General features: G+C 35.2%; 6 protein-coding genes and 1 long non-coding RNA gene across 7 annotated transcripts; 2 read left to right on the top strand and 5 right to left on the bottom strand.

The window, feature by feature from the left end:
• Positions 1-9,079: 9,079 nt before the first annotated feature.
• On the bottom strand, positions 9,080-10,000 carry LOC149960294 (uncharacterized). Its single transcript, XM_090167435.1, has one exon. It carries the CDS (start codon positions 9,998-10,000, stop codon positions 9,080-9,082), a length of 921 nt encoding a protein of 306 aa, XP_090023561.1.
• A 25,241-nt stretch (positions 10,001-35,241) lies between these two features.
• LOC149960293 (uncharacterized) lies at positions 35,242-37,707 on the top strand. The gene is made up of 3 exons (XR_016478426.1): positions 35,242-35,448; positions 36,016-36,117; positions 37,436-37,707. It is a non-coding gene; the product is annotated as an uncharacterized LOC149960293 (long non-coding RNA).
• A 1,894-nt stretch (positions 37,708-39,601) lies between these two features.
• LOC149960292 (sodium-coupled monocarboxylate transporter 1-like) lies at positions 39,602-51,005 on the bottom strand. The gene is made up of 12 exons (XM_090166650.1): positions 50,501-51,005; positions 49,698-49,763; positions 47,137-47,256; positions 46,550-46,704; positions 44,940-45,080; positions 44,687-44,825; positions 43,652-43,859; positions 43,438-43,592; positions 42,574-42,938; positions 42,330-42,427; positions 41,352-41,445; positions 39,602-39,720 (listed from the first exon to the last, which is right to left on the bottom strand). Exons 1-12 carry the CDS (start codon positions 50,879-50,881, stop codon positions 39,666-39,668), a joined length of 1,977 nt encoding a protein of 658 aa, XP_090022776.1. The 5' UTR covers positions 50,882-51,005; the 3' UTR covers positions 39,602-39,665.
• A 2,851-nt stretch (positions 51,006-53,856) lies between these two features.
• LOC149960291 (sodium-coupled monocarboxylate transporter 1-like) lies at positions 53,857-83,936 on the bottom strand. The gene is made up of 12 exons (XM_090166651.1): positions 83,443-83,936; positions 81,256-81,321; positions 78,719-78,838; positions 70,443-70,597; positions 66,665-66,805; positions 66,412-66,550; positions 64,182-64,389; positions 63,965-64,119; positions 59,539-59,903; positions 55,762-55,859; positions 54,147-54,240; positions 53,857-53,943 (listed from the first exon to the last, which is right to left on the bottom strand). The coding sequence occupies exons 1-12, from the start codon at positions 83,821-83,823 to the stop codon at positions 53,889-53,891; spliced, it is 1,977 nt and encodes a 658-aa protein (XP_090022777.1). The 5' UTR covers positions 83,824-83,936; the 3' UTR covers positions 53,857-53,888.
• Positions 83,937-88,444: 4,508 nt separating this feature from the next.
• Positions 88,445-95,857, bottom strand: LOC149960290 (sodium-coupled monocarboxylate transporter 1-like). The gene is made up of 8 exons (XM_090167434.1): positions 95,780-95,857; positions 95,539-95,677; positions 94,790-94,997; positions 94,563-94,717; positions 93,268-93,638; positions 90,506-90,603; positions 89,374-89,467; positions 88,445-88,499 (listed from the first exon to the last, which is right to left on the bottom strand). Coding segments are annotated over exons 1-8 (1,122 nt in total). The 5' UTR covers positions 95,782-95,857.
• An 8,452-nt stretch (positions 95,858-104,309) lies between these two features.
• On the bottom strand, positions 104,310-104,723 carry LOC149960289 (sodium-coupled monocarboxylate transporter 1-like). The gene has a single exon (XM_090167433.1). The coding sequence runs from the start codon at positions 104,721-104,723 to the stop codon at positions 104,310-104,312; it is 414 nt and encodes a 137-aa protein (XP_090023559.1).
• A 16,659-nt stretch (positions 104,724-121,382) lies between these two features.
• LOC149960288 (uncharacterized) lies at positions 121,383-130,638 on the top strand. Its single transcript, XM_090167432.1, has 5 exons — positions 121,383-121,394; positions 123,152-123,485; positions 127,525-127,611; positions 128,436-129,158; positions 130,367-130,638. Exons 1-5 carry the CDS (start codon positions 121,383-121,385, stop codon positions 130,573-130,575), a joined length of 1,365 nt encoding a protein of 454 aa, XP_090023558.1. The 3' UTR covers positions 130,576-130,638.
• The last annotated feature ends 13,541 nt before the right edge of the window (positions 130,639-144,179 follow it).

Below are 144,179 nucleotides of genomic sequence, written 5' to 3'. Positions count from 1 at the left end.
CGTAGTGGAAAATAGGTGCGAGCCCCAGCGTCGTTGTTTGGTGCATTAGCACCGAAGCTGTTAAAAAGAGGTAGACTCGGACTTCCAGGATCAGAACAGAAACAACTCGTCCGAAGCAACAGTTCACCCCGAACTTTCGACCAAGGTCAAGAACGCTATAGTCGCGATATAAAATATAGAAGTCTCGTAATTCGTGTGGTGCTAAAGTCGTGTCGTGCCGGAGCAGTCAAAAGTCGCGGGCTATGTAGCTAGCCATTAGCCGCGTCGACAACGTAGACCTTCGAGCATCAACCGTCAACGCAAGCTACGGTCATCGGAACCGATGAGGAAGCCAACGGAGACCCAGCCGCCGAATCACCAATGAGCCTGTGAAGCTAAGTACAATTTACGGGATACCCGTACTAAGCCGCGTAAGCCATTCGTTGGCGCCAGCTGAACTTCGTGTTCAATTAGGAGTTCGTCTCCGAGGTCATTTAGTTACGCGCGATAGAGTGGGGTACCCCTGTAACTATTTCCACTACAAACTGAATAGAAACTTTGATTAATAATTATTCGTTAATTATTCGCCGCCAATCTATTATTAGTGTTTAATAACTTAGTGTTCCTTTTTAATGTTCACTTCTATTTGCCCATCATTTAAGTGTCTGTTGTATTTCTAATTTCAAGTGTATTAACTAACCCAAAAAGTCTTTATGAGTAGGGAGTTTGGCCAATTAGCGTTGAGGCTTATATTTTAGTGTCGTGTAATTTTAATTTCCTTTTTAAATATTAAATGTTTTCCATTAACTAGAACCCTTTGCGTTTTAATATTGTCCTAATTAATAAGTTTAGCATATTAATTAATTTAATTTAATGTTAACGTTATTGACTACGCTGGTCGCGGTAGGTAATTAGTGCCTCGACTAGGAAAACGTTACATAATTGGGGGTCCGTGACCGCGTGTTAGAACCACTAGAGTGACCTATTTTATTAATTAGTGTTTTTTTTTTAAATATTCGTGCTTAGCTGATTTTTAATTTGTCTCACATTGGGTATTTCAAAATTTATTAGGCTTTATTTCTTAGATTTAGTAGTATTGTCTCTTTTGTGGCTCGTTTCGTAGAGATCAAAAATTCGTAATTTTTTTTAATTAATGCCTTTGCATGATAATTGTTTCCCGGACATAGGGAAATCATATTGTTGCCAAACTTGTTGGTCGCAGGCTCAGGCTTCCGCTCGTAGGACTCGCTATCAAAACCGTTCGCAATCTTTAGATTTAAATATGCCTAACACTAGTGGGGCTAACAATGGTGTTAACGGGGGTACCAATAATACTAGTGGGGAAAATAATAGCGTTAATCAGACTAACGGTAGCGTAAGTGGGGGTCTTCCCGCCGATAGGGCAAATATCACCAACGCCGATTTGGCGAATTTGATGCAGCAGCTTACCCTTTTACAAACCCAGGTGCAAACTCTCCAGGCGCAGCAACCTCCTCCCGCCGCGCCCCCCGCTGGTTCTCTGCCTAATGGCCCCGTAGCCCAGTTGCCTCCCCCGCCACCGCTGCCAGCCCAACCCGTTGTGCCCGCCGCCTCGAACGCTATGCCCCCGGGGTGGATTCCGCGAGTTACTTTACCTTCTTATTCGGGTAAATATTCCGAGGGTTCCCCCAAAGATTTCTTATTAAAAGCCAAACAAATCCTTTTGAGTAGGGGGATGCCCGAAGATACCTTTTTGAAATTATGGGTACCCGCTATGTTAGTTGGCCCCGCTTTAGAGTGGTGGCTCACCCAAACTTGTATCAAAACGTGGACCCAATTCGAATATTTTTTGACCGAGGAGTTTTCTCTTCATGATAACGATAATGCCGCTATGGCCACGATTATGAATAGGCGTCAAAAGAACAATGAGTCCGCTAGCGAGTTTATCGAAGATCTGCAAACAATGTTCGCGGCTTTAGCTAGGCCCCTAGAAACTCACACCCAGATCAGCGTTGTTTATAACAACCTTAAGCCGTCTCTAAAGGTTTATTTAGCGACTAAGACGTTTACTTCCCTTCGTGAGCTTCTGTCCGCAGCTACTCGTACCGAACTCGCGCTGCCCCAGAGTAATCAAAGTACGTTTTATTCGTCAGGGGCTTCGTATCGGAATTCCTCGTCGAATTCAGTAAGAGGTCCTAATAGTGGGGATGCGCTTACGTTAGAATGTCACCATTGTGGCAAGAAAGGCCATAAACGCCCCGAGTGCCCTCAATTAGAATGTTTTAATTGCAAAAAAAAGGGTCATTTTTCGCGAGATTGCCCTGATCTTAAGAACCACAAGGGGTCGGGAAACGACGCGCGGGGGGTCCAGCGAAAGGGGACGGGCGCTCCCGAACGACGCGCTTAGATGTGTTTCCCCTAGTTGTTGCCGAATGTCAGGTGGTCGATGACTCCGTTAAAAATTTAAATATTAAAACTATCAAAATTTCGTTAGGTAACTTTGAATGTGTAGCCATGTTAGATCCTGGCTCTAGCTTCACTTTAATTAACTCAACTCTTAAAAATCAATTATTAAATGATGGTTTTCCAATTCTTAACAATAGTACAAATTTAAAACTAGCTGACGGAAGTCCTTTAAATAGTGAAGGTACGATAACTGTGCCATTTTCTTTTCCCGGAAAAACCATCGACCACTCGGCGCTCTTTGTTGAAAACCTAGCTTACCCGTGCATTTTGGGTGTAGACCTTATTTGTAAATATAATATGTGCGTTGACTTTGGTAGTAATTGTTGGTTTTGGGGCGCCGTTCCCACTATGCGATATTCTTTTGAAACAGGCCAACCTGGCGATAAACCAGTTTGTTTAGTTTACGGTATCGATAGAGAGGGCTTAGACACCGCACTCGCGAACGCTAAACTAGATAACGACGATATGCGAGGCAAACTCAAAAATTTGATAGATAAGTTTGAACACGTATTTTCCCTAGTACCGGGTCGCACAAACACGGCCACTCACTACATAGATACCGGTGATCACAAACCTTTGGCTGCCGCCCCGTACCGCTACTCGCCGGCCAAAAGAGCCGCGATGGACGAAATAATTGACGAAATGCTCGAGTTAGGCTTAATTGAACCAAGCAATAGTCCTTGGAGTTCCCCCACTATCTTAGTTGGTAAAAAGGACGGTAGCCAAAGGGCTTGTATGGATTATCGGGGATTAAATAGTGTCACCCGCAAAGATAGGTTTCCTTTAGTTCGAATTGATGACATTTTAGATGCCATGCATGAACCACGATATATAACTATTATGGACCTTCGCGCCGGATACTGGCAAGTTCCGTTAGACCCAGAATCAAGGGATAAGGCTGCCTTTATCACCCACCGTGGTCTCTTCCACCCCACCGTGTTAATGTTCGGTCTCTGCAACGGTCCTTCGACCTTCCAACGCATGATAAATACTTTGTTTGGTCATTTAAGGCTGGCCGGAGTTTTGGCATATTTAGATGACCTTATAATTATCTCCCACACTTTTGAAGAACATCTCGCGACTCTCGAGAAAGTCTTAGAAATTTTATCCGACGCCGGCTTAACCGTCAAGGCGAGCAAAACGCACTTTTGTCAGGACAAAGCTTTAATTTTGGGGCATATAGTTTCCCGCGAGGGTGTTTCGGTAGACCCCTCTAAAGTAGAGGCCGTTAGACAATACCCCCCTCCCCGGACTGTCAAACAGCTCCGTCGTTTTCTTGGGATGGCGGGATTTTACCGTAGATTTGTGCCGTCTTTTTCTGACATAGCGGCTCCCCTCCACCAATTACTGCATAAAGATCGCAGGTTCAAATGGGGTTGCCCTCAACAAGAAGCATTCGATAAATTGAAATTCGCTCTGATATCAGCGCCCGTAATAGCTACTCCCAACTATAAATTGCCGTTTATAGTGCATTGCGATGCCTCCCAGCGTGGTTTAGGTTCAGTCTTAATGCAAAGAAGTAGTGAACACGACCCTAAATCCCCTTTGCGCGTCATTCAGTACGCCAGTCGCTCCTTGAACAGCGCCGAAATGAATTATTCCGCGACTGAGCGCGAATGCCTAGCGGTAGTATGGGGGCTCGAAAAGTTTAGGCCTTACATAGAGGGCGCCACTTATGACGTGTGGACCGACCATAGCGCCTTGCAATGGTTGCTAACGACCAAAGATCCGACGGGCAAGTTTGCCCGCTGGATCACTAGACTACAGGCTCTCGATTGCCCGATTAAATATATCAAAGGAAAAAGTAACGTTGTCGCCGATGCGTTGTCCCGAATTCCCGAAGCGCAACAGAATTTGCTGGCAGATTCTGAGGGATTCGTTGCAGCTGTATCGAGTGGCGCGGTTACCGCTTCTGACGATGATTTGGTTGAACTCGACCGAGAGTTAATTCTAGACCACCAAAATAGGGATAGTAGAATTAGTGCCCTAAAAACATTTTTAGAAAATGGTTCTTTGCCGACAAACGACGCGACAACTAGCAGGTGGATAAAGAGGGTCGCTCCCTTATGCGCGATCAGTGATGGCTTAGTACATAGGATTATAGAATCAAAGTACGCCGATAGCACTGAGTTTCGTGTATTAGTCCCCCGCTCATTAGTCAGTAGAGTCATTGAGGCAAATCACGATGTACCAACTAGTGGTCATCAAGGGTCTAACAAAACGCTACATCGAATTAGAAAATCATATATTTGGGATGGGATGACTAAGGATATTTTACGTTATGTTTCCTCCTGTGTCACTTGTCAAAAACACAAATATTCCCAAACCAAGCCCGTCGGTTTAATGAAGCCTAGTTCCCCCTCAAAACCATGGGAAGTCATAGGAGTTGACCTTAAGGGCCCCTATCCAAGGAGTAAGAAGGGTCACACTTACATATTAGTAGTTACTGATTATATGACAAAGTGGGTAGAGGTTTTCCCCCTACGCAAGCCCACATCCCAGGCTATTATTGCTAAATTAGTAGAAGACGTTTTTACGCGATTTGGATTACCCTTGAGAGTAGTCTCCGATAATGGCGCAAATTTTGTTTCGAAAACCATGAAAGGCGTTTACGCCGCGTTAGGAGTAAAACAAAGGCTCACTTCCGTTTATAGTCCCCAATCAAATCAAACCGAGAGAGTCAATAGGAACTTCTCCGTTATGATCTCCTCGTATGTGTCAGACTTCCACGATCAGTGGGACATTTACTTACCACAATACGCTATGGCTTTACGCAGTGGAATTCATGATTCTACGGGTTACTCCCCCGCGTTCCTCAATTTTGGTAGAGAGCTACGAGAGCCAGCTGACCCAATCCCAAGCAGTGACGTTAAAATAGATTTTGAAAGCGTAATAAGCAAGGCCGAAGCTTTAACTTTTTCTAAAAGGGTTAGTGACACGATTGATAGAGCCCAAGAAAATATAAAACGCGCCCAAGAGAAACAAGCAGTCGCGTATAACAAAGGTCGCGTGCATGGAGAGTTTTCCGTGGGTCAATTAGTTTTGAAGAAAGCCCATTACTTATCGTCTGCTATCAATAAATTTTCGTCTAAATTAGCCCCTCGGTGGGATGGCCCTTATCGCGTTGCCGAAAAATTGTCTGACAAAACCTACCGTCTTAGTGACATTGATTCAGGGGTTTTGTTAAATGGTACGCATAATATAGGGCAGTTGAAGCCGTTCAACACCCGACAGGGTACGACGCCTTCTACGAGTCAAAAAGCTAAGCCACAGGGCCCAAGTACTCAAAATTTTAGCACCCACCCTATGAATTTGCGATCTCGATCGAAATAACTAGCCACACTTCGAGCATCCTTGTCGCCCTCTCGGGACTTTCGGGCCTGGTTAGGGGGCTATGTGATGATATTTTATGTAATATCAAAATTATTAATTATTGTAAATATTGTATATAGGCTTATTTGTAATTTTAAAACTTATTGGAAAATTAGATCTGTAGAGGTTACTGGTTTCTAGCCGTGGCCAGCGGGTTTTGCCCATAATCCCTTTTCAAACGCAAAGGACTCTTTTCTATTGTGTGCATTTTTCGTACGCGCGTATTTTTGGCGGCGAACGTAAAAACCCTGGCAGGAAATTGGTCGCTTGGTATAGTGTGACGTAGTGGAAAATAGGTGCGAGCCCCAGCGTCGTTGTTTGGTGCATTAGCACCGAAGCTGTTAAAAAGAGGTAGACTCGGACTTCCAGGATCAGAACAGAAACAACTCGTCCGAAGCAACAGTTCACCCCGAACTTTCGACCAAGGTCAAGAACGCTATAGTCGCGATATAAAATATAGAAGTCTCGTAATTCGTGTGGTGCTAAAGTCGTGTCGTGCCGGAGCAGTCAAAAGTCGCGGGCTATGTAGCTAGCCATTAGCCGCGTCGACAACGTAGACCTTCGAGCATCAACCGTCAACGCAAGCTACGGTCATCGGAACCGATGAGGAAGCCAACGGAGACCCAGCCGCCGAATCACCAATGAGCCTGTGAAGCTAAGTACAATTTACGGGATACCCGTACTAAGCCGCGTAAGCCATTCGTTGGCGCCAGCTGAACTTCGTGTTCAATTAGGAGTTCGTCTCCGAGGTCATTTAGTTACGCGCGATAGAGTGGGGTACCCCTGTAACTATTTCCACTACAAACTGAATAGAAACTTTGATTAATAATTATTCGTTAATTATTCGCCGCCAATCTATTATTAGTGTTTAATAACTTAGTGTTCCTTTTTAATGTTTACTTCTATTTGCCCATCATTTAAGTGTCTGTTGTATTTCTAATTTCAAGTGTATTAACTAACCCAAAAAGTCTTTATGAGTAGGGAGTTTGGCCAATTAGCGTTGAGGCTTATATTTTAGTGTCGTGTAATTTTAATTTCCTTTTTAAATATTAAATGTTTTCCATTAACTAGAACCCTTTGCGTTTTAATATTGTCCTAATTAATAAGTTTAGCATATTAATTAATTTAATTTAATGTTAACGTTATTGACTACGCTGGTCGCGGTAGGTAATTAGTGCCTCGACTAGGAAAACGTTACAGTTTATTCAATAAAGTAGGGTAAAAATTAAATCATCTGTTTGAAAATTCCCACGGTTTCATCCTTTCAAGTTGGAGGGGGGTGCGGAATGATGTACTTTCAAGGTTTGGGGAGACATTGCCTTCCCTTCCGCTCCTCATTTCAGGTGAGTAGGAATGTTTTAGAAGTTGGAGGGGGGCAAAGAGAAACGAAGCGGGGGTCTAGGAGCTTAGCCCCCGATGTAGAGTGAGTAATCGATCGCGAATTTCATTAAGGCATTAACAGTAACAACAGTTATCATACGAAGTATATTTTAGGCTTTAGAGTCGTTTATGAATTGAAGATACACAAATCTACAATAATAAAATGAGAATGGTTTTGAATTTTTAAAGGAGTGTAGCTTCACCGAATGCATGTGTTACTGTTTGACCTCTATGTAAATTGGCGGGAAAAGACACAGTTGAGCTTCTATAAGCTTTATATGCTTTTAAATTGAGAATTTGAGCTTTTGAAGATTTCAACTGACCAAAAAAAAGGAAGGGGCAATTACATTAGTTGCCCCTCCCAGGAAAATTCTAGGGAGGGGCATTGCCCCCCTGGTTCCTACGCAACTGCCTCATTTCATTGAAAAATATAAAGACAGGATTTCTATGACTCGTTTTGATTTCAGTTGAATATATCGTTCTAAATGGAGTTCGTATTATTTCGTTTAATAAGCATTGTTATTTGTGAAATGTAAGCAAATGCATAAGTGGAAATTTTAGACTTTCTAGACAAAAACTACCCAGGCCAGCGATTATATTATGCAAACGAATAAGCCTTACCTTAAAAACTTTAAATTCAGAAACACAACTTAGTTATTAATTTACAAGGTTTAACAAACTGCTATAAAACACGTGTCTCGATACTTTCAAACTTCAGTATGTTTTTTTTCATTATGTACGTTGTTTGGATATTTCTGCGACGGTTATTGTGGTTGTATTTATAAAATTTTGGGCGTGCATGTTGAAACATAAAGAAATATTTGAAGCAATTAAATTACTACAAATTACTATGTAATACAGCGTAGTATTGTAGTATGGTTAATTATTGTATAAAACGGTGAATTACCTTGTAATACTGCGTAATATCGCGTATTATCAAGTAATATTGCGCGTAGTAAGTGTAGTACGTTGTCTATTAAGATGTAATATTATATAGTGCAGTGCATGATTACGGATTTGATTAAACACTAAAACCGTATTTCTTGCAGTTTTGCAAATACAGTTATTGCCGTTATACACACCAATACTCAAATATACTAATATATGGTTAGAAAGGTCTCTTTACGCTCTATAACGGCATATATGATGTATTTATTTTCGAGTTGGGCGTCCTGCGTTATTGTCTCAAAACAAACACCCCCCTAATCGACCTTTTCTTAAAAAAAGACTTGATAACGCAGAAAATATAACAGATATGTCATGTTTGATTTCGTTTTCGGTTATAACGCTTTGTTTTACATAAACTACGTCAATTTCGTTCAGACTGTAGGTAAAAATAAGTTTTTACAGTGAATTATATAAAAGGGTACGGATTTGATTAAACGCTAAAACCGTATTTCTTGCAGTTTTTCAAGAACAGTTATTGCCGTTATACACACAAATACTCAAATATACTAATATATGGTTCGAAAGGTCTCCTAACGCTCTAGAACGTCAAATATTTTATAATTATTTTCGAGTTGGGCGTCTTGCGTTATTGTCTCAATAAAAACACCCCCTGAATCTACTTTTTCTTAAAAAAAGGCATGATAACGCAGAAAATATAAAAGATACGTCATGTTTGATTTCGTATTCCGTTTTATCGCTTTGGTTTCCATAAACTACGTCAATTTCGTTGAGATTGTATGTAAAAATAGGATTTTACAGTGAATTATATAAAAGGGTACGGATTTGAGTTTTCAAAGAGACGGTTTTTCAGGGATGGCGGCCATTTTGATATAAATCAAAAACCCGCTTATTATTTTAGAAAAATATTTGGAAATCTTTCATCTTTCGGCTACAGAAATATGTGTTCGAAATTTGATGAAAATCCGTTGACTCATGGTGGTCGCGTTACCTGATTCTAAATGGAATGACTCAGTTTGTCATGCATATTGTTTGGAAATACAAATTTTAACAGCCTAAATGATTTAACTCGCCTTATTACCCTTACAACGTGAATTCTCACGCTCGCAATATTCCTGGTTGCTATTTCTTTCTCTAAATTAAGCTGATCTGCACCCTCTAAAAATGGTGGTATATTTAAAGATACTCCTTTTTCTTCGAGCATCTCTTTGATGATGAATCCGCGATCGGCCATTACTGAATCTCCTCTTTCTAGTTTATCAAGAAGCCCAGAATGGTATGTTATCTCCTTATCCGAGATACGACCAGGAGCAAGGTAAGACACAAAACTGATAAACCCATTTGGTGTTATACCAATGAGCCCTTTGGCTGTGTTGTGTGATTTATACGTTGAGTACGTGTCACACTGCACGCGAAAATCTGATGAGTTCTCTATGAAGAATTCTGAGGCGTCCAATATAATTCTGGTAGTGGGATACTCTTTAAATGATTCCGGCATATACTTCAGAATAGTTTCCTTTGTAGGCCAAATAGGCACCTGGCTCACAGTGTTCTCTAGGAAATCAACCCAAAATGTTAACTTTCTACTTATAGTTGAGCAGCTGACTCCATAAGGGTATGCAAGATCGGTCTCGAGTAAGCCAACACGCAGCCTACATAGTACTAGAAAGAGTTGGTCGATTACCGGAATAGAAAATTGTTTGCCACTCCTTGAATTTTTTATGTCAATTAGTACCTCCTTGTTACCTCTTCTTAATTTCCCACGAGCTTCAGTGTAGCCCACCATCACGAAATTATAAAACCCCATAAACGTTTCTTTACTTTCAAAACCCGTATAAAACTGTAATATTTTCTCGTTTTCCAAAACATGCTGTACACTGAAAGACTTGTTCTTTGCTTTATACACTTCATACTGCATTTCGAGATTAATGTATTGTTTACATTTGTTTGTTAATTCGTTCAAAATGTCTTCATTAGATTTATCTAGTTTTGCAAGCTTCTCTTTAAGTTGAAGATTTTCAAAAGTCAACTGTTTAATTTGGTTATCCTTCTGATTGATAATTAAAGAATAATGATCCTTAATGGCATATGGGTGTTCACAGACTCACAGTGGTCACTACAATTAATCTTTCATCAAGTTAATTTTAATCGGCGATGTCTCCTCATTTTTGGTAATTGTGTAGCTTGCTCCCAACGACAAAGTTTCTTCCGGAGGTAGTACCAGATAGACTTCACCAAGATGTTCTGAAAGTAACGACAGAATGTAATAAATTAAAAAGCACATGCGTTGTAATAAATTCAAAATTTCAAACCTTTGAAAGGCTTTAGAACTACACATTCAAATGTTTTCCAAGGAAAAAAGTGAGGTAAAACATCATCATAGTGTTTAAATCCAGAAGAATTAAAATGGTACTCGCGGATTTTGCTTGTTGGCAAAGGCAACCAATTACAAAACTTTCCTTTGTATTTATTCAAAGTTTGGAAATCCTTAGGAGCAGACTGCACCTTATTCATCCATTCTTGTTTGAATGTTTTATCTCTTGGAAATAAATGAAAGCTTGTTTTGCTGTTATAAAGTGCCAGCAGCTTGAAACCCTGCGACGTCACCAATGTTAAACGTCTATTGAGAAATAACGCGAGTTTTCATGACAACCATTACGGAAGCTACAGCTGTGACGTCACTAACTTTTAAAAACGCATCAACTGCTAGCACTCTATTGCTAGTTTTTCCACAGCCAACAACACAGAATCTTGTTCCTCCTTTTTTTTGGAGTTTCTAAAAATCTGTTGATAAATGTATATTTATTAATAACTACACATTCTATAACATTATTTATAATATTTGTAATTAATTACCTTTTATTTTTGTCCATTATTTTTCGAAATTTTAAAATTGAAGGTGCTACAACTGTTAAGCCCTTACCAATGTGCTACGGTACAGAAGACAAGACTCGCGAAACTAAGCAGACGATTTTTTTTAATGTTGATACCCATAATACCTAGCGAATCCCCAGTAGATGGCGCATCTCAAACGAAAAAGGTCTATACGGGGAATTTTAAAGTTTTGTAAATTCTTCGAATTTAGTAACGTCTTTTACTTGTTTTGGTTGTATTTATCTTCGTCGTGTTGTCGCCTACACCGCGGCTTTCGGTTTTCACTCTTGCTTTCAGTTAGTGTTACTTTTACACGTCTTAGTTTTGAGTCCGTGATGCTTTTCAGCCAAATAAAATTGAAATTACCATGTCTACAATTGAAGACCAGTCACTTAAGTCATTAGTGATAGCGATTTGTACATTTTCCTGTATATCAAATGCTTCAACATTGTTTTCATTTTTGTTACTATTTCAGTTGATACGATTTCACAAATTACGATGCGATGCACAAAAAAATTTATATCTATCTTTTTACATAGATGGCAGCAGCTATACTATACTATCAATTTTTCCCTCTGAAATTTCTATAAAATATCATTTTATTTTTGATATTTTTGAGCATAGATGGCGACAAAATCATTCACAATCTTTCATTTTACTTAGTTTTGGCCCTTCCTTTCAAATTTCTTTCTAAGATATAAGAGTTTCAATTATTACTATTTCAGTTGATACGATTTCACAAATTACGATGCGATGCACAAAAAAATTTATATCTATCTTTTTACATAGATGGCAGCAGCTATACTATACTATCAATTTTTCCCTCTGAAATTTCTATAAAATATCATTTTATTTTTGATATTTTTGAGCATAGATGGCGACAAAATCATTCACAATCTTTCATTTTACTTAGTTTTGGCCCTTCCTTTCAAATTTCTTTCTAAGATATAAGAGTTTCAATTATTTTCAATTTTTTTTTGGGCTTGCCTGAAAAATATGAATAGAAATCTTTAAAGATTAAGATAAGTATCATTTCAAATACTTCTTCAGTTTTCATTATTTTGAAAAGTATATTTAAAAATATTTCAAGTACGTTTCACGAGAAAGTAGAATCAAATTTTTTCATATCAAAAGTTCGAAGTATTAAAATGAATATTTCAATTTTTATCTTTTGATTATTAATTTAGTAGTATACCCTCCAACATTTGATTTAATTTTATGGATTAGAATCGATTTTAATTTTTGTATTTTCAAAAACTAAATTATGGAAAATAAATAAAGCTATTGCATCGCCACAGCCCACGCTGCCAGTTTGCAACACACGTGACACTCTAACTGCGTGGTAGTTGGGACGGTGGGAAAAATAACTTTTGGGAGTTTTGGTTTAGTTTTGAAATCGCCTTTCAAGCTGCGCAGCGCAGCTTCTTATCACTAGAAACAGTCTTTGCTTTCCCCCTGTCTTGCTATTTGTGCCTAGAGCGAATGATCCCCCCCTCCCCCCTTTAAAAAACAGCCAGAAATACTGCGTGACCCTTGACCGCTCCTCTCCCTTCTATCACTTAACAGCGTTTCGGGTTTGGCTATATTTCGGTATCACCATAAGTGGTGCTTGGTTACTAGAAAACCGAAGGGGTAGAAAACAAGACGTACGACGGTCAGAATACACACAATCCTTCTAATGTGTTAAGTTTGTTTGAGCTATTCACAGCAACCTGCAACGCCGGTATCACAACCAATATATATCCACGGCCACACATAATTGTATTTACACTTATTTGTTACTTTTAGTCATACTTTGAAAGCATCGAAGGCTCCTTCGATCCGTGTCTTTCTTATTTTTTACTTAGATCACACTTATTTGTTACTTGTGGTCATACGTTGCAAGCATCGCGTACTGCTCCGATAAGTGTCACACTTATTTGTTACTTCAGGTCATACGTTGTAAGCATCGCGTATTTTTTTCGAAAAGTGTCACACTTCTTTGTTACTTCAGGTCATACGTTGTAAGCATCGCGTATTTTTTTCGAAAAGTGTCACACTTCTTTGTTACTTCAAGTCATACGTTATAAGCATAGCGTATTTCTCCGATAAGTGTCACACTTATTTGTTACTTCAGGTCATACGTTGTAAGCATCGCGTATTTCTCCGATAAGTGTCACACTTCTTTGTTACTTCAGGTCATACGTTATAAGCATAGCGTATTTCTCCGATAAGTGTCACACTTATTTGTTACTTCAGGTCATACGTTGTAAGCATCGCGTATTTCTCCGATAAGTGTCACACTTCTTTGTTACTTCAGGTCATACGTTGTAAGCATCGCGTATTACTCCGATAAGTGTCACACTTATTTATTACTTTGGGCCATATTAGAACGGCCTTGAAAAATGCCAGAGATAAATTCGCGTATAGTCTCTATAACCACGCGTATTTCCAATGTTGGAAGTTGAGGGGTCCGTATACGCTGCCCAAAAAACCTTACTTAGAATTAAAATTAAGCAACGTAATTGCAATTCTATGTACTATGGAAACCACAGCTATTCAAAAATATAACTTTCATGAAAATCGGACTTAAATTAAGGAACGTTATGTCGACTTTCAGGCGGAAATATAAAACCACGAACATTGGGGTCCCGTAAATAACCCCGAAAACTATACTTAAATTTAATATTTACTGATATAACCGAAGTTGTAGTTCAGATGAATCCTAACCTATCCAATAATATTTTTTTAACGTTACCGGACTTAATTTTTAACAAAATATCAACCACACAAAGCCAAACTACCGAAAACGGTAAATCGGGCAATGCCCAACTTCTTGGGCTCCGATTACAAAACTTTATCATTGACTCTTCTAGCCCTAACCATTGAAGAGATATGCGCGACACGGCGAAATCGGCTGCATCGGCGGCATTGGCGGCAACGGCTACACTGTACGTGAGACTAATACACACAAATCCTTAGGATTGTGTGTAAAAACGAATGTCTCTCGAATTTCCTCTCGATTCCCGAGGCTCGGCTCGATTGGCGGAGAGGGGGTTAGTTTTGAATATTCTTTTCCCCAAAACCTCCTATACAAGAGAAACGGCCTAACCGTCCACCCAGTTAATTCCCGTTTGGCACATTAAAGGCCGCCACTAGCAGAAATAAAATTCAAATATTTATCTCTTCGATTCTCTCGAGGATTTTTCGCGCTCACAACGGCCCCCTGAACCCCCTCACGTGCTGACGTCACGAAAAAGGGGAGAACACGTCCCTGAGAACAGCGCGTCTTGGGTACTTACAGGAGACTACCCGAGGTGTTAAGCCCAATTTTCATGCTCGCTGGTAGCGGATAAAAATCGTAAAAATTCGCTTCCGCCACTCGCAAGCGTGAAAATAAAGCTAAAATATCTGTTTGAAACAGATCGACGCGGAAAATGAAAAAGTGTATAGCTGAAGCGGATTTTGACGATTTTTACCCACTACCAACGAGCATGAAAATGGGGCTTTACACACCGATTTTGTTCAAACTCGGGGCATTGGTAGACCTTCATGTAACTTGAAAAATCCTAAAGGGATTTTATTCAATGGGCAACGAATTTGCCATGGCAACGAAAAATGTTTTTGACAACCTAAAATGGAAATTTTACCGTTGAAAATAACATGGGATTTTGACCGATTCCATGGGTCCCCCCTGTGAAACATTTTACAAAATTGAAAAAAAAATAAAATACCAAAATTATAAAAAAAATTGATAAAAATTGACGAAAAAAATCAAAATTGGTAACATTTTTATCATTTTTTTAAATTTTTTCACAGGGAAATCGGTCAAAATCCCATGTTATTTTATGTTGTCAAAAATATTTTTCCTTGCCATGGCAAACCCGTTGCCCATTGAATAAAATCCCTTTAGGATTTTTCAAGTTACATGACGGTCTACCAATAACCCGAGTTTAAACAAAATCGGTGTGTAACACCTCGGGTAGTCTCCTTGTTAGAGTAATACCACTTATGGTATCACGTGAGAGACGTTCGCCGCTCAAATAATTGTATATCGGCATATCTAGATGGCGCTAAAATATTTCCTCTCACATAAAAACAAAATTGAAGAGAAACCAGAAAAAATCTATCGTGTAATTTCTAATACAACAAATGGAAGCGCTAGCTCTATTTCGCTCTTTTTTTCGCTAGGCAAGGTAAGAGAAGAATCTTTTCAAATATAGTTCGCTGCCGATTTTTTCTTCAAAATTCTATCGCGATCATTTTGAAATGTAGAAGATCATATCAAAATCGTATATTTTTATTTTTATTTTTCGGATAAAGTATCATCTCGTATCCTAAAAGTATCCAAAGATACGAGCGCGCCCATCACTGGATCATCATGCCACTAGGTACGATTCTAGATGGCCCACCGCGAGGGGTCGGTCATTTGGAAAAATCCCGTACAAAATTTGGAAAAAAATCCAAAAATCCAAAATCCAAGAATTTTGCTCCCATAGACTTTCTATGACAAATCCACAATAAAAAATCATGGATTTTAAAAAAATCCAAAATCCCGTACACAAAACAGGCAAATGTCCGACCCCTTGGGCCCACCGCGAATTATCAAAATGGGGCTGGGGACCGCAAAAAATGTGGTGTCGGCGGATGCACGACGCAACTATTTTTCAGAAAAACGTTACTAATCCCCTAAAATTACTCCTTTTTTAAAATTAAGTTAATTAAAAAAATTATCGTTTGCGGCCAAAAAAAAATAACTTGGTAATCTACGCGTCAAATGCTACATTCTCCGCCAAAAAAAAAAACATGAGGCTGCTGTAGTTTAATTTTGTCCACTTTTTTCGTGGCCAATATGCTTTATGAAATTGTGAGAAAAACAACCCGAAAGTCTGGGGGAACCTAGTCCAAAGTGCGAAATACCACGAAATCAGAATATCTAGGCAAAGTGAAAATTAAAGGTCGAAGACAGACATAAGTATATGTATTTGTACCCCGCTGCTCCGCCTTAAGCACTACAGCGGCCACCTTAAACAACCAGCCCTGGACAAAAGTGCGCTTTGCGAAACAACGTTCGGCCAGTGAGACAGCCATTTTGACCGCCTCACATATAGCAAACAAACGCCCTCATCACGGCCCAACAAAAGGCGACACCATGGGCTGCCCGAGACCCACCCTCGCACAGCTGAGGACTAGAGTGGCTTCCTCTTCCACTGCAAACTACCCTCCTTAGTAGGTCACAGAATGACGAGTGTGGAACACCCATGAGGTTCCATAACCCAGCGCCCCGATCACATGACCTTGAGAGCCGGGTATGGAGCCCCCCACAGGCTCCAGTGACCCCATCACACCACTAGATAGGGACAGTGGGAAGGTCGAAGACAGACACGCAAAACGAACCAAGGATTCTATATTTTTAGAAAATATAGAATCCTTGAACGAACTGAACCACCCTTTCAGTTAACCATCCCCGCCACGAGAAAATTTAAAATTCGCGTGCCCTCTCCCTCTGACGCGCTCTCGCTTAGTAACGGAAGACAGACGTAGAGCACGGCCATATAACCGCCAAGAATCTTGTTCGTGTTCGCTCGTTCATTCGGACAGACAGAGAGACACACAAAACGTCGCCGATAATAATATGATAATAGCGAAAGCTCGCCCCTTCGAGAATCCACCCATCCCGGCCCTTACCTGAAGTAACAAATAAGTGTGACACTTATTGGAGACCGTTCTAATATGACCCAAATTAACACAGAAGTGTGACACTTATCGGAGTAATACGCGATGCTTACAACGTATGACCTGAAGTAACAAATAAGTGTGACACTTATCGGAGCAGTACGCTATGCTTGCAACGTGTGACCAGACGTAACCAATAAGAGGGACACTGAACGTGTGACTATAAGTAACAAATAATTGTGATACTCAACGTCTGACCAGAATTAACAAATAAGTGTGACCACAGAAGTAACAAATAAGTATAAGGCAAATAAGTATGGCCGTGGATATATATTGGTTATGTCATAGGCGTTGCAGGTTGCTGGAAATAGCTCAAACAAACTTAACACATCAGGAGGATTGTGTGTATTACGACCGTCGTACGTCTTGTTTTCTCTGGCGCCGAATCGCCGCCGCCACCGATAAATTATGATCCCGCCGCCGAATTTTTTGAAAATTTCTTCATAACTTTGTTTTTCCTTCAAAAACTTTTTTGATTTTTTTTTTCAAAAATTTCCAAAGGGGGGAAAAACTTTTGCTTGTTCACGCCGCCGCCGCCGAAAAAAATCAACGCTGCCAAGGATTTTGAAAAATAGGCATGCCGCGCCGCCACCGAGTGATTTTCGCCAAACGCCGTCGACGACCCAAATCAAATGGGCATTCTGCTCTATGTACAACATCGCAATTTTGAAAAATAACTAAAAACGAAAAGTATACAAAATGGCGTCCAATTTTAGGCCAGTTTCCATTGTAAATGTTACCTAGGAACAAGAAACACATGGAGAACGCAGCTAGCCTTTAAACACGCTAATGCAGTGTTGTGTACAAATTTCATTGGACGAACCTTTACGCTGAACGTTTTACGGAAAGGAGGTTCAGACCATTTCCTAATTTTACCTTCTGACGGCAACAGGCGCTAAAGCGTCTAACCAATGAAAACTGTACGCAAGAAAATGCACGACTTTTGACGGGTTGCGATCTCCTTGTGTTGGGTGCTGTGTTTGTTGCTCCTAGACAATTTTGGAATTTTCCCCTTCTGACTGATGGGCGGTTTTGTCGACCGTTATTTTGAATTATCGAATAGGAACAATTCCGTAACGTTTTGTTTTTCGCTAAATTGGAAAATCTAAATTTACTCTACTACACTGAACAAGGCTGCCAAGTAAAACTCCGAAATGCTTTTTAAACTTATTTAAAGCCCAAAATTACTAAACGGAAGAAAAATAATTTAAGACTTTTTAAATTAACTTCAAAATCCTGAAATCGGGTGAAAATCCGTTCCAAATTCTCAAAATCAACCTAAAATACCTCAAAATCAGTTTCTGATTGCTGAATTCACTTTGAGACCCAAAAACAAAGTTAGTTCTTGCAAAATACCCAACAAATTGCGCACATCTCAACTAAGAAAATATCTTTATTTACCATCTCTCTCGAAGGAGGTTAATTGTTGATATACACTCTTAAAAAAAGGTGTTTTAATGGTATATTAAGGGTGTAATATCTGTAAAAAAACACTCTCGAATGTTAATTTAAACGCCCTAAAGGGATTTTTATTGTCCCAAATTAAAAACCTGAAAAGGTGTATAAAGGGTGTTATATTACCCCGTAAATTGAGTGATTTAACACCTGGTAAGGGTGTAGCTCCCTTAAGGCAGTAGTTTAGTACCCTAAAAGGAGTATTTTAACACTTTAAAGGGAGTATTGTAGCACCCTTAAGGCAGTAGTTTAGAACCTTAAAGGGGGTAGTGATAAAACTTTAGAGGGAGTATTATAGAAGCCTTAAGGGGGTATTGTAGAACCCTGAAGGGGGTAGTGTAACACCCTGAAGGGAGTCGTTTGGTACACTAAAAGGAGTCGTCTTGTACCCTAGAGGGAGTAGATAATAACCCTGAAGGGAATAGTTTTATACCACAAACTGTTAACAAAGGAACCAAAACGGAGGACATAAGCACCCCAAACAGTGTAAATAAACACCCTAGCAGGAAAACTTCTTTTTAAGGTGTAGAATAGCATCCTTTATAAACCTGTTAAGGTGTTAAATATGGGACAAGAAAACACCCTTAAAGGTTTGAAAAGAAACCCTTTTTTTAAGAGTGTAAGGTCGCCAAAAGATCGTACATTGTTTGGATTGATGGATAGGATTATCGTCGAAATAGAGGCGTACTAGTAGTAAATGATAGACAAGCGCATAAATATCCTCGAATACAAAGCCTGAGATTGAGCTCTCCAGAACACTACTTAATCCTATGGCTTTACACCCACTTCAACCTATAGTCTCCAAGATTCGCCAAACTGTGTCAGCTTCACCTTCACCGTTCACAGCAACATACAGATCAACTATCCCGTTAATCTACCCGAAGTATAACAAATCGGTTCAGAACGAAATAGGATATTACCCAAGAAGTACCACAACTTCCTAAAATTAAAATTATCACTCAATCTCGTAACAAATTTTGAATTTCAGATTAGTTGATGTTCCAGTATTTTTTGACAAATCCGCACTCTTAAAAACGTCTTAACAAATTATGGAAAGACCCATTAACCAAAAGAAGCACCTTGATTTCTGACTCGTGTTGCCCAACATATAGAGAAAATCAACATTTACACGGAGTAACTCGGTTTGTGACTCGTGTTGCCCAACATATAGAGAAAATCAACACTCAAACGGAGTAACTCGGTTTGTGACTCGTGTTGCCCAACATATAGAGAAAATCAACATTCACACGGTGTAACTCGGTTTGGGACTCGTGTTGCCCAACATATAGAGAAAATCAACATTCACACAGTGTAACTCGGTTTGTGACTCGTGTTGCCCAACATGTAGAGAAAATCAACATTCACACGGAGTAACTCGGTTTGTGACTCGTGTTGCCCAACATATAGAGAAAATCAACATTCACACGGTGTAACTCGGTTTGTGACTCGTGTTGCCCAACATGTAGAGAAAATCAACATTCACACGGAGTAACTCGGTTTGTGACTCGTGTTGCCCAACATATAGAGAAAATCAACATTCACACGGAGTAACTCGGTTTGTGACTCGTGTTGCCCAACATGTAGAGAAAATCAACATTCAAACGGAGTAACTCGGTTTGTGACTCGTGTTGCCCAACATATAGAGAAAATCAACATTCACACGGTGTAACTCGGTTTGTGACTCGTATTGCCCAACATGTAGAGAAAATCAACATTCACACGGAGTAACTCGGTTTGTGACTCGTGTTGCCCAACATATAGAGAAAATCAACATTCACACGGTGTAACTCGGTTTGTGACTCGTGTTGCCCAACATGTAGAGAAAATCAACATTCACACGGAGTAACTCGGTTTGTGACTCGTGTTGCCCAACATATAGAAAAAATCAACATTCACACGGTGTAACTCGGTTTGTGACTCGTGTTGCCCAACATATAGAGAAAATCAACATTCACACGGTGTAACTCGGTTTGTGACTCGTATTGCCCAAAATGTAGAGAAAATCAACATTCACACGGAGTAACTCGGTTTGTGACTCGTGTTGCCCAACATATAGAAAAAATCAACATTCACACGGTGTAACTCGGTTTGTGACTCGTGTTGCCCAACATATAGAGAAAATCAACATTCACACGGTGTAACTCGGTTTGTGACTCGTATTGCCCAACATGTAGAGAAAATCAACATTCACACGGAGTAACTCGGTTTGTGACTCGTGTTGCCCAACATATAGAAAAAATCAACATTCACACGGTGTAACTCGGTTTGTGACTCGTGTTGCCCAACATATAGAGAAAATCAACATTCACACGGTGTAACTCGGTTTGTGACTCGTGTTGCCCAACATGTAGAGAAAATCAACATTCACACGGAGTAACTCGGTTTGTGACTCGTGTTGCCCAACATATAGAGAAAATCAACATTCACACGGTGTAACTCGGTTTGTGACTCGTGTTGCCCAACATGTAGAGAAAATCAACATTCACACGGAGTAACTCGGTTTGTGACTCATGTTGCCCAACATATAGAGAAAATCAACATTCACACGGAGTAACTCGTTTTGTGACTCGTGTTTCCCAAAATATAGAGAAACTTCCATTTACACGGAGTAACTTGTTTTGTGACTGGTGTTGCTAAACGCATGCTGGAAACCTCTTTTCACACGGAGTAACTTATACTAAGGTTGGGACTCGTGTTGGCGAAAATTAATTTTGCAAAATTTTGTGTCTTTGTTTGTATCGACCTTATTTTTTATTCTTAAGTAAGTTAAGTTGCAGCCTAAAATAAAACGCGGCATAAATTTTCTGAAAGCTTTAACCTTAAACCTTTACTGTTTAAACTGAACTATATATATTATTGGGAAGTGGATATTGCTATTGAGCAGATGGCAGCACTCTCTTCGTAAAGTTATAATTTATCTGCCTACATTTGGCGCTTTCCCAAGGTTGTTGAGACCGCGAGACCAAACAGTAACCGTATACTCGTTATTACGTTCAGCTGCTGATTCAATTCATAATTAATTTACGTTATGAAACAAAGGTGACCTATACGCCTCGCGCTTATAAGAGCCTCGCAGGGAAAACCAACATGAGAAGTTTTCGATGAAATTTGTACATTGCTAATCAGAAAGTTTCCAATAGATGTAGATTATAAATAACGTTTTAGGATATTTCACAAGTGCTTAAATCGATTAAAAACATCAAAATATATTTATCTTTTAAATTACTAATAATTAATGAACTAGTAATTCAGTAAAGGTTTATTAAATAAGTAATTGTTTAAAAAAATTGTCTTAATAATTTGAAAAAAATTGTGTTTATCAATTTGAAAATTTCAAAATTACATATATTCGTATAATAATGACACATTTTGTTTATTATGGAATTTAGACATTTACTTCATTAAGTAAACTACTTAGTAAATTAGTAAGTTGCTTATTGGGGAAATTAGTAAATTGCTTCTTGAAGAATTTAATAAACTGTTTCATTAGTAAATTAGTAAATTGTTAAATTATTTTATTAGTAAACTGCTTCAATAGTATATTAGTAATTTGGTTCATTAGTTAATTAATAAATTTCTTCATCACGAAATTTGTGAATGGTTTCAAAAATTAAATAGCAAATTGCTTCAAAAATAAATTAGTAAATTGCTTCAAAAATAAGTTCGAAAATTGTTTAAAAAATGAAATAGTAAATTGCTTCAAAAATAATATAGTGAACAACTTCAAAAATAAATTAGAAAATTGCTTCAAAATTAAATTAGTAAATTGCTTCATTATCAGATTAGTAATTGGTTTCATTATCAGATTAGTAAATTGCTTCATTAACAGATTTGTAAATTGCTTCGTTATCAGATTAGTAAATTGCTTCATTATCAGATAAGTAAATTTTAAATTATCAAATAAGTAAATTTCTTCATTACTATAGATTAAGTAAATTTCTTCATTACTATAGATTAAGTAAATTTCTTCATTATCAAATAAGAAAATTTCTTCATTACTAGATTAAGTAAATTTCTTCATTACTAGATTAAGTAAATTTCTTCATTACTAGATTAAGTAAATTTCTTCATTACTAGATTAAGTAAATTTCTTCATTACTAGATTAAGTAAATTTCTTCATTACTAGATTAAGTAAATTTCTTCATTACTAGATTAAGTAAATTTCTTCATTACTAGATTAAGTAAATTTCTTCATTACTAGATTAAGTAAATTTCTTCATTACTAGATTAAGTAAATTTCTTCATTACTAGATTAAGTAAATTTCTTCATTACTAGATTAAGTAAATTTCTTCATTACTAGATTAAGTAAATTTCTTCATTACTAGATTAAGTAAATTTCTTCATTACTAGATTAAGTAAATTTCTTCATTACTAGATTAAGTAAATTTCTTCATTACTAGATTAAGTAAATTTCTTCATTACTAGATTAAGTAAATTTCTTCATTACTAGATTAAGTAAATTTCTTCATTACTAGATTAAGTAAATTTCTTCATTACTAGATTAAGTAAATTTCTTCATTACTAGATTAAGTAAATTTCTTCATTACTAGATTAAGTAAATTTCTTCATTACTAGATTAAGTAAATTTCTTCATTACTAGATTAAGTAAATTTCTTCATTACTAGATTAAGTAAATTTCTTCATTACTAGATTAAGTAAATTTCTTCATTACTAGATTAAGTAAATTTCTTCATTACTAGATTAAGTAAATTTCTTCATTATCAAATAAAAAAATTTCTTCATTACTAGATTAAGTAAATTTCTTCATTACTAGATTAAGTAAATTTCTTCATTACTAGATTAATTAGTTGTTTCATTGGTAAATTAGAAAAATGGTTAATTAGTCCTCAAAATTTAAATTGTAATTCTCTTAGTAATAAATTTCAGTGGCGTTTTAAAAAGTTTAAAAATTATCCGCTAAATGTTTCAGTGAATTTTACAGAATCCGAGCCCACTTGGTAGGATATGCATTGGTGTCGTCTTGCAATTTTCAAGGTAGTCCATGGCGTACCTGATCTACCACCGATGTTCATTGAGAGAGCTACGCTTATATTTAATTAACGCGACACAGGTAGCTTTCTCTGGAATCCACTTTCCTAATGCTCTTTCTTTAAAGAAGCAGTTTGAAGTGTCAAACGAACGTGACATAATAACGCTAGTAAGGATAATCCCAAAATAAACTGACCCGAAAGAAGCTTCCCGTTGATTTATACATTATTACTCCGAAACTCCGACGGTCGTGCGACATTGACATTTAATTTCCGTCGAGTTGATATTAACTAGACATGAAAGGTTTCCAAAGAATACTCGTTGGGTCGTTGCCGTATGAAGATCAATAACTTCTTATTTCGCTCTTAAATTCCTATAGACAAAAAGTTTAATTTTTATATTTCTAAAATACAGGTTAGCGGTTTTTAGAATCTGTTATAGGGGCCGTTCACAAATTACCTAACGCAAAAACTATTTATTTGCTCAATACCCTCTCAACCATCGTTACAAAGAGTAACATTTGGATTCAACCGTCGTTAGGAAGAGTAACATTTCGACTTTACCGTCGTTACGAAGAGTAACCTTTGGACTCAACCGTCGTTACGAAGAGTAACATTTGGACTCAACCGTCGTTACGAAGAGTAACATTTGGACTCAACCGTCGTTACGAAGAGTAACATTTGGACTCAACCGTCGTTACGAAGAGTAACATTTGGACTCAACCGTCGTTACGAAGAGTAACATTTGGACTCAACCGTCGTTACGAAGAGTAACATTTGGACTCAACCGTCGTTACGAAGAGTAACATTTGAACTCAACCATTACCCTCTAAATAACGTAATAAAAACTCAACGCCCCTGAAATACTCGAGGGGCTGATCACTCCGCGTAATTGGTGTACAGAGCCGTACCTATGACTGTACTAATGGGACTACGCGTAATCTTTGAAGTCCCTGCCTTTGGCAGTGCTAATCTAAGCGTAATCCGATGTACAGACTTTCTAAGAGTGGTTAGCCCCTCGGAAATACTATAGCACCATGAATCTAATAATTATTAAATTTCTCCAGAACTAAGTAAATTTAGGTACATTTTCCACTTCTAAAAACTAATTATACTATTATTAATGAGAGATACTACAATTAAATTGATGATTTTCCTTAAAATAATTTATAATTTAGGTTCCTGCACAGATTTATAATTTGGGACGTAACATTTCAGTGGGCCTTCATATCCGGGGCTGGTGGAGTGGTTAGCGTTTTCGCGTCGCAACAAGAGGAGCCGGGTTCAGTCCCGGCTTGTGGCGCTGGGTGACAACTCGGAACTACTCCTTCTGCGTCGAGTTGGCAAATTCTCCCTAAGCTCATTAGTTTCCCCTTTCCATAAAAGCTTGTAGAGGTTAACGGTAATAACGAGTGAAGGGTGGTGTTGGCTCGCGTGGCATGAAGAGCTTGCTACCACACTCCTAAGCTTTGTAACCCGGCCACCTGTTTAAAGGCAATATAAATCGCTAGATGACTTGCTCCTAAGGTGGTGCCTTGAGTATTAACCGAGCTGATTATTATTATTATCTGTGACCAATGGCTGTTTAACCAATAGGTTGACTAGGGTTCAGCATGGGGGTCCAGAGCAGTGTTTCTTCCAGGCATCTCTCCCCGGTAAAATTCTATCGCCCCCCGGAGCTTCCTCTTTTTCCGACGTCACTGCCTGGCGTGCATTGAGTGCTACGCTCGCCACTGGATACTGGCACCCCCGGATGCCTGGGAAACCCCCCCGAAGAAAATTTTCTGAAAGAAACACTGGTCCAGAGCTTGCCAAAAGGTAGCAGAGTTTCCGAGACGATGTATTAGGGGCGTAGGAACCGGGAGGGGCAGGGGGGGGCAATGCCCCTCCCTAAAATTTTGCTGGGAGTGGCAACTAATGTTATTGCCCCCTCCAACCTTTGGTCAGTTGAAATCTTCAAAAGGCTCAAATTATCATTTTAAAAGCATATACAGTTTATAGAACCTCAACTGTGTTTAAATCTCAGTCCTTTTCTGCCAATTTACATAGTAGTAACAAGTACACATGCATTCGGAGAAGCTACACTCTATTAAAAATTCAAAACTATTCTCCAGATCCCTTTTCGTTTATCTTTGCCCCCTCCAACTTCTAGAACGTTCCTACGCCCCTGCGAGGTATGAGCGAGGTAAGGAGTACCCTTATAAACCTCAAGCCTAAGGGCCCAGGTGGTAGTTAATTTGACACTGCCTGAGGCCTGTAACATCTAGCAACCTTAGTGCGTTAAGTAATTTGTAAACCGCCTTTTATGAAAAACACCCGTATTTAACGAGAATATACGACTTCGAAATTATGAATCTTTAGTCTTATAAGCTTCTGACGGTCGACAGTATGTCATTATTTTAAATATTAAAAATTTAACGTCTTTATTTCGAGATGACTTTTCCAGAAAAGATTGAAACGTTTAAGATTATACACCAAATACATACACTTCAATAGGCTTTTCCATAAAATAAGCTACGCTGGCTGAACTTGTTTTTATGTAGCTCATTCGTCATGAAATGCGTAGTAGTTCAGTTCAGTTCAGTTTATGCTTAAAAACAGGGTGCCTTGTCAAATTTACTCTTATGTCCAGGGCGTTTCGTAGTATAACGTCATCGGTACGTCAGCATCATAAAAAATGAAGGTCAATGTTACTTTATAGAGTATTTTACCGGCGTTGATGATTTGATATTAAAGATCAATAACCGGAATTATAATGGAGAGCGATACGTATCGAGGGTCTTATCATTCCCTATAATCGATGTACACCCCTGTAGCATCTAGGAGCAACAAACACAACACCCCACACAAGGAGAACGCAACCCGTCAAAAGTCGTGGATTTTCTTGTGTACGCTTTTCATTGGCTAGACGCTTTAGCGCCTGCTGCCGTCGGAAGGGGAAAATTCGGAAATTATCTTCCCCCCCCGCCTGTAAAACGTTCAGCATAAAGGCTCGTGACGCTCGCCCAATGAAATTCGTACACAACCCTTCGTTAGCGTGTTTAAAGGCTAGCTGCGTTCTCCTTGTGTTTATTGCTCCTAGGTAACCGACAATTATTTAGCATTACCAAAGGCAGTCACCAATTCCGTATGCGTTTAAGAAAAGGAAAAGGCGGCAATCACCAAGGTTGCTAAGGCTTTGTTGCAGTTAAAGGTTTTTGACAGCACGCGAAATTTTATATTAGAAAATTTATTAAATAGGCCAAACTAAATGGACGTCTCATTTCTTTTCTGCATACTTTGAAAGTTTTCAAAACGAACTGTCAAAAATAATGGTGATTATTTTGCGGAAGTGTTAAATCTTTATTGTTTTGTTTCTTTCATTGTGTTTTCCACCCTCATTAGCAAGTGTAACCGAATCGTATGTAAGTTCTCGACTTTGAATGGCACATACCTGACGTTATCGTTAAAGTTGAAAATGTAAATGAGCTGTGAAGAATCTAAAACTCTTCATAAGTGCTTGTTACCTACTGGATTCCTTGACCTTTTCCCTCGTTAGTTTATTGTCCAAATAAAAGGTATATAAATGATTAAGGTATATTTGTTTACGTGCCTTACTGAATATTATAACTATTATTTAAATACATGTTTGCTGATAGCAAAATAAAACAAGATGATGGAGTTTGTACGATTTGCAGGTGGAAAAGCACCTTATGTTGTAAAATAACCACAATAAAAACTTAGTTTTTATCTAATTATGTAGAAAACCCTTACCTATAGTGTAAACCATGTCATTGCTAACTAAACGATTATTTTAATGAAGAGGTATAGGGTTACTCAATTCATGATTGCCATTTAAACTAAATTGGTTCCACATTATTATACATGTATAATAAAGTTAAATAGTTAATAAAAATTTATACTCTTTAGGGAAAACCTGCTAAACCCTCATTTATTTAGCTGATTGCCTTTATTTTTACAAATTGAATTTCTCTGATATTTCCCTGACTTCTCTCTCGACAATCTAATTCCCTGATATTTTCAGATTTTCTATCGTAACCCCAACCGCCTTTCTAAAAAAGCTATGATCTATCTTATTAAGTCTGGCGTACGTGGCGCGGCCCATCAAATAAAATACTATCATTAGTTAGTTAATCGAAAATTTTGTTATTTTTATATGTTTTTCTGAAAATATTTTTCTATTAATAGGCCGATATATCGGTGCATCCCTACTTAAAGTAAGTGTCAGCTCTAGGTGAAGTAGCTCTTTCTTCAACAGATGTCGCTAGCACGAAATCAAAACAAGATGCTGAAGCTACATTTTGACCCAAAAGGCGGGACATAAAAGTATGCTTCGCGTTGATTGGCTCGTTCGTAAATTTGTCAATAACTTCAATTATAGTAATTGTTTACAATATATTTGATATGGGATATATAATTTAGGTTAAAGTTCACTAAGTAGAGTAAAAGGGGTCTAAATATAATACTCTACAATGGCTCTCTGACGACGTTATTGTTTCGCTATTTTGAATTTTAGCTTCCATTCCCATTAATAGATGGCTCCACGCTCTCCACGAAAGTCATTTTCTTCGATGATTCGGATAGATTCATGGCCATCTCTAATAACAGGGGCCTTTTAATAATACAGGTGGCAATGATAGAGCCGACAGTTGTTTTAAAATAAATAGATACATACTTCTGGATATCACGATTTCTCGACACTAGGTGGATCCATATAGAATGGCCCTTGGACTACGTAGGTTTGTTTGTACCCGACAGAGGATTCGAAGACCTTTCATCGAAGTACATGTAATGTTTCGACGCGATGCTTTTAACGCTTTTAAATTCCTAAGACCCTAAGGGAACTTTTTTAGTTATCTTTCCCCCCCTTAACGGTTCACTGTATGAAGCTTACAACAACGTCTTGAAAATAATCCCAGGAAAAGGAAAAATATTTTTTGTTTGTGCACTTAAAGGCTATAACTGTTACGCCCGACGTGGGCTCTAATTTCCGATCTCTTTTAATGAAAGCTATTCCAAATATTATACTTATTATTTATATTAAAAATAAAAAAGTTGTTAGAACACTTTTATTTTTACAAAACAAATTAGTCGTCTCCATAAACGTTGCTCTCCTTTCGCTTCTCCCATGACGTAGTCACTGATCTGAAATATTTTCTTTTGGGCGGTAACAGGGTGGCCAATTCAACCGGTAACCAAACAACTTAGCCAACTTCAATCCGACTTGTAAAATAGATTTTGCGTTTCACTTTCACCATGCTTTCACAGAAGAGACAAGCCTTTGCACACGTGTTCGTCCTGGTCGAAGTAAATGATAAATTTTATATGATATAATGGTAAAATTTTATCTTTAACTTTTATATAACTTTTACCACCTAAAATGTGGTCTTATTTTCGGCACCGCTTCAAAACCAAGAGACAAGGACTAAATAAAACCTACCTTCCATTCTACGCTCTCAGTGCAATTAATCATTGGGGACTCGCTGATCTGCTTTTATTGAGACGCCTATTCCGAATAATTTTAGTTAAACTTAAAATATGAGTTGGAAGCAAATTATAAAGATTTCGCGTACATTTTTTAAGTCAAGAGCTGTAAAATAAATATTGGTCAGTTCATAATAAGGTTTTCTCAGAATTGTCCTCACATTACGTTTCTGTAGTCTGGGGATTCTATCTAGATTAGTTTCTGAGGTATAACACCAAGCCGAAATACAGAATGTAATATGGGGGTAAATCAGAGCGTAATAATACTGAAGACAGATTTTGACTACATAAGTTTCGATTTTTATTTATCGTATATATACCGTAAGACATTTTTCGGTGATTTTATCAATGGCAATTTTTTTACCCAAATATCTAAATTTCTTCACTCTATTGATGTGGACGTTGCTTATATTTATAGTGTCATTTAGAGTATCTTTTTTATTATTCTTACTTGAGAAAATCTTATATACCGTTTTGTTATAGTGGAGTTCTAATTCGTTGCGATCAAGCCACTGTTTTATTTTGCACAAAACTAGTGTTTTTTCTATTAGCAAATATATTCCTGTTAAAATCGTTGCCTAAAACAAGAAAATCATCCGTGTACAAAGTGTGTAAGTCAGATTCATCAATATTGAATATGTCGTTGATAAAGAGATGAAATAATATGGGTGATAACATGGACCCTGGTGAACGGCACAATTAACAAACATAGAGCTTGATTAAGTGTTTTTACTTTCGTTTTATTACTCTGTAAGAACTAAGAAAGTCATGACGCGCGACCACGAATACCAAGAATATGTCATTTGTTCGGTACCATTTCATGACTTACAAGGTCAAATGCTTTTCGAAGGTCAAGAAAGACACCAATAACATATTTTTCTTTATCTATAGATTTTCGATGATAGTTTTTATACTCTGTTAACAACTTGTTCTACAACTTTATTTGACACAAAACCAAATGATTTTTGAGAGATCAAATTACATTTATTACAGAATTTGGCGGGAATTTTTTTAAACCAAGTCACGCGCGAGCTCGCCGCAAGAGGCGCTGCACGTCATTTTCGTTTAAAACCGACAAAGCCTATTGCGAGATTGATTTAAACAAAAACTGCAGATAGGCCTACTCGTATTTTATGGATGCTTTTAAACTGACGATTTTGTTTTTCTAAATTAAGTACGCTGTGCAATGAGTTCGCAAATTAAAAATATAGATTGGTCACTATGTATACTTTGTCAGAAAGATACGAAATAAAGATTGCAGTGCCTTTTTGAGACAAAGCAGTTAAATGTGGGAGCCGGTTACAAGTCTTGAAATTTAAGAAAAAATTAAAGTAAAAAATACATCTATGTGGTTTAATATCAGATTTTAAGAAAAACTATGACACATATCACCATAAAAAAATCATAACTTTATCACCTTTACCAACCAAGTTACATCATTTTCTTTCGTAAAGTTTCGGATATGCCGTGCAACTTAGAATATAGATTTTAAAAACATTAGTTAATGAAGATGCGTGCGAACTCGCCAACAAGCGGGTTTTTTGCTTATACTCTTTTTTTTCCAGTAGGTTTTTTTGAAAAATAAAAATTAGCTGTATACCAATTCCGAACAATTTATCACCTATATCTTACTTTAACGATATTTCGTGTTCGATTTAAATTATTGCGTAGAAGAAAGTCAAATGTTGCGGTTTGTCTAGTGTCTATTGAATAAAAACCAACCGGGTCCGAGGGGCAGATCACTAGCATGATTATTTTGTCACCCTCAAATCATTAAATCGGATTTAATCATGATTGAAATAATGAAATCGGGTTAAATCATGATTGAAAGGATTAAATCTCGATAAAACGATTAGAATGATTATATTAAGATTAATGTGATTAAATCGTGATTAAAATGATTAAAATGATTGAAACGCGATGAAAATAATTGTATATTTACTCGATGTAGTATTTACGAGGTATATTATTAAGTTCATTGATATTATTTTTTCGGTACAAAATTTGTCTCTGATAAAAATTGTATATTACTCGATATTTACCAGACAAATTATTTTTAACTCCTTGGAAAAACACTACTTGTCTTAGTATCTTACCAGATATTTTATGAAGTTCATTGATATTAAAAATTAGACTACTAATTAATTAAAATACGAAATTGAGATTGAAACGATTAAATCGTGATTATATTAAATCGTGATTATATTAAATCGTGATTATATTAAATCGTGATTTTATTAAATCGTGATTTTATTAAATCGTGATTATATTAAATCGTGATTATATTAAATCGTGATTATATTAAATCGTGATTATATTAAATCGTGATTATATTAAATCGTGATTATATTAAATCGTGATTATATTAAATCGTGATTATATTAAATCGTGATTATATTAAATCGTGATTATATTAAATCGTGATTATATTAAATCGTGATTAAATCGTGATTATATTAAATCGTGATTAAATCGTGATTATATTAAATCGTGATTAAATCACGATTATATTAAATTGCGATTAAATCTTGATTTTATTAAATCGTGATTTTATTAAATTGTGATTAAATCTTGATTTTATTAAATCGTGATTTTATTAAATTGTGATTAAATCGTGATTAAATCGTGATTTTATTAAATCGTAATTATATTAAATCGTAATTATATTAAATCGTGATTAAATCGTGATTATATTAAATCGTGATTAAATCACGATTATATTAAATTGTGATTAAATCTTGATTCTATTAAATCGTGATTATATTAAATTGTGATTAAATCGTGATTAAATCGTTATTATATTAAATTGTGATTAAATCGTGATTCTATTAAATCGTTATTATATTAAATCGTTATTATATTAAATCGTGATTATATTAAATCGCGATTATATTAACTTGTGATTATATTAAATTGTGATTAAATCGTGATTATATTAACTCGTGATTATATTAAATTGTGATTAAATCGTGATTCTATTAAATCGTGATTATATTAAATTGTGATTAAATCGTGATTCTATTAAATCGTGATTATATCGTGATTCTATTAAATCGTGATTATATTAAATCGTGATTCTATTAAATCGTGATTATATTAAATCGTGATTCTATTAAATCGTGATTCTATTAAATCGTGATTCTATTAAATCGTGATTCTATTAAATCGTGATTCTATTAAATCGTGATTCTATTAAATCGTGATTCTATTAAATCGTGATTAAATCGTGATTATATTGAATTGTTATTAAATCGTGATTATTTTAAATCATGATTAAATCGTGATTATATTAAATCATGATTAAATCATGATTATATTAAATCGTGATTAAATCGTGATTAAACTGATTAAATTCTGATTAAAATGCTTTAATCACGATAAAAAAAATTATCATTTAATCATTATTAGGCCACTCTAAAGCTTAGTGAACTGCCCGTCGTCCGGGTTCTCCTGCTTGGCAGGCGAGTGTTCTACCACAGAATCACCGACACATATTACGCTACAATGCAACGCTAATTTCTAGGTGACGATTAAGCAAAGTAGGAGAAATCTCGTGAGAAACAACCTTAACGTTAAGTAACCGGGTTCAAGAATGTCTAGGGGTATGATATAGGTCCAAAAGTTTTTATATATTGTAAACCAAAATAATAATAACAATACAAATGACAATAAATTACTTAAACACTTAATAATAATAAAAATAAGCATGCAATAACTCGAACGTCGCGGGGGGGGGATACGCGGGCTCTCTCTCTTTATAACAATAGTTTGAAGCCTGAGGCTTTCGCTCACCGATTGATGAAACGGTCTGGTGCCGTTCAACGTCGCTCGTTTGGGTCTCCTTAACCCTTTGGCTCTGTCCGCTCTTTAACTCGGTCCACTCTCTGGCTCGATCCGAATTCGGGCTCTGTCCGAACTCGGGCTCTGTCCGAACTCGGGCTCTGTCCGAACTCGGGCTCTGTCCGAACTCGGGCTCTGTCCGAACTCGGGCTCTGTCCGAACTCGGGCTCTGTCCGAACTCGGGCTCTGTCCGAATTCGGGCTCTGTTCTTTTTCTCTCTTTTTAAGAAAATATCAAAAGAAAATGAAACAGGGATAGTTTATCAAATTCCATGTAGTTGTAACAATTTCTTTGTAGGTCAAAGATTTAAAACTAGAGAAAATGAACATGAGGATAAAATTTGTAAGCAAAACCTAGATAACGCATTAGCATATCATTAAAAAAAACTCTAATCATAAAATTCAAAGAAAAAATTCAAAATTATTGTGCACTCGCGGGAAAAGAGTGAAGGTGGTCAAGGTCAGATCTTTCAAGGCTAGTAAAAGAAGGCGGGAAATTTGCTTTTAAATTTAATTTAATTACTTTACTGCAGAGCGTGATGCCATCTTTTAACGGCAAAGGAGGCTAATATATACTTATTGGGACAAATTCAAATTTCCCGGCTTAAATTTGAAGTTTCCCGCCAAGAATAAGAGTTAAATTGGTGACCTAGACTTATTTCACTTTTTGGCGAAGAGTGCACTCGGCGAGTGACGAAAAACGAGAGTGGCAAAGAGTGAAGATTTTTATCAAGTTCCACTCTCACTCACTTAAGAGTGAGAGTGAATCTCTAAAAATCACTAGTGATTTTGCCCATGTCTGTAAAAACCGAGGGATTATGAATCAAGATAGAGGGCCACTTGATATAAAAAAAAATTAGGAGGAGTTTAAAATGGATAAAAATTTAAATAGATAAAAATGGATTTGTAAAATGTTTGTTGTTGACATGTAGCCTGATGAAGAACAAAGATAAAAAAATTATATTTTAAAAATAAGTTTTAACTATACGATTTTAAAACTTCAATCATGTAGTATCGTGTCTCTGCATGAAATAATAAAATTTAATTCTTCAAATATTTATGTATAATCTATTAGAAATAAATTGAGTAATTAATGTGTATGGGCTAGCTCTATTTTAAAAACTGAAAATAATTATCAGTAACAGCCACTGTAACATTGTTTAAAAAATACAGTTTACTATGCAACGCCGGTTCTTATTTATAATTATTTACAAAGTGAACAATATTAATAGTTGCTTTTATTAACATAAGTGGATACCATGTAGAAATATAAAATGTTACTCTTAACATATTTTTGCCACGTGCGCTAGAACATCTGACGTCGCTAGGAATCACAAAATTTGGTAAATCCCGATTTCGCTCTTCACTAGGAGCTTTTGCGGGAACACGTTTTCAGCCGTGTTCATGAAGTCCACTTTCAACCTTGACACGGGCTTAGCCCTACCAAGAAAAAACCTCTGTTTAGAATTTTTATACTAGCTTCGATCTCTGCAAAATCTATTGGGCTCTGACGTCCGGCTCTGCTTGTGCTGTAAGACCGAAAATGGATATCAGGTTTAAAACAGCTCTAGCTCTTATTTCTATCGCAATTTAGTCGAAAGGTCGAAATAAATCATGTGACCGAAAAACCCTTCCTAGAATATTCCGAGAAGTTTTTAGTAAATTCCTAGACGTTTCGTTTCGTCATCGGTATATTATATGTATACCTCGTTCAATAAACTACATGTACCCCACATTTGCAACTAAAAAAAACCAAGCATATCAAACCCGTGCTCTTGCGTTTTTATTCTTGGAAAAATCAGATTTTCTGAGAAAATACGGGTCCATTACCCGTGTTATAGAAAACACGTGCTAACTCTAACACGAGCGTTTGCAATGTAGCACGGATTTCGAGATTCGGTTTACACCAAACACACTACCTACTACCTCCATGACAACGTAGTCATAGACTTGTTGAAGTGAAGCTCGAGGGGCAGGTCACTTCCATTTTGGGTGCGTCTTAATCATATTAAAATGATTAAATCAGGGTAATCGTGATTAAATCAGGGTAATCAAGATTAAAAAATCTAATCATGATTTAAACGAGATTTAATCATTCTAATCATGATCTTATCTTTTTACTCAGGATTTAATCATTTAAACGAGATTTAATCATTCTAGTCATGACCTAACCTTTTTAATTAGATTTAATAATTTTAATTAGTTTTAATCATTTTAATCACGATTTAATCAATATAATCAGTCGAATATAGAATTTATCATTAAAATCAAAACTGAAGTACGATTTAATCATACTAATCACGATATATTTTTTTAATAAGGATTTAGTCATATTAAACAGATTTAATCATTTTAATCAGATTTAATCATGATTAAATCAGATTTAAACATTCTAATCATGATTAAACGTGATTTAATCAACTTAATCGTGATTAAATTAAATTTAATCAAAATAATCACGATTAAATCGGATTTAATCTTTTGAGGGGTGCGTCGTTAATCAAGGAAGTGACCTGCCCTCGGTGAAGCTGCAACACCTTTTGGCTAAGAACCTCCCACTTTAATAAACTAACAATTGGAGAAAATTGATATTTTAACTTTAAAGGGCTAGTTTCCCACGCACACAAATTGGCAAAATAAATAAAATAAAAATCGTTTTCTCATTCTACTGGAAACTGTATCGACAAGAAAATTTTGCAATTTCCAAAACAGTTACATTACATTCGGGTTATTTCCATAGACAAAATATTCATTTTTGGTCTGTGGTTATTTCCTTCTAGCTAAAATCGATTCGGCTGAAATTGGTTTTCCGTTGAAAGTTATGAAACGACGGGAATTTTGATATTGCGCAATCCATAATACAAAAGCTTCAAAGTGCACGTCATGGCAGATGGTTTGTGTGATGAAGCAATGCAGATGTAATCAGGGTCTGCTGAACTGTTCGTCTCTTTCTCGCTGACGTACAAGCGACTCTGTTTTGTTCAAGAGAATTCCACACAAACTGAAAAGGTAGGCATTTAACGCGTCTTTGAATTTTTAAAACGATTATAATAAAATTATGATAAAATAATTTTTTTATAAAATTTGTTTATAAACCTTTAACTTTAATTAAAAAAAATATTTTCCAATAGCCTGAAAGTAAATTTAAAATATATATTTTCATAAAAAACCACATAACCATTTTTTTTGCTTAAATTTGATTTAATCTTAATATCAAATGATGCTTTGAAGAAATTGCTGCTTAGATGAATTATATTTATTACCTAAGCTAAAACCTTAATTTGAGTTAAAAATTTTTTCAAAATTCTGCGCGTAGATGAAACTAACCCCTTTTTAATTTTGAAAAAGTAACATTTTTATTTTCTGTGAAAGGTAGAATTGGTTTAACAACTATGTTTAAGCTTTTATAAAACCAGAAAACCCTGGTATATTTAAAATATACTGAAAATAAGATTAAAGCAACATTTATAATTAAATAAATTTAGAACTTTTTCTATCTCTACTTGCTTGACATTTGCTCTTAGGAGGTAGCGAGACTTTGTAAGGCGACTTATCAAAAATATTTTACACATACAGGTTTCGTTTGCAAAATGGAAAGGAAAACGCATTTGGCGATTCTTTATTTATTGATAATTCTTTTCATCCATAGAAGTGCAGCTTTAATTCCCTTTGGAGAAAGTGAGTTATTTTATAGAGTTTAAATGAAGGATTGAATCGATTTATGGCACCAATTCGTATCCCGGTAATTGCGGGTCTTCCTATGGCAAATCTCGAGGTCATCAGGGACGGGTAGTTCATGTAGTTGATGGAGTATTAAAGCGATGAAAATTTCTTGAATCTAAAAGCAAGATGTACGATATGCCTATAGTCACGTACTCTTGGCCCCTTTTTAGCAGGTAACTGAGGACCAACCTGTAGCTTCGGTTGTATAAAATTTGTCTCGCTTAGCATCAAGGCTACTGCATACGTGATACTCGCAGAACAGTTTAGTAAATTTCCTAGAGAGAAAACTGGAATATTTAAATAGTTACCAAAGCGATTAAATGCAATTATATAAAAATTTAAATTTATTTGTTATTAACTAAGTTCTACAAATATCAAAAACATGTTTTAACAAAGAATATTTGATAATAATTTTTAAATTAAGCGCCAAATATGTAAATATTTAATGAATTTCTCGATATATCGCTGGTTTTGGTCTTTCGTCGGTTAGAGTCGTGAATATTTCTACTCTAGTTTAGATTAGGCCATGTTTTACCAATAGCTTTATTTCGATTTTTCTCTACGATCACTCAGGAAACGTTTGCGTTCTTTGCCCTTAATAACGTTTCAATTGTCGTATTCTACCTAAGTTGCTGAGAGATTCTTAAATTTCTTTCAACATCATGTTCTAATTCCCTACCGCGAACATCTTGGTCCAATTATACTTCCGCGCGCCTCATTGTATAATTCCACCCCGCGAGCATCATGGTTTAATTCCCCCGCGAATATCATGGTCTATTTCCCCCCGCGAGCATCATGGTCTAATAACCCCTTGACAAGAGAAGAGGGGAAGGAAGGGCTACTTCCATTAACTAATGAAGGGGATGAACATTCTGGCAAAGACCGACTAAATGTAGTAATTCGCCCTTAATATAAATAAAAACTTTCATGTTATTATCATAAGTAACATAATAATATTAGTATGACACTACTATTGCTTTAATGCTAATTTCATTTTTTCGACACGGACGTGCTCGCCAAGTTCTGACTCTGACTTGCACTCAAACTAGTTAGCGTGTTACCGTTCTTAGTACTAATCCATTGTATTTTAGGTATATTTAAGCACTAGGGGGCTCTGTGCTGAGAATTGGACCCAAATTACCCAAAAGCTCTGAAAATTATATCTGTGATATATTTTCCTAGCTGACATACAAAGTGTTATTATCTTGCTAATTTTATAATGTTACTTTTGTTTTTATTTATATCAATTACACATAAACAATAATTTAAACAGCTTGCGACCCGAAAAATGGAGGAACTTGTGCTTCAGATGAATGCGACAGTCCAAGTGATGCCTATTGCAGCAACACTGACAATACATGTACATGTCGATGTGATCTTTCCGAGACATGTGGAAAAATTAAATGTCCTGTAATAATAGACCGTCCTCCGCAAGCCGCACGCTGCTTATCTGGAAGGTGCATATGTCACCCTTAGTCGATTCGATTTAATTGCTTTAATTACTTGTTACTCACTATATATCCAATAAAATACTTTAAACTTCGATGATTAACTAGTTTGACAACAAACTTCTTATTTTGCACCATACTACCTGTTCTCAGCATGCTTGATATTTTGAATAAATTTAGGGTTCTCAGCAAGTTTCCTATTTTCAAAAACTTAAAAGTTCTCAGTAACCTTCCTATTTTCAAAAACTTTCCTGTCCTCAGCATGCTACCTAATTTCAACAACTTTCCTGTTCTTAGTAAGCTTCCTACTTTTAACAACTTTCCTGTTCTCAGTAAGCTTCCTAATTTCAACAACTTTCCTGTTCTCAGTAAGCTTCCTTATTTCAACAACTTTCCTGTTCTCAGTAAGCTTCCTAATTTCAACAACTTTCCTGTTCTCAGTAAGCTTCCTTATTTCAACAACTTTCCTGTTCTAAGCAAGCTTTCTACTTTCAACAACTTTCCTGTTCTCAGTAAGCTTCCTATTTTCAACAACTTTCCTGTCCTCAGCAAGTTTCCTATTATCAACAACTTTCCGGTTCTCAGTAAGCTTCCTATTTTGAAAAACGTTCCTGTCCTCAGCAAGCTTCCTACTTTCAACAACTTTCCTGTTCCCAGTAAGCTTCCTATTTTCAACAACTTTCCTGTCCTCGGTAAGCTTCCTATTTTCAACAACTTTCCTGTCCTCAGCAAGCTTCCTATTATCAACAACTTTCCTTGCCTCAGCAAGCTTCCTACTTTTAACAACTTTCCTGTCCTCAGCAAGCTTCCTATTTTCAAAAACTTTCCTGTTCTCAGCGAACTTCCTATTTTCAACAACTTTCTTGTTTTTCAGAAAACTTCCTGTTTTCCACAAAATCTTGTTTTCACCAACCTTACCGTTTACAAGTACCTTCTTGTTTTCATCAACCTTACCGTTTACAAGAACCTTCTTGTTTTCAGAAAACTTTCGGTTTTCCACCAAGCTTCCTATTTTCCACAGAGCTTCCTGTTCTCAGCAGACTTCCTGTTTTTCAGCAAACTTCGTGTTTCCCACCAAGTTTTCTGTTTTTCAGAAATTTTGTATAAATAGCATTCGCATTAAATGTGTTTTTCTTCACTTCTTACCTTACTGTAGTAATCTGAGCGTTGTCATTGCGCCATTTCAAAATTGGTCAAATGCTAGATTTTGTTTTAAACTAGATCATTTTGTGCCTTGCCGACTTTTGTGAACAACCACACCTTCTCGAATGAATCAGTAAAAATTAGTATTACAAATAAACTATAATTTAGTTAAGGACCTATTAATTATTCTATAACACGTTCAATTTCTCAATTTATAAATTGGAATAATGTACATGTTAAAATACCAGCCAAATAATGAAAATTCAGCCCATTTTGAAAGCTAAGTACTACTTGGTACTATAAATATCCTATTATTTCGATTGCTCTACTACCAAGGTTAAAAGATAATATGCGAGTCATGATTGCCTGCAGAATAACCACGATTCTGCGTTTAATATTTCCACCTTTTCCTCGATACGATCTTCCATTAAAAACACTTTTCAAAATAAATAGAGTTTAAATTATCTGAATTCACAGCTTTCAAAGCAAACGATTTTCCAGCATTTTCCCCAATATTGCTACCAATTCTTAATTCCACATTTCATTCAACATTAATAAATAATCACACAAATCTCTTTATCTATTTCAAAACAAATTTCATTAAGACTATTTCACTTATCTCAAACTAAATTAACAAAGTCTAAATCTTAATGCACTGCATCGATTAGCATCCACTTAGCAAAGTACAACTTATAATTTTTTCCCAATCTGACTTAAAATGAATTAAACCTACACATAAGCTTAAACCCATTTTAATGGAATAAATATATATTCCAAATGAATTTAAATCTTTAAATAACTTGTTTCATCCACATTTTATAAAATTAAATAATCTGTTATACACGATAAACATTCATAAAACTTTTATTATGGAAATACTATATACAAATTTTTAAAATAACATTTTACAGGCTAGACTCTGGAATCAGATAGTTTGGCCACGTCTTCCGTTGACAGTATATCATCCCTGTAATGGTATATTATTTAAAGATAATAAGTAACTATAAAGAAATAAATAAAAGCAAATGAAGAATTCATTTTTTATCTAGGGATAATTACTATGTTCAGACCAAGGCACGAGTGGGGGGAAGGAAAATGTCACTAGAGGAAGACGTCACTTTTAGGGAACAAATCAGTTACGGTCTTCAATCGCGTCGGAAGACGTCACTTTTAGGGAAAAAATCAGATAACGGTCTTCAATCGCGTCGGAAGACGTCAGTTTTAGGGAACAAATCAGTTACGGTCTTCAATCGCGTCGGAAGACGTCAGTTTTAGGGAACAAATCCGTTACGGTCTTCAATCGCGTCGGAAGACGTCAGTTTTAGGGAACAAATCAGTTACGGTCTTCAATCGCGTCGGAAGACGTCACTTTTAGGGAAAAAATCAGATAACGGTCTTCAATCGCGTCGGAAGACGTCAGTTTTAGGGAACAAATCAGTTACGGTCTTCAATCGCGTCGGAAGACGTCACTTTTAGGGAAAAAATCAGATAACGGTCTTCAATCGCGTCGGAAGACGTCAGTTTTAGGGAAGAAATCAGTTACGGTCTTCAATCGCGTCGGAAGACGTCAGTTTTAGGGAACAAATCAGTTACGGTCTACAATCGCGTCGGAAGACGTCAGTTTTAGGGAACAAATCAGTTACGGTCTTCAATCGCGTCGGAAGACGTCAGTTTTAGGGGGAAAATGAGATAACGGTCTTCAATCGCGTCGGAAGACGTCAGTCTTAGGTAACAAATCAGATAACGGTCTTCAATCGCGTCGGAAGACGTCAGTTTTAGGTAACAAATGAGATAATTAAAATTACGTTTTAGCACGTGACAGTACCTTTACAGCAGACTTATTTACCCGCCTTAATACCCTAACATGGCGGCGTATTTTCTAGCTCTCATTACTTACAACAAAAAGTGAAGGTTTAGTTTTAGTTTTTTCAATATTTCTAATTCATTTCTCAATATTTTTTAATAAAAAAAGTGGTTTTAACCATGTATTTTTTCGGTTCTTGCCAACCCTGGCCATAACGTTATTCTACGTCACAGATCAGGATATAAAACAATACACAATCCTGTTTTGCCAATAATAACGTGACCACCAAAGGCGTCTTTGTGTGAAATTGCGATCGTCTTAAGCTCAGGGAACGGACTGAAGAATATGGATTAACTATCCAGTTCCCTTCTAATGTATAACAACGACTTTGTAATTGGATCGAAAACCGTAAACTTGAATTATCATGATAATTGTTATTGAGGAGCTTAAACAACATGTCCGTATAATGAAAGGTCGTTGTTAATAATAATAATAATCAGCTAGGCTAATACCCAAGGCACCACCTTAGGCCTAAGTCATCAAGCGACTTTTAAAGCCATTAATTAAGGTGGCCGTGTTACAATGCGTAGGAGGGTGGAGGCAAGCCCTTCATGCCACGCGAGCCAACAGCTGACTACACTATCTATTACCGTTAACCCTAAGAAATGTTCTACAGTAACCAATAAAAACGAACTAGATTTTGGAACATAACTTATATCCCTAAATATGTTGTTTATAACCAGAAACGCGTATAAATAGAAAGGCCTTAAACAAAATATTAAAATTAAAATTACCTGGTTTGTCTTTTAACCATTTTGGCATACTGATATTTTTTTTTGCTCACCACTAAAGGACTCAACAACTTATCATCTGGTATAACGTTTATTCCTATGGAAAAAATTAAGGTTATTATTAAAATGAAAAATACTATACCGGCACTTGAGGAAAGACTAACATGTAGTTTAGGTTAGCATAAAACCAATCTAAAAACTATAAGGGTCATAATAAAAAGGTAATCTATCAAGAGTCTAGAAGTGTCTGAGAAGTTGGAGGAAACATGACCACAGAAATCCTGGGATTAACGCCAGAAACAGCCAAAATAATTTTTTGGGCTAAAGTTGCAATTTTTACTTGGTGAGAGTTTGGTACATTTCATGTGTTTAACTTGTCAATTTTATGTTTTGAACAGACTGGAAAGTTCATTCACAATTTCCATGTGCACTTTCTTTTAGCAAATATCAGAAATAAATTAGTTTCCCCTCGCAGTTAATGTTTTTGTAGAAATTGTAGTGCATTGCCCCTCTGCCGCTGTTCGTAGACCCTTGTATCAAGGTCATGGACAGAAAGTTCAGTTTGAATATTTTTATACTACGGTCCGAAAGCTTCCGAATATTTTAAATTAAATATTTTATTTCCATGAAGTAACAGCTCATCCTTTTTCATAAACCTAAAAATATTCAAATTGAACCATCGATGTGAACTTTAAAATTCAAGAAAGTTCAGTTTCTCCATCTTTTTATAAAGGTACGAAATTTTAAAATAACGGAAGAAAAGGTTAATCTGACAAATGACTAAGGTTGAAATGTAAAATGGCACGTAGAAATACCAAAATAAAAATAATTAGAGAAAAGGAAATAAATATTTTTCACTTGAGACTGATCATTCTTTCCGTATTTCAAGAAGCCAAATATTTAAAAAGAACTGAGCATCCACTAAAGCACGGAATTGCTCAAGTACCATAAATGACAAGTTATAAATAGATTATTTCTTACCTAATATCCAACTGAATATAATCGCGATCAAGCATGAGATCGCAGTCGAAATGGGTTGAATCCACATCACAGAGACTTTGTAAAGGGGAAATATGCCACTGCAAATGGAAAGTTTTATTAATTGAATATTGGAAATTAAACTGGAAAAAACAACAAATATTTTCTTAAATAGAATTTTCAGTCTTTATGAGTCAAATATAAAAAGTAAAATGCGTAAAATATCGGTAAGGATAATTTCACTCACTCGTCTTCCGTGCTTGCATCAAGACTAGGGGATGTGGTTGAATTTCCTGCTGGCCCGAGTTGTCTAATGACATCGTCTGTAAAAGCGTGGCTGAATGGAAACATGGTTGTGGATTCTATTGATTTACTATCACTCGTTTCAGGGCTGAAGTATGACTCGTTAAATGAAGAATAATAACTGGAGTTGTCTTCTGGTGGAAATGGATTTGCAAAGGCCCTCAAAATCTTGTCATTATGCAAAGATACGATGGCCGGGCATTCGTTCAAGGTGTGCTTCACGCCGTGCGTTTTAGCGGGGTAGATCAAAGAGCCGATACTCATCCACAAAGAGAAAATCAACGATACGAATATTCCAATTTTACATGCCTACATTAAAGTGTATAAAATAAATTATTATACCTCAATATTGTGTACTCCAAGGGACGTAGCGAAGTGCCTAGCTTCCAGGGAAAACATAGACGTCCTCAGAGAGAATAAAGGAGGCAAAGCCCACCATTAAGGCATTTTCACACGAGCCAACTTTTTGATTCAACTAGATGAGTCAACTTGAGTTGAGTAAACTAGTTGGTTCGTGTGAATAAAAGTTCGATGAGTTGATCCACCAAAAAAGTACGCCAGTAAAAAATGGATCACTGATCCATTTTTGCTGACTCAGCATTTTGATTTGAAAAGTTGGCTCGTGTGAAAAGACCTTAAGATGATTTGTGAATGCACTTGTGAACGTTCGCGAGGGGAGGTTTAATTCGGTTTTAAAATACAGTAGCCAACGTACTCCATAAGAATTTCTACTTGAATCTCGAATTTTCGTAAGTCTTGCAGGGATATCTTTAAGGTTACTAAGATCACAAAGAATGTTTTCATTTACTTGAGTGTTTGCTTTACGATAGAAGAAAGCCAAGAAAAGAGTGCCCATTAAAGGTCCAGACAACGCCCCGATGATGGCGAAAAGTACTCGAACGATTCCCCCCAAATGAGGCACAGCCAGACTCAAAGCGATGGAAAGAACTCCGTAGAATGCAGCTGTTGAAAAATACATTCGAATGATCGTGGTGTAACAGTCGCTGAACATCTCGACTTACTGAGTACTTTGCATATAATTAGATTCCTTTTGTCGGTTCTGGTCAGATTCGGGAAGTATGGCTTCAAGTAGTCCTCCAGGGTGCAGGCGGCGAAGGAGTTGATGAATGACGAGATGGTACTTAGAGCGGCACTAATCAGCCCAGCCATGGCGACTCCCAGGAGGCCCGGAATATGCCCGAGCATTTTCCCCGCGGCGTATATAAATAGCTGCGAAGAACACGGTTTGTTATTAGTTGGTTTTCTCATTTCTAAATCACGATAGTTCTTAGCTATAAACTTCGATACAATTCGTATAATTTCATTGAACCATTTTCTCCAATTAGTTGTTGGTGAAGATACCGCGTAGAGGACAGAATAAAGTAAAATTGTAAGCGGTACCTAATGGTTTTAATTTTTGCTGCTTCGACTGCTCCAGGATACCTTCGAAAATCGTTGGGCTATCGCGTGGAAATCTGGTAGAATTACGTGTTATAATGAAGTTATTCAGATTTACTCATGCGAATAAATGCTTGGCTACTCCATATGAAGCAGCTGTAAGTGGTCGGATATGAATAGTGGCAACTTTATCATTATCATTATTCCGACAGTTCGGAGGCAGAGCACTTGGAATTTATTATTTTTAGAGAAAATGAAATACGGATAAAACTTGTTTGATCTTTAGCTAAAAATGATAAACTTTGCTATACCTCTCTTTAAATTTTTTTTCCGAAATTGCTTCTGAAATATGGCTACGAAAACGATCTGATACGATTACTTGATTGGAGTGACTGTTGAGAGCAGCCCAAAGAAAACGTCATACGTACGTTTACTTAAGTTGTTAGCTAACTACTATTACAAAACATAGAAATTGTGTATCTACTTCAACTGGGAACAGTTAAAAAATATAGTTTTCCTAAATTAATAACACTTTCGCGCACTTTTCGGTAAAATTTTTAATTTAATCGCACGTGATAAAGTTAAACCACCTTGGCAAAGATGGATTGAACCTTCTTAACCAATATTAAAGGTTTATTCGTATTGAGAATTTCCCTTACTTGATCCGGCATGTAAATTGCGGTTTCCATGGGCCTTTGCAAAGGGTCGCAATTGGTGAATTTCGCAAATATCGCCACAGCAGCGAAGATGATCAACGCCTCGAAGAAAACAATCAGTAGCATGCTTATAACCAGAGACCTAAGTCAGGGAGGTTAATAATTACCACTTAATACTTGTTTGTACCAGTAGGTTGATTATTCACTAGGTACTTAAATGAATTTTACTAAAAAATTATAATTTTAACAAACATACATTTGAGCTTGTCTTTTATTTTTAACGGATAAGAGTCTTTGAGCTCCTGCTTGAGAACTGACTGTACCCCAAAGACACGACACTATTCCGAAAGCAATGACGGCCCAGACCGAATAGCGTTTTGAAAAGTCTTCAATCAATCTAAATTAAAATTTTAATTATCACAAATGGCGAACTTGATTTACAATCTCAAAATTGATTTGAAACAAAGCAATCATTGACTTAAAAGATTAATTAAAATAAGCTTTTGGAAAGGGTAACGAAAATGTCCCGAACTTTAGCATAATCTCAGGATTACCTAAATCTCACTCTTTTAGAATAAAGTCCATGTCAGTGGCAAAAAGTGACAAATAGTGAATAATAATCAGAAAATGCATTTAAATTATGTCTTTCAGAGATGTAGCATCATTTACATCATTTACATGTGAGAAAATGTTTCAGTTTTTCACAAAAGAACCATTTAACACACCTTAAAGATATATAGCAGACGAATTTAAACGCAGGAAAAATCGTAAAAAAGTAGCCAAAATAAATTCCTAGATTGGGCTATAATTGAGTTTCTAACCCAAAACCTGGCAACTAATTCAGTATATTTGTCTAAAATAGCACAAATAAATTTTTGCTCTCTAGGTTTTTTTATATTTATTAAACTTTACTATTTGCCACTATTTGGCATATTAGCCAGTAAAAGTATTATTCGCCATGTCGGTATTTACCACTTTTTGCCACATTCTTTGACACCAAAATAAGCCTATGGAAAAAGTAACGAAAATGTCACCGGTCGTAGCCGGAATTCAACATTATCTGCTATTAGTTACCAGGTGCCATGCAGTTTCACCAATTATTTTAATTTGGCTTTGGATTGTTTTCAAAAATTAAAAAATAATAACATTTGGTTACTCTAATATTTAAGTTTGCAGCTTATAGTACCTTCCCCAAATATTTTACTTAGAATGTTAAAGCGCAATCTCTAAAGCGCCGATTTGGGAATCTGAACTTTCCTGAGATTTACGGAACATTTGACAGAGACAAAAGGTGATTTTTTACCACTGGAAAAGTTACCAGAAAAAATATTTTGTATGGAAGTTATAAAAAAATAAAAAATGCTTTTATATAAACCTAGCGAAAATGACTATATCGAGACGTAGGAGCAACAAACACAAGGAGAACGCAGCGAGCCTATAAACACGCTAACACAGTGTTGGGTACAAATTTCATTGGACGAACCTTTACCCTGAACGTTTTACGGGCGGGGGGAAGACAATTTCCGAATTTCCCCTTCCGAGGGCAGCAGGCGCTAAAGCGTCTAATCAATGAAAAATGTACGCAAGAAAATGCAGGACTTTTGACGGGTTGCGTTCTCCTTGTGTGGGGTGTTGTGTTTGTTGCTCCTAGATTGAGACGAACCACCGAATTTTCTCCCAGCACAGGAGGTGGAAAGAAAAATGTCACCAGATACCGAGCCTATGATTGGTTGAAAGGGAAGGGACTTAGTTTTCGAGCATAAAGAAGATTAGAAGTAACGCTAAAAACGTCTCAAGTTAGTCATTTTCCCAAAGTATAAATTAATATATTCTTAATGATATCAATGATAAAGTGTCGCAACTCACACGAAGTGTTCGTCCATCCGACCCTCGAAGGTTGTTTTGAATATTTTAGCGACTCCTCCGCCGTCAATAACTCCCTGAACAGCGATCATGATCGTGGACAAAAAGATGAGGAACGTCTGAAATACGTCCGCCCAAATAACTGCTTTCAAACCACCCTTCAAAGAAAGATGTACCGTTGTATCCGTAAATAAAAATACAAAAAAGTATGGCAATAAATAACATCTTTGAGTTATTTTTTTTCTATGCGGAACAAAAACTGTTGTAGTTTTGAGCAGGTTTTGAAATGTTCAACATAGTTTCTGTACAATAAGTAGACGAGGCGCTTGAAATTTTATTACAATCAGTAATTAATGTTTTGTTTTGCAAAAACTGTCGTAGTTTTCAACGAAATGCACCCCACTGATCTCCCTCGGCCATTTTATTGCATCACTGCCGATTCAACAGATTGCTAGTTGTCCTTCCACCAAAAATTAATTAATCATGGTATTACCATGATGCAGTTTACGGTACAAATAACCCAAAATATTAATTTGAATTGAAAGATTATTGGGATCATTTTAGGTGATTAAAAATTAATTACTCCTTACCATGATGCAGTAGATGGTGCAAACCACTCCCGTAATGCTCGAGGTTATCCAGTATGGAAATCCGGTGATCGTGGTAAAAGAGATCGCAGGGGCGAATAGAAATACGCCATTTATTATGAGCTAAGAAGAGAACAAAATGCATCAAATCTTATTATTCATGACACAATCTTCAAATTAAAGATTTTTACCATTCTCACATGGTATATTCTATTAGTTTAAAATGGAATTATTTACAAAAACCAAAAAAATATGGTTATGATATTAATTTAAATAACTTTTGTGCAACATATTTGCGCATTGTTCTACAGTTTCGTTAAGATTCGGATGGAATAATCTAGTGTTGTAAGTCAGAAAAATTTCCGTGGAAAATTTTCTGTATTTTTCCGAAAAGAAGAAAAGAGTTTTCATTCCATCGATTAGTCTAATATATTATTTGCAAATTTAAAAAAAAGGCATTTTCGCTACATTTTTTCGAATCTAAAAGTAAAACTAAACCCTTAGACTAGTTTAAACTGATAAACAATGTAACACTATTAATGTTTTGAAGTATGTTTACTGATATTAGACATTTTAAATCGATAAAAAGTTAAAAACATTAAAAACCTTTAAAAAGTAAATTTATGTTTCATTTTTTATTTTTCTGATTGGCGGAAAATTAACAACACGAAAATAATCTTAAATCAATATTTTACTAATTAAATCATTATTTAATTTATTAAATCATTATTTAATTTATTAAATCATTATTTAATTTATTAAATCATTATTTAATTTATTAAATCATTATTTAATTTATTAAATCATTATTTAATTTATTAAATCATTATTTAATTTATTAAATCATTATTTAATTGATTAAATCCTTATTTAATTGATTAAATCATTATTTAATTGATTAAATCATTATTTAATTTATTAAATCATTATTTAATTTATTAAATCATTATTTAATTTATTAAATCATTATTTAATTGATTAAATCCTTATTTAATTGATTAAATCATTGTTTAATCGATAAAATCATTATTTAATATTTAAATATCATGATTCAATGAATTAAATCATGATTAAATTAATTAAATTATGATTAAATGAATTAAATTATGATTAAATGGTTTAAATGGATAAAATAACGATTTTATTTATTTCGTGATTAAATGGATTTATTTCATGGAATAATTTTTTATTAAAGGATTTAATTCATGGAATAATTTTTTATTAAAGGATTTAATTCATGGAATAATTTTTATTAAAGGATTTAATTCATGGAATAATTCGCGATTAAATTAATTAATTAATTAAATAACAATTAACTGGATTAATTAAAACCAATAAATAACGATTAAATGGATTAATTAAAACCAATAAATAACGATTAAATGGATTAATTTATTGCAATAAATAACGATTAAATGGATTAATTTAATGAAATAAATAACGATTAAATGGATTAATTTAATGCAATAAATAACGATTAAATGGATTAATTTCATGCAATAAATAACGATTAAATGGATTAATTTAATGCAATAAATAACGATTAAATGGATTAATTTCATGCAATAAATAACGATTAAATGGATTAATTTCGTGCAAAAAATAACGATTAAATGGATTAATTTAATGCAATAAATAACGATTAAATGGATTAATTTAATGGATTTAATCACGGCTTAATGGATTAGTTCGTGATGGAAATGATTAAACCGTGATTGAAATGATTAAATCGTGATTGAAATGATTAAACCGTGATTGAAATAATCAAATCGTGATTGAAATGATTAAACTGTGATTGAAATGATTAATCCTTATTAAACAAATTAATTCATGATTAAATATATAATCATTTAATCACGATTATTAAGAAACCCAAAAACCTTCCATTCGATTTTATTTTCATTTTAGTAAAAAAGGTCTGGTTTTTCTTTTAAGAAACATTCCGCAAGTCAAAAACCACGAGACCATCATTTCTAAACTTTATTAACTAAGATTGCGTATCTCTTTCACGTGTAATATTGTTTGCTGTTTTTTCATCTGTAACCGATAAAAACGATGGCCCAGTTTTACGGTATACATGTATCAAATATAAAAAATCAATTGTGTATTTCAGCACCCGGTTTTTTTCTCTTATCCGAAAGAGATTATTTCCAAAGAGGAATTTTTCAAGAAACCTTTTATATCTGCGTATACAATCTCCAGACTACGGTTGGCGCCTCCAAATCTATAACTCTTTTGGGAAGTGGTTTCCCTTAATTAAATACTAAGACCATATCCATAAAGAAATTTAGCAGAGCTATTCATTAAACGTTTTGTTTACAAACAATTTTTCAAACCAGGGTATAAATGTGAAAAAAATCTGAATTATTTGTATAATTGTGAAATAGATATCTCAATTATTTATTCTAGGGAACGTTATTCTTTCAAAAATATTTAATTAAATACTGGTTTAAATTTAAAATTCGTTGAAAATATTTATTTTTTATCAATCCATATATTTTTAAATGATAAGCAAATAACGCGTTTTACGTTATGATTACGCCAATCGCATTTTTAAAACTTACATTGATGAATAGAAACACCACTGAAAATATCATCCGTAATGAGCGGTCAAATCTCAATTCGATATACTGAAAAATGTAAAAAATATGAGTATGCTTCTTAAAATATTGCAAAATTCAATTTCAGATTCTTAAGTACAATTTAAATCTCCTCATGAATAACGTTTTCAAAAATCCCTTTAGTAGAAACGCAGAAGCTAAAGTTCGAAATGGTGTTCCCTTCTGTCGCACCAAACAAAGATTTTCTTTTGAATATTATTATTTAGTGTTTTCGTCTATTGGAAATGTGTTATAAAGTTTGTTTTTCTAAAAAATGAATTTAGTGATAACGCGAAGGATCCACTAGTCATTTTCTTCAAATTTCAATCTGATAAGTTAAATTACGAAACTTAATAAAGTGTAAATTTATGTGCTCTTTTAATCTGTAAGTAGGTTGGTTTTTCCGAATGCCTTATACCAAATAACTTCAAATGAAGTTAAAAACCTTTAACTTATTAATTCAACTGAATTGAAATTACTGAAAAATAGTTTATGGATTTTAGCATATTTAAATGTTTTTCGGTAGTACCAACTACCAACGAATTATTCATAAAAATGTTCTAAATTTTATATTGTTTTTTTGGGTGTTAAATGCCGCGGTGCCATAGCAAATAGGGCACCTGGAACACGTCTTAAGAACGTATGGTTGTATGTACAATTATATTTTCTTTTTTTTTGTCCATTCCAAAACGAAATGCTGTGTACAGAACATCAATGCCACTTTAAATAATCTGGGTTTCATAAACCATAGCCTGTAACCAAGTTACCTCGTAAATGCTAACTATTTTGATGTTGTGCAGTACAGGAACGATCCATTTGGAGACTAGCATTTGCCCAATGATGTACCCAACCATCATGAGAAGCAATTGCATTCCGTTGATGAAAATTTCACCAGTAGTTCCGGTCATGGAATTGGCCGAAAGCAGCGTGGCCGTAATTGAGAATGCCACCGGGATGACGGACATTTGCCTGTTACCCAGCAAGTATTCGTCCACGGTGTTTCCTTTGTCTTCATTGTCATTCCCGTAAATGAAGTCATTGTCTTTCTTCGGCTTGGATCTCGTGAAGAAAGGGATGAAAACGCACACAATCAAAGACGCGCCGATGATGCAGTAATCCGTGATCCCGAAACCCAATGGCTGCTCCATCTTCCGCGACGAATGCAAATGTTACACCGACTCGAGTTTTCTTGATTCTCAAATAAATTCTGTTTCGGCCTTCGACAAATGATATTGTTAATAATCGACGCCTTAGCATTTACTTGTACCCTCTTCGTTCAATTATCAACTGACGTCTCGTCGATAAACTCTTAAATTATTTTTTAAGTGGATTTTGTTATATGTTACACGATCTTACCGCCCACATCAGCTTTTTATTCAATCCATGAGATAAATATTTCTAATGCCTTATCTCTATAAAACTGAGAATGAGTATCTGTCATCTGCTTGAAGCCTCGTTTCTTGAGAACACTTTCTACACAGTGAGATTACGCTATCTTATCTTTGACCCTAAAGAGAAAATCTCCATTCTTCAGGTTCACGATTTGTACTAAAACGAAATTTTATTTTTCTTGAGAGAAAATATTTATTTTCTTTATCAGTTAGGAATTGATATTAAACTGCGAGTTCCCTATGTAAGGAAAAACAACTTACCTTCAAATGATTAAAAAGGGATAACACTTCTTGTTTGGTTGTTCTTCAAATGAATCAATGAAAATGCGTATAACGTTACGTTAATAGCAAACAGTGGCGTAGCCAGAAAATTGTCAAAGGGGGGGGGGACGAAGTATGTAAATGTTAAGAGGGGGTAGAAAGGGGTGCAAATTTAGTACAGTCAAAGGTAGGACCAAGGGGGTCTGGACACGGAAATCACCCACTTGTCTACACCACTGATAACAAACACATCTCAAATAAGTTTAGGGCTATTTGATTATTTTAATTTTTTTTTAATTTTTTTATTTATATTTTTTGAAATATACCCAGAAATTAATAAGGCATATTAAAAAAGTTAATTACCAAATTGTATTCAAATTGATTTAAGTTGTGATAATATATAAATTATCATTAGATAATTATATACAGGGTCTTTTAAATAGATCGATCCAACCGTGTTTCTTAAAAACGACGTGAAAGTTTAAGGATATATACAACGTATTGTAATCAAATGAATTTGTAAATTTCAGAAAAATCGAAGCATTTTTGTGCGTTTTAGAAAATTTACTTTTTCACCGGTAGGTCGCAGACAAAAAGTGTCAATGAGAAAGTTGAAGAGTATATTAAAAAAAGTAAGAATACAATTGGTTCGGTTAAACAACGGTTATTTTTTCACGAGTTTTGAGGGCTTGAAAGAAGACAAGTTGGCGGGGAAAAATAACCGTATTTTAACCGAACGAATTGTATTCTTACTTTTTCAATATTATCTTCAACTTTCTTATTGACTCTTTTTGTCTGCGACCTACCGGTGAAAAAAAAACATTTTCCGTCACGTCGTTTTTGAGAAAAACGATTGTATCGATCAATTTAAAAGACCCTGTATACAATTCTTTTCGGCATAACTTACAATCAAATGATTTATATAGGCTTTTCAATTTATTCTTTGCTGAACCGATTTTTAAGAAACTAATTGAAGTACAATAGCTGCTTGTTTGGAATTATCAAACACGCCTCAAATTCTTACCCTTTTTTAAGCAAAGGGAGCTAGTTTTCAGCTATATTGACCTCTTTTATCCTGATGGTAACCGCATTCCACACAAAATCCACAAAGGTTTTCAGTGATTTTACGCTACATAGAACTCTTTTATCCTAATGGTAAGCGCATTCCACACAAAATCCACAAATGTTTTCAGTGATTTTACGCTATATAGACTAGGGTGGTTCAAAAAAATGCAAATATCGAAATGTTTTGGTGCACATGGATTTTCTTGTTCATTTTGATGAGAACATGACCTACGAAAAATTTTAAGTAAATTCATTAATATTTAGGACTGCCTCAACGAGGTAAAGTTTTACCACTATGAACTAACCCATTTATAAGCAAAAATCAGTTTTGTCACTCATTTACTTTACTTGAACGAAAAATTTAATATTTATTACTTATTTAAGTTTTTACAAGGTTTATTATAGAAATAAGTACCGGTACACCATAAAATACTTGGCAGAAAGCCCCACTAAACCAAGTCATAACTGCTGAAAATCACAAGTTAGGACCTGGTTTTGTGGGGATTTCTGCCAATTATTTTATTGTGTACCAGTACTTATTACTATAATAAACCCTGTGTAAGCTTAAGTAAGTAATAAATAGTAAATGTTTCGTTCAGTTAAAGTATTTGAGGGACATAATTATTTTTTGCTTATAAATGGGTTTGTACATAATGGTAAAACTTTAGCTTGTCGAGGCAGTCCTAAATATTAATGAATTTACGTAAACTTTTTCCTGGGTCATTTTCCCACCAAAATGAACAAGAAAATCAATGCGCACCAAAACAATTCCAAATTTGCATTTTTTTTGAAACACCCTAATATAGACCTCTCTTATCCTAATGGTAACCGCATTCCACACAAAATCCACAAAGGTTTTCAGTGATTTTACGCTACATAGAACTCTTTTATCCTAATGGTAACCGCATTCCACACAGAATCCACAAAAGTGCTTATTATTATTACTAAAGTTATAACGGTAAATATTTACACTAGGCACTAATCATATTTCAAATTCAAATCTTTACTTTTTAATATTTACGAAATGCATTTCGTATACAAATTAAATAGCATCAATTCATTCACTAACGACGTAAGATAAGAACAACAAGGTGTCCCAAATTTCCCCTCTAGATTGGCGCTTCTAGCCGTGACAGGTTATTGGTTACTTTATCTCATAGCACCAAATGAATCAAAATCAGATTAACCCATTTCTTAAACCATCTACAGATAACATTTAGCTAGTTCACAGTTCTACATTTATAATAAGTACTACTCTAGATCAAATGTTCTCATCGTAACTTTTATTTAGTTTTATATTTAAATAAGTTTGAATTTGTTTATTCGAAATAAAACACTAAATAACTAGGTTAATCAAACCTTTTACATAATAAAAAATGAATTCTTTAAATTTTTATTTTAGAAATCCTATGTACACATTTTTTAAATATTTTACAAGTTAAACTTTAGAATCAGATAGCTTGTCCATGTATTCCGTTGAAAGTATATCATCCCTGTAATTGTGTTTTGATTAATAATCCTAATTTATGAAACTATCAATCTGTAAACATTAGCAAATAAAATAAGAAAATTAAAGCAAAGCCATTATTGGGGACTTTCAAAAGTTTTAAGGCCCATTTTTTGATATGTAACAGAGCTTCAATGACAAATGAAATAAATTCAAAAGCCCATGAAAATAAATACAGATTCAAATTACCTGGTTTGTCTTTTAACAATTTTCGCATACTGACTTTTTTTATTGCTCACTACTAAAGGACTTAACAGTTTATCATCTGGTACAACGTCTATTCCTACGGGGAAAAAAGTTAAGGTTATTACATCAAAGAAAAATACTTCACAGGTATATTTTACAGGTATATATATATATATATATATATATATATAATTGATGAAAAACGAAAATAGAGTTAATTTTAGCTAGAAGCCTATGAGCAACAAACACAGCACCCCCCACAAGGAGAACGCAAACCGTCAAAAGTCGTCGATTTTCTTGTGTACAATTTTCATTGGTTAGACTCTTTAGCGCCTGCTGCCGTCGGAAGGGGAAAATTGGGAAATTGTCTCCCCCCCACCCGTAAATCTTTTAGCGTAAAGGCTCGTCCAATGAAATTTGTACACAACACTCCGTTAGCGTTGTTTAAAGGCAAGTTGCGTTCTCCTTGTGTTTGTTGCTCCTAGATTTTAGCATGTAAAGGACATTGTGTGTTGATATAAAGTTGAATTTATTTGTTTTAGTTCGAGAAGATCGAAAATTTACAAACGCTTTAGTTAATCTATTGGTTGGGAAATGGATGGAAATAATTACATATGGTTTATTTTTAAACAAAAATGTATTTATTGACTTAAGTGTATTCTGACATTTTGTAATCCATTGTAGGCATTCGAATTAAGACCGATTCGATTGATTTATACTCCAGGTTTCAGAGGGAGTAAATTTTTCGTTAACTATTTCATTATTGGCTGAATAATTTCCCACACGCGCGAAACACGAACGCGATATCTGTTAATTTTAGGGACAAATTTGTGAGAGACTGGTCTCAGACAGAAAGTTTATTCATATGTCGAAAATAGATATTTGACTAGGACCATTTTCGACGCTTATAACGCCTGAATATTTGTTTAAATATTCTTAATATAATAATAATAATAATAATCAGCTAGGTTAATACCTAAGTCAGCAAGCGAATTTTAAAGCCATTAATTCAGGTGGTCGGGTTGCAATGCGTAGGAGGGTGGTGGCAAGCACTAAATATCTTCGAATCAATTTTATTTTCATTTAATGTCTTTTACGATAGTGATATGAATAATAATAAATAGTGAGTGTAGGGAGCGGTTGGCTCGTGTGGCATACGCATTGTACCCTAGACACCTGTTTAAGGCATTTTAAGTCGCTAGATGATGATGATGATGATTATTATTATAATTACTATTATTATTATAATACTTAAAATTATCTTTAGTATAAGATATATGAATTATTTAAAAGTTACGGTTCCTAAGGTCAAGTTCGAGAAAAATTTCATTAATCATAACACGGTAATGATGATTACACCATCTAGCGGCAGACGACGGTAATAAACATTTGCAGAGTTTCCCCTTAAGCGGCCTGCCATTATGCCCCTCCCCTTAAAAGTCAATCAATTCGGCCCGGTAATTATCATTGGTGCTACAAACACACACGGGTGACGTGAAAAAAAGACCACCTCCGTGTTTCTTCCAGCCACTGTCGGACGGCGAAAACTAGGCCAGAGTGGCCGCGCATAGTCAAAAGATATTAATTCAGTAAAAATAAATAAAAATTTGGTTCTTACCTAATATCCAACTGAATACAATCGCGACGAGGCAGGACAACACAGTCGCAATGGGCTGAATCCACATCACAGAGACTTTGTAAAGCGGAAATATGCCACTGCAATTGGAAAGTATTATTAATTGAAGATTATTTGAAAAAATAATATATAAACTAGAGAAAAAAAACGTAATAGAATTTTGAGTCTTTTAAATTCAGTAACGCTCAACATTGAATCCGGTTCCTTAAAGGGAATATAACCCGCAAAGCAATCTTTGTGGAAGACCCCGTCAATTTTTCAAATTCCCCTGTACAGTGGCGCCAAACATTTCTAAAAGCAAAGGCAAGAGCGGCCAGATCTGCAAACGTTGGTGTTCCACACCAAATACCTGAGGTTATATTCCCTTTAATGTACGAATTTTGGTGTTTGGGTTAGCCATTTGTTTCGATGACTAACGATAAAATGTTTTTGAATGTATTGAGCTAAGCTTAATAGTAATAGTTAGTGTAGGGAGCTGTTGGCTCATTTGGCATGAACGGCTTGCCACCACCCTCCTACGCATTGTAACCCGGCCATCTGAATTAATGGCTTTAAAAGTCGCTTGATGACTAAGGCCTTAGGTGGTGCCTTGGGTATTAGCCTAGTTGATTAATATTATTTTCCAAACATTTACCCGTATCTACAATTTTAATTTTTTTTCTTCAATTTTGTATCTTTTAATTACATGATTTCGCATTCAGTTTCTAATTTTTCAGGAAAAATTAATTGTGGAAAAAATTCCGGAAAATTTTCCGCAAATAGAAAAAATAAAACATTCAAACATATTAATTTTTAGGGGTTTTAATTCTAGACTAGCCTAGACGTTTAGTTTTATTTTGGATTCGAAAAAACGAGGCGAAAATTAAATTTGCGAACAATATTAGGCTAACCATGGAATGAAAACAATAATTTTTTCCGGGAAAATACGGAACATTATCAGGAAAAAGGCCTCGGTCATTTTCAGACTTACAACTCTAGAATTTTCAATACATTTTTAGCAATGCGACTGTAAATGACTTAAAATTAATATCAAGTTGATTTTTTCTCGCGAGCTTGAGTTATTAAACAAATTGAAAACACGCATTAGGATCGTTTCAGAACACATTTAGAACACACTATGTGAATCGAATATAGTCTCAATGCCCGCTACCTGTGATGGTCTGACGTGTTCTATTTGAAGGTGGGGAATATTTTAATAATAAAAATAATCATCATCAGGCACCACCTTAGGCCTAATTCATCGAGCGACTTTTAATGGCATTTACTCAGGTGGCCGGGTTACAATGCGTAGGAGGGTGAGAAAAAATGTTCCGCTGACTTTTTAATCAATATGTCTGTAGCAGACGCTAGATCATAGGCAAGGGGGTCTCGATCGAGAAACGGTTTGAAAGAATTTTTGGATTGCCTCCCAAATTCGTCTGTTGCTGACGTCACCCAGATGAGATCCCATTGGTTTTCAATAGGATTTCATCTCAGTGACGTCACGATGTTCGTTAGCAACGAAGATACCAACCTTAGCCCTTAGCAACCACAGCGTATCGAGGCAACCTTTTATAGCCTAAAATTTACTAACCTTGGATCATAGGGGCTTCCTCGGAGGAGCTAGCGTCGTTACACCGCCTAGGGTCGTTTCGGTCGCGAATAGTACTCAGCGATTCAGTAGGCTATGCAGTCTCTTATGAAACTAGATGTCTGTTTATATTTTAATAAGCGCAGGGCCCAGAATTCACAAACCTTTCGGTTATCCGTCACTTTTGCAAAGTAGTCATTTTCAGATTAAAATAATCAAAACGAGAGACTACTAGTAGTTTAGCACAGGCTTAAAGGGAATATAACCTCAGGTATTTGGTGTGGAACACCAAAGCTTGCATCTCTGGCCGCTCTTGCCTTTCGCTCTAAAAATGTTTGGCGCCACTGTACAGGGAAATTTGAAAAATTGAGGGGTCTTCCATAAAGATTGCTTTAATTGACTGTTTTCGAGAATATTTTGGGCATGATTTTGAGGGCGTTTCAACATTTGAGACTAATTAAAAATACATTTTTGAGTTTCATTGATTAATGTTACTATTTTCGGGTGATTTCTTCGGACAGTTCTCTAAAGTCTCTGTTGGTGGTCTTGAGAAAAATTTCAATTCGCGATCTTAAAGGGAAAATAACCTGCAAAACAATCTTTATGGAAGACCCCTCAATTTTTCAAATTTCCCTGTACCGTATGCCAAACATTTTTAAAGGCAAGAGCGGCCAGAGTTGCAAACGTTGGTGCTCCACACCAAATACCTGAGGTTATAATCTTTCATCTCACGAGGAGACGACCCGAGCTGGTTATCACCGATATGGTTCAAATTTGGGGGATTGTTAGAAATAGATCTTAAAGGTGAGGGGGAGATTTACCCTATGCTTCCGTTTTGCCATGGCAACCAAAATGTTTTCTGACAACTTAAAATGAAAAAAAATCAACGTAAAATAACATGGGAAAATGACAAATTCTAAGGGTTCTGTGCAAAAGTTAAAAAATTCAAAAATGTTTTTTTTTTAATTAAAAAAAATAGTAAATTTTACATTTTTGAATTACTTTGCTCTAATAAGGGTGAATAAAAACTATTTTGGGTGAACTCGAGCTAAATTGAATAAATACGTCGTAATTTTAAATATAATACAAAACTTATGCTGTGATAACTACTATTTATTTTCATATAAATCCCACGCCATTTTGAAAAATGGGGGATATCAATAAAACTCATATTTATTCGACGATTAATCTGAATTTTTCTACGTCTCATTATCTGCCGAAGTGAATTAGCCCTATAGGTTTTCCATAATAGTCCGATGCCATTTTGAAATATGGCGGATATAAATATAACTTATGGTGCGATAACTGCCGAAATAATTCGCCGATTTATGTGAAATTTTCTACGCTACATAATCTGACCGAATAATAAGCCCTTTATATTTTGATTGATATCTGACGCTATTTTGCAAAATTATGAAACGTAGAAAACTAACAATTCCCCAACTTGGAACCAAATCGGTGAGAGCCACCTCGGGTCGTTTCCTAGTCAGTTTTTGTTTTCGTTTAAAACTAGATAGATAGCCTATAAGCAGACGCGTTTAACTGCTAGACGTGCTAGACTTATTGTAGCCACGAATTAGCAAACTTAAATATTTTTTAAATCTCATAAATGCTTTCTTAATAGTTGTGTAAATAAATTTAATTTTCTTTAGATTTCATATAATTGTATATTAATTTCTTATTTTAATTTAAATTTCTACAGACGTTCAACTTTACCACCGTTTTATAAAAGGGGCATATATTATATAAAAACCACTTCTCTGAACTGTAGAAAACCGTGTTTATTCTTTGAATTTGTACGGCTAAGAAGGGACAGATATTCAAATAGTTACGGAAGTGCTGTAACTTTACAAAACAACAATCTGAGTTGAATATTTTTGCAGCCCGATGATATTCATGTCTAAGGCCAAGGTGGATCAGATTATGTAAGAACTACCGAAGGGGTCGAAATGCGCAATCTTGTTCGTTAAGTGTCTGTGTTCTTAAATCGATACCGAAAATGGTGTTGTTGATGTGTTCTTGAAATTAACCTCCATTTTGCAGTGATAGTTTAACAACACGTTTATCTCAATTATAAAGGTCAATACTACGTTGATTTTAATTAAGTTTATCAGATATCACGTCAAACATACATAATTTTAATAAAAAGCTTAACTGCGCAAAATATCGGTAAGGATAATTTCACTCACTCGTCTTCAGTGCTTGCATCAAGGGTTGGAGTTGTGGTTGAATTTCCTGCTGGCCCGAGTTGTCTAATGACATCGTCTGTAAATGCGTGGCTGAATGGAAACATGGTTGTAAGTTCTATTGGCTTACTATCTCTCGTTTCGGGGCTGAAGTATGACTCGTTAAGTGAAGAATAATAACTGGAGTTGTCTTCTGTCAAAATTGGATTTGCAAAGGCCCTCAAAATCTGGTCGTTGTGCAAAGATACGACAGCAGGACATTCGTTCAAGGTGTGCTTCATGCCGTACGTTTGAGCCGGATATAGTAAAGCGCCGATACTCATCCACAAAGAGAAAATCAGCGACACCAGAATGCCAATTTTACAAGCCTGTGAATACATTTTTAAATTAAATAAAAAATTATGGAAATTCTTTAGAAAACAGTCTATTTTTAGGAAATTTGAGGCTGGTTAAGGGAACCTTTCAGAGTATAACGCGATCACCTAAATTAAAGGGACTAAAAGTCACTCGATGACCCGGACCTAAAGTGTTGCCATGGTTATTAGCCTAGCTGATTATTAATTTTAAACTAGAGAGAACTTCTCTGACGCTGTAGAAACGTTAACTAACTTCGAATTACTATTTCGGTATGCAAATTTTATAAGCCTTCAAATAAATGTGTAAATTTATTAAATATAAATTTGCGCAAATTCATTTAGTGTACACCCAGAAATAAAGTAGGTAAAATTAACCTTTTGACAAATAAAACCATGATAGGCTGAGTGTGGGATCCTTTTAGAGTATAGGCTGCTAAAATCTACTAAATAGAGACGTTATAAACTTTATATACATGTATAAAGATCGGTTTTAGGGAATTTATTTTAAAACTTTTAAAGGGAAAACATTTCATATAAAGTCGTTCTATACAGGGTGTTACGGTTAATTAGGTCAATATGTCACGGTGTGTTCTATATGGGTACTATTTATTAGAAAATGTCTAATGAACATAGGTCTTTAAGTGCATTGTTGCAGACTGCAGAGGTACGCGATCACAATGTTTATTCTTGAACCAAATTGTTTGTTGCAGACTGCAGAGGTATGCGATCACAATGTTTATTCTTGAACCAAATTGTTTGTATAGAACTTTGTGACAAAAGTTTATTAACGAAAGTAAGATGAGTCTGACAATGAAAACTAGATAGTTCAAAGTTAAATTAGATGTTTTTAATTATTAAATCTAAAGATACAAAGTAGTTACTTAGTTCCCGTTTTACAAGAATTGTTCAAAGTGCCGACCTCTGACTCTAACACAAGCGTGAGCCCGTCGCAGTTATGATTAACGTACTAGTTCCAAAATTCTACGATTGTTCTCAACGTCACATACTTCTGTCTTGTACACTAAATCCTTCAGATATTCCCAAAGGGTTAAATCTAAAGATCAGGCCAGCCACTCATATGATATGGGCAGTCGCGTAGCTACACTCTTAAAAATAAAGGTGTTTTAATGGTATAGTAAGGGTGTAATATCTGTAAAAAAACACTCTTTAATGTTAATTTAAACGCTCTAAAGGGATTTTTATTGTCCCAAATTAAAAACTTGAAAAGGTGTATGAAGGGTGTTATATTACCCCGTAAATTGAGTGATTTAACACCTGGTAAGGGTGTAGCTCCCTAAAGGCAGTAGTTTAGTACCCTAAAAGGAGTATTTTAACACTTTAAAGGGAGTATTGTAGCACCCTTAAGGCAGTAGTTGATAACGTTAAGGGAATAGTTTAAAACTGTAAAGGGAGTATTATAGAACCCTTAAGGGGGTAGTGTAACACCCTGAAGGGAGTCGTTTGGTACCCTAAAAGGAGTAGTCTTGTACCCTAGTAGATAATAACCCTGAAGGGAATAGTTTTTACCACAAACTGTATAACAAAGGAACCAAAACGGAGGACCCCAAACAGTGTAAATAAACACCCTAGCAGGAAAACTGCTTTTTAAGGTGTAGAATAACATCCTTTATAAACCTGTTAAGGTGTTAAATATGGGACAAGAAAAATCCCTTAAAGGTTTGAAAATACACCCTTTTTTTAAGAGTGTAGGGGAGAAGGGCGGGGGTGGACCGCACTGGGTGCCACCCGTTTGGGGCCGTTTTGGGGGTGACACCTGACCGTGAAAAATATAAAAACTAGATAAATTCGAAAACCCTTTTTTTTTACTAGTAAGTAGCACACCATGATTTCCACACCGGGTGCTACCCATGCTAGCTACGCCACTGGCTCTGGGTGGTAGAAAATAAGGCGCAACAATGCCACACCAAACATTAAGCTACGGACCAGATAAAAGAATTTTAAATCGATTTTGTGAGGAAATTGTCTGTAGCTCCTCCGAATGCCTAGTCAACTAGATACTGAAGTACAAAATAGCTGGTGTGAAAAGTAAATAATGCGGTTTGGAAAATTGCGGATAATATGGCACTTTTTTTAAATAACGAATATGCGGAAATGCACTTATCATACGGACGGGCTTCAGGAAATGGTCTAGAAGCCGAATTCTCGAAGACGGATTCCAGATCGACAAACATTCGAAGCTGTATATTCGAAGCTGTATATTGTCACGCGATAAATTAACGAGTCGTGTTTTAAAGGAAAACTGCTTTTATTTATAAACAAGAAATAATTATTTACAGAAATATGTACACTACACTGGAATTCTAACGCGACGGCGTACCGAACGTAGGGCGGTGAAATAGCGATTCGCTGGGGAACTCGTAGTCTTCTCTTCGCAGAAGTCGGTCTCTTGCGAGCGGGGCTTTTCAGCCTTAAGATCCCGCAAGAGAACTAAGTGTAAGTTGCCAGGATAGCTTTTACAGCCTTTCCGCCGAACAACTAAACCCTTAGTAGGCTGGACCAAAGAATATAAAGCCCCAGGAATGGAAGGTGTAGCTCCGTCTAGTGGAACCTTTGCGCCTCTCGTTTTTAAAGAGAGACCGGGTTGCGGTAACCGTTTCCGGTTACTCTGATTTGCTTTGCCGGATGTTTCTAGCTCGGCCAAAACACGCGGCCAATAATATCAATCCTTCTATTCCTGGGGCTTTATATTCTTTGGCTGGACTTAATCAGTCTCAAGTTCCCACTAACGGTTTACCTCTACAGAGGGAGGCAGAGAGATTGCGACCCTACTTTTATAGTACTGGCCGTGGTGGTAAAACGGGGAACTCGACCCCATAGACGGAGCGCCCGCGAGAGGGAGAGCTGGAACGTCCGGTCTGTGGCGCTTGTTCTATGTGTTTGGCGAGCGTAGTCTTTCTGCGACAATATAGAGCCCTAAGAGAGGGGACCAGTACAAACAGCTACCGCACGGGAAATATCTTAAAATTTTCTAGCAGACGGTGAAGAACAGAGACTTACCATTCCGCTACCACTCAATATTCCCTTCAATTTACTTCATTATTTTAACATAATAGCTAATAACCATTTCTGAAGATGAAGTGTTTCAAAGAGCCCAAATTTTGGCAAAAATTCCAAAATGGTACGTTACAAATAATAGGTACATTTTTATAATACGGAAATAATGGAGAATGACGCAGCACCAAACATTTTTAGCTGCGACCCCTTTATCTTAAGGCGCACAGGGTTCTCGTGGGTGTCATTCGATAGATTGAACGTGGAAAAACATTCACAGTCATACGTTATTTCAAACAATAGTTACAACTAGTTTATGGGTTGGAAAAAGTCATTTTGGAGCATGTTAACACGCAATTTATTCCGAGAGACGCGTGTAGATAACTACAATTTTGTCCTCGTTTATCAGTAAACGTTACAACTATAGTCCATTTAATAATTTTTTAAGTTTCCCTTCGCAGCCTTTGGTGAAAGTTGGGTTCTACACTACCAGAATATAAATAAAGAGATTGTAGTCAGTAAATATAAAACAAACCGCTTTAGTACAATAAAAGCTTAATTACTTAAAAACCGCTACGACTGTTTCAACGTCGGCTAGCACGTATTTTAAGTAATTAAAAAAAATTATTGTACAAAAGTCGTTTGTTTTATATTTACTTATATCTATGTACAAGACTGTCCAATCACACATGTGATTACCGTCATTAGATATTCTAAATATGTAAATAGGGCCGCTAAACTTTTTGACCAAGGTCGTTTAAGGCACGACCCTATTTAATTTTAGAAAATCTCTAATTACAATTTACAATTGATGTCCAATGAAGACGGCTATGCCTCACAGGGTCGAAAACGCAGGCAGTGCAATCCGCACCTTAACGAACTCGAGTAACATTAGCGTACAGACCATCTTGAAATTAAGTTTCCATGGCAAGGACTGAATCATATAAGAAATAATATCGTATGTATCCAAAAATTCACTATTTTCACGCAATTCTATGTTGAAATTCCCTTAAAGGAAAATTTGAAAAGTGACCTTGTTCAAGTGAGAAATTTTGGCTTACTTGAGTATTCGCATTTCGATAGAAGAAAGCCAAGAAAAGAGTGCCCATTAAAGGTCCAGACAACGCCCCTATGATGGCGCAAAAAACACGAATGATTCCCCCCAAATGAGGCACAGCCAGACTCAAAGCGATGGAAAGAATTCCGTAGAATGCAGCTGTAAACAAATCTACATTTAGTGATCGTAGTGTAAATTAAACGTTCTACATCTGGACTTACTGAGTACTTTGCATATTATTAGATTCCGTTTGTCGGTTCTGGTCAAATTCGGGAAGTATGGCTTCAAAAAGTCCTCCAAGGTGCAGGCGGCGAAGGAGTTGATGAACGACGAGATGGTGCTCAGAGCGGCACTGATCAGCCCAGCCATGGCGATTCCCAGGAGGCCCGGAATATGCCCGAGCATTTTCCCCGCGGCGTATATTAAAAGCTGAAAAGAACACGGTTTGTTAATAGTAAGTTTTCTCATTTATAAATCATGAAGGAACACATACGGAGAAACATATTTACATTTAAGGGAAAGGTTCAATATAAGATAAAGTTTTCCCACACAACTTACTCCTATAAAAAGAAAACTGGAAACCTAAAATTATTTTGCTCATGCGATTCTAGTGAGTGTAAGGAGCTGTTGACTCGCGAGGCATGAAGGGCAGGGTTGGCAAAAAATCGGATTTTTTCGGAAAAAATCAAAAAATCCGATTTATACGATAATTATCGGATTTTTTGATAATTATCGGATTTTTTGATAATTATCGGATTTTTTGATAATTATCGGATTTTTTGATAATTATCGGATTTTTTGATAATTATCGGATTTTTTGATAATTATCGGATTTTTTGATAATTATCGGATTTTTTGATAATTATCGGATTTTTTTATAATTATCGGATTTTTTGATAATTATCGGATTTTTTGATAATTATCGGATTTTTTGATAATTATCGGATTTTTTGATAATTATCGGATTTTTTGATAATTATCGGATTTTTTGATAATTATCGGATTTTTTTATAATTATCGGATTTTTTGATAATTATCGGATTTTTTTATAATTATCGGATTTTTTGATAATTATCGGATTTTTTGATAATTATCGGATTTTTTGATAATTATCGGATTTTTTGATAATTATCGGATTTTTTGATAATTATCGGATTTTTTGATAATTATCGGATTTTTTGATAATTATCGGATTTTTTTATAATTATCGGATTTTTTGATAATTATCCGATTTTTTGATAATTATCGGATTTTTTTATAATTATCGGATTTTTTGATAATTATCGGATTTTTTGATAATTATCGGATTTTTTGATAATTATCGGATTTTTTGATAATTATCGGATTTTTTGATAATTATCGGATTTTTTGATAATTATCGGATTTTTTGATAATTATCGGATTTTTTGATAATTATCGGATTTTTTGATAATTATCGGATTTTTTTATAATTATCGGATTTTTTGATAATTATCGGATTTTTTGATAATTATCGGATTTTTTGATAATTATCGGATTTTTTGATAATTATCGGATTTTTTTATAATTATCGGATTTTTTGATAATTATCGGATTTTTTTATAATTATCGGATTTTTTGTAATTATCGGATTTTTTGATAATTATCGGATTTTTTTATAATTATCGGATTTTTTGATAATTATCGGATTTTTTGATAATTATCGGATTTTTTGATAATTATCGGATTTTTTTATAATTATCGGATTTTTTGATAATTATCCGATCATTTGATAATAATACGATTATTTGGATAATTATCGGATTATTTGGATAAATATCAGATTTTTTTGATAATTATGAATATTTGGAATTTAAGTTGTAAAGTTTAACGATGATTCCGATGAATTAACAACATTGCCTTTTCAAGTTTCCAAAAAATTTCAAATTTTAAAGTTTAAAATTTGATAAAATTCATTTTGGATAGTTGTAAACATTACATTAAATTACTTAATACTACTGTATATTGCTTTCAAAATTATTAAATTTAACTTTAAAAACTGTTTTCAGATATTTAATTTAATTCGATCATTATCATGATTTTTTCATCGGATAAATATCGATAATTATCATTGATAATTATCCATCGATAATTATCGACCAACCCTGATGATGGGCTTGCCACCACCGTCCTTTGCAATGAAACAAGGCCACCTCGGATAAAGGCATTAAAGGTTGCTAGATGACTTGGCCTTAAGGTGGTGCCTTGGGTATTAGCTTAGGTGATAATTTGTATTTTATTATATTATTATTCTACAATAACAACGACAATAACTAATAAAATATATAAATAAACTATCTAATCGATTTAAATAATCCTCTCACGCGATAAAACCCATGCAAGTTATTGAGCAGTTTAGAATGACCTTCCTCACCAGCACTCGAGATAAATTTAAATTAAAGTAAGATTAATAAAACTGATAATGTCACTTACTTGATCCGGCATGTAAATTGCGGTTTCCAAGGGCCTTTGCAATGGGTCACAATTGGTGAATTTCGCAAATATCGCCACGGCAGCGAAGATGATCAAACCCTCGAAGATGACAAGCAGCACCATACTTAATAGTAGAGACCTAAGTCAGGAAGTTCAGAATTACCGCTTAATACTTGTTTGTACAAGTAGATTTTTTAATCAATTGGTTCTTCTATGAATTTAATTATGCAATAATAATTGTGAAGAACATTACATTTGCGCTTGTCCCTTATTTTTAACGGATAAGAGTCTTTGAGCGCCTGCTTGAGAACTGACTGTGCCCCAAAGACACGCTGCTATTCCGTACACAATGACGGCCCAGACTGAATATCGTTTCGAAAAGTCTTCAATCAATCTAAATTAAAAATTGAAATTATCAAAATGGGCAACAATCTTAAAATTGATTTGTAACAAAGCAATCGTTGACTAAAAAGTTTCACTAAAATTATGTCACCGGTGATAGCCGGAATTTAGCATTATCTGCTATTCAATTCAAACTCTGGAAAAATCGTTGAAAAAGAGCCAAAGGAAATAACTAGATTGGGCTATAAATGAGTTTCTAGCTCAAAACCTGCCAACTAATCCAGTATATTTGTCGAAAATAGCACAAATGTATTTTTTCTTTGGTATTTTTTTATTTTATTAAAATTTATTATATGCCACTATTTGGCATATTATCCAGTAAAAGTGTTATTCGCCATGTAGGTATTTACCACTTGTTGCCATATTATTTAACACTTGACATTAACCACTTCGGAACACTGCATAACCTGCTATTAGTTACTATGTACCATGCAGTTTCACCAATTACTTTAGTTTGGCTTTGGATTGTTTTCAAAAATTTAAAAATAATAACATTAGGTAACTCTGATATATAAGTTTGATGCCTACAGTACCTTCCCCAAATATTTTACTGAGAATGTTCAAGCGCTATCTCTAAAGCGCCGATTTGGGAATCTGAACTTTCCTGAGAAAAGTCTTCTATCAATCTAAATAAAGTAAGCGATATAAATTAAAAAGGTATAATTTCATCTAAAATCTCAGTCGTGTTGAAGTGTGCTTATGTAAGTGTTGGTCGTGAGGTCGCTCACAAAATACGTAAGGTAAAGGACCTTTGTATTATTAATCGTGACAGAAGGGGCAATCCAGTTGCTAGGCCCTAGGCAAATATGAACAGTTCTTAAAATGAGGAGGAGGTAGTAAAAGTTAATAAGAAATTACTATTGTATCACTTCTAAAACATTGTATTGCAGTGAATTTCCAAAACTATGTTTTGAATTTTGAAATTTTCTAATTTAAAAACCTACTAAGGTCCTTATGAAACAATTTAATAATTTGTTAATACATTACTTATGAATCAAATAGTCCTTTTTAACAAAATACATTTCCAAATTACTAATACAAAATACTAAAATATTAACGTTTGCCAGTTACTACTCTTTTGGTAAATTACTTTACTACCAATTTTGCAATATCAAAATTTCACTTTTTAAAAATTATTATTTTAAGATAGAATAAGTAGTTAAATACAATTTTTTAAATTATAAAGAATTACTAATTTAATAATTTTCGAAATTCAAAACAAGCATTTTGTAAATTATTCAGTTTTTAAAAATGGTTTTAACTTTTGGTTTTTTTAACTGTAATTATGTTGCTTAAAATCCACATGCACTTGAAACTATTAATTAATTAATTGCTGTATTAATTATAAAGCTTTATATTTCTGGTGGATCAACGAATTTCTTTTCCTGAGCCCAAGTTCAATAGATTCGTTAGTTACGTTAAAATCAAGTGGTATCGAGTGTTAGCAGAGTTTTTTGATTTAGTATTAACTGTATATTTCAAAATGCAAATAAATACTAAATTTTGGCGGTTTCTGGATTTCCAAAAAAATTCTCCTTACCGAGGCCTACATAAGCGCAAGGCCCAGACCATTTTCTGAGGCTGCCATATGTGGAACCCGTCTAAGGTTACATCAGGAAGTTAGAACAATCTTTTATTTACCAAAGTCAAACGTCAAACCATAAATTAATATCAGTGTAAATAATGTAAGGCAAGTAAATTGTAAATTGGTTTTTTGTTACGCAGCTTTGTCATGTTTCCCTAAAAATGCGCTTCCATGCAACAGTTGTAAAACGCCATAGGATTAACTTTGTCTGCTGTTAATTGGATTGCTTCCAAAAATTAATAACTTCCTTGTGGAGTGATAACTAAGTCTGTTAATAACTACTGTTAATATTTTACTGATAATGTTGAACCACAAAATCTGCAAAATTGGTTTGGGATATAGGTGAGTCGAGTGCCCGGTTAAACCGGGTCCCGCCCAAGCCCACCCGTCCGGGTGGGTAAAAATGTTGTCGGGCCGGAAATGGGCGGGTTTTTGAAGTTGCTTATCGGGCGGGCTCGGATGTGGGCGGGTATCAACTATGTCGGGCTCGGGTTTTTCTTTGTAAAAGCCCAGACCCGACTCATTCATAAAGCTTTTTCTTTGAATATTTGCTAAGTAAGTTTGAATTTGAAAGTGTGATCTGTTAAGGCTGATTTTCACTTGGCTTTAGCCTGAAATTGCCCGGTATATTTTTAAAGTCCGTTGCGGTTTCGCAATTCTGGATTTAGAAGTTTGTTTTCGTATTTCACTGCAAAGTGCGAAGTGCGAAACGACGGGAAGCGTGAGTCACTCCAGTCTCTCAGGTCGGCTTATAAGCTACCCAGTTTCCCATGGTAAAAAGTCTAAATATAGGTGTATACAATTAATATATTTGGAACTTTGAACGTGGGAAAACAATTCAATCCTAGTATACGTTTATTGTAAATTAAAATAGAATTAAAGGAGTCCAGATTCTCAGTCTCGCTCCCTCCACTCACACAGTACGCCCCGTCGCTTAAAATAAATCAAAAAGTCCTGGTATTTCATTGACTCGGTAATATTTACGTCACTCAACGCGATGGAATCAAACGCCGGTGACGATCGCTGCGCCCCCTGAACGCAAGTGGGGTAAGGCGTTCAAGGTGCCCGTCTTTTGTCGCTACATAACCATTCTTTCTAAATGTAAATAAATAAATAAATTCTTGGTATAATGGTATTATACTTTTAGGTATCGGCAGCTAAAGTTGGCAGATCAACACGCGAGAGAGAGAGAGCGTCAACGTTACTTGGATCATTATTAAAGGAACTTGAGGAAGAAACTAAAGATACGCAAATATCTATAATGTCTACAAGCCGCTCTAAAGAAAAAGCAAATCTTTCTCGATTTGAAGAGTTCGAAAATGGGGACTACGAATTGGACCAGAAATGTGTTTTTCGAAAGTGTAGCAACTTTTAACGCAATTCATTTATTTCTTTCAACGTCTATATTAGATTTAGATGACGAAATAGATGCAAACTTAGATATTATAAAATTTTGGCGGGATGCTACCGAATTCAAAATGTTACAAAAAAATAGCTAGGAGAATTCTGGCAGTACCCGCGTGACGAAAGAGTTTTTTCCAGCACTGGCCTTACACTTACTGTACGTCGCACGGAATTAAAGGGATCAACCCTGTCAGACTTGACATTTATTCGTGACAATTATTAATCATTAAAATTAAAATTGTGTGATGTTATTTCTTCGTTACTTTGTAATACACAGCTAAGCGCTGATTAACATATACCATTACAATATGAAAAATACGAACCGAGTTTTTTCGGGCCGGAACCGGGTACCCGGTTAACCGGGCGGGTTTTAAAAGTAGATTTCGGGCGGGCCCGGGCTCTGGTGGGCTTTGAAAATTTCGGGCCGGAAGTGGGCGGGTTTTTGAAATAAATTTCGGGTTTGGGCCTGGGTCGGGTGGGTTTTAAAAAAACTAAGCCGGACTCACCTCTAGTTTGGGAATCCAACCTTTGAAAAATTAATTAAATTATTTTATGATTTTATCCCAGAAAAAATATTCCATGAAGATTGTTTACAATATAAGTTGTGAAAATATGCTGATATCAATGATAAAAAACTCACACAAAATGTTCCTCCATTCGTCCCTCGAAGGTCGTTTTGAATATTTGAGTGACTCCTCCGCCGTCAATTATTCCCTGGACAGCGATCATGATCGTTGATACAAAGATGAGTAATGTTTGAAATACGTCTGCCCAAATAACTGCTTTCAATCCACCCTGAAAACAAAGTTGTATTGATATATCAACAAAATGAATAAAAAAATATATATATTATAAATTATTAAATATAAATATAATATAATATAAAACATTTTTAAACATTTGCAGTTTTGGCTAATATTATACTCTACTCTGAAACAAACAGCGCAAAAGGAACTTCAATAGATATATAATACTCAAATTTTAAACTAACGATATAATAATAATCAGCTAGGCTAATACCCAAGGCACCACCTTAGGCCTAAGTCGTCAAGCTACTTTTGAAGCCATTAATTCAGACATTAATTTCCCCAAAGATGCTCTTTGTTTCAACTTCAAAGACAAATAAGGTTATCCATATGCCATAAGTTCAGCAGGATGGAATATATAAGTTTTAACTTTAAATCTAATGACCAAGTCAATAAAACAAATGAAAAATTAACAATTTCGTAACGGATGAACTTTAGGAAAATGAAAACTTTGAATTTCTTTTATTTTTCAAAGTCTTTAATAAATATGAAGGACTTATTTAATTATACCATATGTAACATAATCACTCATAAGTATTCCATAAAAGCATTTTCGTGAATGAAACCTTTTTCACGGGATATGACGTAAATTACGTCACTTACAACTCCGTGACGAAATATGCGTCATCAACTTTACTGATGGGAAATGGAAGTTAGTGAGAATTCCTCGCGCGTTTCTGGCTTTTTGCCCGTGTCAAGTTTAGCTCGTGCCTCCCGATCACATGATTTCATTTCCATGGTAACCTTTTCAATAGCGCAAGGATTATAAGCATTTTTTCATTTTTGGGTCCGCTCAATGTATGTTCCGCGTGAACCAAGGTCTCATTGAATTTTTTTCAATGGAAATATTATACAGAGGCATACTTATGAGTAATTATGTTACATATGATTATACATGTACTTACAAGGAGACTACCCGAGGTGGTTATCTCCAATTTGGTTCGAACTCGGGTGGTAAGTAGACCTTCATGTAGCTTGAAAATCCCAAAAAGGGTGGACAAGAATGGGCTTTCATTTTGCCATGGCCACCAAAAATGTTTTTCACAACTTGAAAACTGATTTTCTCTATGAAAATTAACATGGGAAAATCGAAGATTTTAAGGGTCCCCCCTAACAATATTTTTAAAAAAATTAAAAAAGGTTCATCAATTAGATCCATAATTCAGATCATGGCTAAATCTGGTACATTTGGACCAATATACGTCAATTTTGGTAAATATGAGTAAATATACATTTATTGGGTAAATACGAGTAATCAGTTTTTAAGTTGTGAAAAACATTTTTGGTTGCCATAGCAAAACGAAAGCCCATTCTTGTCCCCCCTTTTAGGGATTTTCAAGTTACATGAAGGTCTACTTACCACCCGAGTTTGAACCAAATCGGAGATAAACACCTCGGGGCGTCTCCTTGTTAGTGCGTTCCAACGATCCACAGGTCTAATTAACCCTTGGCACGAGAAAAAACGTTGCCGGCTTGTGCTCTCAATGGAGTATGAACTTAGTTGAAAAATCGCCTGCTAACACACGCCACGACTTGTTTGTCAAAGTAACTAGCGCTAATTATCCCTAGATTCTATTCAACATGGTGGCACTAATGTGAAATTCGTTGATCCACCATGACTTAGGCCTAAGGTGATGCCAAGCTGATTATTTTTATGAAACATCGAAGTTCAATAGTTCATACTCCCTTTAATCATGGATTAAATAACCTTACAGGGATAGTTCTCTGGGGTATAATATTTGCTCCAAACGTACCCTGGTAGCCAGAATTGTCAACGACCGAAAGCAGAGATAATAAATACGCTTACGCTTTAGGAGATGTGAAACTCGTTTCCAAAACCCGAACATCCTAAAAAGGGGGAAAGCAGCAACTGACTGCAGCGCCACTTTTTTTGACGGCAAGGGAGAAAGCGAGTAGGCGGCGAAGTAAAAGCGTAAAACCTCGTGGTCACTTATTTTTCTTCTTAGTTTTCTCGAAATCCTGTTATAAATTTAAATTAAATGTAGCTCCAATAATGGGTCCAGTTCGGTGCGCAGTGCCGACTTGTTTTAATGTTAAAACCGATTCGGTATCTTTTTTTAGATTTCCTAAAGACGAAGAACGGTAATACTAATATATGAACTTAAGCCTAAGCCTTTGGTTAAAAAACTTATTTTCTAATTTTTTTATAGATCAAATGAATGGGTTAAAATCTTAAATAGGAAAGATTTGTTTAGCAAATCCACCAAACAACTTTACGATTCATACAAAATATGTGCAAAACATTTTGATGACACTCAATACATGAATTTAGAAACAAGGAATAAACTTGTACCCAACGCACTACCAAGTTTATTTTCTTGTAAATTTCAAAATCTTCGTGATATTGGTGTTAATACACCAAAAATTCAATTATTTACAAAGAACACTAGTAAGTAATAATTTTAAATACCTTTACCTTTTTAACTAATTACATAATATCAACAAAGGCGAAAGTGAAACAATTGGAAAACAACCCTTGAATATATCAGATTTAGGTAGTTTTTTATTTGTTTTTCAAAATGTTCTGTACGGTTTGTAATTATTAATTTAAATTGTTAGGTCACTTTGAAAGTGAAAAAAATGTTATTGATTCAAAGAAAAACAGATCACCGAGAACTCTTTTCAATGTCAGATCCAAGTCTAATGGTATGTTTCATTTATAATTTATTGTTTTTGTTAAGGTTAAAATTAAAACTATGTAAATTTCCGTACGTTATATCACTGTTTAAATAATTATTCACAATAGATATATTAAGTTATTATATCTTCTAATTAGAGAATGTTTTTATATAAACAATTAGCTTTCAACTTTTCTTAATATGTACCAACTTGTATTTTTAATTTACTTAATTGGCTGCTAAGATATAATTTAATTAAAAATTGAAGCTCAAAAGTTATAAATCGCTTTGGTTTAATAAATTCAGTTGGTACGATTTTATTCGATACTGCATGAAGCTAAAGGAAATATCGGATTTTTCTTGTTCTAAATGTTCACCTTAAATTATGTTAATAGTTTTTCTCAATTTATTCCACCAGTTCCAAGAAAGGTATTGTCACCATATGAAAATGTTTCATTTTCAAACTCTGATTCTGGTAGGTTTCATCTTTTAACGTGTGGTGTATTTTTCAATTTCTGAAATTTTGTTTCAGGTATATTTTTGGGCGAAACCTATATTGATTCACCTAGGTCCACTAAAAGAAAAGATGATAATTTTGGTACAGAATGTTTTCTCATATTATTAAAGTTTTTATTTTACCTTTTTTAACTATTAGATAAAGTTGCAGGTTTATCAAACGCTCGTAGAATAAAACCGAACCTTAAGAGGAGACTTCTTTTTCCCGAAATTTCAGAGACTCCCATCAAAAAATGTACACAAAAGATATTGCAAGACAGCGGTATGTTTAAAAAAATTTTAAAAGAAAGGTTTTCGCTTATTTTAAATATAAATGTATTTGCATTAGGTACAACTACAAACATTGAAATTAAACGTGCAAGGAAATCATTGGATACTACTGACATACCACTAAGGGTTAGTGAGATATTTCATGGTATGTATTGGAAAATAGTAATAAATTAAATTTATGATTCAGTGGAGTCACAAGCTGGGTGTGATCAGCACCAGGTGTCACCCCTAGAGAGAGTTCCTAGCCTTGGCGAAGGACTTGGGTACCTGTCTGTTCCAGTCCTATATATATGGCGAGTACGAGTAAGTACTCGAACTTGCAATTTTAGTATCTGCACACCACTATATGTTCACATACAATTAAGGAGGGAATGTGTTCACAGGCTACGCCACTGGTGTGAATTAGTAATTTAAACTTAAATTTAAATTATTTTCACATTTAATTCGTACTTCTAATTTAGTTTTCTCTAAATTGGTATTACATTATAAGTATATTTGGTGATATAAATTAATTACTTTTTAACAATTTAAGGTCAACAACTCTTGTGGTGTAGCCAGAAACCCTCAAAGGAAATTTCACACTTTGGAAAATACCTAAGAGGGTCAAAGCTATGTCAAAAAAATTCCTTATTTTAAAAATAAAATGTATTTTAGGTGCAGCTACAAACGTTGAAGTTAATGAATCCGATTCCATTGTCGCTGACACATTGCTCATTGAAGAATCTTGTTGCAAAAAACAAGAAAGGAAATTTCAAATAAAGCAGGATAAATTAATGAAAATCATTAACAGTCAAAGGCTAAAACTGTATCGTCGGGAAAAGCATATTCAGAATTTAAAAAGAAAACTGGATGCAGTAAAGAATGTAAAACAGCACGATTCTGGTGAAAAATTGGAAAAATTAAATTCTCTTGCAAAGGCCCTTGTGGAGTCAGATTTAAAACTTCAAAATAGGAAAAAAAGAGGACGCCGTTATTCCACGACAATCAAAACTATAGCACTATCGCTATATTATCATAGCCCTCAAGCTTATAGACAAGTTTCGACAATGTTTTGCCTACCAACTAAAAGATCATTACAAGCTTGGTTAGCTCAAAATGAAATTCGGCCTGGATTTGATGAGAAAGTGTTCAACTTGCTAAAAATGAAATTCGAAAACAAAAGCTCAGATGAAAAGCTGTGTGTACTAGCTCTTGATGAAATCAGCCTGACAGAAACATTGACGTATGACCAACCAAACGACGAAATAGAAGGTTTTGAAAATTTTGGCACTCTGGGAAAAACAAGAAGAGTAGCAAATCAAGCGCTTGTTTTTATGGTAAAAGGTTTAAAATTTAGTTGGAAACAACCCCTTGGCTATTTTTTTGCACGTGACTCTTGCCCAGCTGAGCAGCAAAAAGAACTTTTGTATGAGTGCGTCCAAAAACTGAATGACATTGGTCTAAAAGTAAAGGTCGTAGTCTGCGATCAGGGAACCAACAACAGAAAAATGTTCAAGCTAATGGGGATACGGGAAGAGATGCCGTATTTTTTGTCACCAACAAAAGAAAAAATATTTGCAATGTTTGACCCTCCTCATCTTCTCAAAAGTGTCAGGAATAATTTGAGCAAGTATGTCATTTTAACCAATGGGGGTCCAGTAAAATGGGAACATTTGTTAAAGCTCTACAACTTAGAGACAGCTCAAGGAAAATTTAAACTTGCTCCTAAATTGACAAAGAAACATTTGCATTTAACGAACTTTTCCAAAATGAGGGTGCCATTGGCTTCACAGTTGCTCAGTAGAACCGTTGCCAGTGCGATGTATACATATACATCACAGAATCACTTGAAATTCGATGCTGTATTCACAGCAGAGTTTATCGAGAGAATGAATGATTTGTTCGACCTATTTAATTGCAGAACTGCCAATTTTAATGCTTCCCTTTTAAAAAATACTCCGTGTAAAGGCCCAATGACCGATAAATCTCCTCATTTGGAAACCTTGGACGATGCTTTGATCTGGTTGAATTCATGGAACTTTAAAGGCTGTCGATACAAAACCCTTCCTTGCGTGGAGGGGTGGAAGTTATCAATTCAGTCATTAAAAGCCCTCTGGGAAGATTTAAAGACCAATTATGGATTTAAATTCCTCCTTACAGGAAAAATGAACCAAGATTTTCTCGAGAACTTTTTTGGGGTAATTCGACAAAAAGGTGGGAACAGAGATCACCCGTCACCACAATTCTTCAGAAAGGCATATGGAAGTGCAAGCCTAAATCACTTACTAAAACCAACTGCAAAGTCCAATTGCATAGCAGATTTGGATAAAATAATACTAGATATTGATTCAACAAAAGCTAACAAAAATGTTCGAGTAACGGATCTCTCACTCAGTGAATCAGTACTAATAGAGTACGAAGATGCAGAAACAGCTTTTCAAAAAGAATTTGAAATAACTGGATGTAATAATGATGACAACAATTCAGTTTGCTATATTGCAGGTTACATATTAAAAAAATGTTTTGAAAACCAAAACCATTTGGAATGCAATTCGTGCAAAAAACAACTACTGCGCTTGAACACAAATTACTCGCACGAAGATACTTTCATTTCATTCAAAACCTACAGTAGTACAACTGTGGATCAAATCACCAGACCAAGTATTCCATTTCTGGATTTTATTGAAGACCTTAATGAAAAATTTGATTCGTTATTTCCCAAAATTTTCCATATGAAAAACATTAGGGAACGCGTTATTCGGAACTTTAATATTGATATAGCTAAACTAAATTGGTTTCACCCACAAGAAGAAAAGTGTTCGTTGCTTATGGACTACATAATCAAATACTATGTTAGGTTTAGTATATTTGCGGCACTAAAAAAAATTAATGACAACATTAGCACTAACAAGAAAGAAGAACGAATTGATCGAAAAGCTATTAAAGTTGGTCACAGTGCAAAATAAAAAACAATAAAAATAGGTGTTAAACTTAAAAGATAATATGAAAAAAAATTAAAATCCTATCCCACATTTAAATGTTTTAAGTAAAACATGATTTTAATATTTTTTTGTTAAATGTTTTAATGCATAAATATGATAAAGATGATAGTGAGATTAAAATCTGTTCCTATTTTAAATAACATTAGTGTTAAAAATTAAATCCTATCCCACAATTAAATGTTTTAAGTAAAATATGATTTTAATATTTTTTTGTTAAATGTTTTAATGCATAAAGATGATAGTGAGATTAAAATCTGTTCCTATTTTAAATAACATTAGTATTAAAGAAAGCAAAAGATTTGTAATACTGAGTGAAATTCGCTCATTTTCAACTTTTCATTTTGGGAAAAAATCCTTTTTATTTGCATATTTGTTTTCGTAGTTAAATGTTCCTGATCAAAATTATAGCAATTTGTGATTAATTAAATAATTAATACCCAATAGTCCTTGTTCCTATTTTGATGATATTAAAATGAATAAAAAATAAAAAATTTAAATACTGAGTGAATTTGTTATTTTCACATTTCCTATTTGCATATTTTAATAATTAAAGTTAGTCAAAAATCATAACACCTCAAGATTAAATTAAAAGCTATAATAGTCATTAGATTTTATTTAAATTATAATATTTTATTTTATATAATATTTATATTATATTACAAACAATATATACAGTTAATATAATATAATTATAAAATAGTTTATATAATTAATATGAAATAATTCAATATAAATAATATAATATTTATATTGTAATTTTTATAATAGTATAAAAATTTCATTATTCATATTTAGCCTATGGTCTATTCCAACAGTTCTGCATGGTTTGTGTATTTTTCAGTTATTTAGTCTGTGGAATACTGAAGCTTACACCCTGGCCGCCACGAGCGCTAGAGCTCGCAAGGGGGGAAGCAAGAGATAAACCTGTTCGGCTCTCTTAACGTTAGAAATATAGCTAGTTTCACATCTCCTAAAGCGTAAGCGTATTTATTATCTCTGCCGAAAGTCTCGATTTTACCGATACACGGGGGAAAAATTGCAAATGGGGTGCAGTCGCGAATTATTATTTTTGTAGGCCAAGGCCTATCTATTGAAAACTTGTTTACAGTTTGAAAGCCTATAAACAATTTAACTAAAAATTAGGTGATATACATAAATGACTAAAAAACAATATGAAAAAGGTCGCTACTTATTACTTCCAACATTTAACCAGGAAGCTCCAGAGCCACTGAGGTACTGACCACGATTGAATATTTAACATTTTCAATTTCAAATGTAATAAAACAAACCGTTGGAAAAATATTAAATTCGCCAAAAGCCGCCGCGAGATGGCGACGTGTCAAGAAATCTTATTCCGTATTTGTATCGGTAAAGGGGGTATAATTGAGGAGACGGCAAACATATCTGGCAGCCTCGTTTGAAACAAACATCTTCAACTCGTAGTATAGTAAAATGTATTAGAGAGACCTATCCCTGTAAGGTTATTTAATCCATGCTTTAATGGTGTCGGAAGAGGCGAGCTCCGCTTCAATTAATGGAACTAAGCCTTTGCTGATTTTTATACTTCCGCGAAAAAAACGATAGAAAGCACTAGAAGTTTTCTTCTAGTGGGAAATTTCAGAATATTAAATTGTATTGAAAGATATATTGATATAAACAATTATTGGTATATTTTAGGTAATTAAAAAACGTATCAATTCTTACCATGATGCAGTAGATGGTGCAAACAACTCCAGTGACACACGAAGTTATCCAGTATGGAAACCCGGTAATTGTGGTAAAAGAGATCGCCGGGGCGTACAGAAATATACCATTTGTTATGAGCTAAGAAGAGAAAAAATCAAATCTATTAAGAAATGCCATAATCTTCAATTTAAAGATTTATACAATTCTTATTGCAATTTCCATAAAAATATTTAAAATTAACATATTTAAATTTAAATAGTTTACTCATTGTAAATAAAAGTGCGCAAATTTTCAATTTATAGCAGTGTTGGGCATTTTCGTCAAAGAGCCGCTCAGCTCACTCACCGCTCGAACTCGCTAGCATTTTTGAGCGGTAAAATCGGCGCTCCTCTCTTTTCGCTCTTTTTTGAGCACTTAAATTGGCGCTCCTATCGTTTTCGTTTCACGCTCTTTAAAAAAATCATTTTGCTCCTCAATTTCGCTCATAATATCAAAGCGCTCACAATGAGAGAAGCGCTGCCCATCACTGATTTATAGGAATGTTCGTTAAGACAATTTTCTTTGTAGAAAAAGTCAAGTTTACAAATATTATCATGCGGTCGAAATTGTCATATCCTAAAGAAAGTCTATTTGGGCACGTATGGTGTCAATGAAAATTGTATAATATTATTTACCAATGTTCGAAATATAATTAAAACCTTAATTAATAAAATTACTTTAAAGGGAATATAACATCATGTATTTGGTGTGGAACACCAACGTTTGCAGCTCTGGTCTCTTCCCTTTGGTTTTAGAAACGTTTGGCACCACTAACTAGGATAATTTAAAAAAATCAAGGGATCTTCCATAAAGATTGCTTTGCAGGTTAGATAATAATAAAAAGAGACCGTGTTTTTACTAAATTCAGTTATGAAACATTATATTTAAAATTGTTCAATCTAGATAGCATCAAAGTGATTTTACAACTTATAAAAGATTAAGCCACTGGTAAAAAAAAAACTCATTATAAAACTGTTATAAACAATAAAAAGATATGGCAGAACGTTAATACATTTTGAAAAAATTCTTTATAGGATGTGATTTCATATCAAATTAATTAAGAAAAATATATTTTATTAATGAATTTGTATTAATATTGACGTTTTTCGTCAACTCCGAGGCATTTATAAGCCTTGAGGATCTAGGCGCAATGTTATTTTGGGGTAGAGCTCGGGGAAACGGATAAATTAACCACCAAAATTCCAATTAATCATAAAAAATTCGATTAACTGTTTATTTATGGTTATTATTCGCGACTATTATACGATTAAATATGCAACAAAATGTGGCATCTAAAATCGGACACCGTGCAGGCTCCAGCGGTATTCAACCGAATCACATTCAACTAATCCCAGCCAATCCTTATCTTAGCCAAAATTTAAAAAGACATGAATAATCTAAAATTTTTCAATCAACCTAAAACCCGTTCGGAAATTTTCGGTTCCATGGGATTTGAATCAATTTGGCGGCAAGCGCCTGGGCCTAAACTCACCTCTGCTTAAAAAAAAGTCTTAAAACATGTGAAGGGCCTGTTCTGACTGTTAACAAAAGGGCCGTCACATTTGGATACGAATTTTTATGCCGATAACAGATCTTTCTTAAGTTATTATTTTATAATTAAGATTGCGTATCTATTTGGCGTGTCATTTCTTGCCGCTTTTCTTAACTAGCCAATTAAAATGATGAGCTAGTTTTATTGAATATTATATATTATAAAAACTACACTTTTTTCTTATCTCTTAGAGATCTCATCGAAAGCGGGATTTTGCGAGAAATCATTAAAGCAAGTGGCGGCTCCATCATTGCCACCGGTATTATGAGAAGGCCCTGTTATTAGAGATGATCTTGAATCTATCCGATTGTACGAAAAACGCCACTTTATTGCAGAGCGTGGTGCCATCTATTTATGGCCAAGGAAGCTAAAATTCAAAATAGCGAAACAATAACGTCGTCAGAGAGCCATTATAGAGTATTATATTTAGACAACTTATGCTCTATTTAGTGTACTTTAACCTAAATTATATATCCCATGTAAAACATTGTTTATTATTGCTGTAATTTATTTAATTGACCAATTTACAAACGATCTAATCAACGTGAGGGGTACCTATAAGTACCACCATTTTTATTTCGACGCTAGCGACATCCATTGAAAAAAAAGATACTTCACGTCGAGCCGCCATTTTCTTTAACATAAGATCAGAGTTTTCAATCTCCAGATAAATTAAGCCTTGGCAAATAGAAAGGAGCTTTTCAATATATTTAATAAGAATTGAAATAGAGTAGTTTAAAAATATTTAAAAAATTCAGGGTTTCAATGTGAAAATATAAGACATTTCGTTCATCTTAAAAATTTACTTTATTAAAAAACTAATTAGCTATTTTAATTTCTTACAGGTTCATACTTTTTAATATTAAACAAATAATTAATTTTTTATAATTATAAATTAGTTCTTATAATCAAGCCAATCGAATTTTTTCGTTAGAACAAAAATTAAAAATATTTAAATACTTACATTTATAAATAGGAAGACCACTGAAAATATCAGCCGTAAAGATCGGTCAAATCGCATTTCGACATACTAGAACGAATAGAGGTTTTGCATCAGTAAAATGTATGAAAATTCACTTTTAAATGTAAAACATTTTAACGAAAATCAAAAGCCCAAACCACAAACTTCACCAAAAAGTCATTTTAAAATAGCGCTTAAAAGTGGATATATATTGAATTCTAATGGTTGCTCGAAATATGGCTTTTTGTTCAGAATTTTATTATTGTAATATAAATCCCCGATTGTTTTGGTCTGTAAAATGACAATCCAACTTTATTTTTTAGATAATCAAATGTTTAATTTTTAACTGTAAATTCCCTTAGGAAATAACAATAAACTATTTATAAGAAATATTATCGTAGACTTATGTTATATAGAGTGTTTTCGATTTGAAACTCATGACGTCACCAATGTAATTCGCCTATTGAAAAAAACCGGTAACTGTCATGGCGACCACGATGAACATTACAGCTGTAATGAGACAGGTTTTCAAAAACGTATCTAACTAAAGCACTCTATAGTGTGTTTTTAGAAAAACAATACCAAACGTCTTGGATCTTGTTGTCGTGTAGAGTGTTCAGATTAAATCTACGTTTACACTCAGCTACAAGTTTCCTCTACACGTTTTCAACATGTGCCGCGTTGTGATCAGTGACGGCGGAAAGAGGGGGAACCGGGGTACTTGGTCCCCTCTCAAAAAAAAATCGGGTGGGGACCAGGTATATGTCCCCCCCCCCCCAGCCACTAACTGGTGGCTTTACCGGGGAGTCGGGGTCCGGCTCTCGTAACCCATAAGGGCGGTGGCGCACTGGGAGGTGTTAGCTCTGGTCAAATGGTCCTATCTCCACCTCAGACTTCGGTCAGGTAGGGGCTGGATACTGAGTTTCGGCTCAGGCGAACGGAGAGGGTCCGTGCAAACTGGCCGCCTCGGCGGATTGGGTAACCTGCTGTGGGGCGGCGGGCCTCCGTATGAGGGCACGGCGGTTCTGTTTGTCGGCCTTCTGAAGTCACACCGGGATCTCCGGTGCCGGCTGTGCCGGGTTAATGGACTGCTGTGTGCTCGTCGTTCCCCTTTAGGAGCTCTCTCCAAAGGGTATTACTCTCTACCTACGTGTCGGCTGGAGTTGCTACAGCATCCACTCTTAATCCCACTGCTGTGTGCGAAGTGGGGATTGGTCCACCCATTGCTGCACCTTCTGCTGGGTTGAGTGGCTCGCGTCAAAGGTGCGACCATCAGTGGTAGGGTTCTACTACCCATGCTGGATTTGTCACCTGTCCGGGCTAGGTGGACGCTGGCGTAGTGCACTATGATGATAGACCTCCGGTGTGATGGTCTCTGTTACTAGGTACACCTGGCTATAAATTCTGACACACTGCTTCCTCCCCCCATTAAATAGTCTTTTGTTATTGAACTTCATTCTCTTAGTAAACATTCGAAATGACCAAATAAAAACAAAACACATGCGTGTAAATTGTAGTGCTAGCAGCAAACCACTTATCAAGAAATGATATAAATCGGCTGAGTTTTCTGTTTCTCTCATTTTGTATTCAAAAACTTTGTGAAGTGCAGTCTTTTAAGTAATGTAATTATTTATTCGTATCACCAGTTCTACTTCATTTAAGAATAATATCTGTATAACCGAATACCACAACGGCTTGTCTAACTTTAGACAACCGACAGTTTTCAGTTACTTTACCGATTTTTTTTATTTTTGTTCATCCATTTGGATATATATATATCGCGGGTTTGCCCCCCCCCTGGTTGTGATTTATATAAATTTTATGACATTTATTGATAAAATATATTTAAAATTAAATAGTTTTATAACCGTTAATAAAAACATTCACATGAACGTACAAAAACCCTTTGTCGTTTAAACACACCAATTTTGAACTTAACCGGACATTCAAAACTAAACTGATGGTAACCTATTTCGGTGTATTGTATCATTTATTCTTAAACACATCATCATCAGCAAGGCTAATACTCAAGGCACCACCTTAGGCCTAAGTCATTTAGCGACTTTTAATGCCTTAAACAGGTGGCCAGGTTACAATGCGTAGGAGGGTGTTGGCAAGCCCTTCATGCCACGTGAGCAAACAGTTCCCTACACTTACTATTACCGTTTAACTCTACAAGTTTTTATTTACCTCGTAAATGCTAACTATTTTTATGTTGTGCAGGACGGGAACGATCCATTTGGAGACCAGAATTTGCCCAATGATGTATCCAATCATCAAAAGAAGGAATTGCATTCCGTTGATGAAAATTTCGCCAGTAGTTCCGGTCATGGAATTGGCCGAAAGCAGCATGGCCGTAATTGAGAATGCCACCGGGATGACGGACATTTGCCTGTTGCCCAGCAAGTATTCGTCCACGGTGTTTCCTTTGTCTTCGTTGTCATTCCCGTAAATGAAGTCATTGTCTTTCTTCGGCTTGGATCTCGTGAAGAACGGGATGAAAACGCACACGATCAAAGACGCGCCGATGATGCAGTAATCCGTGATCCCGAAACCCAATGGCTGCTCCATCTTCCGCGACGAATGCGAATATTACACCGATTCGAGTCCTTCTTGATTCTCTAATAAATTCTGCTTCGTCCTTCGACAAATGATATTGTTTACAATCGACGCCTAAGCATTTACTTGTACCCTCTTCGTTCAATTATCAACTGAAGTCTCGCCGATAAACTCTTAAGTTATTTTTAAGTGGTTTTTATTATATATTACTCGATCTTACCGCCTGCATCAGCCTTTTATTTCAATTGAGAGAAAAAAGGCTCAAATATCGTAATTGCCTTATCTCTGAAGAACTGGAAATGAATTTCTGTCATCTGCTTGAGACCTCGTATCTTGAGAACATTTCCTTCGGCTCTCTAATCTCTGACTTAAAGGAAAATACCTTCAATTTGTACTAAAACGTAATTGGGAGAAAATGTTTATTTCCTTTTAGTTCCTATACACGGAAAAGCTGTTTATTATACAATTTTCCTTTCGTTTGCCATTTATGGGCAGGCTAATTTGAGCCCCCCATCTTTTTCAAATAATCCAATTGAAAATGCGTATTACATCACACTGAAATTAAATTTAATGCCTGCTAACTATTCCCTAATATTTTTCAAGGGAAACTGGTTAAAATCATGACAATACTTACAATACCGTAAGCGTATTATATTTGTATTTATTTTCGGCATAAATCATCGTTATTATCTTAATTATTAATTTTCTTTTTTAAAATATATCAGATTTTAATTCAAACTAATCTAAGTAAAATAACTGCTTATTTGGAGTTATGAAACTTGATTCATATTTTCCCCAGGAACCTCTAAAAGAACACATATTTTAAAAAAGGGTTGGACAAATTTTAAATATTTCTATTGTCTTTTTTGATCTTATTTAAAGACAGCAAAAGCTTTAATATGCAGTTAACCCCAGATTTTCTAACCCTATTAACTTTGGTTCAAAATTACAAGACATTCAATTTTTGTACTATTGCCTATAGTTTTCAAGATATCTAGAATCTATTATATCTATATAATAAGCGACGGATGGTTCGTTCGTTCATTTTCATTCTGGGCGCTCTTGGGATGAAACGACGTTTTCTGCGATTTTTAATTATTCGCTTCCATCGTTTGGCCTTTAATAGATTCGTCATGATTTTTTCGCTAAACGCACGGTATGAGTTCTTAAAATCTTTGCTGTACGTTTTAGGATTAACATGTTTTTCAAAGCACAAGTCGTTTTCTCCCATATTTGGTGTTTTGTCGGGAGCGTTTGTGCTTTGATAGAATCGTTTTGATTTGTGTCAAGGAAAGTACGATATCGATTCAAGGACATTGTCATCTCTGATTTTGGGCCCTTATTCTCAATGAAATTTCTAGCTCTCTCTCCCTCTATGGATTTTTATCCTCGAAATCGCGGTCAATACCGTGCTGAAAGCTGACTTGGGAGGACTCGGAAAGTATAGCTTTATTATTATCCTGCCTTTAACTTATTTGTTTCGGTAGATCTGCTAGAATGTATAAAATAAAAACGATCAAGCGTTATTCTTTATGATTTGGAATTATAAAAGTAACTTAATTGTAGTTCAAAATTCATTAGAGCCTCGCTTCGTTTCATCAGTAAGATTATCCGGCTTTCTTGAAATTTCAACACTAAAAATAACCTGTGTAATAACATTAGATTGATAGTAAAAGATAAATTTTTATATGGGATCTAGCTCCGTCTGATTCTAATATGCCCATTGTTCAGAATAGAAGGCAGTTTCCGGTTCAAGTTGGATTATCTATTATTAAAGGTCCGGGTCAATATATTTCCCAGAACCCGTGTTCGCTCGTGGCGTTGCGTTTCCAGAATTATCTCAATACTTGATACAGTTTATCAGGGCGCGCCGTTGAAGAGAAAAACTAATATTTTCATTAAAAACGTTGTATAGACGTACACGAAATTATTTGAGCTATGTCATTTAACAAATACCATTATTGCAAGAGCAAAACTTAGAAAACCACCGTTAATCGCTGAGCTGGGAAATTTCATAAACGTTAAAATGAAGTAGACTAACATTTGGTCTTTTACTTATTCAGGTTTATTACAATTCACCCTTTAGCTTGGACAGTCGGAATTAATAATATCAAAGGGTATGGTTTGGTTGTTAATAACCCTGGCCTGGAGGGTTGGAATCTATTGCACTGATGTAAATTAATTGTATTCCTTTATTTTCAGCCCAGCGAAAACACATTGCTTGTAAGAAATTTATTCTAAACTATGTAAAAAGTTTAAATGAAAACAATAACTGTATTGTACGCGATTATTGTGCTTTTTTTAATATTTCTTTTACTTAGACCAGCATGCTGTTCAATCAATATATGATAATTATTTTTAATCTTTTTTGTAGTATTAACCTCCAAAGCAACTAGCTGGATTCCGCTAGTGGGATATATTACGCAAAGTACCCGACAGTTCTCGCTTTTATTCCTAATATCCTAAATATTCAGTCTAAGCACAAAATTTATTTCAAATAGAGATCATTTAAGTTCAAGAATGTATTTATTTATACTTCGAGAAATTGTCTAAGTTAAGACAAGGTTTAGCGTTGCACCCAATCCCACTCCTCCCCCTAAATTAAATTAAATCAGCTCGTCGGTTTACAGTTTGCTCGAGCCCGAGTTTGCTTTACAGGGGTAAGTAAAAACTAGGGTTGTTTTTAGCTTCTTTCAATCGAGAGATGGCGCCATTAGTTCCTAAATTGTAGCGAAAACGTACTAGTAGCGCCACCTCAAGAACTTCTGAAATTAAAAACAAAATCCTAACATCGCCCTGCCCCCGTGACTTACTACTCAGTTATACATCAGTAGGCCCACCTATTGGTTCCGAAAATCTGACATCTTTCGATGCGAAGCCTCTCAATGTTAAATATCTTGTATATGTTTAAAATTAACAATTATATATAAAATTACAATTATATATAAAATTACACTAATTATAAACATACACAAGATATTTAACACTCAACATCATCATAAAAAAATACATTCTTCTGAAGACTATTCCTTCCCTCCCACTCGTGCCGGGGCGGGGGGAGACGATATAGGCTGCCTTCAGGAACTCTAAGAAAGCTCAGCGCTGAGCTCAACGGTCTGCGGTTTTTTACTGGACGGGTTTTTTGACTTCCGGATTTGACGTCACGTTGCCTATCCTTTGAGCAACGAAGTCATCGGCTGCAAGAGCAGGTTTTTCCGTTGCTCAACGGTCACGTGACGTCGCAGCACGGCTTAAGGCGAGCTGCTAACGCCCCAACAGACTCCTTCCGCGTTGAGTTTGCAAATTATATCTCCACTGGTTAAAGGGGTTTTCCATCGAGTTCTTCCCCTTTCCATAAAAACTTGGCGACGTTAAGGGTAAAAGTTAAGGCCTTTTCACACGAGCCAACTTTTTGATCCAACTAGATGAGTCAACTTGAGTTGAGTAAACTAGTTGGTTCGTGTGAATAAAAGTTCGATGAGTTGATCCACCAAAAAAGTACGCGAGAAAAAAATGGATCACTGATCCATTTTTGCTGACTCAGCATTTTGATTTGAAAAGTTGGCTCGTGTGAAAAGGCCTTAAGTGTAGGGAGCTGTTGACTCGCGTGGTTTGAAGGGCTGCCACCACCCTCCTACGCATTGTAACCCGGCCACCTGTTTAAAGACATTAAAAAGTCGTTTGATGACTTGGGCCTAAGGTGGTGCCTTGGGTATTAGCCTAAATGATTATTATTATATTTTACAAAATTTATAAAAAGTGCAAGTCACGTTAACAACGGTCTCAACGAAAATAATTTTTCATATACTTCGTTGAGAGTTACTTTACTATAAAAAATACATACTTCTGAAAACTATAGATCGATTTACAATTTTTGACGGTGAAAAACGACTTTAAAGGGGTAAAATTCATCCAAGGTAACGTGGTGATGCCGTTATTTGTTAGTAGATGGCGCTCTAATAGCAACATGACGTCATAATTTGGATTTTCAACGTTTGGTTGAATGTTTTGTCGAGATTTAAAATACGAAATTATCTTCCCCGATTAAATAGTTTAAAATTGTATTATAGTGCCATCTATGGCGGAGAGTGCTAACTACTGTTAAAATTAATCGTTAATTTAAATTACAAAAATTATATATTTTTAATAGAGATTTAAAGTACTATAATTTAGTAATTAATTAATAACTTTTTGAAAAAGTGTATTTTTCATAAACTTTATAGCATCTACCTCATACATTATTAAATAGGGAGGTACCTCGGGTGGATTTCGCCCCTTTTTGCATATTTCCCTGTAGGCAATATGTGAATGCGTCTATAAAGTATGTTATTTACAAAGTTGAATTCTTATCCAGAAACAACTAGTTGAATAACAGTATCGATTATATTGATTGCGTTCATCCGCTTAGCCAAGACAAATAGTATGTATCCTACCTTTCCTTTAAAAAAATATTTCCATTCTTACCTAAATTTAGTCACATACGTTTCTTACAAAAATTTATTTAATAAGTCAATTTTAAATTTAACGCTATAAAAACTCTGTTAATCAAACGTTTTTGGGAATAAAAATAAATTCTTAAAATATTTATTTTAGAAATACTATTTACAATTTTTTTTTTCAAATATTTTACATGTTAAACTTTAGAGTCAGATAGTTTGGCCACGTCCTCCGTTGAAAGTATATCATCCCTGTAATGGTTTTTTGGTTAATAATCAAAATCTATGCAACTATCAACCTCTGAACAATACAAAAAGAACATAAAAGCAAAACCATGGTTCCGGACTTTGAAATGTATTGATACCCAATTTGTTTGGAACAGAACTTCAATGGCCAATTTAAAGGGGAACAGCCAAGCTTTTCAATATACAAGTTCAATATACTAACACGTACCTTTTTTTGTCTTGAAAAAATAGCTTTTCGCCCAAAAACTTGAAACGAAAAATAACGCCAAGTGTTTGGATTTGAATTCTCGCCGCCATCTTAGGGGCTGCCGCCAGCGCCCCTAACCCCGTATGAGTGATTTGCGAACTAGCCTAACTTTTGAAATCGCTCAATTTAGGCTTAGGTCTCTTATAACTGGAAAGCGCCGCGCGTGCAAATTAAAAAATAAAAATAAAATCTTTCGCACTTACAGCAGCGCGAGCTTTTTTTAATCAATTTTAATCGAGCCGGGAGTGTCTCACCGGTTTCTCACCAGGTGTCGCGGTGGACGCGCACTTTTCGATTTCCCGAAATTTCTTTATTTTATTAAAAATTAACCACTCAATATTTTTGATGCGGTTTTCACCATAAATTTTAGTTTTTAATGGGCTATAGGGCTATCTAACTGGTTAAAGCTTGACCGTTCCCCTTTTAAAAAACGCTATTTAAATGATTTTTCAAGGTTCTCAATAACGTTAAAATGTTTCGTATTGGCGTTTTTTTTGTTTTTGTTTTTTTTCTAATTGTGTGCCCTTCCTCGAACCAAAAATCTAATTACGGCACTAAGATCGCCAAATTTCTTCCTTTGACGATTTGTATATTATAACACTAAATTTGAAATGAATTAAAGATTGTGATTACCTGTTTTGTCTTTTAACAATTTTAGCGTACTGATATTTTTTATTTCTCACTATTAGAGGACTTAACAGCTTATCATCTGGTTCAACGTTTATTCCTATGGAAAAAAGGTAAAGTTATTAGATCAATGGGTACTACTTCACTAGTATATACTTGAGAAAAACCGACATAGAGTTTATTTTAGAATGTAGGGGTCATTTTAAAATATTTATCAAAGACTGGTGAATTTAATCCTTTTATTTGGAGAGGAAAGTAAATTTTAATGGTCAGGCAATAGAAGGTAATAATTTTTTTTTCTAACCAGAAATGTATTTAATTATATTAAAGGACCAGGGTCGTATTAAGGCAGGTGCCATGGTGAGGGGGCCCTCGACTTAGAAATGAAAGTTTTTAGATTGCCGTTAATAGAGTGGAAAATTAAGGTCTGAATTTTTTAGTGGCCCGATAGAGATTCTACTTTGCAAAGGTCCCTCAATAGTGTTAATCTGGCGCTGTAAAAGACAGAATATGTGGCAACGACTTTAAACCAACATCGGCCCTGTATCTTCCTTAATTAACGACGCACCCCTCGAAATATTTGATGCGATTTAATCGTGATTATTTTGATTATATTCAATTTAATCACGATTATGTTGATTAAATCACGTTTAATCAATAATTATAATGTTTAAATCTGATTTAATCGTGATAAAGTCTGATTAAAATGATAAAATCCTGATTGAAACGATTAAATCCTGATTGAAACGATTAAATCGTGATTAGTATGATTAAATCGCGATTAGAAATATTGTTGATTGGAATGATCATAATTGTGCGTGATTAGAACGAGCTGATTAGAATAATTTAATATGTGATTAGAATGAATATTTCGTATTTACCGCGCTCGATAAAATCTCGATTTGACCGATTATATTGAATAAAATCGTGACTAAAATGATCAAATCTAATTAAAATGATTAAATCGTGATTAGATTGCTTAAATCGTGAGTAGATTGCTTAAATCGTGATTAGATTTTCTAATCTTGATTACCCGGATTTAATCATTTTACTATGATTAAGACGCACCCAAAATGGAAGTGACCCACTGTCGTGACGGGGAAAACTAGACCAGAGTGGCCGCAATTTTTTTTCTTACCTAATATCCAACTGAATACAATCGCGACAAAGCAAGACATCGCAGTCGAAATGGGCTGAATCCACATCACAGAAACTTTGTAAAGGGGAAATATGCCACTGCAAAAGGAAAGAATTATTAATTGAAAGTTACCGGGACTAAATGTTGAGTAGGCCAATGTTAAGTTTTTTTTCTTGATTTATTGATAGTATTTTTTACGAAGAATTTTTCGGTGTATTAATTATCATCCGCAAATAACTAATTAAAAAGTTATAGGAAAATTAAAATTTTATAGCTATATAGCACCAAATATAGGTAAGAAATGGAGGTGGAGTGTGGTATAGTTTTCAGAATAAGAGTAACATTTGAAAAATGAATAACAACCCGGCCAGTGACTAAGTTGGAAGAGCGATTGACTTACGATTAGAAGGCTGGAGTTTCGAGTTTTGAAGAATACATTAACTATGAAATTTGTACTTATTTCATGATTTACAGTTCATTTACTAATTCACCGACTAATGGTCAGATGTACACGTAAATCTAGCAGCATTTTCGTTGAGGAAGCTCATTTATACACTCCGGAAATTTATTACAGAGAGCGTAAGAAATGAAATTTTGGGTACGAATCACCATGTTATACCACAAGCCACATAAGACCCAAAAGTGTGTCAGCCCTGCCTTTACGCTATTGAGATATCTACTGACGAGGAGACTACCCGAGGTGATAATCACCGATTTTGTTGAAACTAGGTGGGTATGTAGACCTTATGGTAACATGAAATTTCACCAAGGGAAAAGTTGCAATGGGCATTAGTTTTGCCATGGCAGCCGAAAATGTTTTTGGCAACACAGTCTGTATATTGTTCCATTGATTATCACCTCGGGTAGTCTCCTCGTGAGAGCTAGTCTCACCGTAGACTACAAGTGTTCTCTTTGTTCTATGGGCTAATTTGTCTTGGCGCGATTTTCTCTCTTTAGAGATACGTTCTAAAACGCCACACTTGGTGGCGCTGGAGTGGCGAAAATTTTAAATTTTGATAACGTTTTCTTTACCCCCTCTCCGACACTCTCTTTTTAAATCGTGGAAAATATAAGGATCTGGAACACTTTTGGGTCTCATGTCGCTTTTGGTTTTTGTAGCATAAGTACTGAAAAGGTGACCCACTTATTTGGTCTACCTGACCAAACCCCAGTGGCGGCGCCAGGAATTTTCACCAGGGTAGGCAAACCAAATAAATGCCCCCCCCCCCTTTTTTAACGAAATGCTTGAATCAAAAATTACGATTAAAACCTTTTAATATACTTGGTTCCTGGAATAAATTTTACAATGAAAGACTCAAATATCACTTTTTCGTTATACATTTTATATCAGGAATTAATGACATTCGCCTATTGCCTCTTTTAGCGAATTTTATATCTTTGGAGCATTTTGAGGCCCTTTCTAGATCAATTTATAGGATGATTTTGGGGCCCCCTTGAAATTTGAAGGTAGGCAGTGGCCTACTTGGCCTACCCCCTAGCGCCGCCACTGGCAAACCCTCTTGCGCCGCCACTGTAAATACCCATCATTCATTTTTACTAGTTTGATTCTTTTTCAGATTTATAACTTTTAGTTACAAAATTTAGTAAATTTGTAAAATATATATATTTATTTATACTCCTAGTTTTTTAACCCAAAATGCCTAACAGATGAAACAACGTAAGAAATCGATCTAAATTCTTATTCTTATTTAATTTAATTTAGTTTTTCACTCGAAGATCTATTTGGTCCGAGTTTCGCGTCTTTTTGTTTGCTCGGAGACCTATCGGTACGAGCTATTAGTAAGTTTATAAATTTCTTCAAATTTTTTTAGGGTTTAGCTTTATTATCCCTTTTTCATAATGGACTAAGCTACTTATTCGCTAATTTTATCATCCTTTAACTTAACATTGCGTAAATTCTTACGCAACGTGCTCAGCGAAAATTTTAGAGCTCGGGGAAACGGATAAATGAACAGCCAAACAGTAGCGTAACTAGAAGCCCCCCTCCCCCCGCGAAAAACGACTCGGGTCCCTTCTAAATAGCACCGATTTTAATCCTAAACGATTGGGGGCCCCTAATTCTCGGGGTCACTGCCGCCAAAATTTCAATTAATCATAAAAAATTCGTTGAACTGTTTATTTATGGGTATTATTCACGACAATTATACGATTTAATATGCAACAAATAATATTTTATTCGGATAATATTCGGATATGGATATAAAAGAAATGTACGGAAAATTTCCTATCCGAACGCCGAGCACTAGAAAAGTTTAATGGGATAAATTGGTTTGAATTCGATTAGCATTACTGAACTTACCCCAAATTTTAAATATTGTGCTTCACACACTAAACAAGGAACTATTTCTTTACCACTGGGATTTAATATTTTCGAAACAACTGCTGTTTACTCAAGTTCATGAATGCTAATTTACATAGCAATACAAAACTTTGGGTCAATTATCACGTTGATGTGTATGAATATTGCAACTTTTTTATACTGTTTTTCAATAACGTGTAATACGGACTAAATTTGAACCAAGAAAGAACCATTTTACAAAGACAATTATGCCTGATTTGACATTTAACGTGGTACGTAAAGACTTTATTTGTCAAAATGTCGAACCGGACAAATAAATTGAAACGTCGAAACACTATGATTACGTTGATTTAAATTATGTTTACCAGATATAAAGTCAACCATACCGAATTTTGATTGAAAGTTAACAGCGCAAAATATCTAAAAGCACAATTTAACTCACTCGTCTTCAGTACTTGCATCACGAGTGGGAATTGTGGTTGAATTTTCTGCTAGTTCGAGTTGTCTAATGACATCGTCTGTACGGTCTGTAAATGCGTGGCTGAATGGAAACATGGTTGTAGGCTCTATTGGTTTACTATCACTCGTTTCGGGGCTGAAGTGTGACTCGGTGACTGCCAAATAGGTGGAGTTGTCTTCTGGTGGAAATGGATTTGCAAAGGCCCTCAAAATCTGGTCGTTGTGCAAAGATACGACAGCAGGACATTCGTTCAAGGTATGTTTAACGCCATGCGTTTGAGCCGGATAGACTAAAGCACCGATACTCATCCACAAAGAGAAAATCAACGATACAAATATTCCAATTTTACATGCCTGCGAAGAAATTTTTAAATTAATAAACAAATTATGGAAATTCTTTAGAGAACAGCCTATTTTTAGGAAATTCGAGCCAACGACGGGCTGATTAAGGGACCCTTTCAGAGTATAACCCGATCACCTAAAGTGTTTTCATGGTTATTAGCCTAGATGATTATTAATTTTAAACTAGAGAGAACTTCTATTACGCTGTAGAAACGTTAACTAACTTTGAATTACCATTTCGGTCTCAGTTTTCCGGCTCTGCATCTCAGAGATGAAAACCCTTACAAACTTAACTAAAATATGTAAGAATCTATAAATTTACAACCATTTTCTCTATAGTAGCCAGGGTGGACAAAAACATTGTTTTTGCCGGGACATGTGGCAAAAACTGGTAAAACCCGGGAAAAATGGGAAAAAAAAACGGAAAAAAGTGGAAAATACTCTTTTCATGCTAAATTAATCATTGATATATCTATTAAGTGACTAATTTGGTCATTGCAAATAGGTGAGATGAAAAAAAAGGCCAGAAGAAGAGTGCATAGAATAGAAGAATATTCTAATTTTATTATTTATTTTTATGGAATTTTGCCACTAGAGGTGGAAAAACCATGGAAGTACGATTTTCCACATGGTTTTTAACAGGAAAACAATAGGTGGAAAAAACCGCAAAAAAATCTAGTTTTTTCCACCCTGTTTTTCCTAGAAAAAACCGCGGTTTTTTCCACCCTTGGCTTAAATTGTGCCAACCCTGATAGTAGGCTAGTAGCCGACGAGTTTGGCGTTCAATTTAATTTCCATGGGAAGAATTCAATTCAAACGAAAACATTGTAAATTTAAAAAAATTTACAAAATGTACTTGTTCCTTAATACTATGTAGAATTTGTATTGCAGGGAAATTTGTAAAGTGATCAAGCTCACGTAGAAATTTCTGCTTACTTGAGTGTTAGCATTTCGATAGAAAAAGGCCAAGAATAGAGCCCCCATTAAAGGTCCAGACAACGCTCCGATGATGGCGAAAAGAACTCGAATGATTCCCCCCAAATGAGGCACAGCCAGACTCAAAGCGATAGAGAGAAGTCCGTAGAATGCAGCTGTTAAAAAATTGCATTTTAATTATCGTGGTGTAATTAACATGTGAACGGTCACTGTACATCTCGACTTACTGAGTACTTTGCATATAATTAGATTCCGTTTGTCGGTTCGGGTCAGATTCGGGAAGTATGGCTTCAAGTAGTCCTCCAGGGTGCAGGCGGCGAAGGAGTTGATGAACGACGAGATGGTGCTTAGAGCGGCACTAATCAGCCCAGCCATAGCGATTCCCAGGAGGCCCGGAATATGCCCGAGCATTTTTCCCGCGGCGTATATTAAAAGCTGAAAAGAACACGGTTTGTTATTAGTTTGTTTTCTCAGTTATAAATCATGAAGATTCTCATACGCATAAATTAGTTAACAATTAAAGAAACAGATTAAGTATTAGTTAAGTTTTGGCTGCATCATCCTTGCAGTTTGTACTCGACTATGCTTAAATTAGCTGCTATAAGCACACGGCGGAAAACCCGAAACTAAGAATAATTTGTTCATAAAACTAAACTTATTTCATTTGTCATTAAAGTAACACCGTTACTATAATACAGCGGTTCCCAATTATTATTATTTTTTTGCTATGGAACCCTAAATGAGCCACCTAACCCCAACTAATTTTTTCTACTTTTCTAAAAGACTCTTGACACAAATAAATATGGCCGCGCTGCGAGCTCTCGTAACCCCTGTGACCCTTCCACGGAATAAAAAAATAAATAAAATATGTAATTACACTAACTAACCCATCATGTTTAAAAGCGAGTCCAATAATCCCTTTACACGATAAAAATAACCATATAGTAAGATTTATAAAATTGAGAATGTCACTAACTTGATCCGGCATGTAAATTGCGGTTTCCATGGGCCTTTGCAATGGGTCGCAATTGGTGAATTTCGCAAATATCGCCACTGCAGCGAAGATGATCAAACCTTCGAAGACAATAATCAGGAGCATGCTTATAACCAGAGACCTAAGCAAGAAATGTAATACCATATTACAAATTTAAATTTTTTTGTGGAATGGAAGTACGAAAAATAATTTCATTATGAGAAAATAATTGTAACAAACTTACATTTGCGCTTGTTTTTTATTTTTAACGGATAACAGTCTTTGAGCGCCTGCTTGAGAACTGACTGTGCCCCAAAGGCACGCTACTATTCCGAAGGCAATGACGGCCCAGACTGAATAGCGTTTAGAAAAGTCTTCAATCAATCTAAATAAAGTACAGTGATTTAATTTTAAAAACGTTCATCTTCATAATTTTACAATCTGAAAAATGTCATGAAACAAAGAGATCGTGTGTTTCTGCGTTGGTAGTGGGGTCGTTCACAAATTACGTTGAGGGCGAAAATGGGTATATTAATCGAGACAGAAGCGAGGTCCTGGGAAAAAAATCGTGGTCCTTGTACAGAGGATCACAGTAAAGCAATCCAGCATTTCTGGTGTCATTTGAAAATATTCGATGGGAGTAAATTTTTAACTCTCAGAAAAGTTTTATTATTGTTGTGAATTTAGAACTTATACTTATTTACTAATGAAAAAAATGTAACTAAATACTTTACTAAATAACCGAATTTCTTAATTCCCTCTGTAACAAAATACAATTACTAATTATGCAATTACCTAATATAGCACTCTACTATTTTACAAAAGTTCTTGAATAACTACTCTTTTTGTAAATTGTAAAATTTCGCTTGTTACTAATTCTTAATTTACGAATTTTTAGCTTTCAAACTGAAGTTAAATACGAAAAAAACAAATTTTGTAAAAATTTTATAAATAACTACTTTAATAATTGAAGTCAATGAATTCCATTTCTTGACACCACGTTTAACAGAAATGATAAGTGATAGGTGGTTATTATATTAATCTAAAGTGGTAGCGTGTGTTAGCAGACATGAGTAAGTATCTAGGACTTTCAACATCATACAAATATTTCCAAATTCAAAAGATTACTAAGCTTTGGCGGTTTTTGTCTTTTAAAACGTTTCACCTCTCTGGGACCCCTGCTGTGAGGCCTATATTGGCGCGAGACCTTGGTCGTTAAATTTTCCCGATACTGTCTATGAGTGAAACCCGCCTCTGAGGTCTCATTCGGATGTTTGAAGAACCCGCTTTTTACCAATTTCAAAATTTAAGCCCGTAATTCAAACAGCAGATTGGGTTTAGCTCTTTGGGGCTCATCAGTACTGTGTAGGAATTCTGGTTTCCTCAGAGATCTGCCGACATAAAGGGTAACAACTGAGTTGTAAATCTATTATTTGTTACACAGTTTTTCCAGTTATACGAAAAAAGTGATTTCACGCGAAAGTTGTAAAACGCCCTTAGACAAACGGACTTTGATTATTTTGGCTTGGGTTGGTATCAAAACTCATAAATTTCATAACGGTACTTAGACATTCTGATATCTTAAGTCTCTATCATATTTTCCATGCCAGTAACTTAGGTACCTGCTGAAAATATTTTATTAAGAATGTTGAAACTCAAACTCTAAAGCATTGATTTCGGAATCCAGTCTTTTGGATGATTTTATCCCCGAAAAAACCAACCTTGGTAAAAGTCCGAGATTGATTTTACCCAAAAAAAGAATTTTTCGTAAAGACAGTTGCGATATAAGTTATGGAAATATGTTTATATCAATGATAAAGTGTCAAAGCTCACATAAAATGTTCTTCCATTCGTCCCTCGAAGGTCGTTTTGAATATTTGAGTGACTCCTCCGCCGTCAATTATTCCCTGGACAGCGATCATGATCGTGGATACAAAGATGAGAAACGTTTGAAATACGTCCGCCCAAATAACTGCTTTCAATCCACCCTGAAAACAAAGATGTATTGTTTTATCACAAGAAATTTAAAAATCAAAAAGCAATGAAATTTAAAAATCAAAAAGCAATAAAATATAAAGCAACGACAAACACTTTTACGAATCGACCCAAGAAATAAACTAACCTGAGACACAAAGCTAAAGTAGTTCACATTCTAGTTCTACTTAAATTAGAATATATTTAAATCGAAATACATTTCAAAATGATAACCAAATCCACGATCCTCACGCAAGATAAAACACCATTATTTCCGTGTTTACGTAAGTTATTGAAAAGTTTAATTTAAACGGTTCCACCAGCCAATGTGGACAATAGTTTCGGTATTTCCGCCAACCAAGATGGACCCTGAAGACTACAAGAATCGACATATTAATTAAGTTAATTAAATTCTATTCAGTTGTCAAGATTGCACAATATTAGTATAAACAAGTTGGCAAGCCAAAATATACCTCTCCGCGGAAGAGTTTTTAATTTTAAGTGAAGCGTAACTGTATCCGTGGTTCTGCGGTAGAACGATCACCTGTCGTGCAAGAGGGCTCGGGTTCGAATCCCGGCCGATTAAAAAATTATGTTAAACCCAATGACAAAAAGAGGGCGCTTTTGGAAAAATCTTTTCCCTGATTCTAAGAAACTGGGTACGCAGTGATTACCCTTTGCCCCGAAAATGCGAACGCGTTCGCAGGCCTGACAGACAGACCCACCCACAGACAGACAGGCACGGTGGTTGTATAACCCCTCCTAGGGTACAAAGTCCCCTCGGAGAGGTAAAAATATATTAAAACTAACAATTATTAAGATATTGTTTTAGAAATTTCAAAAACAATTACTAATTACCATGATGCAGTAGATGGTGCAAACCACTCCCGTAATGCTCGAGGTTATCCAGTATGGAAATCCGGTGATCGTGGTAAAAGAGATCGCAGGAGCGAATAGAAATACGCCATTTATTATGAGCTAAGAAGAGAACAAACCGCATCAAATCTTATTATTCATGACACAATCTTCAATTTAAAGACTTATAAATTCACATTGCAATTTCCATCTGCGCTTAGTGATTAGTTAAACATCAAGTAATTAAGAAATGTCTAAAAGCTGCAAACATTTTAATCAAAATAGTTTAGGACATGGGCGGATTAACATGGGAGAAGTTTGATAAAATTTTGCACAGATGCTTAATATATCAACGTAAGAACTAATACAAAGTTTTAGATCTGACAAAAATGGTTTTCAAAATATATATCGAAAAACCGGTAACCTAATGAATATAAAACTACTCAAGGATGTTACTCATGATATTTAGAGGCAGTGTTTGTAATTTACTCAAAATATTTCAAGTCGTTTTCGAAATGTCACCGGATGTGTGATTGTTCCCATGCTCCCATTGAAAATATCACGAAAATTCAAAAATTACTTGGACCTGTATCTCTCGAAAAACAATTTTGTCAGATGTAAAACGTTTTATTAATACTTAAATGGATATATTAAGCATCTTTGAAAATCGTTAGGGGGGATTTTTCTCATGTTAATCCGCCCATGTCTTTTTCAAACTAAAAATCGTTAGTTTGATAATCGATATGAACAATTTCTATATCGTAAAATAGCCTTGTTTACAGAAATTCTCTTTTTAAAAGAATTTAGCAAAAATGTAATAATTTAAACTTATGGAGAATGACCCTGATGAGGCTTTAGGGAACCAATGAATATAACGGTTGACTTGATCCTTTTATGTTAATATAGCTTACTTTTAAGAGCATGAAGTGGAATAGAAGCAACGCTCTCTAATTATCAATTCTTGTGAACATTAGAAGAAAATTTAATTTTAATTTTAGTTCATTCTCCCAAAGCATAAAAAATTACATTCTTAATTTTAATATATTTTCGAGTATATTTTAGAAATCGATATCGCCATTAAAAAAAACGTATTTGGGCATCCGCGATGTATATTATTAGTCTAACATATTTTTCCAATATTTTTTATACATATAATTAAGATTAAACATTTAATGATTTAGATTGGAAAGTGCTCAAACTAGATGGCGTTAAAGTAACTTTTGGAACTCATAATGGAAGCTTAACCGAAACGAGTCTAGGTGGTGTAACGACGCTAGATTTTGCTAGGTAGCGCCGATGATCTAGCGTCTGCTACAGAGAATTTAAAAAGTCATGAGAACGTTTTTTTCTTAAAGCAAGTGGCGGCTCTATAAAAAAAAATGAAAAAAGTTAATAAAAATGCTTCTAAAAGCACTTCTAGATGGCAGTACCTTCCGGGGACTAAAAGCAAAGGCGAGTTGCCGCGATCTATTGGCTTCCCGAAACCACGTGTTTAATAAGTTAATAATCGCGTGATTCCGAAAAGCCAATCAACGCGAGAAGTTCCCAATTCGCCACACCTTTTAGGCTAGATTTTGATGCTTACAAAACTAGGTTTGATTTATACGCTAACGACATCTAATGCGAGCGAATGCATCTAGACAGGAGCAGCCACTTGCTTTAAATAAACTTATAAAATGGAAACCAACGATGCAAAAATTATATTAAAATGCAAGTATCATTATTTATAAAGTCAAAATTATGAATAACGATGAGGAAAAACTAACAGCGTCTGCTTAAACCGCTACCTATCTAGGTTTCATGGCAATCAAAGGGGGCGTAGCGATAGTTTTCAGTCGCAAATAATAATAAAATTATACTAATTAATACATTTTGGAAAAATCCTCTATTATATATGAGTTTATGTCATATTATTTAAAGAAAATATTACGTTTAAAATAATAATTTTTATTGCCATCTATTGTAGACTCCGAGGCGCATTTGGAATTTTTGACCCATTGAGGGCCCAAGGCGCAATGTGATTTCGGGGCATTTTCTAACAACAGGGCCCCAAAAATCGGGCAAATTGGGGACCTTAAAAATTGGGGGGGCCCTGGTGAAAGCCTAGGCGTAATCTCGCCCCTGCGTAAGACTGCAAGACGAGGACCTCTTTTGACTGTTCCAAAAAAGGCCGCCAACCAAAGTCAACATTTTCATATTAAATGTTACGCTGATAAATAATTTTTCTATTTATATCAAATATTGATAATTTATATTTATTTGATATTTCTCCTTGTAATAGGGAATTTTATCCAATTGACGTCAAAAGCCACGAGTCGATCATTTATGTTTCAATTTTTTTACTAAAATTGCGTATCACTTTCAAGTGGAATTTTATTTTCAGCCACTTTTCGTAAATAGCCAATTGAACTGATGACCTAGTTTTATTACATATCATAAAACATCAAAAATCAATTATATATTTCAACGCTCTTTTTTCTTCTTGTTATCTGTGAACGATTTCTTTGAAAAAAGCACTATACAAGGAAATATTAATATCAGCGTTGACAATATCCACACAAAGGGAGCGTTGGCGCCACTAAAGAAGCTTTTTTCTTTTTTAAATATTCATTATGATTATTTATCAAGATAAATTCATTGAAGGTTAGGTTAATCAACGATATTTTATTTACTCAAAAAATTGACTTGGTAATGTAAAGGATATAACATATTTCCAAAATAAATTTTGCTAGAAAAAATTTAATATCGGCGTTTGCTATCTCGTGATAAAGAAAGGTTTAATAATTATTGAGAAATTTAAAAGTACCAAGTACTTATAAAATAATTTTTAAAAGTTGAAGGTTTCAATGTGGAAATATGGGAAATTTTAGTGTTGTTAATTTACCGGAAAAATCAAATGCGGAAACATTTCCGGAAAATTTTCAGAATTGCGGAAAATTTTCCGTAAATCGGAAAAATTAAAAATTGAAACATATATTACTTTTTAACGGTTTTTAATGTTTTTAACTTTTTATCGATATAAAATGTCTAATATCAGTAAACATACTACAAAACATTAATAGTGTTACATTGTTAATCAGTTTAAACTAGTCTATGTTTAGTTTTACTTTCAGATTCGAAAAAATGAGGCGAAAATGCGGCTTTACTTAAATTTCCAAACAATATATTTTTTTTCTGAAAATTCTCCGGAAAAGAGGCCTCGGTCATTTTCCGGAAACTTTTCCGAGCGGGAAATTTTCCGCGGAAAATTTTCCAACTTATAACACTAGGAAATTTCGATAATCTTGAAAATGTGAAGCAAATAATATAATTTCTGTAATATTAAATTCGATTTTATGATCACGTCAATCACAATCTTTCAAAAGATGAAAATTCCAAATGTTAGAATACTTACATTGATGAATAGAAAGACCACTGAAAATATCATCCGTAATGATCGGTCAAATCTCAATTCGACATACTGGAACGAAAACACTTTTTTGCATGAGTAAAATAGTAAAATTTTTAACAATACGTAGAAGACTTTAAATGGTCTAAGACCTTAAAAATAATATTTAAATAACACTTTAGTTAAAATAAGTTTAGTTTATAAGCTAAGAATCTAAATGATGTCTCGCTATGTGGCGCGTAATGTGATTTATTTTCTGGATAATTTTATTATTGAGCTTGAAATAAATCATTGATTGTTTTGGTCTGTAACATGGTCTTCCAACATTCTTTTGGATTTCAATTAAGTCTAATGCATCTATCAACCTTTTAGATGAATTGGTATCATAGAATTATGTTAGATAATTTGCCTTATTAAGAAAATAATCAAAGCGCGAAGGATTATTTTCAATAAGTTTCTACATAGATGGTTTCTTAAATTCTATCATATTATACACAAATTTTCTTACGAAGAATAAATGTTAACTTTTAAGTGGTGCAGGGTAAATTCTTCAATGAAATCAAGAAATGGTTATTACAGGTAATATTACCTTACATACGTATGCAAACACTCACCCACTCACAAAAACCATAGTTACGTGAAATATTCCAATTTGAAAACAATAGTGCGACATTGAACACCTTTAATTTAAAAGCTGAGCTGAAATAAACTGAGTTTATTCTAAAAAAACATTAATTTGAAAAACAGATGCTTTTCGGTGGAACCAACGGTTTTATTAGTTTTTAAATATTAACCCAGATTTCCAAACGTAATTTTGAGTGTCAAATGCTAAGTACTATACATATGTACTTAATCTCTTTAAGTGATATTTTTAAGCTCAGTGTGATCAACATGTGCTCATGACACATTTTATGAACACGTCACTCTTTTGGAGTACTAGTTTGTATTTTTTGGTACACTACAGAATCACGTTTGTATGACTTTTGTGTATTTTTCGTGGATTATTCTAAAATCAATTTAGCTAACTCGAAGAACATCTAGTAGATTTTGATTTTGTTGGCATTAGCCCTAACGTTGAACATGCTTCAGCAGCTGCTACCAACGTCTGCTTATACGCTACCTGCCAACAGAGTTAGGCAAAACTCGGAGTGAGTTTGTGATAGTAATTTTCCCCCCTTACTTTTCTCACTCCACTCCCTAACAAAAAAACTCCACTCTTACGAGCGGGGTTTTCACTTTTTCGTAACTCGCCGAGTGAGCTCGCGGGAAAAGAGTGAAGGTAGTCAAGGTCAGCTCTTTCCCTCTTATCTATTTTCAAAACTATTAAAAGAAGGCGGGAAATTTGGTTTTATATTTAATTTAATTACTTTACTACAGAGCGTAGTGCCATCTATTAACGGCAAAGGAGGCTAAAATAAACTTATTGGACTGAATTCAAATTTCCCGTCTTAAATTTTGAGTTCCCCGACAAGAATAAGAGTGAAATCCGTGACTTTGACCAATATCACTCTTTGGGTAGAGTGCACTTGGTGAGTGACGAAAAGCGAGAGTGGCAAAGAGTGAAGATTTTTATTTATTTCCACTCTCACTCTTGAGTGAGAGTGAATCTTTTAAAAAACACTAGCGATTTTGCCCATGTCTGCCTACCAATATTGGGTAAGCCTTTGAAAGAGGGAGTAATGTAAGATTTTGTTGGAGAATATGGTTTTTTTAGATAAAAGTACTACAATAAGTGAGAATAAGGGCGTGGAAAATATTGCTTTTACATTTAAACTAGAACTTTATTCAACGCATAATCTCTGGTAGCATTGATGACGCAACGATATTACCTTTTATAATATATCAATCCATTTACTTTAGGAGAAAATTAGAATGTTTACGACTAATTCCGGCGTTCCAACCAATTTCGGGGTGAAACTGTCTATTTTCGACGGAATAAAAACATATGGAACGATTTTCATAGCTCGTGGTATGTGTTGCGAAGAATTAATCACCCCATGCACTAGCCTTTGTTAAATTAAAGCTTAACAAAAATTAAAATATTAAAGTAACCTGATAATTAAAAGCCTTCTCTTTTTGCTCTTAAACCCCTACTTTATAGTTTCAAATTTGTCCACCCAAGATGATAGAATAATCTATTTTCAGCCATTCCGCATTACTATTCAGTGATATGTCAGTGTACCATAGTGTTATGGACATACACTACTAAGGACCCTAGATGTAATTCATTGGCATTACTATGTGTGCTTTAAGTGAACAAGTGAGCTAATTTGGTTACGCTAGTGATTGGCTAGTGCTCAAATTTCGATCACTCTTAGTCTTAGATCACATAATTAACACATTTAGTTCATTTTGGTTCACCATTTTCACACATTAAATGTGAGTTATAAGTGGCTAGTGATCCAATTTCGTTACGCACCTTTGATGCTCAAAAGGTGTGCCTTAGTGATTTACTAGTAAACTTTATGTTTGCAGTGAATAGATGGTTAATTTCACTCCGATTTATAACATGTAACCTAGTAAACTAGTGTAGATTACTATTTCTTAACACCTATTTTTAGACATTTCCAAAACTTTCGTAACCAGAAACATAAATTACCTCGTAAATGCTCACTATTTTGATGTTGTGCAGTACGGGGACGATCCATTTGGAGACTAGCATTTGCCCAATGATGTACCCAACCATCAAGAGGAGGAATTGCATTCCGTTGATGAAAATTTCGCCAGTAGTTCCGGTCATGGAATTGGCCGAAAGCAGCGTGGCCGTAATTGAGAATGCCACCGGGATGACGGACATTTGCCTGTTGCCCAGCAAGTATTCGTCCACGGTGTTTCCTTTGTCTTCGTTGTCATTCCCGTAATTGTCTTTCTTCGGCTTGGATCTCGTGAAGAACGGGATGAACACGCACACAATCAAAGACGCACCGATGATGCAGTAATCCGTGATCCCGAAACCCAATGGCTGCTCCATCTTCCGCGACGAATGCGAATGTTACACCGACTCGAGTCCTTTTTTATTCAATAATAAATTCTGTTTCGGCCTTCGACAAATGATATTTTTAATAATCGACGCCTAAGCATTTACTTTTCTCGATGAATAAGCAACTGGTGGCGCGCAAATAACTTTTGGCACGATGAAGTAAACTCTTAAATGCTTCTTATTGAACATTACCCGGTCATTTCGCCCGCATCCGTTTTTAAATCAATCAAAAGAAAAATTGGCTCAAATGTTATTAATGCCTTATCTCTTAATAATTGACAAAGATTAACTGTCATCTGCTTTGAGACTAGTACCTTGAAAACCCTTCATCCACCAATAGCCTTCGACTGCAAAGACAAGAAATCTACTGTTATGGTTCAAGACTTGTATTAAAACGAAATTGCACGTTGACATTTGGAATTTCACTTGACGTCAAATTAACAAAGTAGAACGAGTAGTTTAAACTAAGAATAATTGTCAAAAATTGATGTCAAGACCATCATTTAAACAAGTCTTTATAGTGTGACAATACAGAATGTCCGCTATCGTGCAGTTGTTATAAAGACAAGATTTGTCAATGATTTTTTAAACAAAATGTGGCCTGTTCTTGGATAATGTCTTGAAGGGCATTCATAAATACCTCTAGAACGTTTAGGTTTAAACAATCATATCCAATTATTCGACACATTTATAAATACACGTAAATTCTTTTTCTCCTGTATCTGCCTCCCAAAATCTGCCACACAGAAAAAATTTCATTTCATTTCCCAACCATTTGTGGTTCAACTTTAGATTGCTGATTTTACAAGCTTCAGTGGAAAACCCGTTATTTAAAACAAAATTTCTTACATTTATTACAATCTAGTTTTTGAAATAAGGGGTTTCTTTAAACATTTGTTTCAAATATTGATTTAAAAGGCCAATTTTAGAGAATATGATTAAAATTTGCAACTTTAAAAGGCGAGGATTGGTTTTGAAGGCTCTCGTGCGATGGTTAATTTTCAACGTTATGTTGCGTGTTTAACTTATAGAATACATTTATTAGTAATTTAAAATTTAATGTGCTGGAAAAACATACACTATTCTAACCTTTCATTGTCATAAGTAATACAAAACGCGATCTACCGAGAAAACTATCCTTAATATCTCCCTTGAGCCAGTAACATAATGAAATAAATAAACATAATACATGTGTGGGGTTTTCTCTCGTCCTTTTTAGGTTTTAAGCATAATCGTACAAATAGCAGCATCGGAAAAAAAGTACGGCATTAAGAATTCGTGAATTTTTAACGAGGTGATACGAATGCGGTCACGAATAAAAATGAAATATGCATGTTAACCGCAAACGGCACTTAACGTGCACGATTCGTGGGGAGCAGAAGTTTTTAATATTAATTAGGGCGGGATGTCCCATTTCGAAAGCCGCGGAATAAATAATTATTATATAAATATATAAATAATACGGTTTAAATCAGAAATATTAACTTAATAATTCCAAATACAAAATCCAAAGAGTAAATATTATATCCAGTCTCCGGTCCTACAGTCTCCACTGGAAGGTTGGACCTCCAGTCTCCGGTCTTCCAGTCTCCACTGGAAGGTTGGGCCTCCAGCCTCCGGTCCTCCATTCTCCACTGGAAGGTTGGGCTTTCAGTTTCAGGTCCTCCAATCTCCACTGGAAGGTTGGGCCTCCAGTCTCCGGTCCTCCAGTTTTAGTTTCGGTTTCAATTATTAAAAGTCTCACCAGATAAATGCAGGGGGAACAAGAAAATGACTCGAAAATTTTATAGAAAAAGTAGGAAATTTTCAAGCGAATTAAAGGAAAATATATGAAAAACTAAAAGCATTAATAAGGATTCTTACCGAAAAACAGTTGATAAAATAAGGATAAATATAGGATGAAGAAGGGTACACCGGTACACGACGACGGAATGTTTCGGGTTATATACTACATGAGAAAACCTCGGGCATTTATAGGACGGTATTGAAAATAAAGGGAATGTGGTCACCTTGTAAATGTTTTAGAAATTTAAATATTTCGGTAAGTGAATGTACAAACATTTTGGAATAATTTTAGTTAATTACAAAAAATATATTAAAAACCATTGGTTTTTAAAAAAAATCATTTGGCTTAAACCATGGCTTAAACCAGTGTGGTTTAATCGAGCCAACCCTGTAAAAATCACAGATATCCGGTCTCAGAGGTCGAAGACTGGAGACTGGAAGCCGGATTTCAACACACTCTGTATCAAGACAATCAATGTTAAATATTTATTGTCCATGCAAAATCAATAGAACCCCTTCGGTGCAGTTAAATATAATAACCACAAAGTGTTTTTTTTGGTAAGATTGAAGACGTGTGAAGACATTTTTCTTATAATAGTTTAATGTAACAAACTAGTAAATTTTCCAAGCTCTTTAAGTAAGAAAATGCAATGTAACGCCTTCCGTGCTACAGCCCGTTAAATATTATGTTCATAAAATATTTTTTGTGAGTTTGAATAGGTTTTAAGATTGTTAAGATTTAGAAAAAATCAAACTTTAAAAAGGAATAAATAGGCTCTTTGAGTAAAATATGCAATTTAATATTTTAAAGCAAGTGTCGGCTCTAGGTGAAGTAGCTCTTTTTTCAACAGATGTCGCTAGCGTCGAAATCAAAACAAGATGCTGAAGCTACATTTTGACCCAAAAGGCTGGACATAAAAGTATGCTTGGCGTTGATTGGCTCGTTTGTAAATTTGTCAATAACTTCAATTATAGTAATTGTTTACAATATATTTTATATGGGGTTAAAGTTCACTAAGTAGAGTAAAAGGGGTCTAAATATAATACTCTACAGTGGCTCTCTGACGACGTTATTGTTTCGCTATTTTGAATTTTAGCTTCCGTTCCCATTAATAGATGGCTCCCCGCTCTCCACGAAAGTATTTTTTTTCGAAGATTCGTATAGATCTATGGCCATCTCTAATAACAACGGCCTTTTAATAATATACAGTACGAACAGAATCGAACCGGCGTTTAGTTAGTCTTATTCAAGTATATGTGCATTCCTTAAACGTTTAGCAGAATAGGTGAAAACGTTAAATTGATTATTCTTAGCTTTTCAATTTATGCGACACGTAATCATGTTAATTAACTTAATCAAAGCGCGCAAGTATAAAGTAATAGTGAGTTTTCACCCGTTAGGAAACGAGCAGAAAGAATTCCTACCGCGTTAAGTGTGAGTTTAATAAGGCTATGCATAGACCTCTACACCTTATCATTACCTGCTTCCTAGCTGGGGCGTAATCTCCTTAATATTTAAAATTATTTTCATCGGTGGCAAAAAAATAACATTTTCCAATATAACTAATTATTTCGAGAAGCTACAAGTTTATTTGTTCGCCAGAACCTGATCATTTTTTAATAATTATAAATATATAAACGTGTTTATGCCGATTAAATTAATTTATTTAAATATCATTAATAAATATGAAAATAACATATTAAAAATTCCATTCGTTTCTATTCGCGGCCATTTCTTTGTCGTTAATCGACATCCCGGTAGATCCTAGTGGTTCTAAATGATGTGTATAATAATTTAAATATTATCAGTTAATTTCAATTGGATTAACAGGTTTCATGCGCCTAGAAAAGGTATCGAGGGAGCTCGTAAGAGTGTAGAATGTTCGCGATAAAGCTACGTCTACACTCCTACACATTTCACGCTCTCGGTTTCTTTAGCTTCAGTCGCTTAACCTGATGAATATTCATATTCTTGAAATAATAGGCCTTTTTGTAAAGTATCGTGTCCTTCCTGTTCAAATTTGGCTCTTACGCCTTTGCTTTTTACTTTTACAAATTTACGCTTGAATATAAATGGCCCGTGCCTAGATTATTCCGATTAAGCTCAGTCTTGTGACGTCAAGTCTTTCTTTAATACGTTTACGTTCTATTCGTTTTATTTTATAGAAACATTTCTTAGGAACCGAATGATTTATAACTAGTTCATTAGAAATTTGAAAAATTTGGTGTGAAAAACGACTTTGAAATCGGTGAATTATCCCGTAAATTGAGTAATGGAACTGTAACGTCATAGGACGTCACCGATGATTTGAACGGCGGATAAAAAAAATACACCCAAAATGGCGGCCATGGCCTAAGCTATAGAGTGCCACTACTCTATCGCGTAAACTCTCGCAATTCCAGTTAGCGTCCCATTAGCTTACCGATTTTGAAGTTGAAATAATAATAAAGTGACGCACGTGGCTTTTCTGGGCCACGTGTATGGCGCGTGGAGCTGAAACTGACCAAAGATGCCTTTTTACACAGAATGGAAAATTCGAAAGGCGGGAAGCGGCTTGTCAAAGGAGCGGGTGAGAGAGAGGCAGTGAGAAACAGCGGGCGGTGACTGCGACCACGGAAAGACGATAAGGGAAGTGCCCCTAAACAACAATCCGACCTTCGTCTTTCCCTAAACAAGCGCTTCTTTCGATTCTTAGAAAGCGACTCAAATTTCTATTGTAAATTTTGTTATTCCCTAGCTTTCGGCTTAGCGATAGTCTTCGTTGACATTTTTACGATGAGAAATATACATTTAACTGCCTATTTTTGGTTCCACGTCATTTGTCATACCAGAGTTTGGGAAAGGTTTCGAATATTTTTAATGATTGTGAATTTTTCTACGCTAAATGAGCAATTTTCAAAGACGTGTGATTTGACTTTGATACTTTTTTTGCCCTGTGTTTATTAATTTATTTGAGTCTAACAAAACGAAGACCTAAAAATATTGGACACTATAGAGGCTCTCTTTTGCCCAATTGGAATTATTTTTAAAGGTTTTCGAAATAATACAATTTTAAATAATTTTAATATAAAATAAAATTTAAGTATTTCACGGAACTAGAATGACACTTATAAAAATTAAACGATTTGGGAGTAAATGTTTAACTGGCGACGCTTTGTGACTTTTATATTGGGCCCACGGCACCGGCGGTCCCTGAATTAGAAGGGGCCCAAAAACGCTTCCGAATAACATTGTCCCAAATGATCGAAAAGGGCCTCAATATCGAGTTTCGTTGAGGACGATAGTTGCGCAACTGACAAAGCTTATGTCGTTTTTCATTAAGTGTGATATAATTTATTGTTAACATTATATTCATTTAAATGAAAGTGCCTATAAACCACAATCCGAGCCTTTTGTCTCGTTTTCCCTAGTCAATTTTGAGCATTAGATGACAAGTAGAGTACTTTTCAATGGTGCATAGGTCTAATACCTTTAAGGTCCACCCTACCATGACTTTTAAATGTCACAGATTTTTATTTATTTTGCGTATAGTTTAGCGCAATAAAGTTTAGGAATCTGGATTTGAACAAGATTTTTACCATATTGTAAAATCTACTCAAATTTCACTGACATATAGGATTTAGTGGCGTTGAAAGCGTCCTGGCCTAAGAAGGGCAAAATTTTAATTATAAGCCAAGCATTCGCTAAAGAATTTTTCTAACCCAAGACCAAATAATTAAAAAAACCATGAATCTATTGAACACTTGAATATTCAACTGTAATACCCTACATGTAGGTCACCTCTGGCGACGCGTGGGGAAGAGCCAATTTATAATGACGTAGTGAAAGTAGAGCTCCCCTGTTATTTATAAGCAGATGGAGCGTTACTTCCTAAAGTGACGCGTTATGGTTAGATTTCCTTTTTGCATTTTTTATCGTGAATCTATTTAATTAAATAGATTCTGCTCTCATGAACTATCTTACCCTAAAATGCCATCATTTCCGAATTCGTTCTTATTGGCTTAAAAAAGTAAATCACGCGTATGGCGCGAAAACAGGCTCCGCCCAACGTTTTCTCAGAGTATACCATGTGGCTAATGATGGAGTTGAATATTCATGGGTTAAATAGATTCATGAAAAAACGTTATTTATTTAACTTTTATGATTGCCGCCCTAAGTCCTCCCAGTAAATTTGACAGAGCATTCGGGGGTAACTGAAGTTCAGGACGCTAAAGATGAAAAATTACCCTAACAAAATGAAGTTGTTCGATAAATCAGATTTGTCCAGTGGTTCTTTAAATTAGTCCCAAAATTTAAATTAATTTTTCAGGGGATTTATAGGACTATCTGTTAAGAAGTTTAATAAATAATTTTTAATAGTTTTTGATGCGTGCACGTACTCGGTAAATCAGAGGAATCTAAACGAGAACGGAACGTCCACAAAGTGATTTATTGATAAGACCCTCTACTTTTAAATTCCAAGAGAAAGAAACTGGTAAAGGAAACGGGCCTATTCGCTGCAAGTTGTGAATGGTGCCATACATGTTTATAGGACAAATATCCATTTTCAGGCTGAATTCCTGGCACAAAAAGTATTACATTGATTTGCCACGGTATCTCCCGTACCCCATTCGCCCTAAGTCATATGGGATATTCAATTCAATTTTAAAAGCTGGTTTCCCACTCAACAGAAAATGCAACAGAATCGTAGCGGTAAACGCTGATCACAAAATAATATACTTTTAGTTTTACCAGAAGTGTATAATATTTTTACATAAGTGTACACTTACTATTCTTCACATGCAGAAGTATTAATGAGAGCTATTCACAAAACAGATAGCATTACGGGCTTCGTCGCCATTTTGCGTCCGCTTGCTAACGAGTCACAGGTAGCCTTTCACAGCGCCTCACTAAGGGGAGATTTTCTTCTTGTTATGACGTCACTCCGCTACTAGCTCTCAGTAAAATATTCCCCAAAGTGACAAACTTATGAAACAATATTATAGACTTATGGTTTTACCGCTGTCTAACTTTACGCGGCTAATATTTGGTCTATAATGTGAAACCAACCTTAAGGGTGAATTTTTGGGATAGCTGAGCTTCATTTCGCGTAATGGTTATTTTTGGATTGAAAAATCCTCGAGTCCAAAAAAAATGTTAATTCGAAAAAGACAGGTGCCCCAAATTAATGTTTTAATTTAATTTTATGTAAAAGTATTGAAAATGTATAAGTATAAATGTAATAATTAAAACGAATGCGAAAGTAAATAGGTATTTCATCAAGAAGAGACCAAAACCATAAACTTATAACCGTATTTTATGCCAATGTTTCGTTGCCAAATATTTGTATTTTTTTTACCCATCGAGGACATATGTCATTTCTAAAAATGGGCTAAGGTCAATGGCCCGCGATGGAAAAGACTTTGGACAAGTTGTTCCGCATTATTTGACGTACCAATATACATTTAAAGTTCATCTTTAAGTTATATTTGGAAAACACGTGGCTTTAAGCACGTGGGTATGTTTTGACATTCTCTCCTCGGCGAGACGTACGACCCTTCCCCTTTCCGCGACGATCTTCCTCTTGAACCACGGACTGAACTATGTGAAAGGGGAGGGTGAAATGCTTAAACTTCGTTTTTCGTCGTGGCTACCAGTTTCAATAGTTTTTGAAAATGGGCGCAAAGGAGTGAGAAAGAAAGAATACAATGAAAAAAATTTGATATAAACGTGTTAACGTCATAAATTATACGGCTTAATAACCAAACTAATTCTTCCACCATTCCAAGACATTGTAGCTTTCAGTTTTGCCATTTTTTTAATTCCCGTTTTATAGTTTTCCAGGAGTTTCATTTGTAAAACAATTACATTACAAATCAAAAAAATCAAAATACATAAAAACAGGGTCAGAAAACATTACATCAAATCGCTACATAGGTTCCCAGGTTTTTAATAAGATAACCAGATAAAGCTAGGAGTAGGACTATATTGCGAATTACCAAATTAAAATGGGACGAAGAATGTGACAGTTTAATTTCGCAAAATATATTTTTTTTATTCCAACGTTTCGGAGGAACTGTCCCTTCTCTTTCAGAAGTGTAAATATGCAGCTGAAGAAGAAGTAGCAGCTCTGCTCCGAAACGTTGGATTTAAATAAATAGATTTTGGTCATTTAAACCGTTCACTACGAATCGTTTTAAATTATTTAAATTTAGAAAAATAGTATTAAGAAATGCTTTATAAAAATTGGAGAAATATAAAACCATATAAACGAAGGTTGAATTGCTCTTTTTGAAAAAATCCGTAAAGAAAATTTCGAGTTACCTGTTTTTGAAACTACAATAGCGAAAGCTTTTTGGTGATTTGTTTTTAAAATAATATTGTTCACATTTTTAAACGGTATATACAATAAAAAATAAAATTATCAATGAAACATTTTCAAAATCCTGAAATTGATAGATTTAGCCATACAATTTATTATTTTAGTTAAATAGTAATATTGATATTCTTTATCGTTATATGAAATTGGTATATTTTTTATCTTAAGTGATTGCAATTTATATAATGTTCTTTTTTAATTTAGACAGTAATGTTCGACCGCATTATAGAAAAATGTAGATTTATTTTTGTATCACGATATAAAAACAAGTTGATTCTTTTACGTAGAGCAGCGGTTCCCAAAAGGTGTTCCGCGGAACCCTGGGTTTCCGCGGAAGGGTCACGGGGGTTCCGAAAATTCGCAGCGCGGCCATCTATGTTTGTGTCAAAAGTCTTTTAAGATAAGTAAAAAAAATGAGTTGGGGTTCCGCCAGAATTAGGTGGACAGTTTAGGGTTACATAGTAAAAAAAAATTGGGAACCGCTGACGTAGAGTATTCGTGGGGGAATCCATAGCTTGACTACCTGGGGAGGGGACCCGTTAGGGGAAAGAAATTTCAATAGTGGAGGCCTAGGTAGTACGGCCGTGGCGGCTGCCACATGGGAGATTGTAAGGGGGGGGGATACGGTCGTAAAAGAGTGTATACTAATTTGCTTTTCTCGATTTATTTTAAGTCTAATTCCTACCAGGATCACTTGAGGCGTAGTACTTGTATTCTAATCGAAGACATTTTCTTAGAGGCACTTTAAATCTCAAGCCACCATTTTGCTTCCGGTTCCTTCTTCCTGTACTGATAATATTATGACTATGAATTAATGAGACAGTAATAAAAACTAAATCGTTAGTTCTGTGAAGGTTAAATTATCAAAAAACCATTAACAAAGTAAGAATAGAAATAAAATTTGGAAAGGTTAATAAGAAGGTATGATAATTGGTCGCTTTAATCAAAACTATTTTACAAGGCCTTAATTGTTTTTCATTTTAACAGACATTAAAAAAATTTCAACTTATATATTTACTTTTTTAACTGCTTGGCTCGCAACTACCAATTTCCTGTTTATTTCTGATAAAAAAGCTAATGTACTGCTTTTTTAATTAATTAATTTACTGCAGTTTTAATATTAAGAACTGCTCCATTATATATAAGCATAATATAATTCGCTTAAAACATGAACCTTAGTGTGCTCCTTTTCAATACAATCATTAGTCCTAGTTCAAAAATTATTTTACAATAGGGTTGCGTGGTTCTTTTTAACTAAGAAGCGAATGCTATTATGAAATCATATTTCATTCCATTAATACAACCTAGCAGTCCGGCTGAGTCCGAAAAATACCTGCCTTTGGTAGTGGTATTAAAAAAAACGTGATTTTCGAGTAAAGTTATCCTATTATCTAATTACAGATGAATTATATTAGAAGTTAGTGTATTTAAAGTATATTCCAAACGTTTTGTTGTACATTTAAAAATTACTTAATAAATGTTCCTTGTTATAATGAAAAATCAAACTTTTTCAGTATAGGTAAGTCTAATTTTATTAAAAAAATAATATCGAAATAATATTAAAATTTTAAAAATCGCCATGTTTCGTTTTATAAGTTGCCCCAATTTTATTTTAAAAGGGACTAACCTAATTTGAACCCGTACAATGATATGTTCATATTTTAAGATTTCCAATATCATGATCACCTTAAAACAAATTTGAGGCTGACCCACGTTTAACGAACATATTTTGTAGAAGTGAAGTATGACTCATACGATGACGAATAGTTTTAAAAACTAAACATAAGTTAACAAATGAATTTGGATTAAAACATTAAAGCGGTCGATTATTTTACGGTAATACGTAATTCTAGTTTCACCAATAATTAATAAGTTTCCCTATTATAAAGGATCAAACACTACATCTTTTGAAAAAATTAGGGGTTGATCACTTGGCAGAATCTAACACAATATGGTAAAAATCTCGTACAAATCCAGATTCCTAAACTTTATTGCGCTAGACAATACGCAAAATAAATACAAATCTGTGACATTTAAAAGTATTCCAAAGCTAATAGTCTGAAGTGGAAAATAAAACACTCTGGCTCAAACACTGATCTGGTGATAAATATATTATCAAATATTTCATTGAAATTTGGTTTCATCCGGTACAATTGTGAAATTTCGGGTTTCCACTCTTGTATATTTTTAATTTTCTTATATATAAAATTGAATACGTTCTAAAGAAGAAACACAAAACTAACACACCTGTAGTTTTTCTGCCTGAAGACCCGGGCTAATTATTGGTAAATAATTAAACCGGATCTTCAGGCAGAAAAACGGCGGTAAAATATATTTTTCCTTAAAAAATGTCAGGATAGACCAACATGGTAGGGTAGACCTTAAAGGTGTTAGACCTATGCACCATTGAAAAGTACTCTACTTGTCATCTAATGCTCAAAATTGACCAGGGAAAACGAGACAAGAGGCTCGGATTGTGGTTTAGGGGCACTTTCATTTAAATGAATATACTGTTAACAATAAATTATATCACACTTAATGAAAAACGACATAAGCTTTGTCAGTTGCGCAACTATCGTCCTCAACGAAACTCGATATTGAGGCCCTTTTCGATCATTTGCGACAATGTTATTCGGAAGCGTTTTTGGGCCCCTTCTAATTCAGGGACCGCCGGTGCCGTGGGCCCAATATAAAAGTCACAAAGCGTCGCCAGTTAAACATTTACTCCCAAATCGTTTAATTTTTATAAGTGTCATTCTAGTTCCGTGAAATACTTAAATTTTATTTTATATTAAAATTATTTAAAATTGTATTATTTCGAAAACCTTTAAAAATAATTCCAATTGGGCAAAAGAGAGCCTCTATAGTGTCCAATATTTTTAGGTCTTCGTTTTGTTAGACTCAAATAAATTAATAAACACAGGGCAAAAAAAGTATCAAAGTCAAATCACACGTCTTTGAAAATTGCTCATTTAGCGTAGAAAAATTCACAATCATTAAAAATATTCGAAACCTTTCCCAAACTCTGGTATGACAAATGACGTGGAACCAAAAATAGGCAGTTAAATGTATATTTCTCATCGTAAAAATGTCAACGAAGACTATCGCTAAGCCGAAAGCTAGGGAATAACAAAATTTACAATAGAAATTTGAGTCGCTTTCTAAGAATCGAAAGAAGCGCTTGTTTAGGGAAAGACGAAGGTCGGATTGTTGTTTAGGGGCACTTCCCTTATCGTCTTTCCGTGGTCGCAGTCACCGCCCGCTGTTTCTCACTGCCTCTCTCTCACCCGCTCCTTTGACAAGCCGCTTCCCGCCTTTCGAATTTTCCATTCTGTGTAAAAAGGCATCTTTGGTCAGTTTCAGCTCCACGCGCCATACACGTGGCCCAGAAAAGCCACGTGCGTCACTTTATTATTATTTCAACTTCAAAATCGGTAAGCTAATGGGACGCTAACTGGAATTGCGAGAGTTTACGCGATAGAGTAGTGGCACTCTATAGCTTAGGCCATGGCCGCCATTTTGGGTGTATTTTTTTTATCCGCCGTTCAAATCATCGGTGACGTCCTATGACGTTACAGTTCCATTACTCAATTTACGGGATAATTCACCGATTTCAAAGTCGTTTTTCACACCAAATTTTTCAAATTTCTAATGAACTAGTTATAAATCATTCGGTTCCTAAGAAATGTTTCTATAAAATAAAACGAATAGAACGTAAACGTATTAAAGAAAGACTTGACGTCACAAGACTGAGCTTAATCGGAATAATCTAGGCACGGGCCATTTATATTCAAGCGTAAATTTGTAAAAGTAAAAAGCAAAGGCGTAAGAGCCAAATTTGAACAGGAAGGACACGATACTTTACAAAAAGGCCTATTATTTCAAGAATATGAATATTCATCAGGTTAAGCGACTGAAGCTAAAGAAACCGAGAGCGTGAAATGTGTAGGAGTGTAGACGTAGCTTTATCGCGAACATTCTACACTCTTACGAGCTCCCTCGATACCTTTTCTAGGCGCATGAAACCTGTTAATCCAATTGAAATTAACTGATAATATTTAAATTATTATACACATCATTTAGAACCACTAGGATCTACCGGGATGTCGATTAACGACAAAGAAATGGCCGCGAATAGAAACGAATGGAATTTTTAATATGTTATTTTCATATTTATTAATGATATTTAAATAAATTAATTTAATCGGCATAAACACGTTTATATATTTATAATTATTAAAAAATGATCAGGTTCTGGCGAACAAATAAACTTGTAGCTTCTCGAAATAATTAGTTATATTGGAAAATGTTATTTTTTTGCCACCGATGAAAATAATTTTAAATATTAAGGAGATTACGCCCCAGCTAGGAAGCAGGTAATGATAAGGTGTAGAGGTCTATGCATAGCCTTATTAAACTCACACTTAACGCGGTAGGAATTCTTTCTGCTCGTTTCCTAACGGGTGAAAACTCACTATTACTTTATACTTGCGCGCTTTGATTAAGTTAATTAACATGATTACGTGTCGCATAAATTGAAAAGCTAAGAATAATCAATTTAACGTTTTCACCTATTCTGCTAAACGTTTAAGGAATGCACATATACTTGAATAAGACTAACTAAACGCCAAATATAAAAACCAACTTAAATAAGTCAATATGAGTTAATCAATCTTTTACCGAAACGCCCACAATAATTTAAATTATCTATTTCGTAAACAATTATGAAATATTAATTGATTATTAAAAAAAACCTTTGTTCCTTTATTTTTGGAATCTCCAAATTAACATTTAAAATATAAGTATCTAAAACTAAAATAATTTTTTTAAATCGAATCATTTTGCCGCGAAAGTAGCTTCGTTTTTGTATAGAAAAGTATTGATTTTTCTCTTCCGTCATTCTCGCGCGCCATCCAACGGGGCGCGAAGTAACTACCCTCTCTCTCGTATCCTCCCACCACCCCAAACCTGCCCGACGCCGAGTCCGAATCGTACGCCGGGTCCCTATCTCGGAACGGCACCCGGCCAAATATCGATCGCGCCGAGTCTCTTCGGTTTCTCGGACTCGGAAAGGTTTCCCCCGACCCGCGCACCCCGCCGGGTCCCGTGCCGAGCCGAGTGCCGAGACCAGTTCGATTCTGTTCGTACTGTAGGCGGCAATGATAGAGCCGACAGTTGCTTTAAAAAAATAGCTTCCTCTAAACTAGTCTACATTATTAATTTCACGTAAACAGTATTTTCTTTTTTGACTGAATTTTAAATTCATTTTCTTAGTAATCGATTTTAAAACGGTAAAAGTATATTTATTTTCCATTTAAAACCAAGAAAAATTAAACCTATAGGAGAAACAAACAAAACGAGAACGCAGCTAGCCTTTAATCACGGTAACGCAGAGATGTGTACAAATTTCATTGGACGAACCTTTATGCTGAACGTTTTACGGGCGGGGGGAAGACAATTTCCTAATTTTCCCCTTCCGACGCCAACAGGTGCTAAAGCGTCTAACCAATGAAAAATGTAGACAAGAAAAAAGACGACTTTTGACGGGTTGCATTCTCCTTGAGTGGCTTGCTGTGTTTGTTGCTCCTAGATTTAAACAAATCGCGTATTTTTGTTGGATATTAGAGAGGTTAAATCACCTCTAGGAAACGTGAACGGGTAAACTTGTATGAGTGTAGTCGTAGCTTCACATGAATTTCAACCGAACGTTACAATTTACACGGAACGCGTTTACGACGAAACGACAATCGTAATAAACTCCTTATATTGTAAGATTGACACTAACCAGGACCTTTAAAACAAACGTGTTTTTGGACAAAAAAATCATAAACCATTTCCATTTTCTTCTAAAAAGATTATCAAATTTAAAACTATTTAAATAATATTGTTTTTAGTGTATTACTGTGTTTCTTTGCTACTCCAACAATTTGAATTTTGCATTTACAGAGGTAAAAACCCAAGTTTGGTTTTTAAACCCATATATGTGTTATAATCTGGTATTTTGAATGTAATAGATCTTCTATTACTACGATCAAAAAGAGTGGAAATATAGTGCTACACTTTAGCGAGCGACGGCACTAATTTGAATTTGTGAAGTTTCCGGCTTGAGTTCCAAATATTAAGCTAAAAAAATCACAATTTAAGAACCGCTTGTAAAATAGTTTCTTACGCGGCCCATTTTTTCCTTCATACTTTAAAATTTATATTTAATTCATAAATTTTCCATGTAAATTGCAACTTTATAACGTTAAAATGCTAGCAAAAAATAATTAAAAAGAAAGAAAAATAAAAACCCTGCCTTGTCGCGAGTAAGCGCGCGCCTGGCGACATTTATTCGATGTATAGTAATATTGTTTAAAAGATTATTTTTAAAAAGAGACCGTTAATTAACTAGTGCAGTTCATTTAGACAAAAAAAGGGCCGAAGTTCGCATTAAATGTAGTAGTAGGTTTGACTTTTTTATGTTCTTAGGTTCGGTCCCAGTAGTATATCCTCAATTTTGCAACTTCGAAATCCCTGTGCTAACTCTGTGGTACGCTAAAAACCGCGAGATTTTCGGACTTTTTCCAGTTGTTTCCTCATAGCTCCAAACGTATGCGTTTTAGCGCATAAAACCTTATCATCGTCTTAACCCAGAGTACATGTTCTACAATTTGAGCACAAAACGAGCTCTGTAAGTCTAATAGTGTCTGAGATACAGCTCTTCAAAAATAGGCAATGTTTGCCATAATTTTGGTTTTTAAACTATCATCTATGTTTCGAGCGAAATGTTGCCATAACGACGTGTCCTACGACCCTTATTATAGCAAATAGTTTGTAGGAAATTTAATTAGCTTTCATTGAAGCACAAGTATATTCCTGTAGGCCTACTAGTTCTCGAAAAAATGACCAAATAGTTAAATTACTGTTTACCGCTAAATTAAAGCAAGTTACGGCCCTAGTGTAGTTGCGTTCTGGCTCAAAAAGGTTTTTTTAAACTATCGTACATGTTTTGAGCCAAATATCGCTACAACGACGTGCCCTACGACCCTTATTGTTTGTAGGAAATTTAATTTGCTTTCATTTAAGCACAAGTATGTTCTCGAGAAATAGTTAAATTGCTGTTTTGTGGTAAATTAATCCTATCATTTTTCTAGCGATTCCTATGGTTTAATTTATTTCCTTTGATATATTATTAGAACTACGGTTTCCGTTTAATATATCTTATATATATTATAGATATTTATGTTTTATTTATACAAATTTTATTTATTTTATATTTCACTATGATTTTTCTTATTGTTTTTGTTTGTGAGTTTTTGAATAAGAACAATGCGCCAAACTGAAAAAATAGTGTTAAAAACAAATTATTCAAGTACAGTCATTAGCTAATTACAGACGCTAAAGGTTCTTAAAATTTACTGAAAACGTACATAACTAAACAAAATTACAAAAGTATTGAAAATTAAATTACTCACAAACTGGTTTTTGTGCCATTTAAAACTACGTCTTTATTTGAACATACATGGACATGAAAAACATACAAAATTACAAGAAAAAAGAAAATACACTAAGAAGATTTCAGTTTCTTTGATGGGGCGGGTGTGTCCTCAAAATCTTCGGCATGTTTTAACTGCGCCAATTTAGTAGGAGGCGCTAGGCTTAGGTCTTCTTCGTCAGATTCTTCCATCTCGATGGCTGGTACGTTGACGCAACGCTTCCCTTCACAGGATCTGCAGAGAGCAGAGCATTTCAGCCCTGATCTCTGGCATTTACACCTTCCACCATCACACCCTTTCTTGCAAGTGCACGAGACCCCTTTGAGGAGCTTCTGAGGGGCAGGGTCATTCTTCATCGTAGTAGGCATCAGCCCTTGTTGGATTCTCTCCCATCCCCATCCATCTGGGTCTCATTCTTCTCCCAAACACTTGCGCAGATATTTTCCATTTGCGCTATTTCTCCGATCAAATGGTCCTATCTCCAACTCCAACTTCGGTTAGGTTTGGGCTGGATACTGAGTTTTGGCTCAGGCTAACGGTGAGGGTCCGTGCAACTGGCCACCTCGGCGGATTGGGTAGCCTGCTGTGGGGCGGCGGGCCTCCGTATAAGGGCACAGCGGTCCTGTTTCCCGGCCTTTTGGAGTCACACCGGGATCTCCGGTGCCAGCTGTGCCGGGTTACTTGGGCTGCTGTGTGCTCGTCGTTTCCCTTTAGGAGCTCTCTCCAAAGGGTTTGACTCCTTACCTCCGTAGGTAGGGTGTCGTCTGTAGTTGCTACAGTATCCACTCTTAATCCCACTGCTGTGGGGGAATTTGTCCACCCATTGCTGTACCTTCTGTTGGGTTGAGTGGCTTGCGTCAAAGGTGCGACCATCAGTAATAGGGTTCTGCTACCCATGCTGGATTTGTCAGCGGTCCGGGCTGTGGACGCTGGCGTAGGGCACTATGATGATAGACCTCCGGTGGTGTGGTCTTTGTTACTAGGTACACCGGGCTATAAATTCTGACACACTTGCAAGAAAGGCTGTGATGGGGGAAGATGTAAATGCCAGAGAGCAGGGCGGAAATGCTCTGCCTAGCACCTCCTACAAAATTGGCGCAGTTAAAACATGCCGAAGATTTTGAGGACACACCCGCCCCATCAAAGAAACCGAAATATTCTTAGTGTATTTTCTTTTTTCATGTCCATGTATGTTCAAATAAAGACGTAGTTTTAAATGGCACAAAAACCAGTTTGTGTGTAATTTAATTTTCAATACTTTTGTAATTTTGTTTAGTTATGTACGTTTTCAGTAAATTTTAAGAACCTTTAGCGTCTGTAATTAGCTAATGACTGTACTTGAATAATTTGTTTTTAACAGTATTTTTCCAGTTTGGCGCATTGTTCTTATTCAAAAACTCACAAACAAGAACAATAAGAAAAATCATAGTGAAATATAAAATAAATAAAATTTGTATAAATAAAACAAAAATATCTATAATATATATAAGATATATTAAACGGAAACCGTAGTTCTAATAATATATCAAAGGAAATAAATTAAACCATAGGAATCGCTAGAAAAATGATAGGATTAATTTACCACAAAACAGCAATTTAACTATTTCTCGAGAACATACTTGTGCTTAAATGAAAGCAAATTAAATTTCCTACAAACTATAAGGGTCGTAGGGCACGTCGTTGTAGCGATATTTAGCTCGAAACATGTACGATAGTTTAAAAAAACCGTTTTGAGCCAGAACGCAACTACACTAGGGCCGTAACTTGCTTTAATTTAGCGGTAAACAGTAATTTAACTATTTGGTCATTTTTTCGAGAACTAGTAGGCCTACAGGAATGTACTTGTGCTTCAATGAAAGCTAATTAAATTTCCTACAAACTATTTGCTATAATAAGGGTCGTAGGACACGTCGTTATGGCAACATTTCGCTCGACCAAAATTATGGCAAACATTGCTATTTTGGAAGAGCTGTATCTCAGACACTATTAGACTTACAGAGCTCGTTTTGTGCTCAAATTGTAGAACATGTACTCTGGTGTAAGACGATGATAAGGTTTTATGCGCTAAAACGCATACGTTTGGAGCTATGAGGACACAACTGAAAAAAGTCCGAAAATCTCGCGGTTTTTAGCGTACCCCAGAGTTAGCACCGGGATTTCGAAGTTGCAAAATTGAGGAAATACTACTGGGACCGAACCTAAGAACATAAAAAAGTCAAACCTACTACTACATTTAATGCGAACTTCATGTCTAAATGAACTGCACTAAACGGAGAATCTGTTAAGATTGAGAGCGGTCAAAGTAAAGGCCATTTTTAGTTAGCTGTCCCAGCAAAGGTACCCAATTTGTATTGCGAAGTATTGCGTAGAAAATAGTTAAGATATTAAAGTGTTATTTAATTTTAAATTCATCGTTTCCTCAATTCACGGTTATTAGTCAAGTTCTCAGACGTTTTTCAGTCGGCGTCCGAGAATATATTTAGCTCTCCCAAATATTCCAACCGTACCATCGAACCACCTCTCAAGAAAATTCTATACCGCTTTTTATTACTTTTGAGATTTACCGAGAACAGCTGGCTGGCTGAATGATTGGTTCCAGTGAATTTTTATTGAAAAATTTGGCACGGAAAATAATTCAAATTTCTTGAGTTGTCGGAAATCGAGCAATCATCTGCCATAATTTGATTTGTTGCAGACATCCTTAATTTAGTTCCAAGTTAAGTTAGGGTGGCTATAAACCATTAAAATTAAATAATCTTTCATTATTACAGTTCTGAACAATATTTATTTATTGAAGTCTTCCCTTCCCGTTTCTAAGGGTGGCTTCGGAATTCGCCATGCCTCGAAACTATCCCTTCCGGCTTTTCTCTCCTCCGTATCTAGTGTCGCTGACTTGGTGCGCGTGATCCTTCCCGACTTTATTAACGATTCTCCTGACCCCGTTTTGCCTGATGCCTTAAATCGATGGGAGTCTCTTTCGGGGGTGAGCGTTCCATCCGCCGACCATTGGAATCAACAACCAGCGTGGGAGGGTCCGCTCGTGGACAAATCAATCGCCTTCTTGTCTGACGCCGCCTCCGATGACCGCGATAAGGCAAGGCTGCTCTCGGTGAGCGCTAAAGAGTCCGGTTGTTGGTTGAACGCTCTCCCTCATAATTTAAATTTTTTTAAATGCAGTAGATCTTAAGATTTGCTTAACCATTGTGGTTATTTGAGCGACTACTTTTAAAACATATTGTGTTTGGTTTCCTCCTTAGTTAAACTTTTGTCAATCTGCAGTTCTACTCTACTGCAGATTTTGTTAACATTTGTGGTTATTTGTGCTACTATTTTTAATACATGTCGTAAAGTGGCAACCTTAAAGCAACTTCGAGTGATCATCTGCACTTGATACCGTGTTTACGATGTCTCATAAGTACATCGACTCCAAAATCAAACGTAAGAATCAACAATGTTAAAACACTTCAAGTAAGATTATAATCAATCAATACATGTATGGCGTTAATTTTCTTGCCGAGCGTGTTTTTCGACCATGACACTCTTGTCCAGTTCCGACTTGAACAAGTAAACGAATTTAGTAGCGTATTATCGTCCTTGGTAGATGTATATTTCCCAGATTTATCACCTACATCCCATGTAGCACAGCGCGGTCGGTTAGTAGTCGGTTAAGAGACTGAGAGTCGGTTAAAGGTCGGGTCGGTTTTGCCGACTGAAACCGACTACAGTCCAATGTTTTGACTTTTTGCCATCGGCGGTTAAAGTGGGCACTAAGCAGACGGCCATTGCAACACACCCAGTTCAATGTATTCTTAGGTGCCGACTATTTACCAACGCTGATTAAGATAACCATTTTAAAGTCGGCATTTGCAACCCTAAATTTGATAGTACGAGAGGTCGGCTCAACCAACCATTGACCGACCTCAGGTGAATCGGTCTTAGGTCGGTGAAATTAACTGGCATACTGCTAACTAATGTACGACTGATCTTGTGATCGTTTTAACCGACCTTTCCGTTTTATATGTGTTTCGGTTTGCCATTTTACAGTCGTCCTAAAATTTTGATTATGAACTGATTTGCTGATAGGTAATTGTCGACTCAATTTATTGATGGTTTTACCGACTCTGTAATTAGATTCTGACTAGAATGAGAGTGGCTAAAATGAGATAGAGGATATGCTATTTGGGTTAGTGTCAACGACAATTTGCCACTCATATAACTAGACACGTTTATATAGTTGGCTTTACCGACAGGTCAGACATTTATTATATCCTTATTTTAAAATAGCGCTAGATTTTCTCATTTAAGTGACATCTATATTTAAAAAGTAAAATTTATTACAACAATCTATTCAAATAAGTTATAATAATAAATAACTGTGATTAATTTGATTGATATTTGAGTTATTATCTTCTTTAAAGAGCTATTATTTGTTTGAAAACCAGACAGTCGTAAACGATTAAACGTGTCCGTGACTGGTAAATTTAAGCCTTTGCTTTATCAAATAATCATTTACCAATGCTTTGTAATATAGTTAAGCGAATTAATCATAATTATTCAGGTGTGTACTCAGATTCCCTACATTTATCTACCAAATATTGATTCAAAATATTTTTAAGTAATATTTTTAGCTGGATATAGTTCAGCTGATGATGTTAGTAAAAAGCTAAAGAGCCGGTGAAAGACAGTTAACGTGTAATCGTTATAAGATGGTGTTTCGACCGAAAGCTTCAATTTTATTTTAAAAGTGGGTGATCTGTCCTGTAATATCAAAATATTATTATTCTTAAGAATTTTTAATTTATTTACGGTTTTCTTTAATTGATTTGAATGTTTTTGACGAAATTGTTAAAAAAATTGTTTGTATTAATTTTTCTGTATATTCCTGATTTTTGAAAGTTTTTAAGACATATGCTACCATTTTTTTATACACAGGCAACGATTTAGCTCCTAGAAATAACCAACTGGAAGTTTCTTAAGTTTTTGATTATTTTTGTTATATTGTGAAATGTACAATCTATTAACTTAAACTTATACCTTTGCATCTAAACCAAACTTTCATTAAAAAATTATATTTGACTTAAGCTAAATAAAAGTTCAGAAGAATATTATTTTATGTGATAAAATACTCTTATTAAGTAATTAGTTTTGCAATAAATTAATTTTCATAAAAATCAAGAAATAAATTTTATAATTAAATTGAAATTGTTTGCAGTTTCTTAGGGGAGATATTTGCCAACCTTTTCTTGGATAGAACATCCCGACAATTTTGGGTGGTATCCATCATACTGAAGGCTCGGCAAAAAATGACCTATCAGATAATACTGTAGGCCAATATCGAATTCTTAGGTGGGAAAACAAACATTTAGATGTCGGCCAACTAAAGATCTACTGGCGGTTAATTTGTATATTTAGAAAAGGCCAACAGTATGGCCGACTAAAAAACTACCAGCTGAGCTACCCACAAATAATAAGTCGGAAAAGAGGTCAATATGCTGTCGGCCAGTTTGTGTTACTTTTATTAGTCTGGCCAACCATGGCGCGGGTAGGACATCCCGACTAATCGCCTAGTAGTGTATAGACACCACCCCCGACTAGACGTCCCTACAAAAATCGTAGCGTTCGGGCCGACTACTTTGTGCTACATGGGGGGAGCTCTGTATGAACTAAACATTGATTACACCGTAGCTCTGAAAAATATTTGGGTGATAATAAATATATTCTTAGAGGGGAAAAGTAGGATTTCACTCTGAGAGCGGGCCCGGGCCCCGGTAAGATATTAATCTCGAGCCCGAATAGAGGCATAACTATGGAAGTTACTAAACATTTTATGGCAGAAGAATAACTCGTTGGTACCAAATCGAGGCCCCGAGTCTGCACGGGCCCAGTAATTTGTACCGGCTCCCCCCTCTCTTGTCGGGCCTGATGGCATCAACGCAAATATCTATGATATGACAGTAATATAGAAATTGAAATATTCGGTACAGATTTAAACCGAAAGCTAACAATTTTTTATACTGAATTTGTTCAATACCTAGAGTAATAAATACGTAGTTTGCCATGCCGATAAACCAAAATGTTAACAAAAACGTTTACCTGTAAAACAGAATACCGCTACGAATGGAAAGCGAAAGGTCCACGAACCGGATGCATTTCGTAGTACGTGTGCACCTACATGTACAAACCGGAACAGTTTCATATTGGTGACGTTCCACCTCAAACATCTATGCTTTACTAGATCAGAGCTGACTACACGAGTGTGTCTACACGTTAGTGTAATGTTTTCCGGTTTTAAATTATTTAAGTAAAATTTGCGGTTAATTGTTTTTAGAAAATAATATTGATTCGAAATGAAATACGTCACGGTTTTGCTAGTGCTTTTAGTTGGCTACTCTCAGGGAAGACATTTGGGTATGTTTCATCTCAATTTCATTTATTTTAGCCTGTGGAAAACCTAACTTTATGCCTTAAAATAATATAAATATAAATATTTATGTACTATAATATAATATAAACTTCACTTTTTTAATACAATGGATCATAAAATATGATCCTAAACTTTATATTTAACGAAGCGATTTAAAAACTTAAAAATATTTAGTTATAACCAATATGAAATTACGTTCCTAATAACATGGGTAGTAGAGAAGGGTCGTCTGTTTTTTAATTGCCCCACGTACACAGATGGCGATCGTATCTATGAGTATGAGAATCAAAAACGTATAATAAATGGAGTTTATTGTACAGAAAATACAAAGTGTGTTCACTTATTGGACCTTGTGTCTTGTGCAAAATACAAAATAGGCGAACGAGGGGTTAGAACCTCGGTTATCTTATATTATTAGGTACCTTCATGGCTAAAATCTACAATTAATTAGAATTAATTGTTTCATCTACATGCTCAAAGACAACCAGACTGAAAAGATATTTAAATTATTTAACCAATTTTTTTACTGGTTTTTAATACGAATTTAATGGGAAATCTTTACAAATTTTGTAAAACATGGATACATTTTCGATACTATAGACTTCAACCACTTATAGTGTTAGCTTATACATGACACTTCGCATTCAAAACGAGCTGTAATGCAGTTGTCTAATCTCGTTAAGCAAACGGCTTAACGATATTACACAACTTTCATTCTTTGATAATTAAAATAAATAACTTTCCAGTAACAAGATCGAACGAGAGAAAGTTGTCGGAAGGAAATCAACTTCAACGACACCATGTCATCAGGAGAGGCTATGGAAGCTCCGGAGGTGAGTTTCTTTTCTTGAAACTAAATATTTAGATATTTCACCTCGCACATAAAGGTATACAACAATTCATTTGCACGATAGACCTATTTATTTAGGTAGAAAGAAAAGCAAATTTAAACTTGAAGAAAAAGAGTGGCCGTATTGGATTGGCATTGGCTGTTCCATCGAGGAATGATCTACATGCTTCGGAATAAATGAAATTAAAGGGAATATTACATCACGTATTTCGTGTGGAATACCAACGTTTGCAACTCTGGCCGCTCTTGCCCTTGGCTTTAGAAATGTTTGGCACCACTGTACAGGGTAGTTTGAAAAATTGAACGTATATTAGGATCGTGTATCCGTCGATATCATTAGCAATTAAAGTTTATTTCTAAACTAGCATGTAGGTATTTGCATGGGACAGCCGTTATGTAGATTATGTACCATAAATAGTAATATTAATTTCTGGGTTTTTGATATCATTCTGTCAATACTTCTATTATATTATTTCAAGTTAATTAGACGTTCTCTCATTGTCACAATTGAACGAGGGCTAACCAATTCACATTTTTCTGTACACCGATTGAAAAAAGTTGTTGAGCTATAATTGATAATAATTTGATTAAATATATGTTACATTTATTTTTTCACACAGATCGTAAGCCTATTACTGAAACTGGTCAGCCCCTCGCAATAAAAGTTACTTAACTCTATCAGCGGTATCAATATTTAATAAGTATTAATTCAAAACTTATTTTACGCAACGACATACAACCAAAATCCAGAATTCTGCGCATCATGTATGAGGCAATTTTTTTATTTATTTGATTAATTTTATCCAGGAGAAGAAAAACCAACGCCTAAATATGGTTCAGGACCACCATCCGGAGGTGGGGGACCATCATCTCCATCCGAACCCAATAAGCCTGATATACCCTCGATGCCACCATCCCCCTCAGAACCCAACCAACCAAATATGCCTTCATCTCCCTCCGAACCCAACCAACCGAATATGCCGTCATCTCCCTCGGAACCCAAACAACCGGATATGCCGTCATCTCCCTCGGAACCCAGCCAACCGGATATGCCGTTATCTCCCTCTGAACCCAACCAACCGGATATGCCTTCATCTCCCTCCGAGCCTAATCAACCATTTATGCCATCATCTCCCTCCGAACCATATCAACCATTTATGCCATCATCTCCCTCCGAACCATATCAACCATTTATGCCATCATCTCCCTCCGAACCCAACCAACCGTTTATGCCGTCATCTCCTTTTGGACCGAACCAACCGTTTATGCCATCATCTCCCTCCGAACCCAAACAACCGTTTATGCCGTCATCTCCTTTTGGACCTAACCAACCGTTTATGCCATCATCTCCCTCAGAGCCCAACCAACCGAATATGCCAGCTTCTCCTTCCGAGCCAAATCAACCGGATATGCCATTATCACCCTCAGAACCCGATCAACCGGATATGCCATTATCACCCTCAGAACCCGATCACGAAAAAACGAATGGGAACTTGTATGGAATACAAGACATTCTTGGTGCAGTTAATGGTGAGTATGTTTTTTTACTCAAACAATCAAAAACCATCGTAACCTACCTTGTTCATACTGTTAATCTAAAACTTACAAAAAGGAATCAGATATATATATATATTAAGCGGCGAAATATTTACCTCTGAATTTACCTTTGAATTACGGCAATAAAGTTGGCCAAGATAACCTTATTAATGGAGATTTAGCTTTCTTCATTTGTTCAATCAAAAATATGTGTACGAAAATTATAAGATTTTGGAATCAGAACTTGGCTAACCAAAGGCTTTTAATTCAACTTAAATAGCAGTACTTCGGCAAAATATGGCTTCGTAAGGGTAAAATAACAAATGCGTAATCAAAACTGGGAAAATAATTGTGAAAACTTAGATATCAGAGTTTCTGAATTCACAGTCAAATATTATCCGAACACTTGATATGGTTCAAAATGCAAAGCAGATAGTTTAAATCAGAAACTAATCTGAATTCAATGTTAGCCGACAGACAGAAGCTGATCGAATTTTAGATACCTCACATATAACCCTATTCATTTTCTTTCGAAATTTTAATCACTGTTTATTTTGATTCGCTTGCCACTTTAGCTAAACATTTTTAAAACGAACTATTGTGATTAAAAATTGTTAATATATATATATATATATATATATATATATATATATATATATATATATATATATATATATATATATATATATATATATATGAATAACATAATTACTATTGGGTCGAAGCAGTGGCGTAGCTGATGGTCCGCCTCGAGCATCAGGGGGGGCTCGAGCATCAGGGGGGGCTCGAGCTTCGGGGAGGGGCCCCGCTAACCATAAAAAAAATTCATAAGGGGGGCCACAAAGAGATTTTTGCGGGGGGCGGCTCTGAGTACTAGGCTACGCCACTGGGTCGAAGGCGTTATGTCACGTTGTTACTTAAGTATCGGAAATTGAGCTTAAATTATGCTAACAAACGATTTTATACTTGACTTACATTGCAATCAATCGTACAACCGGTTTGAATTTCCCTTCTTCAAAGTAAGGAAGTTTCTATTGGTCATTAGCACCAATTTTGGGAAGCTGTTATTAAATTTTTGAGAGGGCTAACGCTACTGTTACATTAACTTTAAAATAAGGCATTTCTAGAAAGTATGCTTGTTTAAGTGGTTTAATATCATACTTGAATAGAAAACGTATTTGATTAATTTTTTTTATATGCAGGTGGAAACAGTGGTAACAGTGGTTATGGCGGTACCGATAGTAACGGTGGTTACGGTGGTAACGATAGTAGCGGTGGTAACAGTGGTTACGGTGGTAGCAGTGATAAAGGTGGTAACAGTGGTTACGGTGGTAGCAGTGATAGCGGTGGTAACAGTGGTTACGGTGGTAGCAGTGATAGCGGTGGTAGCGGTGGATATGGTAAAAAATGAATACGTCAATGAAGAACCAGCTTGGTGTCTACGAAGTCAGTCTTGCAAATCAAATCTTTAATTAACACCACATTTTGCTCTATTTTGGATCTAAAATGATTTATTGCTAATTTCATATTTTACTGTTTTTTGAGATTTTTATACTTTTGTAATAAAAAGTAATTAAAAAAATATTTAAATTAAAAACAATTTTTTCGCGCCGTTGGACACAATCGAGAACAAGCGACACGAGTCTTAAAACGAGTATAGCCTTAGCAGGGAAAGTCAAGTTTCCGTAAATTATCACTCTAGAAAGTACTAGAAAATTCTAATTTCCTCTCCTGTTGCTAGGAGTATAGAAATATTGATGGAACATTCACTGCTCCGAAATTGTTATTTCTGTTTCGGTGTCAATCTTTCCCGCTGAACATTGGCCGCCATTTTTTTTTAAAAAGGAACGATCATGCCTTACCCAGCCGCAACGGAACACGCAAAAACAAATGAATACTGAGGCGCGCGTTTAGGTCACATCGCTCTAGTTTCCATATAACCAAACTTCAAAACTTATTTAGAAAATTAAAGTTTCATATTTTTCAACGCGATCGGCGCCATTCGAGAAAGCATTTCATGATTCTTCCCACAAATAATAAATTTTTAACATTGACTGTGGTCCTTTAAGAACGGACCTGAGAACTGAATAATTTCAGAGGGCTGATCTCGTCTACCGAGAAAACTAAATGCGACACCACGATTCTAGGGGGAATTATTAAACCACTTCTGCGTACATAGAACACGATATATACACGTTGAATGTACATCATCGCCATGAGCTCAACTAGCTCTACGGTTTCAATTAATTCACAAGGAAGTTCCTTTAATATTAATTTACAGGACTTTAAAAAATGTCGCGAATAGTGCCAGGTTTTTTAAATTCTATTTAAAAATCCTTGAAGCCATGGTAATGAAATCAATACAAAAAATTATACAAGGGCGTATCCATGATTTTTTTTTCGGGTGGGGTGATATTGAAAAGTAATGTTACGTTTAGCATGAAATTATCACCCCTTAAATGAAATCTTCTAAAATATTTTCAGCAATGGATTTTTCACTATTAAAATTTAAACATTCTAACATTAATACTTCTCACAAAAACCTAAAACAGCTCAAAAAGGGAAATATATGAGAGTAGTCGTATTTAATATATGCAGCTGTACACTATCGAGGGATGCTCACGCTTGATTTGAAATGATAAATTGTTTTGCCTTTATGTTTCAAGGGTCTGTCACCGACGTCACGATTTTAAGAAGTTGTTTTATGCCCTCGGACTATATTTGCTCTGACTTTTGCCGTACCTAAGCAATGTATTTTTGATATATTTTTTTAGCATTCTTTATTACGCCTGAGGCGCTAATCGAATGTTTTAGTGACGACGTCGTCAGACCCTGTCACTTTCATATCGTCTCTTATTTGAAGGCTTTAAAAAGGGATGCGCCAGCGCACCTATATTAGCGTCTCTTGGTACACTATATCAAGGTATTAATGTGACACTTTTGGTCAAAAAACAACAAAGACTGCATTTGCCGTTTCCTCAATAACACCAAGACGTATAATTGCAGAATATCGCGAGCAAACATGTGCGACGAACGATCGATAGATATTTCCAAATGACTTCGTTGGCCTTTGTCTTCCAATATTGGTACAACCATTGTACGACGCGTGTATGGAGAGATATTTATTTTTGGAGATCAATGAATTCAGGTGAGACCTCACGGAATAATACTTTTATACTTGGGCTTCTGGTTGGCCGAAAATGTCTACATAAAAGTGTCTTATCCACACTCTACTGGAATCCCATTTTTTGCTTCTTTCTACTGAAGAAACAACAATAGCAGATAACGGTAATGACTTCTTTTTGCGATTGAGAAATCGAAGCAGAAGGCCAGTAATAATAATGAGAAACCATTTGAACGCTTTTTTTGTACTAGAAAATAAGCAGATACGCAAAACTAATTTAGGCTAAACGATAGTTTTATGGCTACTTCAGATATTTATCTTTCAGATTCATCTTTAAAAAGATATATTTTCTAGTACTGCTAAAGCCAATATAATAAAACTAACTTCCGGGATTTAATTTGTTTATTAAGTTTGCGGTTGGGTTTTGCGGATTTAATCTTAACACAGAGTTAATAATTCCAATAGGGTAATTTTAACGAGTTCATTACCAGTTGATCTGAACCTGTAGAATTCAGAACCGATCATTTACACCTGTACAACCGGTATTGCGCTTTCTTACAAATGTATTCATTCTATTTCTCCATTTTTTCCACTGGTACACTGAGAATTTACCAATCATTTTACTCGTTTGACTCGCTTTGAAGACAGTAAAGTTCTTGAATATTTTATTTTGCAAAATATTTATCATTACAGCAAGTAATATAGATAAAATTTGATTTTGTTTAGAACCGGTTTTCCAGAGAACCTTAGATTCGATTCCGGATGAAATGTTAACTATGTTATCGCACTTTTTATTAATATTTAAACATTATTAGCTTTTCATCAAAAGCCGCTTGGATCAGATAAATTATGTTCCGAGTCATACGACAGCTTGAAATAGATTTAGATATTTTTGACCAAAGAATTTGATTTTGTTCTCGCATCTCAGCTTATACTGTAACCGGCGATTGTTACATTTTGTAGTTTTTAAAACCCATTTAAATGCACTGTTTTTATTGCTGGTGTATCTCTATTGATGTTTGGACCATTTCTTAACAATTTACAAAAATATGTTGAGTATACAGAGCGTCTTTGAGCAGTAATGGTTTTGAATATTTCCTAGAAGTGTTCTAATACCAACAAACTGAAAAGGGATTATTGGCGATATCTTTTACCGATCACGTTACAGTACTTAACATTGAGACTACTAATTACAGTACTTAATTTGTACAAAATATAAAATTAAATTAAATTTTACTAATTAAAACTATTTACAGCAAATCATTCATAATAATGCATCAAGAGTTGTTGTCATTTGAATAGTTACAAAGTGGTACGTTTAATCTATAATTTATAATACCAAAAGATAATGAATTAGGTAAAACAAAATCTTTAAAAGCAAGTATTGGTTCTACGTGAAGTAGCTCTTTTTTTTCAATAGATGTCGCTAGCGTCGAAATCAAAACAAGATGCATTTAAGCTATATTTGGACCCCTCGCGTTGATTCATGGCCATTTCTAATAATAATATTTCTTAGGTTAAGAATAGTTAAAGTCATTTTCAATGTAAGTTTTGGCCATTAAAATACAGATAAACTCGTTATGAAAACTGGCTTTAAAGCAAGTGGCTGCTATATAGTAGTATCTGAATGGTACCATAGGTTTCGTTTTCGGCAGCTCCTCCAAAGTAGGGTATTCGAACTGGAGCTAAATAACCACTGTATATTGGCAAACGGGGCATACCGAGTCGCTATTCAACTAGGAGCAACAAACACAAGGAGAACGCATTTAGCCTTTAAACACGCTAACGCATTGTTGTGTACAAATTACATTGGACGAACCTTTACTCTGAACGTTTTACGGAAAGAGGGAAGACAATTTCTGAACTTTTTACTTCCGACGGCAGCAGGCGCTAAAGCGTCTAACCAATGAAAAATGTACGCAAGAAAATGCACGACTTTTGACGGGTTGCGTTCTCCTTGTTTGGGTAGTGCTGTGTTTGTTGCTCCTTGCTATTCAAGTACTAGTCTCTTGAATTTCATATAACCTAGGCTTAGCGTCAAAAACTCTAAACATCTTATCGATTGAAAAAAATGAGTTAAAATAAGAAAAGGTACACACCTAGATTCAAGTATACTTGAATCTAGGTGTGTACCTTTTCATATTAAATACTTTTTAAGAGTTATGAATTAAAGTGAAAAATCGCTTCTCTTCGGGTGTTTAAATTATAAAATTTCGCGCTAAATTATTTTAGGTAGTGGTATTTTTAATTCAACTAAATGTATCGTGCAATTAAGAATTCGTGATTTGAATAGCATATTTAGAAACTAGTTTTGATAGATTATTTTAAGCAGTAACCAAGACTTCCTACGTCTTTCGCTTGATGGCAAAACTGCCTTGTCTATGTACAATCCAAAAACATTTATCAGCCATTTAATTTAAATTTACCATTATTATTTACACTACTAGAAGATGATGAAAAAATTTCTTAGATTGTAGATAACCAAGGACGTGCCTCTGAAAAAGATTGAACATAAATTGAAACAAACATTTTTTGAAGAATCTAATATAAAATTAAAATATAGGATATGGGTCAAGGTCGCTGTCTGCTACAAAGGAATGGTGGTTTTGTGATGGCTAAGTCCCAGAATGAATAACCAGGAAAAGGTATAAATCTGACAGAATTCAGTAAATGGCCTATTTCAAAGAAGTTCACTCTTTTTGAAGGAGATAAGCAAATATAAAGACGGAACTGGGCAATAGAGGGCTCTCTTGGGTCAATGGCTATCTAGTGGCAGTCGTAAATAAAAGAACATATAATTGACAGCTTCGAAATAGAGGTGAACGCTCTACCTAAGAAGATAAAATTGGAGAATCCTTGTAGAGTTAGCCGTCGTTTGAATAATGAAGGTGATTTAAAGTGGACAGGGAGTCAGGGAAAATGCGTAAAGGCCAAAGTACATAATATATTTCTTACGACGTAAAAAAGAAACGGTGATTGCTTTGGTGTCATAGCGCGATAACTTGGCTTTTTCTAAGATAAATAAAATTTCTAAAAGTTATCGTACCTCAAATCATACGCAAATCCACGCTAATATTTAGGGTAAAGCAAAACTGTCATGGTCTCGAGCTATAATTTTTTACGTTCTTTTGCTTTGCTTTAATATGAAATAAGGGTTAATTTCCATTGGTCAATATTTCTTCAATAACTTAAGAAGTTCGAACCCGATTTGGTTTCTGAAAAATTGTGAGTGTGATCACGCGTCCAACAAGCGTAGGCACTATATAATATATTAATTTTATTCGTTAATCACGCGTCGGACAAGCTCGATATAATTGATTAATGTTTTCGTTACGTAATTTTGGAGGAGGTTTTCTATTTACGGCTTTGCTCGCGCCCTAATGCAGGGTGACCAGACGCCCTATATTATTTCCTATATTTTCAATGCCTTCCTATAAATTCCTTTAATTTTACCTTATTTCCTATATTTTCCTACAATTTCACCAGTTTTCATTCATTTTACTGATTTTCAATTTTATTTTGAATTTCCACCAAACAATAGTTGTCATAATGCGCAAAAATAATAACTTTTGTTTTTCCGTGTAGTATAACCCAAAAACCTTTCGTCGTCGTGTACCCATATGTATCCTATATTTTACTTTATTTGACCTATTTTTATATTTTCATCTATTTTGCCTATGGTGTTTCCTATATTTTCCTTTATTTTACGCATTTTGTATCCTATATTTTCTTATAATTCGCTTTCAAATTTCCTATTTTTCCTATAAATGTTTCGTGAATTTCCCTGGTCACACTGCTAATGGTTCTAGCACGTAATTATTAATTTTTCAGGTAGTCTTTCTAAAATGCCCCCAGTCGGTCCTCTACCTAACATAGAAACCAAATAGCTGCCAAGACAAAACGGTAAGACTCTTTGGATCGGGACTGCACCTTCCTAGTGTTGAGGCCACTCGAGTATACATCGCAAAGCTCAAACGTTACTGAGTCTATAACAGTGGCGCCACCAGGGTGTAGGTAATGTAGGTCATGGACCCAAATCCTGCCAAGGTTACCTAAAAAAATTAAACAGCTGAAAAAGTTTTGAAATTAACTTTTAAATTCCTTTAAATGTTACAGAAATTTATTGCCGGGAGCATAGAAATTTAAATTAGTTAATAAAAGTGCCAAAAAATCTCTAATGCTCTAAAAAATAAAAAATATCCTATTATCCCGGCGAGATAATACTAATAACTAGTGTTGTAAGTCGGAAAATATTCCGTATTTTTCCGAAAAAAAATTAATTACATGATAAGTCAAAAAAATTGTTTGCAAATTTAAAAAAAGCAGCATTTTCGCCTAATTTTTTCGAATCTATAAGTAAAACTAAACCTCTAGAATAGTTTAAACTGATTAACAATGTAACACTATTTATGTTTTGTAGTATGGTTACTGATATTAGACATTTTATATCGAGTAAAACAAGTTGGCAAGCCAAAATATACCTCTCCTCGGAAGAATGGTCCCTAGTGGTACTAATTTCTCGACATGACCCCCAAAGATATCTCCGCAATTCAGAGTTATTTACGAAAAACGTATTCTCGGTTCAAACAAACACAACAGACTCAACATGCACAACCATCAGAACACAAACTCAACACTCACAACCTTCGCATAAACATTACAAAAACGTAATACACCAAACCGTCATGACGGTGAGCGAAAAAACACCATCCAAACCAAACCGCAAATTAATCCGTTTTGCCAACCCTTCGAGAAACTGCGTACGCAGTGATTACACTTTGCACCGAAAATGCGAACGCGTTCGCAGGCCTGATACACAGACCCACAGACCCACAGACAGACACGGTGGTTGTATAACCCCTCCTAGGGGACTTTGTCCCCTCGGATAGGTAAAAACCCTTAAAAAGTAATTTACGTTTAATTTTTTTATTTTTCCGGAAAATTAACAACACTAATAATAACTATTGTGTCACAAATTGTTGGTTTCTTGTAAAGTAAACTGGTTTATTGCAAAATAAACTACTATTATATTCTATTCTATATTTTTTTTTAATAATTTATCAAAAACACCTTACCAAGGCTCTTAAATTTGAGTGAAATATTACTTCTCGCCATACGCGACTTCGATAAGAAAGTACCACACTTATTTATTACTTCTGGACATACACGGCTTCGATAAGTAAGTGACACACTAATTTATTACTACTAGCCAAACACGGCTTCGATAAGAAAGTTCCACACCAGGCCTTTAAACACGCTATCGCAGTGTTGCGTACACATTTCATTGGACGAGCCTTAACGCTGAACATTTTACGAAAAGGGAGAAGACAATTTCCGAAGGCAGCAGGCGCAAAAGCTCTCTCTTCTCTCTCGTTCCGTGCCGTCAAATTCAAGTTAACATGGGAACGGGGTGTCCCTGTGTTAATTAGTCCATGGTGGGAGGCCCTTTGGAAGCGCATAAAACATTAATCCAAACGGGCCAGCTTATTTACGAGGCGTGAATAAATATAGTCCGAAGAGCGATGGTGTGGTTTTTAAATTTTTTAGAGTATTAACTTACTTGTTTACCCAGATATTGTACATTACCTTTAGGCCACCTTGTTTATTTCACGCCTCTGAAACAAGACATTGCGTACGAAAAGTGTTAACAAGTTTCGCTGATAGCCTTCCACTCTATGTGAGTCAAGGTTGCTAGAGACGCTAATATAGTTGTGCTCGCGCAGCCCTTTTTAAATCCTTCAAATAAGAGACGAGATGAAAGTGACCGGGTCTTACGACGACGTCACTAAAACATTCGATTAGCGCCTCAGGCGTTATAAAGAATGCTAAAAAATATATCAAAAATACATTGCTTGGGTACGGCAAAAGTCAGAGCAAATATAGTCCGAGGACATAAAACAACTTCTTAAAATCGTGACGTCGGTGACAGACCCTTGAAACATAAAGTAGGTCTCTCCCTACTGGTTAAAGGGGTTTTCCCCCGAGTTCTTCGGTTTCCCCTTCCCATAAAAACTTGTCGAGGTTAACGGTAATAGTTAGTGTAGGGAGCTGTTGGCTCGCGTGGCATGAAGGGCTTGCCACCACCCTCCTACGCGTTGTAACCCGGCCACCTGTTTAAGGCATTATAAGTCGCTAGATGACTTGGGCCTAAGGTGGTGCCTTGGGTATTAGCCTAGCTGATTAAAGGCCAAAAAAATGTATCATTTCAAATCAAGCGTGAGCACCCCTTGCTACCAGCTAACCTGATTATTAGCATTTTATCTTTCTCTGTTTTCTCCGCAGAACTTTTTTATAGGTTAACCGATACTGCTCTTTGGGATTTGGAGCAGTGAGCGCGCCTTTGCGACCACTACGAGGTGACTGATTTATAGTTTTCTCCGCCACCTTTACAGGCACTACTAGCTAACCATCTACTTGTACCACTATTGAGTAAACGCAAAATTTCTCCCCCCCCCCCATATAGGGGCTCACGAATTAAAAAAACAGGAGCTATTAGAAGGGTGCAACATCGATAAACTTTCCCAAGAGTGAGGATAAAAAATAGACCAGCAAATAGAACATTCAAATTCGCGTGAGGGATAGTGGCGAGGGGCTGATCACTCCGCGTAATCGGTGTACAGATCCGTACCTTTGACTGTACTAATGGGATTACGCGTAATCTTTGAAGTTAATGCCTTTGGCAGTGCTAATCTAAGCGTAATCCGGTGTACAGACTTTCTAAGAGTGGTTAGCCCCTCGGATAGTGGAATCTGTGTTGGACATCACTAATATTTTTATTGGATACCGAAAAACTTTAATCGTGGTATTTTGGGCTTAAATGTTTTTGGTCATAATTGAATAATATCAAATAATGATCTATGTACCGTAATATTAGAATTACGTCAATACTTAAATATTCAATAGATGGTGCGCTACGTTGTAACACATTTTATTTATATGATGTAATAGCTTCGGGCATACGTGATAGAACGGTATATAATTTTGTGTATCGCAGCATAATAAGGGTGTGCAAAATATTTGGTTAGACCAAATAATTCGATCGAATACGAAATCGAATAGCACTTGGGAAAGTTCGAGAATATTCGTTTTTCTTGATCAAATAGTCGAATATTCGAAAAGATAGGAAAAAAGTATTTTGTATTTTCAAATAGTTTGCAAACTGGTCGAATAACCGCGGGTCTTTTTCTAATTTGTTGAGTTTCAAGGCCATCAGAGGAGAACGCTGTGAAATTTCCGAACTAGTGCTTATTTCTGGCACCTCTCTTTAGGCAACAGCGGCAAGGACCATATATAAAGAGTAATTTGCACATCCATTATTCATACCGTGTGTATTAAAACTTCTTAGCGAAAGACAGAAGCTGTTTATTCCAGCGCATATTGGCTAGATTATTCGCTTGTTCTTTGTTATGGAATTTTCTAGAATAGCAAAGTAAAACTAAAACGTAAACCAAGTTCAAAACAAAACTAATAACTGGAAGAAAGGCTGAAGTAAGTAACTTTTATGATTTTTTGGTTTTGAATTTTTGAGTTCACTAAATTATTGGTTTAAAATTATTATAAATTAAATTAAATATTTTTTTATTTGTAATAAAATATCTGCTACTTCGTGTTTTACATATATTAGTAAAGTGTTTGCAAAGCATGAAAAATGTAGCAGATCCATTGATTTTAATTGTAGTTAGCTTAGTTTTCTCCCCCAATTCTTGCACTCTTTACCTGTTCGCGTTTTTACTACTAAAGAATAAAAGTCGCTAGCTGACTTGGACCTGGGGTAGTTAAAATTTAAAAATGTGCATTTTACATTTTGTTTGTAAAAGTTTTCTTTGAAAAAGTTTATTTTTATAGTTTAAATTTATTAAATAAAATAAAGTATAAGTTTGGTTTAGTATTTTACTATTGCCAGTTAAATGAACAGTGATTTCAATTACTATTTTATTTTTTTGACAAATATGCAAACTATTTGGTTATTTCAAAACCAAATACGTCGAATTATTTCGTATTCGAAATACTATTTGGTATTTGATCAGTTAACTGGCTTAAAATTTTGCTATAAAAATATTCGACCAAATTATTTGACGATATAAATATTCGATTTGGTATTTGAAAAACATATTTGATATTCGATTCGATCCCCAAAAAATGGTATTTGCACACCTATACAGCATAATAATAATAATAATAATAATAATCATAATAATCAGCAGCTAAGCTACCAAGGCACGACCGCCCAAGTCATCTAGCGACTTTTAAACAAGTGGCCGGGTATAATCATTCTCTCTAGTTAAGTAAGTAAAGCCTTTTAATCTGATTGCCGTATATTTAATAATAATAATAACCAGCTTGGCTAATACCCAAGGCACCACCTCGGGCCTAAGTCATTAAGCGACCTTTAATTAATTAATTAATTCAGGTGGCCGGGTTACAATGCGTAGGAGCGTGGTGGAAAGCCCTTCATGCCACGCGAGCCAACAGCTCCCTACACTCACTATAACCGTTAACCTCAACACGTTTTTAATGAAACTACAATAAATATCAAAGAGTCTGTAGAAACCATGTCATACTTATCACCGTGTGTTCCAACTTAAGACCATCCAAGGGATTACTATGCATTGAACCATGATTATTGTCACAATTTTTTTAAGTTAGCAGAGCGAATACGGAGCTTAGCGCGAGTTTTATAACAAGGCTAGACCTCGTACTTTTTTTTAATATACCTCCTTGTCGTAGTACTGCGGTTTGCGATTTTTTTTTACCACCAGGGCACCAAGATCCCTAGACACCACCCTAAAATTATTACCATAAGTGTATAATATTTTGACCGAAGTATGACACTTCTTATTCTTTACATGCAAAGGTTTTACTGAGAGCTATTCACAAGACAGACTGCATTACGGGCTTCGTCGCCGTTTTGCGTCCGCTTGCTAACGCGTCACACGTAGCCTTTGACAGCGCCTCGCTAGGGGGATATTTTCTTCTTGTGATGACGTCACTCCGTTACTAGCTTTCAGTAAAATATTCCCAAAAGTGACAAACCTATAGAACAATATTATAGACTTATGTTAACACCAGACAAAGCTGTTTGTCAAAACATTTTTTGTTTCCTAATTATGAAACAGATAGGAAGTTATCACTTACCTAACTAAAAAAAATACATACGTCACATAAACTTTGAAAGAATTTTTAAATTGGTTTTGATTCGCGGAGCGGACGCCGGAGTGAATTTGTGCGAGTAATATTCCCTCTGGACACTTTTCTCGCTCTACTCTCTAACAAAAACTCGTGAAAGTGAGGTTTCCACTTTTTCGTCACTTGCCGAGTGAGCTTGTGCGAAAGGCCCAGCTCTTTAGGCCTAACTCTAATCGATTTTCAAGGCTATTAAAAGAAGGCGGGAAATTTGAATTTAAAATTAATTGAATAACTTTACTGGAGAGCGTGGTGCCATCTATTAACGGGAAATGAAGCTAGAATTGAAAATATTCAAATGATAACGTCGTCAGAGAACCATTGTAGAGAATTATAATTAGTTGTTCTTAATCTAAGTTATATATACCATATAAAATATATAGTTAAAAATTACTATAATATAAGTTTTTGGCAAATTTGCAAATGAGCTAATCAACGCGAGATGTTTTCTACCATGGTTGCTAAATTGGAGTTTCGCGGTTAGGGCCCCAAGCGCCTCAAAACAAGATGCTGAAGCTACATTTTGACCAAAAAGGCGGGACATGGAAGTATGCTTCGCGTTGATTGGCTCGTTTGTAAATTTCACAATAACTTCAATTATAGTATATTGTTTACAATATATTTTATATGGGATATATAATTTAGGTTAAAGTTAACTAAGTAGAGTAAAAGTGGTCTAAATATAATACTCTACAAGGGCTCTCTGACGACGTTATTATTTCGCTATTTTGAATTTTAGCTTCCGTTCCCATTAATAGATGGCTCCCCGCTCTCCACGAAAGTCATTTTTTTCGAAGATTCGTATAGATCTATGGCCATCTCTAATAACAGGGGCCTTTTAATAATACAGGTGGCAATGATAGAGCCACAGTTGCTTTAAGCCAAAGACGTTGGATTGACCTTCTATGTCGAATTATCAAGTCCATTTTTAAGCGATAGAGAAAAGTGTTTTCTGTATGTTAAACTTACAAACATGGGCCAATAGAATAATAAGGAAGGTAAGAACGTGGTAGCCTCCACATCTTTTAATACGCCGCTGATAACCAAGGAAAGACCCGAGTACTCTTCCCTTTTAAAATATATTTTTTTAGACCGAATTTAAGTTTCCCGCCAAGAATAAGACTGAAATCAGTGACTTGATCTAATATCACTCCACCAAGAATTTCGGGCAATCACCGATTATTTTACGAAATTCAATAATCAGGTGTACAAAATATTTACATCTCTAGAGCTGTTATTTCTTAGCCAGCTAATAGACCTTTCAATAAAATAAGCTACGCTTGCTGAACTTGTTTTTATGTAGCTCATTCGTCACGAAATACGTAGAAGTTCAGTTCGTTTAAGCCTAAAAACAGGGTGCCTCGTCGAATTTACTCGTATGCCCAGGGTTTTTCTTAGTAAAACGTCATCGATACGTCACCCGTGACGCAGCAGCAACATCGAAACAAGAAGGCCAATGTTACTTTATAGAAAGGCCTATTATTTATATGCTCAATAAAATATATAGCAACGGTTTCAGGGTCTCTGAAGTTTTTGAAGTTTTGAGGGTAGGAAAAGGGGGAACGTTTCATGCCACCCTCACTTCTTGGCAAGTTCAATAGCCACCGAGGAATTGTAGCAACCTGGCGGGTGCCCGGGTCTCCTTCAGAGCATACGGAATAGGCCTTTTTATAAATTAACGTGGTCCTCTTGTTTACTGTTTTTTTCTAACTTCTACAATGGTTCCCCAGCTCTCTCACTAAAGACCGCTAATGAATTCGTCCATAGGTTTGACTGCATAATTTCAAGAACAGGCTGGGCAGTCTTAGCGAATTTATGGAAAGGGCTATTACAAGCTACTTTCAAATAATGTGCGCCACTGCACCATTTTCACGTGTCTGATGTTTCATTTCAATTAATAATTTGCCTTTTTAATTTAACGAGTTCAAATATAAAGCTAAAAATGAAGTTAAAGACCATATTGTCCAACCTTTAATTCCGAAAATATAGCGGTCATTTTACTTAGATGGCGCCACCAATGAGGTGGAATAAATAGAGATCCAAATCCGCCTTCCAGTTCCAGGACAGTTTCGCGGGGCAGTATCTGTTGAGTTGGAGAGTTAGGCCATGGATTAAAAAATAATAATCCATGGTTAGGCCTAGTAAATTAACTTAATCAAATCGTGTTGGCGCCATCTATCGTGTTATTGGAAAACAAAAACTTAATATATTTGCAAAAGTGTCTGCTTATAGAAATAAATGACGCCAACAAGATTAGATAAAGTTGAAACTTAAGCCTAATTCTCCTACTCAAATAAAACATGTCCCGCGAATTGGTTTGTATCTCTAGTTCATATTCTACCTCATTGGGAGCCACGTGCTCTGAGAGATCTAAAACTACACTAATATCACTCGTTTCGGGAAGTTAATTATTTTATTCGACGCTATTAGGAAAATACTCTTAAAGCTGGTTTTACGCAAAAAACGTACTCACGTGAAAGTGAAACCAAGATTAATCAACTATAAGGTTGGATATTGACCCAACACCAGCAATAGAAGCGCCTGTACTACAAAAATTCTGATGGTTTTCCCCCCACCTGAGTAGAAAATTGCTAAATGTATATTAATTATCTATTGTAAATAAGTAGAAACTCATGATAAATAATAAACAAATGTGATCAAGAACAGAAACATTTTTAGATACCTTTCTCAACTGCGAATAAGGTTGA

Source organism: Leiobunum rupestre, chromosome 2 (genome assembly GCF_980474605.1).
Source record: "Leiobunum rupestre chromosome 2, qqLeiRupe1.1.hap1, whole genome shotgun sequence".
Classification (NCBI taxonomy): domain Eukaryota; kingdom Metazoa; phylum Arthropoda; class Arachnida; order Opiliones; family Sclerosomatidae; genus Leiobunum; species Leiobunum rupestre.
This window is presented reverse-complemented; position numbering and strand designations above follow the sequence as displayed.

What these genes read in the sequence shown, in the direction of transcription:
- LOC149960294 (XM_090167435.1), bottom strand. Translation starts at nt 10,000, where the DNA reads ATGCAGTATGAAGTGTATAAAGCAAAGAACAAGTCTTTCAGTGTACAG.
- LOC149960292 (XM_090166650.1), bottom strand. Translation starts at nt 50,881, where the DNA reads ATGGAGCAGCCATTGGGTTTCGGGATCACGGATTACTGCATCATCGGC. An exon ending in TGGTGTTTCTATTCATCAAT is followed by an intron (nt 47,257 to 49,697) that starts GTAAGTTTTAAA and finishes TTCTCTTCTTAG; the next exon opens with CTCATAATAAATGGCGTATT. An exon ending in AATAAAAGACAAGCTCAAAT is followed by an intron (nt 44,826 to 44,939) that starts GTATGTTTGTTA and finishes TCCCTGACTTAG; the next exon opens with GTCTCTGGTTATAAGCATGC.
- LOC149960291 (XM_090166651.1), bottom strand. Translation starts at nt 83,823, where the DNA reads ATGGAGCAGCCATTGGGTTTCGGGATCACGGATTACTGCATCATCGGC. An exon ending in ATCGAAATGCGAATACTCAA is followed by an intron (nt 59,904 to 63,964) that starts GTAAGCCAAAAT and finishes ATGTATTCACAG; the next exon opens with GCTTGTAAAATTGGCATTCT. An exon ending in TGTATTCAGTTGGATATTAG is followed by an intron (nt 54,241 to 55,761) that starts GTAAGAACCAAA and finishes TTTTCCCCGTAG; the next exon opens with GAATAGACGTTGTACCAGAT.
- LOC149960290 (XM_090167434.1), bottom strand. An exon ending in GATGCAAGTACTGAAGACGA is followed by an intron (nt 90,604 to 93,267) that starts GTGAGTTAAATT and finishes TTCCTTTTGCAG; the next exon opens with TGGCATATTTCCCCTTTACA. An exon ending in ATTGTTAAAAGACAAAACAG is followed by an intron (nt 88,500 to 89,373) that starts GTAATCACAATC and finishes AAACCATTACAG; the next exon opens with GGATGATATACTTTCAACGG.
- LOC149960289 (XM_090167433.1), bottom strand. Translation starts at nt 104,723, where the DNA reads ATGGAGCAGCCATTGGGTTTCGGGATCACGGATTACTGCATCATCGGT.
- LOC149960288 (XM_090167432.1), top strand. An exon ending in GAGCGCTAAAGAGTCCGGTT is followed by an intron (nt 123,486 to 127,524) that starts GTTGGTTGAACG and finishes ATAACTTTCCAG; the next exon opens with TAACAAGATCGAACGAGAGA. An exon ending in CATTCTTGGTGCAGTTAATG is followed by an intron (nt 129,159 to 130,366) that starts GTGAGTATGTTT and finishes TTTTATATGCAG; the next exon opens with GTGGAAACAGTGGTAACAGT.